The sequence below is a fragment of the Oratosquilla oratoria genome, chromosome 28 (genome assembly GCF_046742065.1).
Source record: "Oratosquilla oratoria isolate Oo_2021 chromosome 28, ASM4674206v1, whole genome shotgun sequence".
In the NCBI taxonomy this organism is placed as follows: Eukaryota; Metazoa; Arthropoda; class Malacostraca; order Stomatopoda; family Squillidae; genus Oratosquilla; species Oratosquilla oratoria.
In genome coordinates this window covers 26,760,863-26,905,041 of record NC_134804.1, presented here as the reverse complement: position 1 = coordinate 26,905,041, position 144,179 = coordinate 26,760,863, and the positions used below count along the sequence as shown (strand labels likewise).

The following is a 144,179-nucleotide window of genomic DNA, read 5'->3' as shown; positions in this document are numbered from 1 at the left end:
AAATTCAATCTAGCAATAATGACCAACTACAATGAAGTCATATACCTTTTAAAGGAGAATAAGTCAATAGTAAGGCATATGAAAAATACCCTTAAGAAAATAATAAGCACACAATTAGCAATCACTTTCAATTGAATAATTTCACTTGCTGTGCTGCAAGTTGTTACTCCAACTCCTGTGGGTGGGGAGTTGGGTGTGTGGGTGCGTGTAAGGTCAGCATTACCCATAGATTGGTCATATATGAGCTCTGAGCTCTCTTTCAGGAGGGAAATAACTGTCGATCTTGAGTCCAACATGTGATCCAAGATTCATGACCATGGTGAATCACCATGGTAAATCACATACAGTGGACCCTCAACTGAGGAGTTTAATTAATTTCAGGAAATTGCTCATTAAATTAATTACGCGTCAATTGAATCTAATATTCCCATAAGAAAAAAAGGAATAAGATCTAATGCGTTCCGACCTCAAAAATATTAATTTTAGAAATACATTCTTTTGAATTTAAGCAGGTTCCTTTGCATATTTTAAATTAAAACACAGTAAGAAATTTACATTTTCCTAAACAAAATATTAACACATTTATTTGAAACAAAGATATCACAAGCAACACTAAGATGTTAACACAATGAGCGCTAAGTGCCAAGAAATGCCAAGAAGCAAGCGGGAACAGGGTTGCCAGAACTGCTATATTTGTAACAAATTTGTTACAACTTATTCTGTGGCAAATTTTCTTACATTAGTTACAATGGTGTCATAAGCTGTTACTATTTACAATGTTTGATAAACACTAAGGAAACAATGGCAAACGTAAAATATTTTCAATATTTACTTATGTGAATTCCAGATAATATGTTATATTGCAAAAGTTTGCTAAATACTATCAACTGCATAAAATGCCAACCCTGGGTGGGATTGAGTTATGTGTAGGTACAAGGGACATAACACTGTCTCCTTCTGACTCATTATGCAAAGCATTGTTCATTAAATGAGTAATATTTTTTAACAAAAATTGGGCTTATTATGTGAATCCCTCATTATGTAAGGTGGTTTTTAATTGAGGTTTCACTGTGTGTGTATAATATATATATATATATATATAAATATATATATATATATATAAATATATATTATATATATATATATACATATACTGTCGAACCTCGAAAGCCCGGACCCTTGTATGACCGGTCGAAATGAACAAAGGGCAGACTTTTCAAGCAAAGTTCCCTATTTGTCCGGTAGGTGGCAGCGACGGCCGTACACGTGTACTCAAACCTGGCCCAGTCAAGCCGGCACCAGGGCTGCCGTTTCGTAGAATTTTGTACCAAAACGTAGTAAAATAGCGGCATGTGGCAACTGCACAAGGACATGAGGAATTGTTTTCTACATATCAGCGGGCTGTTAAAAACGTTCAAAAACTCAAACTTTTGTTTAAAAATCATAGAGCTAGTTCTCAAATAATAAATGGTACATCAAAATATGACTTTTATTGGTAATTGTGTTACTTATAAAATATTATACCCCAAAAGATACGTTTTTACCGTGTAGAAAAAAATTCTACGCTAAAGTTTCAGCTTTCTTTTAGCGATTAAAAAAAAAAAAAAAAAAAAAAAAAATTATATCTTACTGAATATGTTAGGGCATGGGGGCCTTATATATATTCAAGAATAAAAAAAAACTAGAACCAACATTTTGTCAACGTTTGACAAGTATCTCTTGCTATGAAAGTCTGCACACTCCCAAGAAAAATGTATGCCCCGGTATGGCAACACTCCCATTCTTCATGGCAGTGTAGAAAATGCGGCAACCCTGGCCGCCACCACTGTCCTGCGTGCATACCTTCCGATATTTACAGTGTACGTAATAAAAAATACAGTACAGTACACTGTATATACAGTACATTTACATGCCTGTATTAGTTATTATTACAGAATTATTAGTATTATAGCATTATTATTACAGTATTGTTATTATTACAGTGTTAGAATATTATTCTTATGTATTTCTATGCCATATCATACATTACCTATATGTATACCGCTATGAAAATCTATGGGTGTTAGGGCGATATTTTCGATGACCGGACCACCCTTCCCCCCAATTAGTCCGGGCTTTCGAGGTTCGACTGTATATATGTATATATATATATATATATATATATATATATATATATATATATATACATATATATATATATATATGTATATATATGTATATATATGTATATATACACACACACACACTATAATCAAACAATTAGGTCAGGCTGTTGTGACCTTTTAACTTGAGTCCCTCTGAGAGCAAGTCCCAAGTGTTACCACCCCGCCACTCAAATCGTTAAGTCTCAAAACCTGATATGTAAGTATACATATGGTTGGGCTGGCTGAAATCTAGTCCTGAAGCCCATTTTCTACAAGACCCAACAATGCCAGTGAGCAAGGTAGTAACTAATTTAATTCACTTTGCCCTTGTAACTATTAAAGTACAATATGCTAGTAAAAGCAATATAATTCAAACAATCCTGATTGTTTGAATTACAGTATATCACTGTTACTAGCAATATGTTCTATATGTATATATACATATATCAAAAAACAGGTATTTGTCTACTTACGCAATATGCATTCTTTTGGCTGTTGTGCAATTAGAAAATCATGCAAATAGAAAATGGAGTGGATTCCCCTAGTTACACCTACCTTGGGTATGAGAAGGGGCTGAAATATTTCCTATCATGTCACAAAAATAAATTCATTTTGTATGTAAACACATACTGCATTATGAATGAACAATGATTGGTGCAAACACTTGAGAAAAATGGCAGGAGCAGTTGTGTACAAGGAGTGGGAGCAATTAGAGTACCAGGCAGCTGCTTTGCAGTGCATGGGTCACCAGTGCACAATTTGAAAATGCAGTTGGCCCGGAACACAAAAGTGTTTTGAAAAAATAATTTAAAATGCATTACTAGAAAAGGCGCAAACAGATGAATACCTGTATACATATATATATGTATATATAATATATACGGAAGTGAGTGGGTGGGGGATGGGGGTTTAGGAAGTGGTTACATGTGAATGATATTTTGATGCAACCTGAAGGGATTTCTCCCCATTTGCTATTTTTCTGTATGAGGGAGCAGGAGGGGGGCTCACTGATTAAGTGAAGCAGCCTTGCTGTGGATGTGCAGTGTCTTGCTGCATTGCTTCTGAAATATCCCATAGTAAACTCTAATGGCAAAACCCTTCCATTGGAAAGTAAATCCAAAAATTCTGGGTCTTACTTTTGATACCTACATGACCTCCAGCCCAAACATCACTAATCTAACAATGAGCACCAAGAAAACAAACATTCTAAGATCAGTCACAAATATGGGGTTTTGACAGAAGCAAACTCTAATCAGTCTATAAATATATCTTGAGGACTACACTCAACTACATTTCTACAGTACCAAATGGGAGTAGAACAGCCAACCATCACCCATGAAGAGGCAAGCTGTGCTACCTTCAACCAGAATTGCCCAAGCCTCTTTAATTGCCTGCCAAGAAGCCTAAGGAATGCAAGTGGAATAAATACAGTCCTTCAAAAGGAGGCTGGACATGTGGCTAAACACCCTGCCTGATGAGCCAACAATGCTAAGATACCCCTGCAGCCATCACAACACCCTCCCAGAAGTGACCCAAACAGTGGATCTAAATCGGTCAATCCATTGCTTCTGGTCTCTCTTGCAGAAGATCCATGGCCTCCAGAAAATAGGCAACAGCCTTCAGTTGAGACTATAAGTCACTTAGAGAAGAGATACTGTGTTTTTGTCAGAGGATTGTTAGTGTGGAGCATAGTGGTATGAAGTGCTCTGTGTCTTCTGTGTGGTGGCTGCATCTAGAGTACTTTGAATCTGTGGTCAGGCCTGTTGTGTGTTGGTATTATCTTAATTATGGATGGTGTCCTGAGAGCAGTCATGCTAGTGTGATTCTTGTCTAGTGTGTGAGGGATTTCTCTGTGGGACTTATATCTAGAGGTTGTTGTTATAGTATTTGGTAGTCTTTTTTGATTGGCCTGATTAGTTATCTGGGTATGAATGCTTCTATCTGGATGTTTTGTGTGGTTTGGGTGGTAAGTTGTGGTAGATGTTTGGGTAGTATGCCACTAGTGTTTTTTTTTCCATTCATTAATTTTGTTGGCAGTGCTTATGAGTTGTAATGTGAGGGGTTTTGGCATAGATTTATGTTCCTGTCATTTTCATATGATGTTCTATTAGAAAGATTTTGGCTTCTGAGAACAGGTGTTTAATAGAGGTGTTTTTGGTGCATCTAGTTATTACTTTCACTGCTCCATTCTATAGTCTTTGCAAGTTGTTTATGTTTGATTTGCTGGTTGTTGGAAACTATGCTGTAATTTTCATTTTTCCTACTGATTGTATATATGTTTTTGCAACCATAGTAGGCGATCAATTTTGATGTTTAGTTTACCATCTAAGGCTGCTGATTTTTGTTCTGTATTATAAAGAATGTGAAATTCAGATCACAGCTGTCTCCAAGGTTTCTAGATAGATGATTGTGTACCAGTAATATTCCTGCTTCTTAATCTGCAATTACCATACCTTGTTTTTAAGTTATGTATGGTTCCAGCTTGTGTTAGTATAGCCATGTAAATACTGTAACACAGGTTTGCTTATTATATGCTGGTAAAGTACAAATTACAATTACGGTATACTTACACTGCATTTGTAATCAATATTTAATTTCCCATCATTCTAGTAACATTTGGGGAACATTTTTGTATGAAAGGTGTTTGGAGTTCTGTTTATGGCAACAGGCCAAACTAGTTACAAGTACCTGGGAGCTGTGGGTCTCCTGCAAGAGTAACAGGAGTCAATGGATTGATTGATTCCATGCAAAACAACAAAATAAATGACCAACAATCCCTTGCAACTTAGATTTTTGATTTGCTATGTTAAGCATGGAGGGGTGGGAGAGTTAAGTGTGTATTTACCTAATTGTGGTCCACAGAAAAAGAGCAACATTAATTGCATCCCACCTCCTCCTCTCCAATTTATCATAACCTAGCCTCAAATTCATGTACAGTTCCAATTTAGTTTATATCCTTGATTTCTAATTATCATTATCATCCATTCCCATATAGACATTTGGGAATGGATGCTAAGAGGAGACTGTATGAAGGAATGATTGTGCCAACAGCACTGTATGGGGCAGAAACATGGAACATAAGAGAGGAAGAGAGAAGGAGTTTGAATGTGTTTGAGATGAGGTGTCTGAGAAGTATGATAGATAGAGTGAGAAATGAGGAGGTGAGGAGAAGAACGGGGGTGGAAAGGGAGTTGGGAGATAGGGTTGATGAAAGAGTATTAGGATGGTTTGGACACATGGAAAGAATGAGTGAAGAAAGACTAGTAAAAGAGGTATGGAAGGCAGATGTGGAGGGAATGAACATGAGGGGACATCCTAGGATGAGGTGGATGGATGGGGTGAAGGGGGCTTTGGGGAAGAGGGGAATGTCTGTTGAGGAAGGACGGGAGAGGACAGAAGACGGGTGAATGGAGAATGGTTGTATATGGATGATGTTGTGATGCATGAGGTGGAATAGGCGGGGGATGTGGGGTGAGGTAGTATGTGTGAGCAAACTTTGACTCAGCCCGAAGGGATTTCTCCCTTTATGCATGGGGGGACGGAGAGGGGGGGTTGTCGATTTAATGAAGCGGCCTTGCTGTGGATGTGCTGTGTCTTGCGACACTGCTTCTGACCCAGGGCAGTGGACAAGGTGCAGGGATGACCCGTCATCCAGGAGGTGCTAAGATGAGAGGGAGGGTGGAGGGGTGTGGAGTGTATTCAGGGATGGAATGGGTGGGAATGATTTTATGCCTTTTCCTTTTTGGCTACCTCCCTTGTAAGGGAGAAAAAAAGCCTTTTTATATGTATGTATGTATATTTAGATTTGCATTCATGTATTGTTCCAGCTTGGGCTATATCATGCTATTCCAAGAATTCATCTATAGGCAAAAATGTATTTCTTCACACTCTTTAGACACGTATAGTAGTCTTTCTTAACTTGTTCTCATGGCCTCTTGAGCCCCTCCTATCCATCAAGAGATCTCTTCTGTCAATGTAATCTGTCCAGCTTGGGCTATATCATGCTATTCCAAGTATTCATCTATAGGCAAAACAGTACTTCTTCACACTCTTTAGATACGTATAGTAGTCTTTCTTAACTTGTTCTCATGGCCTCTTGAACCCCTCCTATCCTTAATCAAGAGATCTCTTCTGTCAATGTAATCTGTCTCCTTTAGTCACTTGAATACTGTTATCATGTCACCTCTTTCTTTCTCTTTGATCTTTCAAAGTTGGCAGACCCAGTGCATTTACTCTTTCCTCATAATGTTTATCTGCCAGGCTGGGGACCAGTTTGGTTGCTGCCCTTTGTATTCTCTCTTTGTATTAACTCTGTGTGGGGACCATACCACTGATGTCTTGGATGGATCAGGGTTTCAATGAGTTTTTTTCATTATCTCTTCATTCATATAGTGAAAAGCTACTTTAATGTTGTGCATCTTTACATCTCTCCCACAATCCAGCTATGTCTGTCAGGAGACAAATTGTCTTTCATCAACACTCCCAAATATTTCTCCTTTTTTGAGTGCATTTTTGTGTGGATGTACTGACTGGGATTCATGGAAGGTTGTATCTGAGTACAGTATATGAGCTACATTTTTTTTTTCTAATGATAGTGCTCGAGTGATGTAGTAAGAGGGATGTGTGGTGCTTAAGGTGTTCTGAATGCAAGCATGCCAGGGTGGTTCTTACTATAAGTGGGTGTTTTTTTTCTTCTATGGGATTGATATATGGGTGGCATTGGTAGAGAGTTGAGTTTGGTGGTCTGTCTTGTAGAGCTTGGTTAGTGATCCAAGTGTGAATATATTTTTGGTTAGTTGTATTGAGTGAAACAGGTGGAAGGATTTTGTGTATGTAGATGAGCAGTATGCTACTTTTTTCATCTTATTTCAATGGTCTGTTCTGCTGGTGGTGCTTGAGCGATGTGGTAAGCTGGCTTTGTGGTGTTTATGGTTCTAGCATACAATTGTGTTCCTATCATTTCCATGTGATATTCTATGGGAAGGATTTTAGTTTCACAGTGCAGGTGTTCACATGAGGTGGTTTTGATGCATCATGATTCTGTATTGTTTTTAAGTTGTTTGTGTTTGTCTTCCTAACTGTTGAAACTATGCTGTGGAAGCATAGTTGAAGGTAATTCTCATGAGCTGTTTGAAGATCATTATTTGAGGTTCCTTCTATTGTCCAAAGTCTGTGCTTGTGAAGCATGAATAAACTAGAACAATGGCACAGAAATAACAGAATGAAAGCCTTGCTATATGTGTCCCAGGCATCCTGAAAAAAAAAATGTGATGTGCAAACATAATTCAATGGAAATCTAGTGACGGGGTGGTTGGAATGTTATACAGTAACTGAGTTACAGAGTGGTGGTTTTGTGCCATACTAATCCAGGACAATTGCTGCATGATGCCATTTGCTGACTGGGGAATAATGCAGAGAAACTCAATAAACACTGTGATGCTCACCCCTTGTTGGAGAGGGATGAAGGCTGCACAACTTCCTGCAGTGGGTGTAAAAGTGTATTTATGGAACAATTTTGATAAAATATAATCCAGTCTATCACCATAAATGAATTTAAGGCAAAGTTTGATAAGTGGAAGCAAAGACACAAGAACCCAAGAGCCTGTGTGGAAGAACTAGCTAACTACTAGGTAAATAAATACAAGCCTCTCCATTATCACAATACAAATCACCCAATCCACCTTTGCAATGAACAAGTCTGTAAGCTCATAATTCCCCAATTTCCTTTATCTTACCTGCCTTATGCAAATACAATTCCTACACAATATTAGAGTGAAGCTTCTTTCTAATTTATACCATAAATCCAAAAAAGAAAAACAAACTGCAATGAAATATTGGGAAAAAAAGAGAGCATCATTTCAACAGAACTACTATCAATCAACATTACAGTGCTACATTTATTGGCATCAGATTTGTCCATATATCAGGTACTATTATATGGTAGGACCAATTCAAATCCAGTCAAGCTTCACAAGTGTAAAAATTCAGAGATCTCCTAAGGTAAATTATTGATGTATCTACAGTACAACTTCAAAGAGCTAAACTCAGCGGTATACCCTGCCTGAATCTCTAAAGACCCAGACCTTTATCAAGGTATAGGCCCTGACCTAATTCTTACCAAACAAAACACATGCATGAATAAAATACTTCACACTAACTCCATGGTACTAACTTTCATGCAATGATAGCATAAATATGACCAAGTTTAACTAAAAAGGATCATATAAACAATGTATAGCACACAACACTTAAACACTGAATACAGGACAGACTATTGTATATGTAGTATAGGTGGGTCCCACTTAATGAGCATACAATTGATGAGAATCCACACAATAAGATCTTGAAATTTCCAACACTGCCTGTTTAACTATGAAAACCAATTCAAGCACTGTCCCACAGCTGTCTACTACAAACTACTCCATTGGAAAATTGTATTTTTACATAATCATGTCAATCTAAAGTCAGTATTATCCAGTGTTTCAATATTAATTTACCAGAATTTTTATAAGGTATTTATGCACTTAGGACACTGAAATGTTAGGAAACAAAATTCCTAGCTGAATAACTTCTTTATTTCATAGACTTCTAGTCACCAAGCAGTCGTAATTATGGTAGGCACTTTAATGATAATGCTACTAGACTTTCATTAACATTTGTTGGATATTTCACCTGATTAAAATTCACACTTATCTTTATGGTGACATCCGCCACATATTGCAGTTACAGTTTTTTTCCCCCAAAGTAGCAACTGTTAACAATTTTAGAGCTCAAATGATTATGGTTTGTGAAAAAAAAAAAAAAAATTATATATATATATACTGGAGGCATTATTATTTCATGACTGCTATCTCATTCTAAGATTATTTACCATACTATATCAACACATATACTTTGTTGAATGAATCTTTACAAGGAAAGTCAAACACCAACTATTCAATTATCAACAAGTCTAATTTAGTGTCACATACTGTTGTATTTCCTTTTTATCACAATAATTGAAAATTGTGATGATTCATCAGTTACCTTGTTATCATTTATTGTATCTTTGTAATGGTAAGTGTGCAGTCATCACTATAACCTACTCCAGCATTAATTGCGTTTACTTCCAAACCTTATGTTTAATCTGCCATTCTAGAACCACCTTAAAACCTGTTTTCATACTGTCTTCAAGATTAAAATAATCAGAAAGTCAGTTTTGATAGTATGTGGAAGTAACTCAGAGGGTAGTCCTTTACATTATTTTCCCTTAAAGTCCTTCTATTTACTTCATGAAAATTCAATTAATGAGCAGATTTTTTTGTCCTCAATTAGCTCATAAGTCTGGAACCCGCCTGTACATATATGTGCTATTTTCTATTACAAGTGTGCATTTTAAAGAAAATGAGTGCAGAGTAACATACAAAAATTATTTATTTCAAGCAAGGATTATTTTTAACCTGAGAATGGAATAGACTAGTATATTCTTATTTTTATTTTTATTTTATTTATTATTTTTTTTTTATTACAATAACACCTTACTGTATGTCATTGATTTGATGTTCCCCATTTTTTTTACATAAATTGTGAAAGATTATAAGCATTATTGGACCTTCAAGGACAACAAAAACAATTTAATCATATATACACTAGACCTCTGATTTAAGAGACTTGATTTAAAGGATTTCTTATTTATGGGACTCCATATTCAAAAAGTCCACAACATGTACCTTGACTTTTTGATCCATTAAATCCAAAATCCCTTATATTGAGGTCCTTTAAATCAAGAGTCAAATGTATTCTAAGAGAATAATGAATGCAATTTATACAACAATGTTACATACAATTTACCTTGTGAATTTCCTTTAAAAACAATACATATAGAATAATATACAGTAGTAACTTTTATTAAAGTATTTATGAATTTTATTAAAAATATATACATTATATATATATATATATATATATATATATATATATATGTGTATGTATATATCAGAGCTGGGTGCATTACTGCCAGATAGGTAGTGTGTTACTAACACAGTAACGCAAATGCCCAACTCTGGTTATTTTATGTTTTAGAATAGGGAATATTAATGTTGTAGTTTACATATCCTTTTATTGAGGATATTCCTAAGAAGTAAATACTTCTCCATTTCATTTTTCTTTATCAAAATCATTCTAAAGGAAATAAAAATTGGTAACGCATTGACGGTAACACATTGACAGTAATGCACTACCAGTCCAGTAATAACACGCCCAACTCTAATATATATATATATATATACTGTATATATATATATACATATATATATATATATATTACACACACAATGTTAACTAACACCCTCTATTTACCTTTAATGTAATTATCTTATTGACATTTATATATATATATTACACACACAATGTTAACTAACACCCTCTATTTACCTTTAATGTAATTATCTTATTGACATTTATATATATATATATATATATATATATATATAATGCATTTTTACCTACGGGTGTACTGGTGGTGTAATTGGAAGCATGCTGGATTCACATTCGCATAGTTGTGGGTTTGAATCTCTCACACGTTTCCAATTCCCATCAGTGATTGTTACCTACCCCAACTGTCTTAGCACATATGGCAAAGGTGATTGCTTTGGCTGCAGCTATGAGCCTCCTGAATAGGTTTCTCATCTTTACCACCTTTACCTACACAATGGTGGACATTTGTTAACATTTTCTATGTAAATATTTTACTGTATATTTTTTCTATTTATTCTAAATATATTTTTAATGAAAATCTTATCTAATTCATGCCCTTGTTTCACAGTGCAGATGTGCTCAGTGATGTTAAGTCAGATTTAATGACATTCAGTGAAAATAAATTTACTTCACAGAAACTGCAAATGATAGGATTTCATATGGGCCCAAATGACATACATTGGGATATTATTGTTTTATTTTTTTATTTTTATGTTTTTTTTCCTAAGCTTCGGAGCTATAGTGATTTTTTTTTTTTAACAATTTTTATAGCTTACTTTTGCATTTTAAAACTAGTGAAGACCTCTGGATCTTCCCAATATCCAGACCATTGAAATTTGAATGTGCATGAATAATTTACAGTTAAATTTTAATGACTGGAAGTGTGCTGGTCTTACATTTGCTTAGTTGTGGGTTTTAATTCTGCACTCCTCTCTAATTCCCAGCAGTGACTGTTACCTACCCAACAGCCCAAGAACACAGCGCAAAAGTGATGACTTCAGCTGCAGCTATACGCTTGTTGGTGTATGCTCTTCCCTTATTTTATGGAAGTGATGACAAATGTTATTGCCACTTGAGCAATAGAAAAGATGTGATTTAATGCTGCTCTGTTGAGCCATGTTGCACTACACCCATGGTACTGATGCCCAATGAAAACTGAGTACATGCTGTAGTCATCAGTATCCATAACGACAGCACACACACAGAACAGAAAATGTCAGGGCTTAATATACAAATTGAACTGTCATAAATAAAATGTTCTTTTTAGAAAAATTTAGTTATCTGGTTACACACATGTGCCAAAAAGTCCTTTCACCTTTATGTAGCCAGTGCAAAAATCTTGGGACCTACCTGACTTATTAGTATGGAAAACATGCATCAATTTATTTTGCATTTCTCCCTCAGTACAATAAAAAATTTCTAGCCATTAGTATCCGACATCTTGTCTGGCATATTTCCATCACTGTTGCTGTGGGTACGCCATTTAGTGTTGCACTTGAAGTATTTGAGGGTGTATTTATGAAAATGTACCTAATTTACCTATCTGTAGTATACAGGAAAGGAGCAACACTCATTAGGTTCTGTCTCCTACTCTAATTCTAGAAATGTACAGTTCAACTTAATTCCAATAATTCAAGTACAGATCCAACTTAATCTATCCTTGATTTCTAATTATCATACAGTGCTTCTACAAGTACACCTAAACATGCAAAGAAGATGATGCTACAGGAGAAGGTCAAGGTCCTGGACATACTGAAAGGACGAAGTAATGTTTCTGTTAGCCACCATTTCAACTTTAATGAAAGCACGATTCAATCGATAAAGATTATTTTACAATAATTCTATCTAAATTATATTTATAAAATAACTTTAAAATGGAGTATCAACATTTATTTACACCACAAAATATTAAGTGTTACAACAAGGCTTGTACCATTAAAAAGGGTATTCTAAGGCATTTTTAAGGGGCACATGCACTATCTGCGATTTTGCACTATATATGAGGGTTCTTGCAAATACTGGGGGATCACTGTATTTACATTTAAATTTGTGTATTGTTTGAGCTTGGGCTATATCATCTGAGCTATGTCAAGTATTTATTCATTCATATGCAAAAATGTACTTCTTCACATCCTTTAGATATGTGATCTTTTTTAATTTGTTCTGATGACCTCTTAAATCCTTCCCATCCTTAATCAAGAGATCTCTCATGTCAATGCATTCTATTCCCTTTAGTGACCCATTATTTTGGATACCACATTTTGAAATTTAGATTTCATCTTCATTTGTCATATACCACCTTGTTCATATCTTCTAGTCAATAAACTTCTATTTCTTCACTTATATCATACTCATTACCCATAGTTTGTGTTATCTATAGCTTTTAGTTTTTCTTTTCTCATTCTTTTCTTTTATGTATGTGCTCTTCTTTCCATCTCTGTCAATGCAATCCCCCTTTAATGAACAGATTATTGTAATCATATCACCTCTTTCTCTTTGATCTTGCAAAAATGGCAGACACTCTTAATCATTTCTCATATGATTTATCTGCTAAGCTGGGGACCAGTTTGGTTGTTGCCTTTTGTATTCTCTCAATCTTGCTTATATCCTTCACTCTGTGTGGGGACCATACCACTGACACATATTCCACTCTTGGATGGATCAGGGATTCTATGAGTTTTTTATCATCTCTTTATCCATATAGTGAAAAGCTACTTTAATCATCTGTAGCAGTCTATATGTCTCTCCCACAGTCCTACTAATATGTCTGTCTGATGTTAGGTTGTCTTATATGAACACTCCCAAATCTTTCTACTCTTTCCAAAGGAATAATTTCATGATGCTCTTTTGCCACTATTGCACATTTCCAGTACTACCTCATTCCCATTCTTGCCTCCATGCAAAAATTGTGTCTAGATATTTTTTGCAATTGTCTACTGTCCTCATTTTTCACTCTTCTCATGATTCTTGTGTCATTTGCAAACATGTTTACATAGCTTGTAGTACCTTCCATAATGTCATTGACATAGATAAGATTACTGGTGCAAGCACTGAACCTTGTGGAACTCTGCTCATTACTGCTCTCCATCTTGACATCCTTTACTACTGTCCTTATGTATCTTTCCTTCAAAAAAATCTTTCATCCATTCGAATAGTTTGCCTCACAGCCCTCCAAGATGCTTTAATTTTCACACAAGTTGACTGTGAGGTACTTTATGAAAAGCTTTTTCTAGGTTGAGGTACACACAGTCCACCCACCCCCCTCTCTTTTGCAGCGCATCAATCACTCAAGTAAAAGCTTAAAAGGTTCAACACACACGACCTTCCAGATCTGAAGCCAAACTGACAGTCATAATGTTCATCTCTTGAAGATATTTGGCCCATCGGTCTTTCACAATCCTTTCACATAATTCCACTATTGTACTGGTCAGTGATACTTGCCTATGATTAAGTGGTGTCTCCTTACTTCCACTTTAGAGAAGTGGTATCACATCTACCCTTTTCCAATCAAGTGGCGCTATGCTTTCTTTCAATGAACATATAATAAGACTGTAAATCTTCTCTGGTAGTTGGTCCCTACATTCTTTAAGTATCCAGTTTGAGATTCATTCAGGTCCTGAAGACCTTGTTACATCCAAGAGATTGAGCACTTCTCTCACTTCTACATTTATATCCTCTAAACCTGAATTTTTGCTCTTCTAGTTTATAAAAATATATATATATATATTTTTTTGTGAAGGCTGACTAGAAATTTTAATTCATTATTTTTGGCCTGAGCAGAGGCCTCTTCAAAGACCTCACCACTCATTATTGGTTTGATGATTACTTCTGTCTCTAAGTTTACCTCTGCCATTTACCAGTAAAACAGTTTCAGTTCATCTTTGCATTTATCTGCTACACCACTTTCAAAGTTGTTTTATTGCTTCTTCTCTTCCTACATTTTCCCCAAATCACATCTCTAGCCTTTTTTGCAAGCTCACACCTTTTGTTAAACCAGTCTTGTTTCTACTTCTTCCTTCCACTAGTCTTTGGCACGTCTGTTCACTCCCAAGTTGTAAATGTCAAGAAAGATTTCCTATTTCCTCCTTATTCCTGTGGTATTAATGAATTCCTCTCAATTTGCTTCAAAGAATTTTTTTCAACCCTAAGTAATCTGCTTTCCCAAAATTGAGTCTTCCTTGCCTGTATGATTCATTCCTTGGCTCTATTTCCTTATCCTCCAGCTGAAATTCAATTGTTACATGGTCACTTTTTCCTATGGGGCAAAGATCTTTCAAGGAGCAGATGATGTCTGGCTCTTTGGTTAGTAACAGATCTAATTTTGTGGGAATGTCATTTCCTCTTACCTGGGTCACTTCCTTTATCCACTGGTTGTGTTCTCCGTTGATATACTTAACAGGGTATTTCTTCAGTAACCTGTTTTGCTGCTTGTTTCTCATTCCTCCAAGTTGACCTCACTGCAATTAACATCCCCAATAAGGACTAAATTGTTACTTTGTTCAACCATTTTCTCTTGTCTCGGAGGGGACATATGCCCTCTTCTATCCTGCCTTTTAGTCCTAATTTTCAGATTGATTGCTTTAACCTTGGTTTGTTTCTTCTTATAATAAACATTACCTCTCCACCTATTTCATCTTCACTGTCTCTTCTCCATGTGTATATTTTATTCCCAAACTGTAGATCCAAATTTTGGGAAGTTTGGTCTCCACTAAACACAAAATATCAGACTATTTATCATTAAGTAGTCATTTCTCTCCAACTTGGCAGATAGTAAACCATCAACATTGGCATAAGCAACTTAAAGTTTCCTTGTGGCATTTCTTTTGCAATAATGTTTCCTGTTTTTTTAGCAACAATTTTCTTATGTTTTGATTGACAACTAAAAAAAAAAAAAACTTCTATCCTTCCTTCATTCTTAGTCTTGGCTTCCTCTAAGAGCTTTAGTGTCTTTGCTCAATCCTCTTCATTAGTATCTTTCTTAATCCAAATAGTTTTTAACTTTTCCTCTTGTGCTAACTTCCAAGACTTGCAGATTACTATGTTTGCCATGGGTTGTGAATTGAATTTTATTTTCATTTGGCATGTGTCATTCCTCTTATCATAAACATACTATCAACCTAGTCTGTTCTTCTGAGTCCTTCCCTAATCTTTTGTATCTCTTGTTCCTATGTTAGTGTTGCTCCAACTTCTCATGGCTTCGATTGCATGCTGTTTTGTTGAGGCTTTTTTTTTCTAAAGTGTTAATATGGTTGGTTCTTAATTTTCAAATGAAGAAAAGGGCCTCATCATGGCTTAGATGCAGAAGAATGTCTCCATGAAGGAAATCTGTGCTTGTTCTGGCTGAGGCAAAAATATAGTTATACAATTGCTTCCAGCAGTGTGAGTTCCCACCAAACATTGTTCCATCCTACAAACCTATCCCTGGTAGACTATGGAAAACTTCTAAGGCTATGCAGAACCTACTATGAAGGGAAGTGATCAAGAATCCATATTTGACAGCCTTACAGCTGCAAAAATTCTTACCCCAAGCTTCTGGAAACCATTGCAGTTCACCCTATACAACACTGACTTCAAGAAGACCTGAAGCTACCCAGCTGCACCTCTGCAATGAGGCCACTTCTCACTGACACCATGAGAAAGAAACACCTTCATTTCACCAAGAAATATAAAAATTGGACACCTCAGCAATGGGAGAAGGTGATGTGTTCTGATGAAAGCACTTGCAGTCTTAATCATCCTACCAAAGTGAGATTCAGTCCACTAGTACAACCCTGTCTACACCATACCGACATTAAAGCACCCACAATCAATCATGGTATGGGGGTGTTTTAATGGTAGTTCTGGTCACGGTGGTCTCTCATTTCTTCCTAAGAGCTGAATGGTGATTGTTATGGACTTTTATGAGATTAACAGCTGAACCACTTTCATGCCCCCAAGGCATGGAAAGTGACACACTTTCTTGCTGATCATAATATTAATGTTCTGGATTGGCCCTCTAACTTGTCTGACCTCAACTCTATTGAGAATTGTTGCCAAGTCATGAAAAGGAAGCTTACAAGTCCAAATAGACCTCCCTTAAACACCTAATGGACAAAATCAAACTTCTGTGGGTGAAGAACCCACAGAAGCTTACTTCATCAAACTTGCCCAAAACATGCCTAAACTTCTTATGATGAAGAATAAAACCAAGGGGAACATGACTAAATATTAAGATGAGTATTATGTATGAAAACATAAGAGGGAGAAACACAGAATAACTTGGTGCAATTTTTTTTACACTAATAACTCAGGTAGGTCTCAAGATATTTTGTAGTGGCTGTAAATCAATTGTTACTTTGAGTTTCATTCCCACACTGGTTGGCAAAGGTCCTTGGAAGCTCCTACAAATATCTCTAGGAAGAAAGTTTGACTTTTGCCTCTGCATTGCTTCTGACCTATGGCAACGGGCGAGATGCAGGGATGACCAGTCATCCTGGAGCCAAGAAAACATGTGATCTGTTGACTATTTTTTTAAGGAAAGTAGAAGCTTTGATAAAGATTGTCTTGTTAACATAGTATTCTATGTCTAAAAGTTACACCATACTGAATTTTTCTTTCTTAATACCCAAAATTTGTAAAAAAGTTTCATGTAATTGTATTGCTAAAAAACTATAGTTTTACCCTTAGACATAATTCAACAAGACAATTGAGAACAATGGATAAGTATTGCATAAACAAAAAATAATTTATATAGAAAAAGAAGTTTCTAAGTTATAAGCATGTGACAAAAATACTGTTACCAAGATAATGAACCTCAAAGATTAAAAAATATTAGCAACATAGATACTGATATGTTAGATATCATTCCTGAAGTGCAGTATTTTGCAAGTGATATTTTTCACATTTACATTAATTTATCCCAAAAATTTTATTGAATTTTACTGGGGCATTACAAAAACAGTGATTCGTGTTAGGGTTTTGTTTCTCCAGGCATGAACTACTTCTCAACATTCAACAGTCCCTAGTTACATAACCCTCCCACCCACCCACCCACACAAAAAAGTGTATTCATCGACCTTCAGTCAGGAGCATACTTTTGGAATTTGGAATACTAGTGAAATTGGTCCAAATAATTATGTCTATCAGGCACAGAAGCAAAAGTGGTGGTAAGACAAAGCCTTTGAAATTAAGTTAGGTTTAAGATTTGGTTAAGTTTTGTCAGTATTATTGTTCACCTTTGTCATGGAGAAAGTGTCAAGTGATAGAAAAAAAGAGATTAAATGGCCAAAATATAAAAAAATTGACATATTTACCTATTTACCTAATTGTACTAAGCAGGAAAGGAGCAACACTCAATGGGACCAGTCTCCTATTCTCTAATTTTCTAACACAACTAGACTTAAATTCATGTACAGTTCCAACTTAATCTATATCTTTGATTTTCAATTATCATATTTAGATTTGAAGTATTATTATATGCAGATGTAGATTTGATTGCAGAAAGGGAAAACATACTCAGATTAGTAATACCATTTCAAAAAGTATCGAGCAATGAGGGATTGCAGATAAATTTTGGTAAAACTAAGAACTTAAAAATTAACAAAGAAAAAAATACAGAAATCTAATAAACAATAAGCAGATTGAATAAGTAGAATTTAAATATTTAGGGACAACTGTGTTTAACAAAAATAAGATGAAGATTGATAATTTGATAAGAATTTGAGCACCAAATAGATGTTATTTCAGTTTGATCTCCACTATGAAGAAGAAAGTGTGAGCAAGAAAATGAAACAGATTGAATGATACAGTTATCAGACCAGTTATTCTATATACACATGAAATTTGGAGCATGACTGAAGAAATAGAGCATCAATTAATGGCCTTTCTACATATGATACTCAGATGTATTTCTGGCCCAATTCTTTTATGGGGAAGAGAATATACTGGGAAGACATAACACTGAATTGAGAGAATATACAAACCAAAAGAAGATAGTAAACATCATCAAGAGAACGAAGGTTCGCAGCGCTGGACATGTTGCCCACATGAATGAGGATAGATTACCAAAGATAGCAATGTTGGGAGTGGTGGATGGATGCAGACCAAGAGGAAAGGCGAGGAGATGGTGGATCAATAGAATAAAGACTAAATTTATGGAATGAGAAGAAGATTGGTTTGAAGCAGTTCAAAATCGAGATGAATGGCAAGACATGTTAGCAGCTTGAGATCCAATGGAGTAAGAATAAGTGTGCATATATATGTATACTGTATATGTGTGTGTGTGTATATATATATATATATAATTTATAATTATTATTTTTTTACTCATAGTCTGAAGATATGGGTATTCTATGTATGATTGTCATGAATTTTGGTATGCTTGACACATTATTTGCACTTAACTGTACCTAACTGTAGTACAGTATACAGGAAAGAGGCAATGCTTGTTGAGTCTTGTCTCCTCCTCTCTGATTTATCATATCTAGCAAGAGGCTCATGAATGGTTCCAACTGGGTTTATATCCTTAATTTCCAATTATCATATTTAAACTTGAGTTCATGTATTGTTCCAGCTTGGGCTGTACCCCTTTCTAAGTTATTTCAAGTATTTTTGCATTAGTTTGGAAAACTGTATTTCTTCACATCCTTCAGACATGTAATTTTTTTTAATTTGTTCTTATGACCTCTTAAAGCTCTCCTATCCCTAATCAAGAGAAACTTTCTGTTTATGTAGTCTATCCCTTTAGTAACCTGAATACTGTAATTATTATTTTTTTCTTTTTAAGAGCATTGGATTTCTGAGGGATGGGTCTTTTTTATATCAGCAAAAGGGCAACTTCTCTGCTTTATAAGCTATGGTACAATCTGAATTTTGCCAGGGGACTGTGTCATGATGTGGATGTTGAGTTCTTTCTTAATAAGTGTGTCTACTTTCGAACAGTCTTCTACTGTGTTAATTGTATATGTAGCTGTTTGAAGTACAGTTGACCCTTGAATAATAAGTGCTCCATTTAATGAACAAATCTATTAACAAACAAGTTTTGTGATTTTTTTTTTTCTCTGTCAGGGTACCAACATACACATACACCTGAACACATTGAATGGTTCCAACTTGAGTTATATCCTTAATTTCCAATTATCATATTTAAACTTGAATTCATGTATTGTTCCAGCTTGGGCTGTACCCCTTTCTAAGTTATTTCAAGTATTTTTGCATTAATTTGGAAAACTGTAGTTCTTCACATCCTTCAGACATGTATTTTTTTCAATTTGTTCTTATGACCTCTTAAAGCTCTCCTATCCCTAATCAAGAGAAACTTTCTGTTTATGTAGTCTATCCCTTTAGTAACCTGAATACTGTAATTATTATTTCTTTCTTTTTAAGAGCATTGGATTTCTGAGGGATGGGTCTTTTTTATATCAGCAAAAGGGCAACTTCTCTGCTTTATAAGCTATGGTACAATCTGAATTTTGCCAGGGGACTGTGTCATGATGTGGATGTTGAGTTCTTTCTTAATAAGTGTGTCTACTTTCAAACAGTCTTCTACTGTGTTAATTGTATATGTAGCTGTTTGAAGTACAGTTGACCCTTGAATAATAAGTGCTCCATTTAATGAACAAATCTATTAACAAACAAGTTTTGTGATTTTTTTTTCTCTGTCAGGGTACCAACATACACATACACCTGAACACATTGAAACCATGATCCATCCAAGACTGGAGTATACATCAGTGGTATGGTCCCCACACAGAGTGAAGGATATAAGCAAAGGGCAGCAGCCAAACTGGTCCCTAGCCTGGGAGATAAACCATACGAGGAAAGACTAACAGCACTGGATCTGCCAACTTTGAAAGATCGAAGAGCAAGGGATGATACAATTATAATATTCAGGTCACTAAAGGGTATAGATTGCATTGATATTTAGCTTCAATTCTTCTCTCCTCATCTATATCTAAGAGGAATTGCAGTGAGCTTCTCTGCACAAAATTTTCTTGGTGTCCTGCTGAAGCAACAGTTGCAGGCTGAATGACCACAACTTATATGTATGTTATGAAAATTATATTTGGATGGAATACAAACAAAACATAACTGTACGAAGACAAACCTTATAGTGTGAATTGGCCTCTTAAACTACCTAACCATATTTCGTTAGAAAACTTCTTGACCTGGACAGCTACAAGTAAAGATTGGGAAACATTGTCTATCAACTTTAAAAAGTAGTATATGTGTATCAGAGAAAATCCACTAGTAAAACAGAACAGATTAAGGAGAGAGAGAGAGAAGAAAAAAAAAAAAAAAAAAAAAAAAAAAAAAAAAAAAAATCCCCACCTCTCCAAAAGAGGTGCTTCCCCATGGGGCAGGCACCTGAATGCAGCTTAACATATATGTACATGAGTATCTTTATATATATATATATATAAATATATATATATATATATATATATATATATATATACACACACATACATAGATATAACAAGGGCTTTTTCCACATTACAATGGAGGTAGCCAAAGTCAAAAGACACAATTCCACTCCCACCCATTTCATTTTCCCCCACACCACCCATTCACCACTCCGCCTTCCCTCCCTCTGTTCTTGGTTCCTCCTGGATGATGGGTCATATATATATATATATATTTACCATTTTTGGCACGTGTTACATTTGATGCATGTGTGCACAAATTGTGTTTAGTGTCTGTGGGGCAAGTGGTAGTGTCCTGACCTAGTGTAAAATAATATGGATAAAGGAGAGGGAAAGGGTTATATATATATATATATATATATGTATATATATATATTCATATATATATATATATATATATATATATATATATATATGTACATAGTGTACATACTGTGTACAGATGATACTGTGATGCGAAGAAGGGAGAGGTGGGGGATATGGGTCTAGGGAGTGTTATGTATGAATGATATTTTGACGCAGCTAGAATGGACTTCCCCTGTCTTTTTATATATGTATATATATATGAGGCCCCTCATGAAGAAGTGTCCCATGCGACACAATGGCAGGTTTTGAGTTACGCACATATAACACTATTTTGGCCCTTCTACTTCAATCCGAGCATGTCGGAAAGGACAAAATGTGACCTGCAATATGGTTGAAACGCTCCTAAAACAAAGTGGTAAAACCTCACACTCGCACGGCCTGCACAAAATAGTGTTATATGTGCGTAACTCAAAACCGGCCATTGTGTCGCATGGGACACTTCTCCATGCGGGGCCTCATATATATATATATATATATATGGGAACAGAGAGGGGGGTTGCCAATTATCATCTTCAATACAAGTTGAATACTTGCACACACATTATGCTGCCTGATATACAATGATGTATAATGATATACACATTACATAGCAACAGCTATCATACTGGTTCTTTCACCTTGAATGTTGATAACTACAGAAAATATAATTAAGCCTATTCATAGAATATGGGGGTTCACTCAGCTACAACTAAAAATAAATATAATCAGGACACCAACACCGGTATCCTTGTATACCCACTCTCGCCTCATGATGCCGGCATCATCGTATTCCAAGGGTTAAGTGAAGCAGCTTTGCTGTGGATGTACTATGTCTTGCTGCATTACTACTGACCCAGGGCAATGGGCAGGATACAGGGATGACCCGTCATTCATGAGAAGCTAAGATGAGAAGGAGGAAAGGGTGGTGGATAGGAGTGGAATGGGTGGGAGTGGGTACTGTACTTACCTTTTGACTTGGCTATCTTCCTTGTAAAGGAGAAAAAGCCCTTGGTATTTGTGTGTATGTGTGGACATATATATATACATATACAGTACTACCTCTCATTAACGGACTAAAAGGGGGTAACGGTGTCCCTTGATGTGAATAATCCGTTGATTTGGAGTGTTTTTTGGGTGGCATAGTGATTGCACAGCACTAAACAACAGCACCAAAAACAGCAAAAACACAGCGAAAATACTGCAAACACAGCGAAAACACTGCAAACACTGCTAATTAATGTCCATTAATGAGAGGTAGTACTGTGTATATATATATATATATAAATATATATATATATATATATATATATACACACACACACAAATATACTATGGAACAAATTGCAAGTAGCAATGTAATTCAAACAACCAGTCCCCACATTCAAAGTTTCACGACAGCAGGGCCTAATTCTATATATATAGTAGAATCTCACATTATGAGTTGACTATTGTACAAGTAATTTGTTGTACAAGCCAAAGCTTATTTGAATTTTTGTCTTGAAGTACAACTAGAAATCCACAGTACAAGTGATTATACAAGCAACCATAGTTGGCACTGGGCTCACACACTCTCTCCCAACAAATGTAGCCTCCACTCACTCAACGTGCTTATCTCATTGCGGAAGCATTCTTATTGTATTTTTCTTTTTTTTTTACCCTTTTATTACTATTATTATATTTTTTTAGGTTTTGTATATATTTTTTGCTATTATCCTATGATAATTAGTTATGTTAGCCATGGATTCTAAGAACGTTAGTGATGCAAAGAAGTGGTGCTGAGAAGAAAAAGTTGATTATGATAGAAGGAAATCATTGATGAATATGAGAGAGGAGTGTGGAAAATGGAAATTGCACATTAATACGACTGAAGCACATCAATGATAAACACCATCCTGAAGAAAAAGGACGAGATCAAGGCCAGTACAATAGCAAATGGTGTCTCCAGGCTCTCCAAGCAATGAGAAGCAGCTCACAGGGGATATGATTACATAGACCACCATCTGTGAGAAAGCACATATGCTGTATGGTGATCACTTTAAGTAGAACCCTGGTACATCAACAGGGTAGACATCAGTTGATACATTTAAGGCCAGTGGTTCCTGGTTCAACAATTTCAAGAACAGGACTGGTGTTCATAGTGTTGTCAGGCATTGGGAAGCAGCGAGTTCTGACACAAAGGTACCTAAGGATTTCATGCACGAGTTCCATCAGCTCATCACAACTGAGGGGTGCATTGCACAACAGGTGTTGAACTGTGATGAAAATTGCCTTTTTTGACAGGGGGGGAATGGAAAAACCTAAATAACTGCAGAAGAGAATAAAAAGCTAGGCCACATGCCTATGAAAGATAGGCTAACTCTTACACTTCAACGATACAAGTGGAGAGTTGAAGATGAAGCCACTCCTTGTCCACCATTGAGAAAACCCATGAGCGTTCAAGTCGCACAAAATCCTGAAGGAGAAGCTGCAGGTCAAATGGAGGGTAAATATTAAGGCCTGGCTCACCAGGCAATTCTTCACCGAGTACCTTATCTTCGGACCAGCAGTGAAAAAGTGCCCTCTGGTGAACAGGCTTCCTTTCCAGCCCCTCTTCATCCTCAACAATGCTCCTGCTCACCCTTCTAACTTCACAGATGGTATCCTGGGGTAATTTTAAATAACATTTCCACATGATTTTTGTAATAGTAGCCAGCAGCAGATAATATTTTGCAAGACCCCATCCAATTTTTTCTCTCTCAATGTTTTAATATCTTGCAGAAGGAAAAAGTCAACCTGATTTTGTACAAATAAAGTATACTAAATTAAGGATAACTAAGACAAATTTCCTTTTGAACTTTATAAATTCATTAAAAGAGTCCCATCAATTTCCTAAAAATATTTACTCATAAATGACTTTGTACATTACAATACCTATTTTTGGACAATGAGAGGCAGCAGTTTGCACTAAAGTGTAGTTGGACCCCATAGCAGCGTTAAATCATGAACACTTCATATGTGTGCAATGAGTTTACAACCCCTAACCCTACAGTATATAATAAAATATTGATGGTCTTTTCTTGGTCCTGAGAGAAGTTTTATTTGTTAGCGGGAAGAATGGTGAAAACAACTTATTGATAAATCCCTTCTTACGACCATGCTCTTAACAATTCTTACAACAATGATGATGGTGATGATGATGATGATGATGATGATGAGAGGTAGCAGAGGGAAAGGGGGAGGAAAAGGAGTAAAGGGAGAACAGGAGGAGGAGGAGGAGGAAAAGATGAAGCAGCATATATTTGCATATTCTAATGAAGTTGCAGCCATGTGGAACTGGGTTCTGCAGCAATATATTTCTGTGTGGAAGGAGGAAAGTAACACCTGATGAATTCTTCCTCACCGGAAAAATAATCAAATAAGAATACAAATTTAAAAAAAGTTAGAGCCAATGATAACTGGATTCTAAAACAATATGCAGGTACTTGTTATGTCAGGATGAGAGAAAGTAAAATAATCATTATAAATTTTGAGAAATACTAAAAGAAGTAATGATGTGAATGAACATTAAAATGGAAGATGAGTTACAGCCAATAAAAATTAGTTTCTGAAACATAAGTGAACCTAGTCTGTTACTTAATTTTCTGAGACAAGTATGATTATATTGGCATGATTGATGATGAATGATGAAAATGAAGCATTATAACACCACTAACAAAGTGGTACTTTACATATTACTATATAATTTTGAGAAAGGGGAGGTCCCAGAATGAAGAAGTTATCATTGCAGAACCTCTTCAGTTAAGGGCTGCCCTTCAGCTAAATAATTCAAATAGTCTATTAGTAGAAAAAAAAAAAAAAAATCTATAAAGTGTTAACATGATCAGAGTGAAATCCTCAACCATGATGCTATACTTATTCTTCAACACTGTTTTTGCTTTAAAAAATCACCAGAAAATAAAAGTAATGCAAGAATGTTTTTTTTTGTCTATTAATACATTTTCAAGGCTGATAATTTTTGAAGAAAAGCATTATGAAAAAGGGGCTAAAAGCAAGATCAAAAGCAGGTACAATATAAAAATGATAAATAAAACAATAGCTAAAACATCATTTCAGATCATATGAAACAGATGACTTATAAAAACTGATTTTATATACTTAAGTCAAAAATATGCAGTAAAAATTCACTTATCATATAAGAACTGCCAACATCATGTGGATACCTCATTCACCTGCTGCTACTTTACATCGGATAAAATTATGAAATATAATGAGAGATAAGTTACAGATAACAATGGAATCTTGTGACTAAGAATCTGACTTATTGGTGGTGCCAGATCAATTTATTCACATGTGGATAGGACACTGGGATCACACCATTTTCTGATTCCTTTCATTATACATGCCTTAACAGTGACTGCTTTTCCTCAAATTTGAAAATCTACTCAGAAAAAATTCTCTTCAGGATAACTGTTTCCACTTAAAATGTGATCACAACAATGATACTCTTAAAATGTCACATACCACTTCTGTCGTATGTTATATACTAAGAATTCAGCAGCACACATGATTTTAAGCAAACTAAAATGACAAGTAATTTTCATGATATTTTACCTTCAAGTTCACAAACCATTTTCTTTTTGCATGTGATTTCTTAAAGGACTGACTAAATAACCACCAGATGCACAGTACACAAAATTCATCTTGTATAACTAAATTCTCTTTTTCTTTTCTTGACATTAGGACACACAGGATGCTAGACACACAGAAATGTTAGAAAGATGTCAACACATGTAGGGAAAAAAAAAAAAAAAAAAAAAAAAATCTAACAACATGCAGTACTTATAAATACAATGTAAACATTACATACATAAACATATTTATAGACACTGTAACATACAAACATGTAATACAGCATGCATTTGTAAAATGTGTACATTCTAGGTATACATATATTTTTTTGTCAATTTTTCCTTTATATATACATACACACATAATATATATTTGGCAATATCCCCAATAGATGAGGTCACCAGGTGAATCTGGGGCATATGGGGCATCAACCTAGGGCATTTGAGATATGGAGAGTAGGATTTTTGGACCACAGGACAATAGTATTTTTTTTTCCTCTTTTTTTTTTCTTGTTTATTTGTTTTTTATTTTCCTTTGAAATGAACCACACCTACCCTAACCAAACCTAACATGATCATATATATATATATATATATATATATATATATATATATATATATATATATATATATATATATATATATATATATATATATTATATATATATCCACACACATACAGTCCCCCTCTCACTACACAAAACAGCTACTACGTGAGGTGGGTCAGAAAATATCAATACTTGAGAAAAAAAAAAAAAAATAATAATAATAATAATAATAAAAATAATAATTTAATAATAAGCAAGGCAGCAACCTTCTATGTGGGGTTGATATTCTAAAGTGAGTCAAATCTGGCAATAAACATTAACACCCCCAACTCCCCCCACTGATAGGTCACTCCCCACCCCTTACCATCTTCCTCTCCTGTTTCTTGCCAATGCAAGTTGCTATCAAGTAAGTGTCCCTGTCCCTTGTGAGTGTGTTGTGACCCTTGTTGTGCTGTGATTATGCATCTGTACACTGTCATATCTCTCTTTGTACAGTACAGGAGTCTAAACTACCAACATGCTAAGAGGAAAGAAGTTTATAACTCGTTAGACAAAGATGGATGTGATAGAACGTAAAGAGAAGGATAAAGGCAGCTATGCTATTGGACATATGTTGGACTTGGCAGAATCCACTGTACAGACATTATGGTCCAACACAGATGATATTATCAAGAATGTCAAGTCATACAGGGCCTCAGAGCTTGATGGCAAACCACATAGCAACCCAGCCATGGTGGTTATGGAGTGTTACCTTACACAATTCGTCTCCAAGAAGTATAGACAAGGAGTAGCCTACTGACTACCACTACATCAAGTCACACGCAAAAGGCTTCTAAGTAACAGTGTGCAAACGTCTCAGGAAGCTAGATAGTGATGTTTTGAAATGCAAGACTTCTAATGGGTGGCTGACTAAACTTTTAAAAAGAAAAGACTTGAAACACTTCAAAGTCACAAGCAAGAGGGCAACAGCTGATAAAGTAGCAGCTAACCCAGCATTTTTGAAAACAGTAATTGAGGAAGGACAGTACACATGTGACCACATTTATAATTGTGATGAGTATGGGCTGCAATACAAAATCATGCCTAAATCCACCTACATCAATAAGTGTTATAAACAAGCTTAGAGCCACAAAGTTGATAAGGTTTAAAATTATGATCCTGCTTACCTGTAATCTAACAGTTACAACATGCGTCCCATTGTTGTTCACAGAGCAGGATGCCCTTGATGTTATCGAGATCTTTGAGATATGAATGACTCTGGTGTGTATTGGTACAGGTCAAACAATGGCTGGATGAGAAGTAACATTATGAGCGAATGGCTCACTAAACAAGCCATCCCTGATGCCAAGGCAAAATGTAGAAAATTGGGGCAACTGTTCAAAATTCTTCTCCTTATGGACAATACCCCCATGTCATCTGCAATATCTTCAAGATCTCGACCCATAGGTGCATTTTTTTTCTATTTTATTTTATCTATTTTTTTATTATTATTTTTGTTTTATATATATTTTTTTTTCTTTTTTTTCTTTTTTTGGGTCCCCCAAGAACACTTCCCTCATCCAGCCTCACAAACAGGAAATCTGTGCAACACTGAAATTTTTTTATCGAACTCAACTGTCTGACTACCTGAGGAGCAAAACTAACTCAAATGAGGAGATAATAGCCATCAAGAATGACTAGGCACTCAATTCTAATTATGTCTTTGATGACGCACCATAACCTCCAAACACAGAGCCAGTGATTACACCTGAGCCAGATGTACCTGCAGGATTAACAGAACTGGAAATGATTGTCACTCACTTCAGGGGTACCTTCATTGTATGCAATGCAGACGATTTCATTCTTAAGTTATGGGACAAGGTGACACAAACCACTATAACTCATGCCTGGAGAGAGTTGACACCCCACCTAACAAAACCCACGAAAATGGCAGAATTCAGCATAAACATGTGGCTGAGGTAGCAGGGATTACAACTGCTACATAAGTGGCAGGCTTCGGTGAGGTGACTGTTGATGATATTAGGGAAGTTCATGTTGCCGGTGCTGGACCCACTGAGGACAAGTTGGTTGCCCATATAGATCACAAAGACAAAGCAAACAAACAATAAAACCAAGAAGCACCACAACACCTAGATATGGAAGTATTATCAGCACACAGAACAAGTAAAATCCTTGCACCTGTGGACATCTTCAAAGAGGAGGTGAGGAGTAATGGAACCTATAGAGTAAGGATTCAAGAGGTTTTCGCTCTGTTGGACAGTACCTTTCATTACTACACAATATTAGGTAAATAAGGCAAGCTTATTGTTTAATTGTAATTTTCCATTTTTTTTTTTCAGACACATAAAATAGTAGTACTGTAGTCAAAATATATGTCAAAATGGTGACTTTTGGTTCAGCTGTACTCAATGAGGCATTTCCTCCATAGGTTCTATTGATCCTACTATACGAAATTTTACTATGCAAGCTCAGATGTCCTATTTCTTGTGAAGTGGAGGGGAGACTGTATGTAGGTATGTATGTATATGTGTGTGTGTGTATATATATATATATATATATATATATATATATATATATATATATATATATATATATAAGATAATACAAATACCAAATTTTATTCTGTGACCCAAACATCCACTGAAGGTTGCCCCCATGGCCCAAACATCCATTTACCTTGCTAAATAGCCTCTTGCAAAAACAGGTTTCTTGATCCATATGGGATATTAGAAAAGATAAGACCTTGCTTATATATAAAGTAATCTACATTTTGCTCACACTTGATTCATCCTCCTGAAAATTCCTGGCAATACTTGATTTAGCCATACCACTTCCACTCATGCTTTTTTATCTTAAGAAAGGCATTAAATGTGAGGAAATTAAATTCTCACACACACACAGCATACAAAAATTTAAGAACAAACCAGATGCTGAGATACAAAGACAGGTCACTATGAGCATAGCTTCCCTTCCCGTATAATACAACTACGTAAATACATACTCACACTCTCTAGGTATATATATATATATTAGAAAAAAAAAGGATAGTAGGAGAGGGAACTCAACAAGCCCTGCTCCTTTCCTGTATACAATTGGGTAAAATGTGGTAAATACACACCCACCCACACACAAGAAGAAATTAAGAAGGACAGTTACAGAAGAGATCTGAAAAAGAATAGCTTTCCACACAGAGTGATAGATACATGGAACGAATTGAAAGAGAAAACAGTGAGTACTTAAACTATACATGACTTTAAGAAAGAGCTGGATGCAGAAAGATACAACTGTGGGTCTCTACGAGCATAGTTCTTCTCCCACAAAATACAACTAGGTAAATACATGCACAGTGCACACACACATATGGACTACTGCAGAAGATCAAAATGGTGTTTCACCATATGGATGAAGAGATGATAAAAAAACTTATCGAAACCCTGATCTGTTCAAGATTCAAGACTGGAATATGCATCAGTAGTATGGTCCCAACACAGTCAAGGATATTTTAAGATTATAAATAAAACTGATTAGTCAATGACTGGAATACACTGAAATAGTAAGGTGACCACCACCACCTTAAAGAAAGAAAGAAAAAGAAAAAAAAAAAAAAAAAAAAAAAAAAAAAAAATATATATATATATATAGCCACTTCTGCCATTTCCTATGAGTTTCACATTTATCATTATACATACATACATATACCAAAGGCTTTTCCCCCTTACATGGGGGGTAGCCAAAAAGAAAAAGGCATAGAAATCACTCCCACCCATTTCATTTCCCATATATTCCCCTCCCCTTCACCCTCCTCCCTCCCTCCTATCTTGGCATTTATCATTATAATATGGATATGTTCATTCACAATGCAGTATGTCTTTATTCACAAAATAAATCTCTTTTTTTTTTTTTTACATGATAGGTGGTGTTACATCCCCTTCCAGTACCCATAATACGTGTAACCTGGGGAATCCACTCCATTTTTAAAATACTTCATTTGTGCAATTTTCCAACTGTGCAATAGCCAAAAGAATACACATATTGCACACATATATACGTATTTATATACACACACACACATATGTATATATATATATATATATATATATATATCATTGGTGAGAAATGTGGTAACACATTTGTAAATCAAAACTAACACCACAGTTGGACGAAAGAAAGAGTTGAGTAAGCAAAACTATATATTTCAATTGCAGTTAGTAACTGAAATATATAGTTTTGCTTACTCAACTCTTTCTTTCGTCCGACTGTGGTGTTAGCTGTGACATATATATATACACACATACATTACAAATGTATGTATATAATATATCAGCACAACTAGGTAAAATACACACAGTTTATCATTGGCAGACAGACAGTGATGACATCTCTAAAGTGCCTGGGTGTAGTAAGAAGAGGGAGGAGCAATACAGGGGTCCTGTTAAATGGTATAATGAATGTTAAAGAGGAAAAATGGCAATTCTGTGTTGTGATTTTCAAAAGTGCTGATTGGCAAAAATTACACCAGAGTAAAAATAACAATATAGAAATAGGTGATAATACACTGGAGAAATAGAAATATGGATACAAAAGAGAAATATGAATCATTTGTTGATGATGGAGAACTATAGGATAAATCTGGAAAGTTACTGTTAGAACTGAGAAGTGATGAACAAAGAAAACCAAGAGTAAAAACAATGAAGTACTAAAAATATCAATGAAGTACTAAAAATATATTTGAAGAGATGAAAGAGAATAATGAAATCATATATATATATAAAAAAAGACATGGAAGAACAAATGACAATAGATCTATATGGCAAATGAAAGAAACTGATTGCAGAGTAACAATTAAAATTGGATTTAGAAAAATTAAATATGGATGATATATAAATTAATTGAGGAAAAGATAAAACTAGAAGATAATGAGAAGCAAAATAAAGAAGAAACCAAAATCAATGAAGAAAATATCAAAGAAATTAAACAAAGGCAAAATGGTGGCTCAAGCTAGAAGAGGAACAAGTGCAGTTAAGAAAAATTATGGGCCAACAAAAAGAACAAAAATACATAGTAAAAGTAAAGATATGTTGACAAGTGGAGCACTAGACAAAAGAAAATCTGTTATAGTGGTAGGATGAGCATCTTCTGAAAAGTAAGGAACTAACAATTAAAAAAATAGTACAAACTATGATAAAAGTGAAGAAAGTTTATAGAGTTGTGAGATACATCTTATAAGCCATTAAATACGATACTTGGGAGAGCAATACCTCAATGATATAAAGAAGTGCTAACAAAGGTGCATGCAGACTGGAGAATGGAAAAAATTCATCATCTTCATTTATACAAAGTTCATGTCGATTATAAGTGGTACACATAGTGAATGAAGACCTGATATTCATGTGGCAACAGAAAGGTTTAATGTAGGCTATAGTAGGCAGGTTAAATGAGCTTACTGATATTGTTATGGTTTGGCTGTAGGTCTACTAGATAAATAACAGTTCAAAAATGCATTAATTTTAACATGTTCAAAAACATTACCTGTGTATAGTGCAACCCCATATAAACTTGCACTATACACTAGTATATCTGGAATATATATACATATATATATACATATATATATATATATATATATATATTAGTATATGTATATACATATTTGCATATACTCACCATCCCATTCCCATACAGTGGGAAGTGAGAAACCCCTGGCAGGGCAAACCCCTGTCTGTTATGGCATACCAATGGGTTTTTTAGGCCAAATTTGGATCACCTCCCTGCCAGGCCAGGGCTATTAAGAACTAATGCAGCAGGCCCATAGTGGGTCCCAGGACCTGAAATCATGAACACTTGCTCATGAGTTCAAGACAGTATTCACTGGGCTACTGTACAGACCACATATTTTTTTGTATTTACATATTGTAGCATATAGGAAAGGAGCAACACTCATTGAGTCCTGTCTCCTACTCTCCTATTTTATCATGCCTAGCCTCAAATTCATATACAGTTCCAACTTAATTTAAATCTTTGATTTCCAATTATCATATTCAGATTTGAATTCATGAATTGTACCAGCTTGGGCTATATCACTTTCTAAGCTATTTGAAATATTTATGCATCTATATGGAAGACTATTTCTTCACATCCTTTAGACACACAGTCTTTCTTAATTTGTTCCCATGACCTTTTGTGCATGTGTGAATTTACCTAGTTGTATTATATGGGAAGGGGAGCTATGCTCGTGGTGACCAGTCTTTGTATCTTGCATGATCTAGTTTGTGCTTAAATTCATGTATGGTGTTTGCACACACTATTGTTTCATCCAATTTGTTCCAGATCACCAATCTGTTTTTTTCTTTTTTTTTTCAAATCTCTTCTAACTGTCCTTTTTGAGCTTCTTTTCGTGTCCCTTTGTTTTTCTTCTATCCCAATTTAGTAAGTCTTCTCTGTCTAGGACTTCCATGCCTTTCATGACTGTAAATGGCCAACAGATCACCTCTTTCTCTTCTTTGTTCCAGGGTTGGTAGTTTTAGTTTAGACAATCTTTGCTTGTATGTCAGTTTTGAAAGTGTTGTTGCCATCTTTGTTGTTGCTCTTTGGATTCTATTTTCCTTATATTCTTTTTTGTACTGGGCGTCCATAGTGTCACTGCATACTCCAATCTTGGTCTTAACAGTGTGACTAGTATTTTCTTTACCCTTATATCATCCTAGTAATTAAAAGCCACTTTTATTGATCTTAATAAATTGTAGGTTTCTCCAACTATTTTGTTCATCTGCTTGTCTAGGGACATGTCTTTGGTAATTACTCCTAGGTCCTTTTCAGAATCAACTTTCTTTACTTCCTTTGCACAAATTTTATATTGTCCTGATATTCTTTTTTTTTTTACTTTTTCCAAATTCCATTATACTACATTTCTTAATATTGAAGTCCACTTTCCACTTCTGACTCCATTTCCAGACCTTGTTCAGATCTCTGTAGTGATTCACACTTTTTCTGTACTTTCTTTAGTAGCTTTGCATCATCTGCAAAGATGTTCATGTAACATTCTACACCTTTATCCATGTTGTTTACATATATACCAAACATTATCAGAGAAAGCACTGAACCCTGTGGGACTCCACTCATCATTTCTTCCCAAGTAGAGTTTTTATCTCTGAGCACCACTCTCTTTCTTCCATGCAAGAAATCTTCCATCCATTTAAATAGTTTTCTGTGTATACCTCCTGTTGTTTCAAGTTTTCTAAATATTTTTTTTTTTTGTGTGGTACTTTATCAAACACCTTTTGTAAGTCCAGGAAAGCACAGTCTGCCCATCCATCCCTTTCTTGCATTATATCTATTAACCTTGAATAGAAACAGATAAAATTTGTTGCACGTGATCTTCCCTGTCTAAATCCGAATTGTCTCGGATTTAGTATATTTATCTCCAGATGTTTAGTCCTTCTATTTTTGATAACTTTCTCACAAATTTTGGCTATTGTACTTGTAAGGGAGACCAATCTATAGTTTGTTGGGTCTTCCTTGTTTCCCCCTTTGTATATTGGCACAGTACTGGCATTTTTCCAGTTTCCCTGTACCTTTCCTTCTTTTAGTGAGCAATCTATCATTTTATATATTTTGTCCATTAATTCATTTATACATTCTTTTAGTATCCAGTTTGCAATTCCGTCTAGGCTATGTGTTTTTCTGACATCAAAGTTCATTATTTGGTCCCTTATTTCTTTCTGTGTCACAATTATTTCTCTCATTGGGGGATCTTTCTCCCCTTCCTTCATCCCAATTGTGTATGTTTTCTTTAGTGAATACAGATTTGAAATGTTTGTTCATAATTTCAGCCATTTCTATATCCTCTGTATATTCTATGTTCCCTTGACAAAGTTTTACTATAGTGAATAACTGTAGTTGCCAATGTTCCTATCCCAGTTCCTCTTCTGGTAAGAGGGTGCTACTTAAAGATAACATCCTCCTTCCATTATGTCCTGAACAGGACTGCAGATAGCAGTCAAAATATAGACTCTCCATTTTTAGTCTTTTCTTGTACTCTAACTGTGGTGTTAGTTGTCATGAGCTAAGATGAGAGGGAGGAAGTGGTGGTGGAGGGGATTGGAGTGGGTGGGAGTTGGTACATGACTATATCTTGGCTACCTCCCTTGTAAAGGGGAAAAAGCTCTTGGTGTGTGTGTGTGTGTGTATCTATATATATATATATATAAACAGTGTGTGCAAACACTATTCAAGATTAAAAAAAAACACTTGATGCTGAGAGATACATAGACAGGTCACCAAGAGCATAGCTCCCTTCCCGTATAATATAACTAGGTAAATATACATATATACACACACAAAAAAGAATATAAAGAAATTAGAAAGAATCCAAAGAGCAACATCAAAGATGGCACCAACACTTTCAAAAAAGACATATGAACAAAGATTGTCCAAACTGGAACTACCAACCCTGGAACAAAGAAAAGAAAGAGGAGATCTATTGGCCATTTACAGAATCATGAAAGGCATGGAAGTCCTTGAGAGAGAAGATTTATTGAATTGGGATAAAAGAAAAATTGGAGGACATGAAAAGAAACTCAAAAAGGATAGTTATAGAAGAGATCTGAAAAAAATAGTTTCCCACACAGATTGGTGGACATCTGGAACATATTGTACAAAACAATAGTATGTGCAAAAACCATACACAAATTTAAGAACAAACTAGATGCTGAAAGATACAAAGACAGGTCACTACGAGCACAGCTCCCTTCCCGTAAAATAAAACTAGGTAAATACACACATATATATACAGCACTGCTCAACTTACAAACAAGTTACATTCCAAACAGCCATTCATAGCTCAAAATGTTTGTAAGTCGCTTTTCAACATTATTTTAAGGATATTCAAATCTATATGCACAAGCATGATATATAGTCAATACAAGTTTTCTTATCCTAAAACAAATTACAAATGATCCATAAAACAAAAATAAATTGTAATAATACTTTAATGTTGGTTTTCTTACCTTTGTAACAGGTAAAGTAGGCTTGAGGTGATGGATGAGAAGAGGAAGACATCTTCATTTGTATGTCTGAAAGTTCATAAGTTGAATGTCTGTAAGTAGATGAGTGTCTGTTTGTATATATATATACATGCATGGCTTCCCAGCCATGTATCAACATCACCAAAATGCAGTATCCAGAAAAAGCTGAGGAGTTTGCTAAATGTCTCAATGATACACTGTCTGCAGACCTCCAACATGGCACTGCCTTTGAGAAATGGGACCACCTCTGGGAAACCACTCAGTAAACAGCCTTTGCAACCTTTAGGAGGAAAGCTTCCAAGACCTTTGACTGGTTTGATGCCAAGTTGAGCATGATGACTCCAGTTTTGCTAAACATTCTGCCCTTGCTGTATACAAACACTCACTGAGTGAGAAGTCCCTCCAAACTCTCATAGCTGTTGGGAGCAAAGTGCAGCAAATAGTAAGAAGATGCACTATGTGTATTGGCAGCAACTCAGCAATGACATCCAGACCACAGGTGCAACAAGCAACATGAGAGGGAAGTACTTGGGGATCAAGAAAGCTCTAGGCCCAACACAGAGCAAGACAGCCCCCCTCAAATAACCTAATGGAGAAGTGATCACTGACAAAGGCAAACAAATAGAGAGGTAGGAAGAATACTACTAAGGGCTGTACTCCAGAGGAAACATGGTTGTCAATTCAGCCCTTGATGCTATTGAAAAGCTGCTCATCATAGATGAGCTAGATTCTGAGACAACATTGCAAGAGCTCAGCAAGGCACCTGGTATGGATGGCATCCAACCAGGCTTAATCAAGTGCTCTATAACCACCCTCCTGGAGCCACTACAGGATGTTTTCTACAAGTGCTGGGAGGGAGGGAGCTGTACTGAAAGACACAAGGGTGCAAGAACAAGGGTGACAGAAGTGACAGCAATAATTATAGGGGCATCTCCCTCCCAAGCAATGTAAGCAAAATCTATGCCCATGTAATGCTCATGCACCTCCGGAAGTTGGGTGAATGTGTCTATCCAGAGTCTCAGTGTGGCCTTTGAGCAGAACATTTAACTGTGGACATGATCTCCCTTTACCAACTACAAAAGATGTGTAGAGAGCAGCAGAAACCCCTCTACCTTGCTTTCATCAGTCTCACCAAAGCTTTCAACCTGGTCAGCAGGGATGGGCTCTTCAATATCTTTCTGGAAATTGGATGCCCCCCTAAACTACACAGTATGATCAGGTCCTTCCACAGTGACATGAAAGCAACCATTCAGTATGACAGTAGTATGTTCAAGCCATTTGATATCAAGAGTGGTGTGAAAAAAAGCTGCATCCTTGTAACCTATCCTCTTTACCATCATCTTTTCTCTGCTCCAAAAACATGCCTTTGGGATGTCAACCAAAGAAGCATACCTACACACCAAATCTGATGGAGGACTGTTCAACTTCACTAGACTGAGAGCTAAGATCAAGGTACGCAAGGCTATCATCTCAAAGACGTGTCCTTCATTGTTGATGCAGCAGTCACCTCACACACTGAAAACAGCTCCAGCATATGGACAGATTCTCTCAAGCCTGAAAAGACTTTGGGCTAACCATCAACCTGAAAAAGACCAAGGTGCTAGGTCAAGAAATAGACACCCTACCTGTCATTATTAATCCACAGTTATAAACTAGATGCTGTCCAGCAGTTCCCTTACCTTGGGTCCATCCATCAGAGACCTGTCCCTTGATGTGGAAATCAACCAATACATTGGGAAGGCTACAACAATGCTAGGTCAACCTATGACCTGTGTGGGGGACAATCCCAAACTGACAGTGGCAACCAAAATGGTAGTGTATAATGCCTACAACATCAGCATACTACTGTACTGCAGTGAGGCATACACAACATATGCCAAGCAGAAGAGGAATCTGAAAAATTTCCACCTGTGCTACCTCCACTGCATCCATGGCGTATCATGAAGTGATAAAGTCCCAAATACTAAGGTTCTCGTATACACTGGCCTTCCCACCATGTACATGATACTCAGACAAAGTAGGATGCACTGGATTGGTCACATGCACCAGATGGAAGAGAACTGCATACTAGAGGTCATCTTGAGTGGTGAGCTTGCTGCTGGTAAGAGAACTGTAGGCTGTCCCTAGCTGCACTACAAAGATGTCTGCAAGCACACTACACATCAACACAGAAAGCTGGAGGATATGGCTGCTGACCAAAGCAGATGGCACAGCACACTCCTACAACAATTCAAGACAGAAGAAAATATTCACACTGTGGCCAATGAGAGCAGAGCCAGGTGGAAGGCCGGCACATGTGGGGCAAACCTCACAACCTCCCACATCTGCACCAAATGCAGAAAAGACTGCCACTTCCAAATAAGACTGAACAGTCATGGCTGAAACTGTACCAGCCATGACAGTACCATAACCACAAATTAAACACTGAAGTACAGTGAAGGGTACAACACCCATAGTCAACACTGATCGATGGAGACCACACATACATACACACACATATATATATATATATATATATATATATATTATATACACATACATTCATATATATATTTATACATATATATATATGCAACAGTAATCACATAAAACACATGAATAAAGATATTTTGCTAAAACCACGAGGAAATCAAAGATCGGAATACTGAACGTTTTCATCTATTTAAGATGAAAACATTCAGTATTCCGATCTTTGATTTCCTCATGATTTCAGCAAAATATATATATATCCACATATACCACATATATGTATATAGGAACACTTTGATAACTGACAGAGTTTTTTGCCTATAACACCTGTCGGTTATTGAAATGTCAGATTACAAGGTATATTTCACACTATAATGGAAGATAAGCATTCCAGGCCCCCAGTAGAACCCCCCCCCTTTTTTTTGAGTAGTTGAGTCCCATCTCAAATGGTTTTTGCTTTAACCTAAGTCTTTCCCTATTACACTGTAACCTTTCTGTACACTCTAAACAACAAACAAGGGCTAAAAAAAAAATCCAATATATAAATTTTATCTAATTTTCCAAATTTACAAAAGTTATAAAAAGTTACCAAACAGTAAAACATATCACAGAAATACATAAAGACACCCTTGGTGGGTATGGAGTGCCACAAGGCAATTTAAAAACATTAAAGCAAGTGAAAACCAACCACTATCCAAATCCAGTCCAGATTAAGTCCAGAAATATTACATAATGGATTTTGAGAAAAATCAACCATTACACACAGACACCCCAACTGGGTGGGGAGTGCTCATAGCCATTTTCTTCCATGATCTTCAGTGTTTCTGGGCACTCCTTACAGCTTCCACATCAACTAAGGCCATTTTGCCCTGGATCTGCAACACTGTGCAGCAATGTCCTCCATTTAAACTAAAAAAAGCAGCCACACCTTGCTTTGAAAGTCTCTTGTGCTGGCCCCTGTGTCAGTGATACTGGTGGTATTGCCACATCAGAAGTGCTTGCCATAGCAGTGCCATCATGTGCTGCTACTTCTTTGTTGTCTTTCTTCAATGTCCAGCTGGAAAGTAGCCTTGTTGCAAAGGAGGGCCTGGCTGAGTGACTGGCATCTTTGTGTGCAGTCTTCCGACCAGATGCATAGCAGTCTCTCCATTCTTTTATAATGCCTCCTTATTGTTTGCACTTAATCACTGACACTAGTCCTCATACTGAACTCCAAACACTGACATACTGTTGCAGCAGTAGACCAAGGTAACTTCATCTCTCTAGCTAGATCTAACACCCACATTCCTTCTTCTATCCTGCATATTATCTTCAGTTTGGTGGTCAAGTCCAGTGATTTGTGTGGTTGTTTGCCTTCAAGAGTCGACTTAGGTGATGTAGAGGCCATGTTGAAGAAAGAGGATGTGAAAGAAAGGCAAAGGAAACAGCTGAAGAAGCCACTGTGTCAGTCAAACTGTGCAGTAGGTCGTATGCTGGTGTTGTGGGACACATCACATCGATGCTCCTCTGTCAAGTGGATGTAATGGTGTCCGGCAGAAGCTGAGTGGGGCCAATACAGTAGTATTGGCTGAAATAGGCTCAGCTGGGTGTGATATTGTACTAATGTGCAGAAACAACCATACCCAGTCAAGCCGCTTGGTAAGTTGTACTTTCAGGGCAGATGTTGCTGTACTTTTTTTATTGTCAAATCTATGAAGTGTTGGATAGTGGATTCACATACTTACTCCAGTGGATCATGGGCCATGTATGGACCTCTAGGCCAGTACTATGTCTCTCCATAATTGACATCCTTGTCCCAGTTCCATCCAGTTAACCTCTTCCTCATATCTCTTCTACACCTCCTCTCTTATGATATCCATCCACTTCAATCTTGGTTTTCTCCCTTTGGCTGACCCCAACATGACTCTTCTTGATATCCTCTCTCCTCTCAATCTTGCAACATGTCCAGCCCATTTCATCTGGTTTCTTTTTCTTATATCTATAGTTCTTGGTTGTTGGGTGATTTCACTCAGTTCTTGATTATGATGTTTTCTCCATCCATTAATGTCCATGTCATATATTGGTCCTACTATTCTTCTTAGAACACTATTTTCAAACACTATTTGTTTTTTTAATTTCTTGGTCAAAATCCATGTTTCCAAGGCATATAAGGCTATAAATCTGAAAAAGGAGTTGTATATCCTTAGTTAGGTGGTTCTTGATATATTTCCTTTCTTTATAATGGGTAAAATACTTATAATAACATTTATTTGCTGATGTACTTTCTCCTATTGCATACCTTCCCAAACCCCGTTACTAACTCCCTTAATCCCTTCTCTAACCCTATCATAAGCACAGTGTCATCAGCAAACAACAACTAGCTCACCCACTACTTTTCTCCATTTTCTTTAACCACCTCCAGTCCCCTGCCCATTACCCTCACAGTTAACCTCCAGCACCATCCCATCCATGCACACATTGAACAACCAACACCTCCCTTCTTCACACACTCTGCATGACAACCATCTAACCCAGGTGCCTTACCTGCTTTCATAATTTTAATAACTACTTGCACTTCATCTTTTCTTATTTCTCTTCCATTTTCCTCACCCATCACTGTCATTTTTTAGTGCCTTCCACTGCTACCACCAATCCCTCCCTATCCTTCTCCACATTTGGCAGCTCCCTAAAATACTCTGCCCATCTTCACCTTACTGCTTCCTTTTCCGTTATTATATCTCCATCTGCACCTTTTACTTTTTCTTTTATACTTGATTTGTCTACCCTTCCTCTCTTAACTTCCAAAATATCTTTTATTACTAAACTCTTGCAATGGCTAGATTATTTATTTTTATACTATTGAACTTTAATCCTTCTTTAATTTTTATCAATGCACATATAATCCTTTCCATTGTTATATCAACCCATACAGTGTCAGCCAATATATTGCTAAGATACATGCTGGTGCCAGCTGATTTTTTTTTTTTTTTTTTTTTTTTTTTGCAGTTTGTTTTAAGATAGCATAAAATGAAGGTATAGCATGAAAAAAGTACTCACAATTGAATATATCTTGCATCCGTGACCAGGGAGATGTATATGCCTAATGAAAGTGAGTTGACAGGGCACGATAGTAAATTTAGTGTATTCTTTCCCTCTCATTCACATTTTCTATGCATATTATGATAGATATACCCCATACCCATTATTACTATGCATGTATATACCATCTTAGTGGATTTATATACCTGTCAATGTTAAAAAAAAAGAGAGAGAGAGAGAGAGAGAGAGAGAGAGAGAGAGAGAGAGAGGGAGAGAGAGAGAGAAACAGCATTAAACCATAAAATTTTTACCCAAAACATGAAAACAATGCTGCCAGTTCTACCCCAGCACTCTGCAGTGTTACAATGGTATAAAAGGGTGTGGAGGGGAGCTCTAAGTTAACTCATAACAACAAAAATATGTAGTGTACAGCAGGACATTTATAGCTCATCAAAATTCTACATAAATGGGTTCACAAAGGCTCCAACCACAGCGTGCAATTGCAATGTCTTGTGGGGATGTATGGAAACCATGCAGCTAACCCAAGCCAGTTTGTTAGGAAGCAGCTATGGCAACTATTGCAGCATTAAATTAACACCGTTGACAATTTGTATCTCTCAGCATCTAGTTTGTTCTTAAATTCTTGAATGGTGTTTGCACACACTATTGTTTTATCTAATTTGTTCCAGACATCTACCACTCTGTGTGGTAGATATATGTATGTACGTGTGTATATATATATATATATATATATATATATATTTATATATATATATATATATATATATATATACATATATAATTACAATGAAATCCTCAGTTGGAGTAAAGTACAGAAAGATGAATAATGGGATTTATATATTTTGGGACTGGTTTCATCAAATTCCCATGCATAGAAATATTGGTTCACATGCCCTGGCAGTTGCTCAGAAATGGTAACCAAACCTTTTCAACCTGTAAGTCAGTCTGGTTAAGATAGCCTCAGAATCAATCACTTTATTGTCCTTGATTGCAAAAGACAGATTCTCATAATTAATACCAAGATATACAGATACTATGCTTCATCTTTTTGTATCTTTCTCTGAGTGCAAATTTCTTTTCTAATGTCTACTAGGTGTTAGTACTTATTTCAAAGTTTTGAAATTATGTACATACACATATAACAATACATGAATTCAAAATTAAATATGATAATTGGAAATCAAAGCTATTCATGCTGGAATTGTACATGAATTTAAGGCTAGGTATAATAAAATTGGAGAGTAGAGATGGGACCCATCGAACATTGCTCCTTTCCTGTAAACTACAATTCCACCCATTCCACTCCCATCTACTATCCATCATTTTCCTCTCACCTCACCTTCTCATAGATGAAGAGTCATCCCTATCTTCCAACCACTGCCTAGGTCAGAAGCTTCTGTATATATACACATACTTAGATACACACATACACACATGATGACATGATGTAAGCAACAACAAGCTATGCTAACACGTTTGCAGATGAAAAAAATTCATGAGAAGAGAGAAAAATGAGACTACTGCCAAAAGATCTAGACACTATTTTTGCATGGAGCCAAGAAAGGGAAATTAAGTTCAATACCAAAACATTCAAAGAACTGGAAATGGGCAATAGTGTCAAAAGACCATCCTTTAACTATTCCTTGGGAAGTGAACCCATTACAAAAACAAATGAAGAGAATGATTTTAGAGTGTTGATAGAAGAACCTGTCACTTGACAGACATATCAGCAGGATTGTGGGAGAGACATACAGACTACTGCAGAAGATCAAAGTGGCATTTCACTATATGGATGAAAAGATGATGAAAAAAAAAACTCATCAAAATCCTGATACATACAGGACTGGAATATGTGTCAGTAGTATGGTCCCCACACAGAGTGAAAGGTATAAGCAAACTCAAGAGAATACAAGGGGCAGTAACCAAACTCATCCCCAGCTTGGCAGATAAACTATATGAAGAAAGACTAATAGCACTAGGTCTCCCAACTTTGAAAGACTGAAGAGAAAAAGGTGATAGGATTACAGTATTTAGGTCACTAAAGGGGGTATATTGAACTGACAGAAAAGATCTCCTGATAAAAGATGGAAGGGCTTTAACATTTTTCATATGATGACGCCTATGTAGCTGTCATGAGATGCAAGTGAGATACGAGGAAGAGGGTGTAAGCATCTTGATTATATTTATTTTTAGTAGTAGATGAGTGACCCCTGAGTTCTGTGAACTGGCTTGATCATGATTTTTGTATTTATTATTACTCAGTGAAAGAGAATGAGTAGTACAGCAGTGATTTTATATTTTATAATATGAGTATTGTGATGTGTCAATCATCGTACCTCAGACGTCTGATACTATAAGTGAGATTCTGACTCATATTAAGAGATTCAGAGGTCACGGGAGCAAATTAAGAGAGAGCAGATGTCTAAAGGATGTGAAGAAATAAAGTTTTCCATCTAGATGTAAAAATACTTGGAATAGCTTAGATGATATAGGCCAAGCTCAAATAATACATGAGTTCAAATCTAAATATGGTAATAGGATATCAAGGATATAGATTAAGTTGAAACTGCACATGAATTTGAGATTAGGTATGATAAAAAAGTAGAGAATAGGAGACAGGACCCAATGAACAATGCTCCTTTCCTGTATACTACATTCAGGTAAACACACACACACATATATATAATACATACACACACACATATTACACACATATATATAAATATATATACATACATACAACTATGTTAGGAAAGAGAGTAAACACCAATTGACAAGACTAGATGTGTCATACTCTTTGGCTGGCAAGAAAACCACATCATCCTATGGAAGTTACACCAGGAACAGATGCAAAAGTTTTGAGAAATTACCTCTTATGTTTTTTTTTTTTTTTTTTTTTTTTTGTCATCAATTAGAATGAGGAAATATTAAAAAAAAAAAAAAAGCATTACAAAGGAAACACTACAATGAAAATTCAAGTAGTGTATTCTAATTAGAATACACTACTTTAAGTTTCATTGTAGCGTTTCCTTTGTAATACTGGGTTTTTTTTAACCATTTCCTCACATTACGATTGACAACTCAAAAAAGTTTTTTTTCTTTCCTCATTTTATTTTTGCCTTTGGCTTACTCTAAGAGCTTTCATGTCTTTGCTCATTCCTTTTAGCATATTTCCTAATTAAATTTTTTTTTAAACATTTCCTCTCGTGCTTATTTTAAACATATTATTTCATTTGCCATGGCTTGTGACTTGAATTTTATTTTCATTGAACATGTGACTTTCTCTTATACTTATCTCAGCTAAATATGTTCTCAATCTGGTCTGTTACATCTGAGTCATTCCCTAGAATCCCAGAATCTCGAATCTTTTGCATTTGTTCCTGGCATAACTTCCATGAGGTGATGTGGTTTTCTTGGCAGTCAAAGATTATGACACATCTAGTTTGTCAACAAGATTTTTATATATTTTTTTTTATTTTTTTATCTTTTTTTTTATATATATTTTTTTAGTTTTTTAGTTTTTATTATTATAATTATTTTCTAATATCTTCACTATTCTTTCTTCTAGGCTATCTTTGCTCCATGCCCTCTTTAAAGGTTACTGTATCTCTCTTATCCTCATTTGCTGTTGGGCTATCCTTATTTTTCTCCATGGTGTTGAGAAGATTTTTCCCCTCATTTGCCAAAGTTTCATTTTCCTTTCTGTTTTTTGAGCTAGGATTTTTTTCTTTTTTTTTTTTGCTCAAGATTTTGCTCTAGCTCATGTAATCTAGCCTCATAAGAGGAAATTCAATCTTTAAATCTTTTCAACTCCATGAAAAAGTATCCAACTTGAAACCTTTCTTCCTAATTAATTCCCAGCATTACATTAATCACTGTTCCCTATCAAGAGCAACTTCAGAGATGAAAAATCAGTATTTTCCCTTCCTGACTATCTCCCAAAGTTGGAACCAGCAATGTTTTGCCTCTACTGTAATCCTGAATAGCATTGCATCTCCCCTGTCCACCCAAATAACATATGTTTTCATCTGGATTTGCCTGTAAAAGGCTAAATCCAAGACCATCGCCCATTGATTGTTGGCCATTGTTTGTGTGTGTATATTTACCTAATTGTAGTAAACAGGAAAGGAGTAATGCTCATTGAGTCCCATCTCATACTCACCAATTTATCATACCTAGCCTCAAATTCATGTACATTTCTAACTTAATCTATATTCTTGATTTCCAATTATCATATTATGTACTGTATCTTGCTACATTGCTTCTGATCCAGGGCAGTGGGCGAAATGCAGGGATGACCCCTCAGACAGGGTGAGCCAATATAAGGAGGGAGGGGGTGAATGGGAGTGGATTATGAGGGGATGAAATAGATGGGAACGGATTTTATGTCTTTGTTTTTTGGCTGCCTCCCTTGAAAGGGGGAAAAACCATTGGTATATGTATGTATGTATATTCAGATTTCAATTCATCTTTTGTTCCACCTTGGGCTATATCACCTTGTAAACTCTTCCCAGTATTTATGTATCAACAAAATAAACTGTTTTTCTTCACATCCTTTAGAACTGTGGTCTTTATGTGCATTTGTGGGTGTATGTGTACTTAGCTAGTTGTATTATACGGGAAGGGGAACTATGCTCGTAGTGACCCGTCTTTGTATCTCTCAGCATCTAGTTTGTTCTTAAATTCTTGTATGGTGTTTGCACACACTATTGTTTCATCTAATTTGTTCCAAACATCCACCACTCTGTGTGGAAAACTTTTTTTTTTTTATTTTTATTATCATTTTTTTTTTTTCAGATCTCTTCTATAAGTATCCTTTTTGAGTTTCTTTTCATGTCCTCTTGTTTTTCTTTTATCCCACTTTAATAAGTCTTCTCTGTCAAGGACTTCCATGCTTTCCATAATTCTGTAAATGGGCAATAGATCTCCTCTTTCTCTTCTTTGTTCTAGGGTTGGTAGTTCCAGTTTAGACAATCTTTGTTTGTATGTAATGTTTGTGTGTGTATATTCACTTAGTTGTATTTACCTAGTTGTATTTTACGGGAAGAAAGCTATGCTCGCAATGACCCACTTTTGTATCTTTCCACATCCAGTTTGATCTTAAAGTCATGTATAGTTTTAGCACTCTGTTTCCTCATTCAGTTTGTTCCAGATATCATTCACTCTGTGTGGGAAGCTATTCTTTTTCAGATCTCTTCTGTACCTGTCCTTCTTAAATTTCTTCTCGTGTCCTCTTGTTTTTCTTTTGTCCCACTTTAGTAAGTCATCTCTATAAAGAATTTCCATCCTTTTCATAATTCTGTAGATGGTATTTACCTATTTGTATTTTACAGGAAGAAGACTATGCTCGTGGTGTCCTGTCTTTGTATCTCGCAGTGTCTAGTTTGCTCTTAAATTCGTGTATCGTTTTTGCACACACAACTGTTTTATCCAGTTTGTTCCAGATATCCACCACTCTGTGTGGAAAACTTTTTTTTTCAGGTCTCTTCTATAACTATCCTTTTTGAGTGTGTGTGTGCATGTGTAAATATATGGGGACCAATGACAAGTACCTGCTTATATTGGTCCTTAAGATGGTAGAACTGCCCACTATCAAAACTCAACCCAATCTACCCCCATCAGGATGTACAGCCTTTAGGACCTGACACCCTACCTTGGGCCCAAGATCTCTCTTTGTCAACTTCAACTGTATTTCTAACACCTTTTCACATTATGAAAGCTGACAACTGGAGATCTACCTTCCTACTATTTCTATCTGGTGAAATAGACAGTCTCACCCTAATATAACAAAGAGAATGGTCCAAAGTTTCTTCCCAGAGAAATTTGCAGGAGGGCCCAGGGACTGTTGCCAACCATTGTGGGGATGAGGATTTACAGTGAAACATAAAGCAAGAGTTATTATTACTATTACTCTATATATACATACATACATACATATGCAAACACACACACACACATACATACATGCATATATGTGTATATATATATATATATACATATACATATTTATATACATATACATATTTATATACATATATATACATATACGTATACATATATATATATATATATATATACATATATATATATATATAATGTATATATACATATATACATATATATATATACATATATATATATACATATACACATATATATATATACATATAGCTATATACATATATATATATACATATATATATATATATACATAGATATATATATATATATATATATATATATATATATGCTAATAAGAAACACTGGTAACTTGTGTTCAATTATGCAAGAGTGACCACCAGGTAGAGAAATTAAACGAAACAAAGTGCATTCATAAAATACCGGCATCTCACCTAATTACTTTCCCGTATTCCTGTGGATGTATATATTTTTGCAATCCTTCTTTTCCATGTACTTGGCACTAAAGATATAATATATAAAAGCACTTTCTTCATTTAGTTCCTTTCCCAGTGGTTACTTGTGTGTTTGTGTGTGTATATACTGTATATATATATATATATATATATATATATATATATATATATATATATATATATATATACATATATATACATATATATATATATATATATATATATATACACATACATATATATATTGAGACATTGTGACAGGTTTGGGGAATGTTGAAGAGTAGGATACAGGTCTCGGGCTGAGTTTATTCTCGACCAGTTTCTCTTAGAGCTTCTTCAGAGGATTGCAGCTCTAAACGAAACCGGTCAGGATTAAACTCAGCCCTAGACCCGTGTCTCACTCTTCCACCTTCCTCATATATATATATATATATATATATATATATATATATATATATATATATATATATAATGTATGTATATATATTTTTTGTAAATGGATTTTCTTCGATGGACACATCGTTGAACACAACAGCATTTTCACTATTATTTCTGTTTCTTCCTATAATTCTCTAGCTCTTAATAGTTTTCTTACTTTATGAAGTTGAGCAAAAATGAGTTCACCAAAATTCACCATTTTTAATCTATAATGTTTTGATTGCACAGTCATCTTCAGATGGTTAAAATTGCATGCAATAAACACAATAATGTACTAGAGGGTCACATTTGCACTGAACACAGTGCAAATGTAAACTACTACACTATTGTGGTTAGTGCAATTGTAACTATCTGTATACAACTCCAGGTGAATGGTCATAGATTGAATATGGTGAATTTCAGTGAACTCATTTTTGTTCATTCAAGTAAGAAAACTATTAAGGCAGCAAGAAAATTGTGAAAATACTGTTGTGTTCAATGTGTGTGTGTAAATATTGCGTATATACATACATATATGTATGTAAATTTATAATATATATATATATATATAATATATATATATAATATATACTTATATACATGTATATACAAATACATATACAGTGGAACCTCAGATAATGAATTTAATCAGTTCTGTGACTCTGTTCTTTGTTCTTAAATTGAAACATTTGCTAACCAAAAAATTACAGCAAATGTGCCTAAACCTTACTGAGTTAGTGGGATTGTGTGTACAGCCATATTCATGTTTGTACCCTAAGTATCATTTGTTGCCAGAGACAAAAAAATTTCACAAAAATTGTTCATAAACCAATTTGTTCCTTATCTGAGGTTATATATATATATATATATATATACAGGTGTTAGTCTCCACATGTTCTAGTAACATGTTTCCACTTTAGTACACCATGTAATACTAGAATTTTTTTTTTTTTTTCCATTTTTTTTTTTTTTTTTTTTTTTTTTAATAATTTTTATGTGTTCCTGGCCAACCCCAATTTCAAATCACATGCCAGTGACCCATGCACCACCAAGTGGCTATCTGGTACACAAATCATTCCCACTCCCTGTACACAACCGCTCCCACCATTTTATGTGTTTGCACTAGCATGACCACACTGTAGTATCTTTGCTCTCCATGGTGGCTAAACATCATTCATGATGCAGTATGTGTTTATTTACAAAATAAATTCATTTTTGTGACATACTAGTTGGTGTTTCATCTCATTCCCATACCCATGGTAAGTGTAACTCTAGTGGAATCCACTCCATTTTCTATCTGCACGATTCACTAATTGTGGGACAGCCAAAAGAACACATATATCACATAAATAGATGAATACCTATATATATATATTTCTGATTGTAACACATAGCATTCTGTGTTAATGATATATTTCATGGCTTCAAAATTCCTTGCCAATTTCATAGTATTAGGTGGAAAGAAAAATATAGCATCACCAAATGAAACTATGTTGGTCTGTATTTCAATAACTATATAATTTTTTTTTTCACCCATAGCATCAGGCATCTTCAGGTAGAATAGTATGACATGATATCAACATATTTTGAAATGAAATTGAATGTGATGACCTCTGGTAACTGGGAATGTAGCTATGGCTCCATCAGTGTGTATTTTGTGAACATTAGATCACTGTGGGAAACTCTAAACAGTTCCAACATCTCATACCTCCTTTGTTGTATGTTAATTGCTAGGCAGTGAGTTCTGTGGGAGACAGATCCTGCTGCTTCCACCACACAGTTCCATGAGGATAGAGGTCGTATAAAAAGTTCTATTAATACTGCCCAAGCATTTGTATACAATGTTACTTTGTTTCGGTTTGTATTTACCTAATAGTAGTATACAGGAAAGGAGCAATGCTTGTCGAGTCCTGTCTCCTACACTCCAAATGATCATACCTTGCCTCAAATTCATGTAGAGTTCCAACTTACTATAATCTATATCCTTTCTTTTAATTCCTGTATTGTTCAACCTTGGGCTCTATCACCTTCTAAGTTACTCGAAGTATCTATGCATCTATATGGAAAACTGTATTTCTTCGCATCCTTCAGATATATAGTCTTTCATAATTTGTTCCCATGACTTCTTAAAGCCCTCCCATCCTTAATAATGATGAGGATATAGGGTACACAACACAAATGCTATCACAAAGATTAACTTTTCACCTGCAGCATGGCACAATCAAATCATACTTCATGAGTGAACACAATTTAAAAATAATCTGTAATAACCTAAATTCTAACAACTATTGTGACTAAAATAGTTGTATGACAAAATCAAAATACTTTGAGGCAGTATTAGTAAGAACTCACTGCCCTGCAATTAATATACAACAAAACATTTGCAAGACATTGGAACTGTTTGGAGGTTAACATAGTGATCTAGCATCCACATCTTATAGCCTCAAAGGCCCATAGCCACCTTCTCCAAACCCCAGTTTATAATACTTAAATTCTTTCCAAAGTATGTTAATCTCATATTGTATAATTCTACCTGAAAATGCATGATGTTGCAGGTGAAATGTTGAGAAGAATACAGTTACTGAAATATATACCAACATGGTTTCATTTGATGCTATAATTTTTTTTCCACCTACCACTAAGAAATTGAAGAAGGATGATGCCATCAAAAAAGATCATTAACAACGAGTATTCTTTGTGTTTCAACCAATAATGTACACAGGAAAACCTGATCCTAAAATTCACGAAATGTATATTCAAAGGTAGTTCCAAAAGTAATGCCTCCTGTTTTCTTTTGTTTTATTTTGGACCAAGAGATCTGAGGGGATTGTTTAGAGGATTGTTATGATTATTGAACCTCTATGTTCATAACCTGAAATTTTCATCTCTTTGTTGCAGATATTGACAGTATGACAGTCTAATAAATTAACTCCTGTTGTGGATGTGCATCAGATGCAGATATGCATGATTGAATTCCTCCATGCAGAAGTGCAACCAACTGACATTAACTGGCACTTGGTGAACGTTTATGGATCCAAGGCAGCTGGTGTCAGCACAGTTAGGAGATGGGTTTGTCAATTCTGGAGTGCCAACAGAAATGTGACAAACTACACTCTGGATGGCCATACACAGGCCCTTGCTCATTGATGGCTAAAGTGAATTGAGAAGGGGGTTGATTACATGGAGAAATAAATTCTGGAGCAAAATTGTCTGTTCATTTTAATGGTGCCACACTTGTCCTCATAACACTTCAACTTTTTGACTTACGATTAAAAAACCATAGGCTTCATTACTTTTGGAACTACCCTCATGTATATATATATATACACACAGACACACACGTGTGTATATATATATACATATATATATATATATATACATACATACATATATATATATATACACACACACATATGCACACATGCACACATACACAAGTACATATTTTTTATTTTTATTTTTATTTCTTTTTATAGATTTTTTTCCCTTTGTCTATACTTATTGATAACTTTACATATATACATGACATCTATTAAGTCTCATATACAAGTCTTATTAAGCAATGCCCAGTCAATCTACTTTTAAGAAAAATACTGATATAAGCTATTGGAATTTGCACTGGACTTCTCTGCAAACTCACAAAAAGCAGCTTGATGATCACTAGGCTTGGCAATATGTGACTGGCCTTCTCCCCGCTGTAATGATGAACGAAGAACTCCTGCATATGTTTTGGTGTCAGATGCTGAAGTCTGGAGGGAAGGCGAGGCTGGGAGAAAATTGCTTCTAGATATCTGCTTATCTAGGTAAGAATTATTGCCAGATATAGATAGTCTATTGAGACCGAGATCTTCATTCTGAAAATGTTGACTGTGTGGATTATGCTGCACCTGCTGAGTAAGAGTGTTGTGATTCTGTGGTAGGTTTGAGTTTGGTATACCATGTACACTGTTAGTCAGTCCAACTCCATAATGATATGGATTCCTTGCTTCCCTCTCTCTCTGGTTCATTTCACTGTTCCCACTGACTTCTCGGCTGCCACGTCTCATGTACAGTGGCAGATTTCGTGTTGTTCTGTAATTACCCATATTACTTGCATTCCCTAAGCCTCTTAATTCAGCCAGTGCATTAGGACCCATAGGTCCATGTTCCAGTCGTACCTCTTTTGTAGCAACTTTTTCTGACACACGGTTATCTGTGTGAGACCTTTCGAATCCTGGTGGTGGTGCAACAGGCCCAAATACGAAGTTAATGGCAGAAGGGTGTGGGGGTGTTCGTCCTTCTGGAGTGGTTACAATGGAGGCTGAAGAAAGAGGAAATGAGGAACCACCTGCTGTCTGAGAAGAAAGGACAGGAGCTCCTCTTACTGAAGTAGATGACTTTGTATGCAGGTCAGCTTCAAGTTCCTGTACTGTTACAATCTTACCTGAGGAAGCATTAGCCATTGGCCAACTGCAGCCAAACTTGCCATTACCCCCTGTGTTGTCCATAGTCTTACAACCAGCAGCAATACTACTCCAGCTGTTATCAAAGCTAGAGGTCTTGGTAGGACTTCTGTCATCAATGATGTCATGAATGGTGCGCACCACATCAGGTGTGTTAATGATGTCATCCGATGTTGTAGTGCCACCAAGTGATGGGCACCAGCCATTGCTTGTGCTTGCATGCAAACTGTAACAGGTACAAAATAATACATGTACACAAGAGGCATATACCAGGTTGAAAAATATATATATATATATAATAATGATAGGAAAATTATGCAATGTTTGAAAAAAAAAATAATAATACAAATAATAATGATAATAATAATGATAATAATAATAATGATAATAATATATATATATACATATTCATTATATATAATATATATATATATATATATATATATATATATATATATATATATATGAAAAAATAATAATAAATAATACAATCACAAGCTTCAGGGATTTATGAAGGACCATGAACTCCATCTGTATAACTACATTAAATCAAGTTTAGTAAACAAACCCTGTACTGGGGTACTGACTGCATATTGTCATGCAGTAATTATTGCATGGCAGCATAAAGCTAATGCTTTAGGGACTGTTTTGAGGCACCCCCATGGACTGAAGTCGTACATCATTTGTCAATGTTGAAGTTAGACATCTACTCATTTGAGGAATTATACTACTTTTTGTACCTTTATGCTGTGCCTTTCAAATTGTCCTTTACCATTTCTATGACTATACTTTTTTGTATCCCCTGTGGTTGAAGAAAAAAAAAGAATTCTGCCACTGTGATTCCCATGTAAACTGTAAAAGGTAACAAAGTGGAACAAAGTCATAGGACTAGGAATAGTGCTCTCTGTATGTTCAACCTAATCGAAGTAATGGCATAAGTATGTTTGTGAGAAGGAAGATGGATGTGTTTACAAAGGAATACAAAGGCGGAGCATGCCGACAGGAGACCTTTTGATCCATATCTAGGTCGGATGAAAAAAATAAAAAATAAATAAAAAATAAATAAATAAATAAATAAATAAATAATAATAAATAAAAACTATAATAATGTAAATAACAAATAAAATACATAAATAAATGCATAGGTATAGTTAAAATAATAAACAAACAGGTAAATAGTAAATGATAATAAATTGACATATAACTAATAATAAATGAAAATCAGACAGACAAATTATAACAAAACAAAAACAAAAAATATAACATAAATCATAATCATTACAGCATCTTACTTAAGTATTTATCTAAATGATTCTTAAAGCTTCGAACTGAACTACATTGCACTACCTGTGCAGGAAGTTTATTCCATTCATTAACTACACGGTTGGCAAAGTTGTTTCTATCTACTTCCAAATTGAATCTATTTCCGGACAGTTTGAGACCATTGTTTCTTGTCTGATTCTCATTCAATGTGAAAATTTGGTCACTTTTGATGTTGTCAATTCCCTTTAAAATCTTAAAGACCTGTATCAAGTCACCTCTGAGTCTACGCTTTTTTAGGGAAAACAGATTCATGTGCTTAAGTCGATTTTCGTATGATTTATTTTTTATATTTGGAATCATAACTAGGTCGGATGCAAAAAAATATATATATGAATGATAAAAAAATAGATACATACATACATACATATACCAAGGCTTTTTCCCCCTTACAAGGGAGGTAGCCAAAAAGGGAAAGGCATAAAAACACTCCCACCCATTTCATCCCTACATACACTCCACACCCCTCCCACCCTCCCTCTCATCTGAGCACCTCCTGGATGACGGGTCATCCCTGCACCCTGCCCACCGCCCTGGGTCAGAAGCAGTGTCGCAAGACACAGCACATCCACAGCAAGGCCGCTTCATTTAATCGGCGACCCCCCCTCTCCGTCCCCCCTTGCATATAAGGAGAGGACGGGGAGAAATCCCTTCGGGCTGCGTCAAAATTTACTCACACATACTACCCCACCCCCCACCCCCCTGCCCATTCCTCCTCATGCAATCACAACATCATCCATATACAACCATTCTCCACTCACCTCTGTCTTCCGTCCTCTTCCTTCCTTCCTCAACAGACATTCCCCTCTTCCCCAAAGCCCCCTTCACCCCATCCATCCACCTCATCCTAGGACGTCCCCTCATGTTCACTCCCTCCACATCTGCCTTCCATACCTCTTTTACTAGTCTTTCTTCACTCATTCTTTCCATGTGTCCAAACCATCCTAATATTCTTTCATCAACCCTATCTCCCAAATCCTTTTTCACCCCTGTTCTCCTCCTCACCTCCTCATTTCTCACTCTATCCAGCCTAGTAACCCCCACCATACTTCTCAGACACCTCATCTCAAACACATTCAAACTCCTTCTCTCTTCTTCTCTTATGTTCCACGTTTCTGCCCCATACAGTGCTGTTGGCACAATCACTCCTTCATACAGTCTCCTCTTCGCATCCATTCCCAAATGTCTATTCCTCATTACACTCTTTAACCCCTTCCATACGGTGCCGCACACGTAGGCGTCATGGGGAGCGAGTGTATTCGCGAGGCTGCCATATCGGCGTCTTGATTATATTTATTGTAGTCGCCCCTCCATAATGACATTCTTTCTAATTCTTTTGTAATCGCATTTTCTATGGTTATCAAAATTCACGGGTGAAGAGAGAACGATCGATATAAGCGGTGACTATATTTTATGATGCGAGTATTATTACGACACGTCGTACAGCTGGCATTGGTTGCTGCCACCGAGATCTAAGTCCATGACGCCTACGTGTGCGGCACCGTATGGAAGGGGTTAATCCACCAAGGCATTTACTCGCTTCTCTCAATCTACATTCTACCTCCACCTTCACTCCACCTTTTCCTGCTACACTTGCACCCAAGTATCTAAAACTATCCACTTCCTCCAGTCACTCTCCCTTAATGTTCACTTCCAGTCTACTGCCACCTTCACCCCTTGTACATCTCATCACCTTACTTTTACCTACATTTATCTTTAGCTTTCTTCTATCACATACTCTCCCAAACTCTGCCACCAACTTCCTCAATCCCTCCTCTGACCCTGCTACAAGCGCAGTGTCGTCCGCAAACAACAGCTGGCTCACCTCCCACTTTTCTCCATTTTCTTTAACCATCTCCAATCCCTGACCCACTACCCTAGCATTCACCTCTCGCACCACCCCATCCATGTATAAGTTGAACAGCCAGGGCGACATAACGCATCCTTGACGAAGTCCCACCTTTACCTCAAACCACTCACTCTCTCCATTTCTAATCCTGACACAAGCTCTACTACTCTCATAAAAACTCTTGACAGCTCCTAGAAGCTTTCCTCCTATCCCATAAATCTGCATAACCTCCCATAGTGCCTTTCTGTCTACCCTATCATAAGCCTTTTCCAGATCCATAAAAGCCCAAAAAACATCCTTCCCCTTTCCTATAGCTTTCTCACATATCTGTCTTACCACAAAGATCTGATCTACACAACCTCTACCTGTCCTAAATCCACACTGTTCCTCACCAATTACTCCTTCTGTTCCTCTCCTAATCCTCTCAATTAAGATCCTCCCATAAGCCTTCCCTACTACACTTAACAGGCTAATCCCTCTGAAAATACTACATTCACACTTGTCCCCTTTTCCCTTGTAAAGAGGAACTATACAGGCACTTCTCCAGTCCTCCGGTACTCTACCCTCTCTCCAGCAAACATTAAATAACCTCACCAACCAGTCCACCATCACTGAACCTCCCTTTTTCAGACATTCTGCATGGCATCCATCCAGACCAGGTGCCTTACCTGCTTTCATCATCTTTACAACTCCCTTCACCTCATCCTTCCTTATTTCTCCTCCATTCTCCTCACTCATCACTCTCATTTTCTTCGCATTTCCCACTGCAGCTACCTTTCCTTCCCTATCCTCCTTCACATTTAGCAACTCCCTAAAATATTCTGCCCATCTTCCCCTTACTGCCATCTCTTCCATTATCATCTCTCCATCTGTACCTTTTACCTTTTCTTCTCTACTTGATTCGCCTCCTCTTCCTCTCTTTATTTCTTTCCAAAACATCTTTTTATTACTTTCAAAATTTTCTGTCATACTCCTACCCCATTTCACATCTGCTCTCCTCTTTGCCTCCTTTACCTTTTGCTTTACTTCTCTTTTCTTTTCTTTGTACATCTCATATGACTCCCCCGTCCTCTTTTGTAACCAAAAAAATAGATAATTTTTTTTTTTTTATAATAATATAAATAATACTAAAAATGAATAATACATAGGTATAGTTAAATGATAAACAAACAGGTAAATAGTGAATAATAATAAACTCACAAATAAATAATAATAAATGGAAATCAAGCAAATAATAAATAAACAGACAAATAATAACAAATAATCAAATAATATCAAATAAATGGCAGTCATTACAGCATCTTGCTTAAAACTAAGTTGGAAGTAAATAGTGATTTTGAGTTTGGTGGGGAGAGTGCAGGGAGTCATGGACAGGGTGAGGAAGGAAAGTAGTAGCTCTGCTGGTAAGTGATAAAATAAGAAAGTGTGTGGTGGAGGGGAAGTGTCTTCAAGGTTAACACTCAAATGCAGATAACCTATTAACAACAATCCGGCATAGTAACTATAAAATAGCAGAACAGAACACCCAAATTTCTGTGGACAATCTTGAACAATGGCTTGGAAATTACAGAATGGAAGCCTTACCCCAAAAAGCATAAGAAATGTTGCTCACTCTAGACAACCACAAGTCAAAGAATCATCCAATTGTACAATTAAATCATCATCACCACCACCAATTTGGGAGTGTATGCCAGGTGGAGTATTGCTTCACTCACATAGAGTCGCCAGTCCATATGTTCGCAAGTTCCCATGCAGCCACCGTTCCCACTCCAAACAACTCGTATCTAAATTTCTCCTTTCTGTCTCTCTTAAATTCCAAGTCTCTAACCCAAACAGTGTAACGGGCAAATTCACCCTTTCATTTAATCTTCTTTTTACATCCATCCCCAGATACCTATTTCTCGTGACACTTCATTCCTCCAAGACATTTACTTCCTTCCCTCCTTCATTCCCCGGTAAATGTAAACCTAAATACTTAACTCTATCCACAGGGTTATAACATGTCTACTTTACTCAAATTCTATATTGGGTATAAACCTTACTAAATCTGACACTCACCTGTCTATACTTTGTACTGACGATGGAGAATCTGAACCAGAAGGCATTCGGAGAGGAGGAGCCAAAAATGACGGATGTGGGGGCTGGGACTGTTGGAGAGACTGTGGGTTTGGCATATTTCCTGGGAATGACTGTGGGGTTTGCATATGCTGTAATGATTGCACAGGCTGTGATAAGTGTAAGGGCTGTGCTATCTGCAAGGATTTTACTGGGTGAAGAGGCTGAGTGGGTTGTATGGTCTGTGATGAATGTTGGGACTGAGGCATTTGTAAAGACTGAGGCAGATGTATGGGCTGTGACTGCTGGTGAGATTGTGATTGTTGCATGGGGTGTAATTGCTGGTGGGATTGTGAATGCTGCAGGGCATGTGACTGTTGAAGGGAGTGTGACTGCTGAAGGGGTGGCTGAGACTGCTGAAGGGGCTGTGACTGCTGAAGGGGCTGAGGCTGCTGAAGGGGCTGTGACTGCTGAAGGGGCTGTGACTGCTGAATGGACTGTGACTGGTGAAGAGACTGTGAGTGTTGAAGGGAATGTGACTGCTGATGTGGATGAGACTGTTGGTGGGGCTGTGACTGCTGGTGGGGTTGTGACTGTTGATGGGACTGTGACTGGTGATGGGGCTGTGCCTGATGATGAGGCTGTGACTGCTGATGAGGTTGTGATTGCTGATGGGGCTGTGACTGTTGATGGGGCTGTGATTGCTGATGAGGCTGTACTGGGTGCAAAGGCTGCAATGATTGTGATGACTGTAAAGTGTGTGGTGGTTGTAAGGACTGAGTTAACTGCTGAGACTGTGCTTGTTGCCTGGGCTGTGGTTGTTGGGACTGTGCCTGCTGTAAAGACTGTGCTTGCTGTAAGGATTGTGATTGCTGTAAGGGCTGTGTTTGCTGTGGAGGCTGTGCTTGATGTAGGGGCTGAACCTGCTGCAGAGACTGTTGATGCTGGGAAGGCTGCTTGGGAATGTGTACATTATTCAGGAACCTATATGGTTTGTCCCCAACAGCACCGTGTCTTGGAAGATTTTCAACACCTCTCCCACCAACTATTCCTCCAACCTGATGGTTGGGGATCTGGGAGGATCTATTTTGGGGCTGCAAGTTGAAACTCTGATTGTGAGAAGACTGTACGTTATTGGAGTTAGGTCGTGGTACCATGAGACCGCCAGCTCCTCGGAAAGCCATCCCTGACTTGGGTTGTGGCCTTACCAGGTGTCCTCTTAGGCCAGGATGGTCTGACTGGGCTAGAAAAGATGCCGCACCTTGCATTCTTGAAGCCACCATGTAGGGATGTGGTGTGGGGACTGCAGTCATCATTGAAGGTGTGGCTTGCCATGGTGCCTGCTGATCATATAATACATTATCTGCATATGACTGTGGCTGGTTTTTGGGATAGAGTGTCCGCCTCAGCCTCATAGGACGGCGAGACATTAGCTGCTGTCCTGTAAAGTTGCCTGTATTTCCTTGAGTAACCGATGATTTGGGAAAGGAAGAATTCTGTCCCTGAACTGGTACTGTAGTGTTAGAATTAAGCAGGTTATTGTGAGGCCAACATACAGCCATGTGCTGAGGTGGTTGAACGTAAGGAGTTGGGGAATGCGAGACATATGGCACTAAGGAATATGGTGGGCAGACATATGGATGATACATATGGGGTGCCTGGGGGTATAGGTATGGGGAGATGGCATGGGACGATAGGGAAAAGGGAGAGTTTAGGTGGTGATAGAATGGAGGCTGCACCAGCAACAATCGTGGGACAAACTCTGGTGCCAATGGGTTAAGGACATATGTCTTCTTGAGCTCTACACCATCCAGCTGCGCCCGTAAAGAAGCCCAAGTGATGCCATTCAGGGAACTTGCCTCATGACACTGCTGCAGAAAACATTCCCAAAGTTTCCTGGAAAAAGAAGAGAGAAAAATAAATTAATATCACAATATGTCAGACCTTACAATATTCACCAATCAATCCATTCCAGCAGGTCTCTCTTACAGAGGACTTGCAGCTTTTAAGAATCCAGCAACAGCATTTAGTACACATATATATATACATACATATACCAAAGGCTTTTTCTCCCTTACATGGGGGGTAGCCAAAAAGAAAAAGGCATAGAAATCACTCCCACCCATTTCATTTCCCATATATTCCACTCCCCTCCACCCCCTCCCTCCCTCCTATCTTGGCACATCCTGGATGATGGGTCCTGGGTCCTGTCCACTGCCCTAGGTCAGAAGCAGTGTTGCAAGACACAGCACATCCACAGCAAGGCTGCTTCATAAAATTCGGCGACCCCCCCTCTCCGTCCCATCATGCAGAAAAGGAGAAGACGGGGAGAAATCCCTTCGGGCTGTGTCAAATTTTTTCATACATACTTCCTCACCCCCCATCCCCCACCCACTCCCCTCATGCATCACAGCCTCATCTATACACAATCCTTCTCCATTCACCCCTATCTTCTGTCCTCTCCCATCCTTCCTCAACAGACATTCCTCTCTTTTGTAAAGCCCCTTTCACCCCATCCATCCATCTCATCCTAGGACGCCCCCTCATATTCACTCCTTCCACCTCCGCCTTCCATACTTCTTTTACTAAACTTTCTTCACTCATTCTTTCCATGTGTCCAAACCATCCTAATACTCTTTCATCAACCCTATCTCCCAGCTCCCTTTCCACCCCTGTTCTCCTCCTCACCTCCTCATTTCTCACTCTATCTAGCCTAGTAACCCCCATCATACTTCTCAGACATTTCATTTCAAACACATTCAAACTCCTTCTCTCTTCCTCTCTCATGTTCCAGGTTTCTGCCCCGTACATTGCTGTTGGCACAATCACTCCTTCATATAACCTCCTCTTAGCATCCATTCCCAAATGTCTATTTCTCATTACACTTTTTAATCCACCAAGGCATTTACTCGCTTCTCTCAATCTACATTCTACCTCCACCCCCACTCCTCCCTTTCCTGCCACATTTGCACCCAAGTATCTGAAACTATCCACTTCCTCCAGTTTCTCACCCTTAATGCTCACTTCCAGCCTACTGTCACTCTCTCCCCTTGTACATCTTATCACCTTACTTTTGCCCACATTTATCTTCAGCTTCCTTCTTTCACACACCTTCTCAAACTCTGTCACTAACTTCCTCAATCCCTCCTCTGATCCTGCTACAAGTGCAGTGTTGTCAGCAAACAACAGCTGGCTAACCTCCCACTTTTCTCCATTTTCTTTAATCATCTCCAACCCCTGACCCACTACCCTTGCATTCACCTCTCGCACCACCCCATCCATGTAAAGATTGAATAGTTATGTCGCCCTATCCTAATCCTCTCAATTAAAACACCTCCCATATGCTTTCCCAACTACATACATACATATACCACGGCTTTTTCCCCCTTACAAGGGGGGTAGCCAAAAAGAAAAAGGCATAAAATCATTCCCACCCATTCCATCCCTGAATACACTCCACACCCCTCCACCCTCCCTCTTATCTTAGCACCTCCTGAATGACGGGTCATCCCTGCACCTTGTCCACTGCCCTGGGTCAGAAGCAGTGTCGCAAGACACAGCACATCCACAGCAAGGCCGCTTCATTAAATTGGCGACCCCCCCTCTCCGTCCCCCCATTGCATAAAATGAGAGGACGGGGAGAAATCCCTTCGGGCTGCATCAAATTTTGCTCACACATACTACCTCACCCCCCATCCACCCGCCTATTCCACCTCATGCTATCCCAACATCATCCATATACAACCATTCTCCATTCCCAACTACATTCAACAAACTGATCCCTCTGAAACTACTACCCTCATATTTATTCCCTTTTCCATTGTAAAGCGGAACTGTAGAAGGTAATATAGCTCAAACTCAAACAACATACAAGTTCAAATCTAAATATGATAACTGGAAATCAAGGATATATATTATGTTACAGTGGTTGAGATGCAGGGATGACCCGTCATCCAGGAGCCAAGATATGGGGGAGGGAGGGAGGGGGGTGGGTGGGAGTGGAGTATGTGAGGATAGAATGGATGGGAGTGGATTTCATGGCTTTGTTTTTTGGCTACCTACCTCCCTTGTAAGGTGGAAAGAGCCTTTGGTATATGTATGTCTGTCACAGACAACAAATGACAACAATGACAAATAACAACAAATCTACCCACCTGCATTTTCCGATGGAACACAATGAGACAGGATCTCCAACCACAGCCACCAAGGACTGTGCTCTTGTAATTGCAGTAGTCAGAAGTTTAGCATTGGAGAGAAATCCATAGTCCATTCCTTTATTGTCACCATTTGTAGCACATGTGTGCCTTGTTCGTACAGTTGAAAGGATGATCACACGAAACTGCTTACCTGAAAGTAAAGAAGTAATGCACCCTAAAGCATGTTCATGTCTGAGGGAGGAAACAGAAGGAAGGGTGGTAAGTGGTGGGATGATGAAACAAAGAATGTAGAAGAGAAGAAACGAGCATTCACAGATTGGTTACAAAATAGGACAAGAATCATATGAGAGGTACAAAGAAAAGAGAAGTAACACATAAGATAAATAAGGGAAAGAGGAGAGTAGATTTGACATTGGGTAAGAGTATGGCCAAAAAATTTGAAAGTAGTAAAAAGATGTTTTGGAAGGGAATTAAGACAGATAGAGGAGGTTGTGGTGTCCATGTACCCCACAAGCATGCTTGTAAATGCAAGTTTATGCATGATAGAGTTGTGTGGTAGTTGATCTGACTCAAATGTCAGTAAGGCCAGAAAGGGTCACCGCAATTAGATAGCGTCTGGTCAGGCATCCGGATGGTCCCTTGTATATATACTGCCTGCCCCAAGCAGGCAAGCCATTCATTCAGTCATTCAGTCAGTCAGTCTGACCTCTGCACTTGTAGTGCGTTACTAGGCTTTCACAGTCAGTCCCCCACTTGGGGACCACGCCACAACCGTCCATAGGCCGACACACATATATCTTAATTAGAATAAACTATACAATGAAACCGCACATCACTCTCCATATGTCACCATTGCCCAAGTAACATACACCCATATATTACAAGGTGAATGAAGTACAAAAGAAAAGGTAAAAGGTGCATATGGAGAGATGATAATGGAAGAGATGGCAATAAAAGGAAGATGGGCAGAGTATTTTAGGGAATTGCTAAATGTGAAGGAGGATAGGGAGGGAAAGATAGTTGCAGTGGGAAGTGCTAAGAAAATGACAGTGATGAATTAGGAAAATGGAAGAGAAATAAGGAAAGATAAAGTGAAAGTAGTTATTAAAATGATGAGAGCAGGTAAGGCATCTGGGTTGGATGGGCGTCATGCAGAGTGTCTAAAAAAGGAAGGTACAGTGATGGTGGACTGGCTGGTGAGGTTGTTTAATGTTTGTCTAAAAGAAGGTAGAGTACCAGAGGACTGGAGGAATGCCAGTATAGTTCCACTTTACGAGGGAAAAAGGGACAACTGTGAGTGTAGTATTTTCAGAGGGATCATTTTGTTGAGTGTAGTTGGAAAGGTTTATGGGAGGGTCTTGATTGAGAGGATTTGGAGAGGAACAGATGGAGTAATTGGTGAGGAACAGTGTGAGTTTAAGACAGGTAGGGGTTGCATGGATCAGATATGTGAGAAAGCTTTAGGAAAAGGTAAGGATCTTTTATGGCCTTCATGGATTTGAAAAAAGCTTATGACAGGGTAGAAACAAAGGCACTATGGGAGGCAGTGCAGATATATGGGATAGGAGGAAAGCTGTTAGGAGCAGTCAAGAGTTTTAACAAGAGTAGTAGAACTTGTGTTAGAATTAGAAATGGAGAGTGAGTGCTTTGAGGTAAAGGTGGAACTTCACCAGAGATGCACTATGTTGCCTTGGCTGTTCAATTTATACATGGATTGGGCAGTGTGAGGGCTAAATGCAAGGGTAATGGGTCCAGGAGTGTAGATTATTAACCCCTTCCATACGGTGCCGCATACGTAGGCGTCATGAGGAGCAAGTGGATATGCGAGGCTGCCATATCAGCGTCTTGATTATATCTATTATAGTCGCCCCTGCATTTTGACATTCTCTATAAACTGCCCTTAATCACATTCTCTATGGTTTTCAAAATTCACGGGTGAAAGAGAGAACGATCAATATAAGCGGTGACTATATTTTATGATACGAGTATTATTACGACACGTCGTACGGCTGGCATTGGCTGCTGCCCGCGAGATTTAGGGCCCGTACTGAAGAGGTTAAAGAAAATGGAGAAAAATGGGAGATAAGCCAGTTGTTGTTTGCTGACAATACAGCACTTGTGGTAGGATCAGAGGAGAGATTAGGGAAATTTGTGACAGAGTTTGGGAATGTATGTGAAAGGAAGTTGAAGATAAATGTGGGTAAAAGTAAGGTGATGAGATGTACAAGGGGGGATGTGGTAGCAAATTGGAAGTATTAAGGGAGAGACTAGAGAAAGTGGATAGCTTTAGATACTTGGTGTGTTAGTGTGGTGGGAAAGGGAGGAGTGGAGGTGGAGGTAGAATGTAGATTGAGAGAAGCAAGTAAATGCCTTTGTTTTTTGGCTACCTCCCTTCTATGGGGAACAAGCTGTTGGAATATATATATATATATATATACACACAGCATCTATATATACATATATTAATAAAAAATACATATAACATCTAAACAGAAGGTTCACACTTTAATCTCATATGAAAATACAAAGCCATTTGAATCCTGAGTAAATTGTTGATACATTTACCTTGAACATTCAACACTCGCTCAACAGACACCTTGTAGAGGCGTTTCTTCTTCAGCTCACTTCTTATTCTCACAACCTGATCTGAATATGGTGTAACAACTCCTATGGAGGTTTCACATAGAGGTCCCCATTCCTCCTTTGGCCATGACTCTATGATTTCTCCAACTCTTTCACATACTTCATAAACCTAGTAGGAAAGAATTATGGTTTAAATAATACTAAAAAAAAGAAATTATTAAATCTAAATGTACAATCATGCTTTGGGGTGGTAGTCATGTCATGGCAAACATCCACACCAATAGAACAACTTACACCACCCTCCTCATCTTAGTACCCTGGAGATGAACCCCCAACACACACACTCAACTCCCCAAAAATGTTGATGTTCAACTGGGGAATAACAGATATACCAACTAGGGAAAGGAGAGTGTAAAATGTGTGGTGAGGTTGTTGAAAGAAATAATATAATGGCGACAGAAGGAAATCTGAATGAAGGTAAGGCTGCAACAATCCACCTGAAAATTAGAGCAAATGGGCTGAGTAAAAAAGATCTCATGGTGGCATATGTCCACCTAAGACAAGAGCCTGGAATGAAACTGAATATCAAGAAATGTTGTTGGACAAAAATGACTAAAAAACCTATTGAACAAAGTAACAATTTAGTTCTTATTGGAGAGTTTAACTGCAGTGAGGTCACCTGCAAGGAGTAGGAAAAAAGTAACAAGGCAGATTCCTGGGGAAATACCCTATCAAATATAGCAATAGAGAACACAATGACCCAATGGGTAATGGAGGCAACTTGGGTAAGAGATGACATTCACACAATGTTGGATCTGTTACTTACCAAAGAGTAAGACATCATTGGTTCTTTGAAATTCCTTCACCCCAAAAGAAAAAACTATGTAATAATTATTTCTCAGCTGGCAGATGAAGAAACAGAGCCAAAGAATGGATCACACAGGTAGGGCAGACCCAATTTTGAGAAGCAGACTTCTCAGTCTTGAAGAAGTTCTTTGAGAACATATTCGAAACTCATTCATTATTTCTACCTGAGCAGAGGAGGCCTTAAAGACCTCACCCCCCCCATTATTAGATTGTTTACTTTCCTGTGCCTCAATTCACCACTGATAAACCTGTAAAACCGTTTTAGTTCATCTTTGCATATTCTATAACACCTCTTTAAAAACATTTTCTTCCTGCAGATTCTTGTACAGTTGTTTCTAATTTGTTTATGGTGAGGGACAGGGATGACCCTTCATCCCAGAGGTGCTAAGATGGGAAGGTCAATAAGTGGGTTTTTGGATGGGTATGAGTGTGAGGTGGGTGTATGCTTTGACTTAGCAATCCTTTAGATAAATATATAATATTTTGGGTTAGTTTGTACTTTATACTATATGAACTGATTAATCAATAGTTAGCTAGAGTTTCACTGAATGGAAAACCCACAGTGGAACTGTGGGTGGTAATAATCCTCAGAACCTCGACACAAATCTCTCTGGGAAAGAACTTTGAACTTCTGTCTGTGTTATATCAGTGTGCGACTTTTTCTGTCATCAACTGAAAGTTGTAGAGAGAAAACTGAAGTTGTTTGATTTCAGCGCTTCTTGGTTGAAAAAGTGTAAGATATGTAGCTGAAATTTATGGAAACCTTGGGCCTAGTCCAGAGTCTGAATGTCAGCCCCTCAGGGCTGCACCTCTTGCTGGAAGTGAGGGTGTTGATGGGTTTTGAAAATGAGCAACTTTGCTATCTTGCTGGACCATCATATGCAGGTACCTGTCACTAGTCCCTGTGCTTTACAGGGATAGGGGAAACATTATGAGTATACATTCTTGAGTTTATGAGTGCATAGATTGAAAAAAAAAAAAAAAGATATATACATCCCTGTTCATAAGTCTAAAACCTGAATCTGAATCTTCTTAGCATGACTACAAACAAACAATCATATAATAAAAAGCAATCTAGCAATATATTTCAATGACAGTGGCTCAACCAACCTCGGAGTTGTTGTGAAAAGCAGTAGAATCTTGGTCTTGCATATCCTCACCCCTTGCTGTGAAAAAGGAGAGGGGGTGGAACTTGGGATGAGCTGTCTGACGTCCCTTGGCTAATAAACGCCCCTCGTAGAACAAGTCCGATGTGTACTGAAAAGGAGACATAACATCAATGATATTTAAGCCTTATTTTAAAGCAAGAACTCTTCATATTTTTGATAATTTATTCATGATAAAGATGAAGACACAGCACATCCACAGCAAGGCTGCTTCATTAAATCAGCGACCCCCCCTCTCCGTCCCCCCATGCAGAAAAGGAGAAGACAGGGAGAATCCCTTCGGGCTGCGTCAAATTTTTCTCACACATACTACCCCACCCCCCATCCCCCCACTCATTCCACCTCATGCATCACAGCATCATCCATATACAACCATTCTCCATTCACCCCTGTTTTCTGTCCTCTCCCATCCTTCCTCAACAGACATTCCCCTCTTCCCCAAAGCCCCCTTCACCCCATCCATCCATCTCATCCTAGGACGCCCCCTCATGTTCACTCCCTCCACATCTGCCTTCCATACCTCTTTTACTAGTCTTCCTTCACTCATTCTTTCCATGTGTCCACACCATCCTGATACTCTTTCATCAACCCTATCTCCCAACTCTCTTACCACCCATTCTCCTACTTACCTCCTCATTTCTCACTCTATCCAGCCTAGTAACCCCCGTCATACTTCTCAAGACACCTAATCTCAAACACAATCAAACTCCTCTCTTCCTCTCTTAGGTTCCATGTTTCTGGCCCATACAGTGCTATTGGCACAATCACTCCTTCATACAGTCTCCTCTTAGCCTCCATTCCCAAATGTCTATTCCTCATTACATTTCTTAATCCACCAAGGCATTTACTCGCTTTTCTCAATCTACATTCTACCTCCACATTCACTCCACCCTTTCCTGCCACATTTGCACCCAAGTATCTAAAACTATCCACTTCCTCCAGTCGCTCTCCCTTAATGCTCACTCCCAGTCTGCTGCCACTTTCACCCCTTGTACATCTCATCACCTTACTTTTACCCACATTTATCTTCAATTTTCTTCTTTCACACACTCTCCCAAACTCTGTCACCAACTTCCTCAATCCCTCCTCTGATCCTGCTACAAGCGCAGTGTTGTCCACAAACAACAGCTGGCTCACCTCCCATTTTTCTCCATTTTCTTTAACCATCTCCAATCCCTGACCCACCATCCTTGCATTTACCTCTCGCACCACCCCATCCATGTATAAGTTGAACAGCCAGGGTGACATAACATATTTCTGATGAAGTCACATGCTCTACTACTCTCGTAAAAACTCTTGACAACCCCTAGAAGCTTTCCTCCTATCCTGTATATCTGCAAAACCTCCCACAGTGCCTTCCTCTCTACCCTGTCATAAGCCTTTTCCAGATCCATAAAAGCCCAAAAAACTTCCTTACCTTTTCCTATAGCTTTCTCACATATCTGTCTTAACATAAAAATCTGATCTACACAACCTCTACCTGTCCTAAAACCACACTGTTCCTCACCAATTACTCCCTCTGTTCCTCTCCTAATCCTCTCAATTAAGATTCTCCCATAAGCCTTCCCAACTACACTTAACAAACTAATCCCTCTGAAACTACAACACTCACACTTGTTCCCTTTTCCCTTGTAAAATGGAACTATACAGGCACTCCTCCAGTCCTCCGGCACTCTACCCTCTCTCCAGCAAACATTAAATAACCTTACCAGCCAGTCAACCATCAATGTACCTCCTTTTTTTTTTAGACATTCTGTATGGCATCCATCCAGACCAGGTGCCTTACCTGCTTTCATCATCTTAACAACTGCCTTCACTTCATCCTTCCTTATTTCTCCTCCATTTTCTTAGCACTTCCCACTGCAACTATCTTTCCCTCCCTATCCTCCTTCACATTTAGCAACTCCCTAAAATACTCTGCCCATCTTCCCATTACTGCCTTCTCTTCCATTATCATCTCTCCATCTGCACCTTTTACCTTTTCTTCTCTACTTGATTCGCCTCCTCTTCCTCTCTTAATTCCTTTCCAAAACATCTTTTACTACTTTCAAAATTTCACATCTGCTCTCCTCTTTGCCTCCTTTACCTTGTGCTTTACTTTTCTTTTCTTTGTATCTCTTATATGACTCCCTTGTTCTATTTTGTAACCAATCTGTGAAAGCTCCCTTCTTCTCTTCTACAACCTTCTTTGTTTCCTCATCCCACCATTCACTACCCTTCCTTCTACTTCCTCCCATCCTTCTTGTTCCACACACCATCTTTGCACATTTTGTGACTCCCTCCTTGAACCATCCCCATTCCTCCTCCACTTCTAGCTCTACTCTATCCTTCACTCCCTCCCACTCCTCCTTCAGCTTCTTCTTTTCCTTTCCATTTAAAGAGTTCACTCTAAGCACCTCCCTACCTTTTGTCCTTTTCCTCTTTCTCCATCTATCCTCCACTCTCAACTTACCTTCCACCAAAAAATGATCTGATATTCCCCCACTCTCTCCCCTTAGCACATGGACATCCTTAACCTCTTCCATACGGTGCCACATACGTAGGTGGTATGAGGAGCAAGTGGATATGTGAGGCTGCCATATCGGCGTCTTGATTATATTTATTGTAGTTGCCCCTGTATAATGACATACTCTTTAAACTGTCTTCATCACATTTTCTATGGTTATCAAAATTCAAGGGAGAAAGAGAGAACGATCGATATAAGCAGTGACTATTTTTTATGATGTGAATATTATGACGAAAACATCGTACGTCTGGCAGCTCATGCTGCCCGCGAGATTTTGGCCCGGAGTGAAGTGGTTAACTCTTCCTTTTATACTCCTATCTACCACTACATAGTCCATTAACCCCTTCCATACGGTGCCGCCTACGTAGGCGTCATGAGGAGCAAGTGGATTCGTGACACTGCCATATCGGCGTCTTGATTATATTTATTGTAGTCGCCCCTGTGTTTTTACATTCTCCCAAATGTGCCCTGAATCCAATTCTCTGTGGTTTTCGAAATTCGCGGGTGAAAGAGAGAACGATCGATATAAGCGGTGACTATATTTTATGATGCGAGTATTATTTCGACACGTCGTACGGCTGGCATTGGCTGCTGCCCGCGAGATTTAAGTCCGGAGTGAAGTGGTTAATGCTCTATCTGCCACCCTTCCATCCACCACCCTAGCCCATGTGTACTTATGCTTGACTTTCTTCTGAAACACTGTATTTGCTATCATCAACTCTCTTTCTAGACACATCTCCACCATCAACTCCACTATGATTCCTTCCTGTAACTCCACATTTCCCAACCACTCCATCAATTGGATCATTTCCTACCCTAGCATTAAAGTCTCCCAGTACTGCTAGACATTTCTCCCTAATCCCTCTAGGCACTCATTTAAATCTATCCAAAAACCCTCCCTTCTACACTCTTCTCACTACCAGGACCATATGTACTTACAAAAACCCACATCTCCTCTCCCAGTTTCACCTTCATCCACATTATCCTTGAGGAAACCTCCTTCCACTCCACTACATGTTTACCTATCTCTTCATTTATTAGTATAGCCACCCCTTCTCTCCCTCTCTTCAATCCTAAATGCCTCCCAATTACACTCCCAAACTCACACTCGCCCTTCCCTCTCAACTTAGTTTCACTCAAAGCCAACACATCCATCTTCTCACAAACATACTACCTATCTCTTCCCTTTTACTCTCATCTGTACCACATCCATGCACATTAAAAGATCCAAACCTTAGGGTGCTGGTCCGAAAACTCCTAGACCCTCTTATGCCTTTACTTTTTTTTAGGAATGTCCCCTGTGGGGCTACAGGGAGAAGGATGCCTGGTCCCAATCCCTGTCCCGTTTTTCTCGCCTCTTACGATCCAAGTGGAAATACTTGGTGGCAGTATTCTTTTCCCCCCACCACAGGGTAGGCGAAACAAGGAAATGAAATTCAGAGAAATGGTACAGGACAGCAACAAGGGGTTGGGGGACAGCATAACGGAGGGACAGTAGCAGTAATGAAAGTTTCATCATTTCTCTGTGAGCAGAGTCTTCCTCTATCACAGACAAAATGATGTGTGGCTCTGGTCCATAGGGGTGCCCCATATAGACCCTAAAGTATCAACTGCATGCTACTTTGCCATAACAACATGCAGCCAATACCCCAGACGGGGTAGTGTTACAATGTTATAAAAGAGTATGGAGGGGAGCTCTTAATTCATTCACAAGAGCAAAAATATGTAGTGCACAGTGGGTCATTTATAACTTATCAAAATTTACATAATTGGGTTTGTATAGGCTCCAACCACTGTGTACAATTGCCATGTCTTGTGGGGATGTATGGAAACCATGCAGCTCACCCAAACCAGTTTGTTAGGAAACAGCTCCTATGGCAACTATCAATTCAATGCCATTGACACTTAAGCTAGTTGAATGTTATGGCATTGAATTAATGCCGTTAATGCTGTACAGGTAAAATACAAAGCTTACAGTGCCATTTCTTGGTATTAGTTCTCATGATGTCATGATGTATACCACCTCAAGTGTCCTGGGGCAAAATAGACAATCCCTTCAGCAATATTGTGAGTTTTCATCATCTTTTGAGAGTTGTTTTGACTCCCTAAATATCTGACAACAGGCAAAATGTGTGGATAGACAGCATGGTTATGGGCTATCAATTTGAACCAGAATATTTCTGAAGTTTTCATATTGTTGCATCATTGGTGCTTACTTGTGAACACGTTGGTTCTATAATGCTATCTTTGGGCACTCCAAAAAGCAAGGGTAGTATACATGATGCATTCAATATTTTTGCAGTTTGCTCCTACACAAAATACTGTACTGCAGAATATTCACATTATGCCTCCTGGATCCCACAAAAGCTTTGTAAACAATTATTTCTACATTGTAATACAGATATTTTTTTATCTCAGCCCAAGTGAAGTGGCCTTGCTATGGATGTGCTGTGACTTGCGACACTGCCTCTAACCCAGGGCAGTGGACAAGGTGCAGGGATGACCCGTCATCCAGGAGGTGCTAAGATGGGAGGGAGGGTGGAGGGGAGTGGAGTGTATTTAGGGATGGAAAGGGTGGGAATGATTTTATGCCTTTTTCTTTTTGGCTACCTCCCTTGTAAGGGGGAAAAAGCCTTGGTATATGTATGTATGTATGTATGTAAGAGAATCTAGCCCCATCACTTAGATCCCTATGTATGTTCTGTACACAAATTATATCACTGTCGCTGGTTGGTTATCATAAGCTTCCTTCCCCTGTCTTTCTCTTGGAGTTCTACATGTTATTGATACATTACTATTCTCCATAGGAGAACTATTCTTTTCTTCCCAATCACATATTTTCCTAAGTAATTCTTTCTTTATTTTCATAATTCCTCAATTTCATATTAAATAGACTGTGGAACTCCACACAGTCACAATGATGATATACGAAGAATGAACATGACCTATGACATCACTGCCAAGCAGATGGCACACAGGTAGGTTTTACGAGAATGGCTGAACCAGACAACATTTCAAATTGCAATAAATAAAAAATGAGAGTTCTGATTAATTCATTTAGCTATTATTGACTTTGGTAAGTACTACAAACATATTCCTACAAACACCTATCAACTTTTCCTTAAAATCATATTTAATTTCTTCAATACAGTAGAAGCCCGATTTAACGGATATCAATTTAGCGGAAACTCAAATTAGCAAACTGCAAATAGCAATAATGAAAATGCTCAACTTAGCGGAAATGGTCAGCTAAGCTGACCATTTTCCGCTAGCTGGCCAGACACGCGTCTACAGAAATAGCTCAATTTAGCGGGAACGGTCCGCTAAGTTGAGCATTTTCCGTCAACTGGCCACATGAGTGTCTCAGAGTCCAATGTTACCAGATGTTACCAGATTGTGGTGGTGGAATCAAGGAAAAATGTATAATTTAGTATTTTGGAGGTATATATATATATATATATATATATATATATATATATATATATGTACTATAATATATATACAATAATATATAATTCAGTATATGTATAAAGTATAATTGTAGCAGAAATATATTCAAGTAGAAATAGTGGGTATAATAGGAAAACAAAATAATGAAACAGTAAGTTGATGGGAAAATTCAAAATCAGTACGCGAGAGTAATCACCATGAAAAACACTTCTATAACAACAAACTACGTTTTCTGCAACAACACAACAATAACGCTCACTATCCAAAAACCAACTGCCCAGTCCTATTAATCGCTAGAATTATGTGCATCGAACCAAACATGAAGCTATGACTAATATTCCCCGAAATTCACAGACAGCTCATATCATTGTTACACGACACACACACGTTGCAACAAATTACTGCACATTGCTGTTCATTTGCAATTCACGATTGTGGTGCCTATAATTCACTTACAATAATATATATACTGTATGTGTGTGTGTGTACACTAGGGAATTTTTAGGTACGTATCATTTTTACAATCCACTCTGGCAACACTATTACACCAACGCTCACTCGCTCAATTTAACGGAAAATTCACTTTAGCGGACTGGACCTTGGCTGAATTAGTTCGTTAAATCGGGCTTCTACTGTATGTGTCAAATATTCGCACGCACACCAGGTTGCTCATTGTATGATGATGTATCACAATACTTGCATTACAAAATATAAAGTTACTGCTGTTACACTTGTTCTCTTTCACCCTGAATGAATATAACATCAAAGAAAATGTGATCAACTCTGTTCACAGAATACGGGGGTCACTCAGCTACAACTAAAAATAAATATAATCTGGAAGCTGATGCTGGTATCCTTATATACCCCACTCACAACTCATGATGCACACATGAGTATCATCATATTCAAGAGGTTAATTGGCTGGAAACAACACTCACTGCCCCAAAGGCTATTTCAGGCATCCACAATTCTTGATTTCAAGCTCGTCTGTCATTTCTGTGTACAGACGCTCCTCAACTTACGTTTTAGTAACGTTCCGAACGGCTGAACGTAAGTTGAAAATGAACGTAAGTTGTTACTGTACTATACATCGGTAAATTCTATTACTGTATCTTATAAAACACCCCTAAATCATTAATTAAACACATAACATTGTAAAATAATAACATTAATTTCAAGTAGATTAAATTCAAGCAACATAAATTGAGATGGTGGAGGAGGAGGGGGAGGAGGAGGCAAGGCATTTTCAGTTTGTCGTCTGCGCAATGTAAACAATGGACGCAGCGTCATGCGCAAGTATCGTTTGAACTACGGAGAGCGCGGTAAACTAAAAAATTCACTAGAAAAAATATATATATATATATATTTTTTTTTACCGTCAGTTCAAACGTAAAATCGAAAAAACGTAAAACGAATGAACGTAAGTAGAGGAGCGTCTGTACTTGACCTCACTTTACTTAGTTTGAAGTTATTTCCAAATGTTGTTCCCCTAATCCTCTTTAAATCTATCTCAATGTCTTTGTCATATCTTCCATTAAGGATTTTATGTCTCAATCAAATCCCCTATTATTTTTCTATGTGCTGTTCCTGGTATCATCATTTTTTTTAATCATTCTGGATATAAAGGTTCTTAAATCAAGGCAATAACTTTGAGGCTCTTCTTAAGATATTCTCCATCATACAAATATATTTTTTCTTATATACATACAGTGTGTATATATATATATATATATATATATATATATATATATATATATATATATATATATATATACATACATATATATATATATATATATATATATACACATTTTTTGGCATGAATTCACACTTTTTTTGAGAGAGAGAGAGGGAGAGAGAGTTGTCAAACAGAATGTGAGGATATGGAAAAAATAATATTAGTAAAAAATACTACATACATATACCAATGGCTAGTTTCCCCTTACAAGGGAGGTAGCCAAAAACCAAAGGCATAAAATCCACTCCCACCCATTCCATGCTCACATACTCCACTCACTCACCCCCTCCCTCCCTCTTATCATGGCTCCTCCTGGATAAGGGGTCATCCCTGTATCTTGCCCACTGCCCTGAGTCAGAAGCAATGTAGCAAGACACAGCACATCCACAGCAAGGCTCCTTCATTTAATTGGCAACCCCCCTTCTCCATCCCCTCGTGCAGAAAATGAGATGATCGGGAAATTTTTTCTTCAGGCTGCATCAAATATCATTCACACATACTCCCTCATCCCGCCCCCCATCTCCCACCCACTCGCATGCATCACAGCATCATCCGTACACAACCATTCTCCATACACCTCTATCTTCTCCCTTTCTTCCTCAACAGACATTCCCCTCTTTCCCAATGCCCTTTTTACCCCATCTATCCATCTCATCCTTGGTCGCCCCCTCATGTTCACTCCTTCTACCTCTGCCTTCCATATCTCTTTTAGTAAACTTTCTTTACTCATTCTTTCCATGTGTCCAAACCATCCCAATATTCTTTCATCAACCCTATCTCCCAATTCCCTTACCACCCTTGTTCTTCTCACCTCCTCATTTCTCACTCTATCCAGACTAATAACCCCTATCATAATTCTCATGCACCTTACCTCAAACACATTCAAACTCCTCTTTCTCTCTTATGTTCCATGTTTCTGCCCCATACAGTGCTGTTGGCACAATCACTCCTTTATACAGTCTCCTCTTAAGGGGGTACGCGACACCTAGGGGTTATTTTCTAAACTATTTAGAGTAAAGAGCTGAAACTTCTCAGGTAAATAGGTATCCATGTTGCCTACATTTTAGGTGAAACAGAATGATGTATGTACACACAGTAGCGACATCTAAAAGTGCACAGCATCATAATACGTGGACCAATTTGTTTTATATTTTGGCTATGATTAGTCAGTAGGCAGACCTAGGGCCGGTCATTAAGTAATTGAACAATTTCCTTTATACTTTTGCATACAGGCATTTCAATTTTAATGTCCAGCAAAAATTGTGAAAAATAAAATATTTTTGGTCTTGTTTCCATTATTACTCCTAACTCTTTCATCTTATTCAAAATATTCGAATGACCGGCCCTAGCAGTTACTAAATGTAATATTCCCTGTAAGTTTCATCTAAATCTGATGTATTTTAGATTTTTTATGATTAAAAAAGTAAAAAAATATCGAACGGAGATATGGTGACTTGAAATATAAATATATCTGTAACTTGCTTATAGTTTCACCAATTTGACTGATTTTTTCATGGCTTAATTCTTATTATATAATGGATAAGTACAGTAAAAATCATCAACATATTTTAATTATAAGTACTTTAAATAATGAAAAACTAAAGTATAAGTATATCACAGTAGTGGCGACGCACAGACGACACCATCATATAATTTGCTTTTTTGCACCTTTGTCGGTTTCTTCATATGAAACCTCACTGCTGGGGGTCTTCGGGGTATCTATTTTAACCAGCAGTGGTTGCCTTTGGAAGTAAATCCTCTCTTACTCCACGAACCATCGATAGTAACTTTTACTTCTTTTACTTCCGGTAAAGTTGGGTCTTCCTTTTCTAATGCTGCATGTACATGTTCCCTTGTTTTTTTCCAAGAGTTCCTCATACTTCTTTATGCTGGTCTCTATAATATGATGGCTAAGTTTACTAAACGTCTTGTGATGTATCATTTTCATGTTCATTGCCATGATTTTCTATACTACAACATCCCAACAGAGTAAGCCGGCCTCCACAACTCTGTTATGTACTTCATAACTTTCATTTCTACCGCCTGGTGAAGTACACCATTTGCTCTTTTCAGAGCACATCTTTCATTCTGCCTGAAATGTCTTCACCATTCCATATTCTCCTGTCACTTCAACATACATCTTCTCACCACACTGGCATCTAACAACCGAATTTATCAACGGCAAAACACTGCTCTTCTCCACAATCATAAATTCATGTTCATTCTTATCTCCTCTCTGTACAATTTCATAACTAATATCTAATTTTCTTGCTGTATTCGAGATGAATGAAGTACTTCATGGTGTAGAACCTGGCTACAGATGTTGAGAGAGGTGGAAGTGAGGGCAGTGGTGGAGTGAGAGGTGGTGAGGTCTAGGCTAGTCTTCTTTGACTGTTTGCCATCTTTAACTGTTGTTTTTTTGTCATTGTAGATGTTCTTTTTGCTACCCATGATGACTGTACTAATGAGTAATATGTACTAGCTAAGGTAATATATTGCCAGAAGAGCTCATGAGACATGCATACTTTTCCTTTCAAAGCTAGTGGGTAACTGACGTCCAGTTGAGCTCAAAATTGGCAAGGGCTATCCCTCCACCTTCCTCCCTTCCCCTCCACCCTCATACTGGCCGTTGAAGCATTGGGTGAGCGTAAATTCAATCAAATTTCAACGTTATTCGATGCACCTGAAGGTCCTAAGTGGCACGCCTCCCTCTAGTGTGGGTTGCGCCTTTAACTCCGTCCATTTAAACCCCGCCCAAGACATTTAAATTGTGCACGGCTGGAATATTATTTGTAGGGATTTATTTCTAAATGGTATACAAACATTTTGAACACAGTTTTGAAAAATGCTATATCTTGACCAAATTCACCCCCCCAGGTGTCGCGTACCCCCTTAACATCCATTCCCAAATGTCTATTTCTCATTACACTTTTTAATCCCCCAAGACATTTACTTGCTTCTCTCAATCTACATTCTATCTCCACCTCCACTCCTCCCTTTCTTGCCACATTCGCACCCATGTATCTAAAACTGTCCACTTCCTCCAATCTTTCTCCCTTAATACTCATTTCCAGTCTGCTGCCACTTTCTCCCTTTGTTCATCTCATCACCTTACTTTTACCCACATTCATCTTCAACTTCCTCCTTTCAGACATTCTTCCCAAACTCCATCACTAACTTCCTCAGTCCTCCTCTGATCCTGCTACAAGCGCAGTGTCATCAGCAAACAACAACTGGCTTATCTCCCATTTTCCTCAATTTTCTTTTACCATATCCAATGCCCAACCCATTAACCTTGTATTTACCTCTTACACCACCCCATCCATGTATAAATTGAACAGCCAAGGTGACATAACACATCTCTGGCAAAGTTCCACCTTTACCTCAAACCATTCACTCTCTCCATTTCCCATTTTAACACAAGCTCTACTGATATTATATGATGATATGGTTTAACATCAAACTTCCTCCTATCAGAAGGCTAGGACAGTGCCCCTCACAGAGGACTTTGTAGCTTGGAATTCTATTTTTGTTGAAGTATAAAATGATACATGTATGTATAAAATGATACCAAGATAAGTTCATCAGAGTTTTTACCGATTTTGTGAGGACTTTGTAGCTTGGAATTCTATTTTTGTTGAAGTATAAAATGATACATGTATGTATGTATAAAATGATACCAAGATAAGTTCATCAGAGTTTTTACCGATTTTGTGAGATATTTTCAAGTCAAAAAAAAAAAAAAAAAAAAAAAAAAAAAAAAAAAAAAATCAAGATATCGACTTCTAAAGTTGTTGTTTTTTCCCTTGTCCTGCCATATGACTGGCATGAAATTTTCACATATGACTGTGTATATATTGTTGACTTAGTGGAGAATGAGGAATTTGGTCCCCCTTTCTTAAGAAAGTATTAATCATTCATAGGTAATAAGCCGGGCAGCGATAATAAACTCTCCCCTTCATCTCTGCTACTTTCTCCTTGGTTTGAAGAGTCTTGATGTCTTTTCTTTCTCCCATTACCCTTCTTGAGGTTGGATATCTTCACTATTGCAAGCTTACATTTGCAGGTCATCTTGCAAGATGAATATAAGAGAAATATTGCAGGAATGCAGCGTAACAACCTCTCTAATGTCTACATAGGTAATGAAGAGGCCTAGCTAGGAAGACCACATTTTGTGGGGATGGGATGCTGTTTGTCGAAATTCATATAAAGAAAAAAATATTTTAATGATAGTTCTATGTAGTTATAAGCATTGAATGATACCTTATTTTCTAGCACATGTGTCATTTAAAAATGGCATCTCGGGGGAAGGCAAAGAATTTATTTTTTAGGAAGAAGAAGAAGAAAAAAAAAAAAAGTGATAGTTTCGGGTAGCAATGTGACTGGGAGAGCAAATAAAATTGAAAAGAAATAAAATTGAAAAGTGAAAATAGAAAAAATAAAAAATTGTAAAAAATTCACCCAGGTGGTCCCCCTTAATGAACCATGCCCTTGGTTCAACTTCATCGGTGGCAGGATTCGAACCGCCATCACTTTAACCTTCGCTGCAAGTAATAACACCCTAACCTGCTCAGCCAGTCTCGTAAAAACTCTTGACTACTCTTAAAAGTTTTCCTCCTATCCCATATATCCGCAATACCTCCCACAGTGACTTCCCGTCTATCCTGTCATAAGCCTTTTACAAATCCATGAAGGCTCAAAAAACATCCTTACCTTTTCCTATAGCTTTCTCACATACCTGTCTTACCACAAAAGTCTGATCCATGCAACCCCTACCTGTCCTAAACCCACACTATTCCTCACCAATTACTCCCTCTGTTCCTCTTCTAATCTTCTCAATCAAAATCCTCCCATAAACCTTCCTAACTACACTTAAAAAACTGATCCCTCTGAAACTACTACACTCATACTTGTCCCCCTTTCCCTTGTAAAGTGGAACTATACAGGCACTCCTCTAATACTCCGACACTCTATCCTCTCTTAAACAAACATTAAATATCCTCACCAGCCAGTCCACCATAACTGTACCCCCTTTCTTCAGACATTCTGCATGACACCCATCCAACCCAGGTGCCTTACCTGCTCTCATCATCTTAACCCCTTCCATACGGTGCCGCCTACGTAGGCGTCATGAGGAGCAAGTGGATTCGCGACGCTGCCATATCGGCGTCTTGATTATATTTATTGTAGTCGCCCCTGTGTTTTCACATTCTCCCAAATGTGCCCTGAATCCCGTAGTGAAGTGGTTAACAACTGCCTTCACCTAATATTTCCTTATTTCTCCTCCATTTTCCTCACTTGTTGGCCACTTTATTTTTTCTATTGTCAAAGAAGTTTTTTCATCATGAGCAATCTTGTTGTGGTGAAGGAGCCAAGCTCATCACACAAGTGTCCTGATTTTTTCCTCATTGAAATGGGGGACCACAGTTTTCATATGAGGTGGGGAGGGGCTATTATACTGGGGGGCTTGGGTTAAAGGTACATGGGCATTTCTCGCCAACCTATGCCATGCAACCAACCCATGCCCTGGGCATAGCTTCACTGAATGCACCAATGCATGGATAATGGTCATTGCTAGGCCTAACCTAGAGTACGTTACAGGAGTACCACGTACAACAGTGCCATTAGCAATTGTATGGCATGAATTGAAAGGATGCACCAGGGTGAAATTAGATGACCCCTGAAGGAAGAAAGGAGTGCAGAGAGACAGCCAGAAAAGAAATGATAAAGAAGAAAGAAGGGAAAGATAAAAGGAGAAAAGAAATGAGCCACAGCATAGGAATTGGTAACAGTTCCTTTCCAGCCCATATTTAGGGTGAGGTCACACACGTGGCACCCAGACCAAAGGCCACCAGCAAGACGATAACTCTTGGTAAGTCTCCATTCCTTTTTTGATGTTGCACTACAATTGAACCCAAGTAAGAAATAAAATAACTACATCCACTTATGTGTGTAGTTTCCCCTTTGAAGACACCTGCCCAGTGCTACCACAAAGAACCCAAAATATCTATAGGAAACCACAACTGGAAATATCCTTCGCTGATCACTATGATGCTAAACCCAATTTCAATTTATAAATTGTTTCCTCAAGTTTCACTAATTGGAAAACCTGCTATCCTACAGTGGATGGCAAGTCCTCAGGCCTTCATACAGATTTCTCTGGGTAGAAAGTTGTACTGGTGTGGAACCATTTCTAAATCACCAGCTGAAAGTGGAAGGGGGTGGACAGGAATAGTTGCTAGTTGTCAGCTCACCATGTGGGGAAAAGTGTAGGAAATACAGTTGAAGTTGACTAAGAGAGATCTTGGGCCCAGTCAGGAGACTAAGTGTAAGCCCCTCAGTGCTGCACCTCCTCATGAGGGTTTGGGGGATGACAGGTCCCTTGTTAATCTTAACTGACAATCAAATAACAAAGCATTATAACATCATCTACACTTACATGAAGTACATTTGTACAAAGGTATTATAAAACCAGAGTAACTACTTCTTCTTCCTTACCTTGATTATGGCTGCATGTGACCGATAGTTTTCTACCAGCATGATTTTGCATGGAAAGTCAGCTGGGTATAGATCATACAGGCGTTCAAGAAGTGATGTTCCGAGGCCTCGTTCAGCACAAAAGGGTGAGAACACCTGTAAGACAAACACATTATCTGAAGCGTGTATTAGTGACATACATACATATAAACAAAATTGTTGGCAAAACCTATAACTTGCTAAGATCAATAAAGTGACTTTTACTTACTTGGATGAAGAAATGGTAAAGAAAATACTAGTCATACTGATAAGGCCTAAATTGGAGTACACAGTGACACTATGGTCACCCAGTACTAAAAAGAATATAAGGAAGATTGAGAAAATCAAGAGAGCAACTACGAAGATGGCCCCAACACTATCAAAAATGTATAAAGATTGTCAAAACTAGAACTACTGACTATGGAACAAAGAAGAGAAGGAGGTGACTTGTTGACCACCTACAGAAATATGGGAGGTGTGGAAATCCTCAATAGAGATGACTTACTAAATTGGGATTGGAGAAACGCAAGAGAACATGGAAGGAAACTCAAAAAGAAGTTATAGAAAAAAAAAAAAGCACCTTTCCCCACAGAGTGGTAGATGTTTGGAACATACTAGATGAAACAATAGTGTGTACAAAAATAATACATGAATTTAAGAGCAAATTAGAGATGGCGAGATACAGAGATGGGACACCACAAGTGTAGCTTCCCTTCCCGTGGGTAAATAAATACACACAAACACAAACAACAAATGCCCTATCTCCTATTTTTCTCAATTTTCTTTAACCATCTCCAATCATTGGCCCACTACCCTTGCATTTACCTATCGCAAGACCCCATCCATGTATAAATTGAACAGCTATGGTGACATGACACATCCCTGGTGAAGTCCCACCTTTATCTCAAAACCACTCACTCCAATGGGAGTAGTTTCCACAGACAGAAGAGATCTTTTGATCAAGGATGGGAGAGCTTTCAGAGGTCATGGGATCAAATTAAGAAAGCATCTAAAAGTGTCTAAACAATGTGAAGAAATATAGTTTTCCATATATACATATACCAAAGGCTTTTCCCCCTACACAGGGGGGTAGCCAAAAAGAAAAAGGCATAGAAACCACTCCCACCCATTCCACTTCCTATATATTCCACTCCCCTCCACCTTCCTATCTTGGCACCTCCATAAAGATGCATAAATACTTAGAATGGGTTAGGTGATATAACCCATGATGGAACTAAAGATGTATTCAAATCTAGATATGATTATTGGAAATCAAGGATATAGATTAATTTGGAACTGTACATGAATTTGTGGCTAGGTAAGATAAAATTGGAGAGTTGGAGATATGACCCAATAAGCATTGTTCCTTTTCTGTATACTACAATTAGGTTAAGGGGACCCCCCGCCCAAAATCTTTTTTTCTGAAGGATCTTGCTGATTTTTTCTGTGTGATATCTAGGTCTGAGGAAACCTTCACAGCATGAGTTTTATTCAGATCTGACGAGTAGTTTTTTATTTTTTAATAAAAAACGTGAAAAATACCGTATTTTTGGGCTTCTTTCAAATCCTATCTCCTCTTACAATTTTTATTCGATGTCTTTCATTTTACAGCAAAAGAATCTTCTACATATATAAAAAAACAAAATAGAGAGCTTTTTTTAATATCTTTGTTTAACGCCGAGGAAAAAAAATATAAAAAAAATTATCGAAAAAAAAGCAAAATTTTGACTTTGACACGTTATTAAAAAAAAATTATTTAACATATGCAAAAAAACTCTCTATTTTATTTTTTGTCATTTATCTAGCTATTAATAGAGACCTCATATGCAAAAATCGGTTGAAAATTGAGGGAGGAGATAGACTTTGAGTATCAAAAACTTACATTTTTCAGAAATGAGTGTTAAAGTTTTTTTTTTTCCTTAGTTTGACTAAATTTTACATTGGACCTCCTAAGACCCATTGAAAACAGGTTCCATTGTATTTTCATGATGATTTTGCATCTTTCAAGTAACTCAGGCACTTTGTACCCTCCTACAGTGTAGGATATTATTCACTCAAAGTGAGGGTCTCATAAGCCGCCACCTCACTCTTTGTCGCAAAGTTTGAGTTCTTGGTCTAGAATGACCCAGCAAGGTAGTCTGATTGCTGGGATTCAGCTCTCTTTCTTTTCTTGGGTTTCCTTTCTGGTGTTGGAACAGGCTCTTGCTGCATCAGGGACATCACTGTGAGGTTTGAGACTCTAAACCCAAGGTGTTGCAACAAGGAGGCATCCTTGTAGCCACTTGTTAGCAAACAGTTGTTTGCGTAGAGACAACTTGTCTGATATAGGTGTAGAGGACAGAGGATCAGGTGCTGAGGATGTGGATGTAGATGGAAGGGAGAGAGCTGCTGGAGGGAGTACTAATGGTGGTGGCGGAGGTGGTGATAACAAAGTTGATGCTGGGGTTCTTTCTTTCTCCCCTTGAGTTGCTAATGTAGACGTTCTTATCTTCTGCAAGTGTGCCTTTTGTTTGGATAGCTTAGGCATGGCTAATATCTTCAAATATCTCTTCACTGAAAAATAGATGCGAATTTCACACGGCAAATTAGTGAATGCGGCAAGCTAATGTGTACATGTCCTTTACTTTGTAAGACTCAGGCCACTGCCAGTCGTGCAGGCTGAACTTCCTCACACCACATACTCACGTGCATGCCGGACGTAAGAGAAAACTTTATGAGTGTATCAAACGCAAAAAAATAGGGTAAAATATGGTCAAAATGTATGTAAACAATGGTCGTGCGCAGCATGTGGCTGCCGAGGGGAGGGAGGGTAGGCCCTTTAAACCCTTTAAAAATGGCGGTACGATAAAAACACTTTACCAGCATCTAGAGCAAGATCCCTACTATGTATTTATGCAATTTAAAAAAATCGAATTTTTCTTAATAGTCTTCCATCTGCATCTATCCCCAGATACCTCTTTCTTGTGACACTTTTCATTACCCCAAGATATCTACTTGCTTCTCTCACTCTACAAACTGGTAAATACATACAAAAAGAAAATAAGAAAAACAGCTACAGAAGAGACCTGAAAAAAAAAAAAAAAATAGCTTCCCACATAGAGTGACTGATGTCTGGAACAAACTAAACGGAGAAACAGTGAATGCCAAAACTATACATGATTTTAAGAATAAACTGGATGTGGAGAGATACGAAAACGGGTCACTACAAGCATAGCTCTCATCCCATAAAATACAACTAGGTAAATACACAAAAACACAATCTATTCCTACCTCAGGACTAAGCTGCATATAATCCCCAGCTAACACAAGTCGTGTGTTGGGGCCAGCTAGTGCCAAAGGAGTCAATGTTTCACATTCCATTGCCTGTGCTGCTTCATCCACCAAAATATGACTAAATGCACCTGAGGAAATATAAAGAAAGTTGCAGTGGTTCTCAAAGAATAAAAACATTATTATATAAATTTGAGGAAAAGCTCTCCATGCCATAAGCTGGATATGCACCACTTGTTAAAATAAGATGTCTGTTTTCTTACATTCATTGTGATGTGATGTATATAATTTGAATATCATTAGGTCACGTGGTTACAGCCGCACTTGTAATAAATACAAAATACAAGACCTCAAACAAAAATTATATTTTTATGGTCATTATCACTATTTATATGTGATACTCTTCAAACATTGATTAACCTATAATAATAAATAATAACTGCTGTCTCAGAGTTTGTCTGACTGGAAACCTGAACCCTCACAGTAGCTGACAATGGTCTGTGTTTTACAAGTGTGGGACTATTTCTATGTCAATGGTTGAAGGTAGTAACAGGGTAGCAGTTATTGGTTGTCAGCTCTCATTATATGAAAATATGGAAGAAATACAGATGAAATCAATAGATCTTGGGTCCAATCCAGAGACCAAATGTCAGCCCCTCAAGACTGCACCTCCGGATGGAGAAAAGGTGGTTGACAAATTTTGAAAATGGATAGCACGGAAATGATTCCAACATTTAGCTTAAGGGATGACCATCAGCAGGTACTTGCTCTTGGTCCCTAAGATGACTTAGACCGACCTATCAGCATTCTTGTCACCACCCTTCCTCTATGACTGCAAGCAGTTAGCTGAGTTTATTACAAATGTATAACAGCTTCGACCAGCATACAAATTTAAAACCTTTTTAAAATTTTGGGCCTTATAATATGAACATTAAGTTCTTTAATTTTTAAGGATTAGGACACACATTAACCTCTAAAATTCTGGATTGGCATGAATAACAGACCTTTCTGGAGGCCAATATCAAGAAGAAATCTTGAGGTGTGAAGGGTTGTAACAATAACACGATGTCTGTTGACTTCGCTGGCAGTTGGCATCCGGAAGAACCTTTCCCTTTCATCTCTTTCTATGAGGCAGTACTGGTGAAATAAAACAATGATCAGTCATACGAAAATTAAAAATGTTATCATCTAGGTATAATATATACCCCCCCCCCAAAAAAAAAAAAAAAAAAAAAAAAACTTTAACATCCCATTGTCAAAGAACTATTTGCTTGATCTTTTTTAAACTGACCCTCCTTTTAACACTTTCACAACAGTTTTTGTTTATATTTCTTTATTCTATTTTATTTTGTTTTATTTTTTGCCATACTTGTATTCTACTTTTCAGGAAGAGCCATGTATGTGCGTGTGTATAAAGTTTTTTACCATTACAATCTAATTTATTGACCATTTCCTCAATATACCTTTGCAAATAGCTTCAAAATGCTTCTAAAATTGTTCACATTTCAAATCCCCCAGCTGATTTGGGTCACTTCACTCGCTATCACTCACTTCCCACTCACTCATACATAGTTCAGCACCCCCCAAATTATTTTCTGGATTCACCACTGGAGATAGTGTTAATCTCTTCACTACAGTGATGTACATACATATACCAAAGGCTTTTTCCCCCTTATACAGGAGGCAGACAAAAACAAAGGCATAGAAACCACTCCCACCCATTCCATCCCCTACATACTCCACTCCCCTCCCTCCTATCTTGGCACCTCCTGGATGATGGGTCATCCCTGCATCTTGTCCATTGCCCTGGGTCAGAAACAGTGGACAAGATGTAATCTTGATTTTATTCTGAGTAATGTCGGGTGATTTTGTTCATCCATGGGGAATTTGCCATATTGAGATGGTGCCCTGTATATGGTACTATGTACATACATTTTATGCATTATTACATTAGTGACTTTTGTGACACACCCTACAGATCAAGTTACACAGATTATGATTACGATTGGAGACTACTGTCCACACGGAGAAGAATGTTGATCATTTCTAATTTACATACATACATACATACATATACCAAGGCTTTTTCCCCCTTACAAGTGACAGAGATGATTTTCATCTTGAAATAATTCAAACTAGCTACTTCACCTTTGTTGACAGTCTAATTCAAATTATGTTAACATCTAGAACTCCATCATGTACACACGTACACGACAGTGTAGACAATAGTAAATATCCACTACGTATGCACTATGCAAGTATGTCTTCATGTATGTAAGTCAATGGAAGTGTTTTTGTGTGGTTTACTGTTTTGTAGGAGCTATGTCATGCTGGGATAATACATACATATACCAAGGCTTTTTTCCCCTTACAAGGGGGGTAGCCAAAAAGAAAAAGGCATAAAATCATTCCCACCCATTCCATCCCTGAATACACTCCACACCCCTCCACCCTCCCTCTTATCTTAGCACCTCCTGAATGACGGGTCATCCCTGCACCTTGTCCACTGCCCTGGGTCAGAAGCAGTGTCGCAAGACACAGCACATCCACAGCAAGGCTGCTTCATTAAATCGGCGACCCCCCCTCTCCGTCCCCCCATTGCATAAAATTTCTAATTTACTATCCCTATTTTCTGCTATTTTCATCTCTACTGTCTATACACCAAAGGCTTCACCCCTCTTATAGAAGAGGAATCCAGCCAAGGCATGCACCCACCACCATCCATCTTACATCTTACTCCCATTATCACCCATTTGATTCCCTTTTTTATTATTAGCTCCTCATGGGTGAAGGTTCACCAATAATAGGGTCATCCTTGTCTCCTGCCCACTGCTAGTCAGAAGCAATGCAGCAAAAGACATAGCACATCCATAGCAGGGCCAACCTCTTCATTTGCACAAAGATCATCTTAACTCACTGGTGGCATAATTGGAGGTGTACTGGTCTCCTTATTACTTACTTATAGCCTTGTTGACCCAGGCTAGTTTAGTAACTAATAGTACTACTACAAAAGTTTGATCCATGCATCCTCTTCCTTCCCCACACTCATATTCTTCTTCCTCAATTATTCCTTCTATTTCCCTTCTTTATCTTCTCAATTATTCATCCTCCTACATGCCTTTTGAACTATACTTAATGAGCTGATCCCTCTACTTTCATATTTGCCCACTTTTCCTCTGTATGGAACTACACAAGTACTCTAGTCCTCTGTCACATTCCCCTTCCCTAAGCACACATTCATCAACCTCACTAACCAATCCACTAAACCAGTTTCTTTGTCAGACACTCCATATGACACCCATCTAACCAAGGTGCCTCATCAATTTTCATCAATTAAATTTTTTTAAGGTCATTTTTTCCTAAAGGCCATTTGTTTCCTTCTCCCATTACAACCATTTTTATACCATTGCTGTTGGTATATTCTAGAGTGGTTCTTATGAACTGTTCACTCATAGTTATTAGAGTTACTTTCTGTTGTTCAGTCAGTGTTAGTGATACATACATACATACATACATATACCAAGGCTTTTTCCCCCTTCCAAGGGAGGTAGCCAAAAAGGGAAAGGCATAAAAACACTCCAACCCATTTCATCCCTACATACACTCCACACCCCTCCCACCCTCCCCCCCATCTGAGCACCTCTCGGATGGTTTTCAATAAATTTGTTTTCTTGTTGATTTTTGCTGTCAGATCCTTGATATATGGGTAGAAAATCATATGACTATCAAATGTTAGGCCCAGAATTGTTTTACTCCTTTCTAATGTAAGGGATCGGCTGTTTAATTTTACTACAGGGTGGTTTTCTGATTAATGTTTGTCCGGAGTAACCAATGTTACTGTTGATTTCTGGGATGATGCTTCCATTCTATTATTTCTAATCCACTGTTCCAGTTTGTTCTATTAGGCTTGGGTGTTCTTTGCTGCTATTTTATATTTACCGTGCTGGGTTATTATTGTCAAGTCATCTGCATATGACAGAACATATGATTAGTGGTTAACCTCTTCACTCCGGGGCACATCACACGTCTGGCAGCATTAGCTGCCCGACGTGCGATGTTGCGTCATAATAATTGCATTATAAAAAATAAAGTCAGTGCTCAAACATTCGTTCTCTTTCACCCGTGTATTTTGAGAACCATAGAAAATTGATGAAGCCAGTTTAGAGAGAATGGAGATTACGTAGGTACGACTACAATAAATATAATCAAGATGCCGACGTCGGCATCATCGAGTACCCACTTGCTCCTCATGCAGCCTACATAGGCGTCACTGTATGGAAGCGGTTAAGGAGTAGGTAAAACCCTCATGAAGAGGTTGAACAGTAATGATGAAAACATTGCACCTTGAGGAGTATCCATTGTATAGGTATTTGTACATACATACATACCTATTCCAATGGCTTTTTTCCCCTTACAAGGGAGGTAGCCAAAGCCAAAGGCATAAGTCCACTCCCACCCATTTCATTTCCACCATACTCCACTCCCATTCACCATCCCTCCTTCCCTCTTTTCTTGGTTCTTCCTGGATGATGGGTCATCCCTGCATCTTGCCCACTGTCCTGGGTCAGTAGCAAGGCAGCAAAACACAGTACATCCACAGCAAGGGCACTTCAATTAATCAGTGACCCCACCTCTATGTCCTCCCATGTAGATGGGGAGAAATCCCTTCGGGCTGCATCAAAATATCATTCACACATACTCCTTCACCAGCCCCCACCCACTCCCTCCGCCATGCATCACAGCATCATTTATACACAACCATTCTCCAATAACCCCTATCTTCTGTCTTTAAATATATATATACATATATATATACAGGTAGTTCTCGTTATATGCGGGGGTTCCGTTCTGCGGACCCCCCGCATATAATGAATTCGCATATATCGAACTATTGAACCTATGGGAAAAAGGGGGATACGTTCTCAACTCGGATTGATATTTTTTTTTTTTTTTTTTTTTTACATATTTTATTTTGGCAAAGGGCTTACATACTGCATCTCATATATGTTTACATACATTTTAGCACAAGGCAATGGTATTCTGCAAAATTAACACTCTCTGACATGTAAGTATTAACCTCGGGAAAAGACGCTACCATAAACATTTATTTCGCCAAGCGTATTTTCTTCAGCTGTTTGAAAAATCAGTCTGTTTACAATTCACATTTCAGACTGCTTGCTATGCTTAAAGGTCAGATATCAACAGATATTCCATTCGCTAAAAATCATCGTATTGCTCGAAAAAGTACTTTTTAAAAGCATACAAATAAAGTTTTTACCTATTACAGAAGAATTTATTCAGAAAATTCACTTTTAATTGCGCCTCGCATACCACTTTTCCGAAGTCTAGATATTCAGAATAACAATATTGTTTGTTTGGCAACTGTGACGTCACAAACGCGGAATTCCCCTTAACCTCTCCCGAAGCGCACGGGCGGAATGTTTCGAATAGCAGACGACGCAATGAAATGAAGACAAAACTGTTTTTTGCCAAATTTGATAAGATGTAGATGGTGGAATTATATAGAATACTGTCAGTATGTTTTTTTTTTATGTACATTAAACTGTAAATACAAAAAGTTATGGAAGTCTTGATATCTGACCTTTATAGGTCAGATATCAAGACTTCCATAACTTTATGTATTTACAGTTTAATGTACATAAAAAAAACCCATACTGACAGTATTCTATATAATTCCACCATCTACATCTTATCAAATTTGGCAAAAAACAGTTTTGTCTTCATTTCGTTGCGTCGTCTGCTATTCGAAACATTCCGCCCGTGCGCTTCGGGAAAGGTTCGGGGAATTCCGCGTTTGTGACGTCACAGTTGCCAAACAAACAATATTGTTATTCTGAATATCTAGACTTCGGAAAAGTGGTATGCGAGGCGCAATTAAAAGTGAATTTTCTGAATAAATTCTTCTGTAATAGGTAAAAACTTTATTTGTATGCTTTTAAAAAGTACTTTTTCGATGATTTTTAGTGAATGGTATATCTGTTGATATCTGACCTTTAAACTAACTGTTGATGTGCTCTGGAGATACACAGGCAGGCTTACTGCTTAGAGTTTATCCAGTGCGGAGAATAAACGATAATTCTTGCAGAGAGTGAAAATTGACGAAATTAATTGGGGCAGTAATAAGTATCAAAAATTAATTTGTTTGTGAAAAAAAAAAATTAATTTGTGTATCAATAAAGCTTAATTACCTGCAGAAAGACAATGGTTTGGCCTATGAAACAGGAAGGATGCCTAAGACGATGCCGTCTGTACAGCTGCCGGTGTTGTTGTTGTGATAACGCCGCAGTGATGCCAGCTCTACCTAGCTGATGCAGCCAGTGTTACCACACGGCTTTATGCGCACCAACTTCAAATATATAATAGGTATTTTGAAAAAAATAATCGGCCGCGACTATTTTTTTTTTTTTTTTTTTTTAGGTCAAATCGCATATCTTCGAATATATCCCCGCACATATCGAAAAGTGGTGCAAATTCTTGAATCGCATATACGCGACTTCGCATATATCGAGAACTACTTGTATATATATATATATATATATAAAGTATTATGAGAGAGACAAGAGTTAGCAGATAGCTTTTGATACTTGGGTGCAAATGTGGTGGGAAAGGGAGGAGTGGAGGTGGAGGTAGAATGTAGATTGAGAGAAGCAAGTAAATGCCTTGGGGGATTAAAAATTGTAATGAGAAATAGACATTTGGGAATGGATGCTAAGAGGAGATTGTATGAAGGAGTGCTTTGCTTGTGCTGACAGCACTGTATGGGGGAGAAACATGGAACATAAGAGAAGAGTTTAAATGTGTTTGAGATGAAATGCATGAGAAGTATAGTAGGGGTTCTAGGCTAGATAGAATGAAAAGCAAGGAGGTGAGGAGGAGTGTGGGGGTGGAAAGGGAATTGAGAGATAGGGTTGATAAAAGAGTATTGGGATGGTTTGGACACATGGAAAGAATGAGTGAAGAAAGATTAGTAAAAAAGGTTTGGAAAGCAGAGGTGAAATGAGTGAACATAAGGGGCAACAAAGGACAAGATAGATGGATGGGGTAAAAGGTATATTGGGAAAGAGGGGAATGTCTATTGAGGAAGGAAGGGGGAAGGCAGAAGATAGGGGTGAATGGAGAATGGTTGTATATGAATGATTCTGTGATGCATGTAAGGGAGTGGATGGGAGATGTGGGATGAGAGAGTATGTGTGAATGATATTTTGCCATACCTGAAGGGATTTCTCCTCGTCTTCTTTTTTTCTGTATGAGGGGATGGTGGGGGGAGGGGGATCATCGATTAAATGAAGCAGCCTTGTTGTGGATGTGCTGTGTCTTGCTACATTGCTTCTGACCCAGGGTAGCGGGTGAGATGAAGGGATGATCCATTGGGAGTGGAAGCAGTTGAACCCCTGCCTAGCAATGAAGTCTATATTAAGAGCATAATTCATCAAAATCCCTATTTCAAAAAGTTCTCCATAAGGAAGCACCATCATAGCCCCTCTGAAAGAGAGTTTGTGACATTAAATCACAATACATTTGTCGTAAACATGCAATAAGGATTCAGACCATTACACACAGTGAATTTCCTATCACATAGACTGTAGAAAGCCTAGACTTACTTGCTGAACATCTGAGTGTGCAGTCACAACCCAGCGTTTGTGATAGTAGATCCTTAAGGGTCTTGCTTCCTTGTATCCTGATTGTACAAGTGGATGCAGATAATCTTTAATATAGAGGTCTGCAGCACTGCAAAAAGATAAATAATTTAAGCCAAAAGAATTTGTATATTTGTACAAGAACTGAAACGTAAACATCAAGAAGATAATCCCACTCAAAGAATCAATCTATTGCCCAAGCTCACTTACAGATCTGTGGCCCCAAGGAAATCATAATGTCCACAGGATCAGCCCATAAGTGACTAAGTGACGTGATTTTGTGCTATTATCGGGAAGGTGAATGCAGGACTGTAAAATGTAAGGTGCTCTGTGTCTTCTGTGTAGTGGTTCCATATGGAGCAATTGGTGTCTATTTCCAGGCTGACTCCATGATGGTATATGTAGCAAGTATCATGGTCTTGCAATTTCAGTTCTTATGATTTTGTAGTTTCATTAAATTGGGGGTCGCTGATTTAATGGCCTTGCTGTGGATGTGCTCTGTCTATTTTAGGTAAAATTTCTACTCATAGAGGAAAGATGCTACATTTCTACTACCACTGTCCCTTTTTTATGCTGTTCCCTTGTAAATGTCATTTACCACTTTTATGACTCTCCTTATCCACTGTGGTAAGAGGGAAAAGAATGCTGCCACTGTGTCCCATGTAAAACATAAAAGGTGACAAAGTTGGACAAAATGATGGGACAAGGGCTCCTGATCGTTCATCCTATGAAAAGTCAAGGCATAAGAGGTTCTGGGAGAACTCCAACCAGAACCCTGGGTCATTAAATGCACATGATTGTGGTACATATGAGAGTAAACAGGAAGACCAGTAGTATAATTGTGAGAAGAAAGATGTACGAGTTAACATTATGTGGAACTAAATTGAAAGGGAGGGGCGATTTTAAGTTTGGGAGTGGAGTGGAGAAAGTTTTGGGATTGATGAGGGAGCAAGGAATGGAAGGAATGGCTAAGCTAGAAAGTGATGAGATGGGAAAGTGCATGATGGAATGGAGGGAACTCTTCTCGGTTAATATGGGTGAAGGTGATACTGGGATGGGAGATGTATTTACCTAATTGTAGTATACAGGAAAGGAGCAATGCTTGTTGTGTACTGTCTCCTATTCTCTAATTTTCTAACACAACTAGACTTAAATTCATGTATGGTTCCATCTTAATCTAAATCTTTGATTTCCAATTATCATATTTAGATTTGAACTCATGTATTGTTTGAGCTTGGGCTATATCACCTTCTAAGCTATTCCATATATTTATACATCTATATGGAAAACTGTATTTCTTCACATCCTTTCGACATGTGGTTTTTTTTAATTTACTTCCATGACCTCTACTGTGGGGTTTTGTGAGTGCATATGGACTGGTAGTGGGAAAAAAAGAAGGGAGAAAGCAGGAGATGGAGAATGGCTGTGTATGGACAATATTTTGATGCAGCCCAAAGGGATTTTCTTCCCCCATTTTCTCTTTTTCCGATGTCTGTCGAGCAAGGATGGGAATGGGTGGGGGATGGGTAGTGGGGAATGATTGTGTGTGAATGATATTTCTTCTCAAAAACATACAACACATTTCTTTTTGGCTTTTCCTTTGTTCCACATCCATGTATATTCAGACCCAATATTCCGTGTGGGTTTAGGATATAGTTGGAATTTTCCTTCCAAATCTACAAAGATTACTAAAATTCCAAACAAAAACTGCATGAGTTGGTGCTTGCCTGTTGGAATGAGTACAAATGAGGACCCGTGTAGAAGGATGCTGGAGAATCTGCTTGATGGCTTGAGCAAGTGTGTATGTTTTTCCTGTGCCATAGGGACCTGTGAACAGGTTTCAGTAAACCAACTTTACTAATTATGAAAATTGCTGGAATACAGTACCAATGTGGTTTACATTATTAAGATAGTTTTATCTTAGTTGGCTCTTCTAAGTTCTTCCTTTATGGATGAAATCTAATATCCTTATCTCTTAAAACAAATTTTCATTCTTAACAAATTCCTTGAAAAAATCTCGCCCTTCACCAATACTTAAAAAGGAAATAATAATAATATCCTTATCACAATACACTGTCAACAAGAAAACAGCTTACAAGACTCACCTATGAGGAGAATTGGGGGGAGTGTGACATCAGGTGGAGCAGTGATGGCTACAATAGCTTCCCGCTGTTTTGGGTTGAGTTTGGCATCCTGACTTTCTCCCCACTGTCTGCAATAAGACACAAAGTGAAGATTGAGAATCTTTAAAACATGGATTCTAACCTGAGATTCACGAATGGGTTTCTGGGGGAATATTCTAATTACTGCTAATGTTTATTTCACTTATAAACTACCTACAATTTCTGTGTAGCATATTTTTCACATTATGATCTCAGTCATGATGATATAAAAAACACTGAAAGTGATGAAAGGTAAAGCACCTGGTTTAGATACATGTCACATAGAATGTCTGCCAACAGGAGGAACAATTACAGTGGATTGATTGATGAGGTTGATTTGATGTGTACCTATGGGAGGGAAATATACCACATGACTGGAGGAATGCTTGTATAGTTGCACTATACAAAGAAAAAGGGGATAAATATGAATGCAGTTGCTTTAAAGGGATCAGTCTGTTGTGTAGTTGGTAAGGCATATGGGACGGTGTTAACTGTGAGGAAAGAATAGAACAATGGGAGTAATTAGAGAAGAACAGTTCTGTGTGTTTGTGATACTGTTAGTGTTTATCTGTTTAAAGTATGTCTGTTTTGTGTTTTTGGGTGTGGGTGTGTGCTGGCTGCATGTCCAATTTTTTTTGTGCACTGGTTGATGTTGTGTGCATAGTGCATGCAGGACCCAGGAGTTGCAGTGTTATGTTGGATAGATATATGCCAGCAATTTCTGGATTTTATGCACGTTGGGCAATGTCACCAGCCAGATTGAGGTGTGGAGGGGCCAGTGTTAAAGTATTGACTTCATGTGAAAAATAAATCATCTGGACAGATTAGAAGGAAGTGGAAGGAGGGGTATGGAAGATAGTGCTAGAGTTTTTGGGCCTCCAAGAGATCAAGTGCCAGCCCCTCAGGACCACACATACGGGAGGAGGTAGGGAATATGTATGGACTTTTAATGAACCTCTGTCACAGCATCTCACCCAGGTTCCAAATATTGATGTCTCAAATGTTATACATGTCTTAACCTCTTCACTCCGGGGCACATCGCACGTCTGGCAGCATTAGCTGCCCGACGTGCGATGTTGTGTCATAATAATTGCATTATAAAAAATAAAGTCAGTACTCAGTCGTTCGTTCTCTTTCACCAGTGAATTTTGATAACCATAGAAAATATGATGAAGCCAGTTTAGAGAGAATGGAGGTTACGTAGGTACAACTACAATAAATATAATCAAGATGCCGACGTCGGCATCATCGCGTACCCACTTGCTCCTCATGACGCCTACGTAGGCATCACCGTATGGAAGTAGTTAACAGTACTTACAACATGCTGAAAAGTTAAGATTCTTCTTGCCAACAAAAACGTGTATATCTAACTTACTTATTGGGATTCCATGGCACAGAGGGTTCCAGATTGACATCAGGAAATATCAGGTCAAGAGATGGCAGACGGTCAAGGGCTGCGTGCATTTCACACAACGGCAACCTGTTCAACTGGAATTGCACATCCAATGTCACCTCATCTTCCTGTGTTAGGCCTAGATCAGTCACTGTTGCCTCTGACAGACGCAAGTAAATCTCTTTTTTGGTCTTATCTTCAATAATAGCTTCATATGCTTTCCTTCTCCTTAATTTCCTTTCTGAAAAGAATTAATTAAATGATGCTCAAAGTTAATCTTTACATACTGGAACCCAATTAATATAAGTTCTACCTATTATTACCTACAGTGAAATTCTGACTATCTGGTGTCTGATATAATGGTAATCCCAATATAATTGCACCTTTTGACAAACCCTATTAATAAAATTAGATATAAATATTAATATGCGGCAATGCCAACATTTGAATTTCATGTGCACTCTCAGCAGTTGAACTACACAGGTTGAGTGACAATGTTCTAGCGGCAGTCGTACGAACTACTGGGAACTGCCTTTTGCTTCGCTGTCATGTTACCTGTTGCATCTCCCATGTTAGTCTCCTCTTTATCTGTTCACATTGGTATGTCTGTGCTAGCTACTGTACCTCACCATGGCACCATCGTAGAATAAGACCATGGACAGAAGGAAATGCTTTGTTCAGACACTCATGAAGAAGATTGAGCTTGTAAAACAGATGGAGAAGGGAGAGAGCCACAAGTTGAAGGCAGAATTCAGTGTGAATTCGTTGACACTGTGTGACCTCAAGAAACAGAAAGACAAGCTCCTGTCTTTCATTGCTAACACAGAAGCCCCTACATCGCTAATTGACAAGATGAAGTCAGTGAAGAGACCTAAGCTCGACGAATTGGTTCTGGCTCTCTATATTTGGTTTACCACTCAATGCTCCAAAGGTAAACCTGTCACTGAGCCTATACTCATTGAGAAGGCCAGGAAGCTATGAGCAGATTCAGAGATCAAAACGTAATGTAACTTCTCCATTGGATGGCTGCACAACTTTAAGACTTATCATGGCATCAGGAAACTGGAAATCAGTGGTGAACATTGTTCAGTGGATCACGAGGCAGCTGAAAAGTACGCTGAAATTTTCTCTAGCCAACACCAACAAAATAGCACATTTTTTGGCATTGTTTGCCCAGCTCAACTCTAACTGGATTCAAGGAAAAGGAAGCCATCAGATTCAAGCACAACAAGGATCCGATCACTATTCTTCCATGTGCTAATGTGACTGGAACCCACAAGCTTACCTTGTTTGTGGTTGGCAAATTTAAGAAACCCAGGGCATTTAAAAATGTCTATAATTTACCAGTCCATTACATTGCCAACAGCAATGGTTGGACAACAGCGGAACTTTTCAAGTGATGGTTCTTCCATGCCTTTGTAGTGGAAGTGAAGGAGCATCTTCATCAGCAGGGGATGAGTGAGGATTCCAAAGTCCTTCTCATACTGGAGAACTGCAGGGCTCATCCTCCTGCACACAAACTTGTTTCAGGTAACATCTCTATTCCCTACTTCCCTCCAAATGTGACCTCACGTATTCAGCCAATGGACCAGCGAATCATTCAGAACTTTATGCATTTCTACAGGGTATTCGCAAGCTTGTGAATACTGACGTTGATGTGCCCCAGTTTCAGAGGGACTTCAACATCAAGGATGCTGTATTTGCTGCTGCACTTGCTTGGAAGAATGTGAAGCACTCTACCATTCAGAGGTGTTGACATAAACTTTGGCCATAAATGGTATGCAAGACGGAAGAGGATGACAGCGACAAACAGTGTTAGGAGATCATTTCCCTATGAAAATGAGACAATGAATACCGATATACATCACCTGCCAAACAATAGGATAACAGGGAATTCTGGCAACACCAACCAATGATAACCTGCCAAAATCCCCCACCCGAGTATCTAATCCCCATACAACAGATTAGCCTTTACATTCATACCTGCCACTAAAGAAGCACAAAGAGGTGTGAAAACACATTCTGGCTATTTACAAATTATGTATGCTACTCCAAAGCATGACATACATGGAAATATTAAGATTACTGTCTATTGAAAGCAAGATTACTCTAAGAATGAGAGAATACATGAACCTTTGTCATAACAAGCTTGCCATTCACTTTAATGAAGTATGCCTGAGAGAAAACCTCCTGCCCATATACACTATGATTATATATATATATATATATATATATATATATATATATATATATATATATATTATATATATATATATATATATATATATATATATATATATATATATATTCACCAGTGTATAAGATGCACTCTTTATCTACATATGTAAAAAAAAAATTGATCTAATCTGGCCATATTATGGATGGGAGACCAAGCACCATTGACTAGGGAGCTGGACAAACATACTGGGTAAGTTCACTAAGTACAAAACTTGTTGTTTATAATACAATATTGAAACCAAGCCAAACTATTACAGTATAGTGTTTCTAATAATAAAATATTGAAATCAAGCTGAATTATCACAGGCTGTTATCACAAATTTATGAAAAATTTCTTAAGATACATCTGCAGTCATGTCAGCTCACATCATCTTACCTCTTTGCCTAACATACATAATCCACACCTGATGTCTTACAATATATAACAATGTATTACCTTACAGACATTAGTCTACTTTATAGAGGTCTATCTATCTATATCCCAAGGGCTTTTCACCCCTTACCAGGGAGGTAGCCAAAGTCAAAAGGCACATACCCACTCCCATCCACCACACTTTCCTTCCTCTCATCTTAGCTTCTCATGGATGAAAGGTCATCCCTGTATCCTGCTCAATGTCCTGGGTCAGAAGCAATGCAGCAAAACATAGCACATCCACAGCAAGGCCACTTCATTTAATCGGTGACTCCCCTCTCCATCCCCTCATCCAGAAAAAGAGAAGACGGAGAAAAATCCCTTTGAACTACATCAAAATATCATTCACACACAACCACCACCTATAGCCCCATCCCCTGCATCACTTGCTTGCATCACAGCATCATATATACACAACCCTTTCACTCCCATCCATCCATCTCATCCTTGGTCATCCACTCTAGTTCACTCCATTCACCTCTGCCTTTCACACCTTTTACTAATCTTTCTTCACTTATTCTTTCTATGTGACCAAACCATCCCCAACACTCTTTCATCAGCACTATCTGCCATCTACTCTCCTCACCTCGTTTCTCCCTCTATCCAACCTTGTAACCCCTACCATACTTCTCAGACACTTCATCTCAAATATTTAAACCTTTCCTCTCTGCCCCTCTTAAGCTCCAAGTCTCTGCCCCATACAGTGCCATTGGCACAACTACTCTTTCATGTAATCTCTGCATCCATTCCCAGATCTCTATTTCTCATGACACTCTTTAATCCAAGAAATTTACTTTTCTCAGCCTACAATTTACCTCCACCTCCACTACTCCCTTTCATGCCACATGTGAACTGAAATACCTAAAGCAATCCACTTCTTTCAGCCTCTCTGTTTTAAGACTTACATACAACTCACTGCCATCCTCTACATCCTTGTACATCTCATCACCTTACTTTTACCCACATTTACCTCCAACTTTCTCCTATCACACACCTTCCTAAACAATGTCGTTAACTCACTTAATAGCCTCTCTGACCTTGGCACAAGCACAGTGTCACCAGCAAACAACAACTGGCTCAAATTCCCCTTTTCTCCATTTTCTTTATCTCCAGTCCCCTGCTCATTAACATCACATTTACCTCCTGCACCACTTCATCCATGTACACGTTGAACAGCCATGGTTATATGACACATCCTTGATGCAGTCACATCTTTACTTCAAACCCCTCATTCTTTCTATTTCCATTTCTAACACAGGTTCTACTACTCTTGTAAAAATCTGATCACCCTTAACAGCTTTTCCCCATATGTCTGCAAAACTCCCACAGTGCCTTCTTGTCTACCCTGTCATAAGCCTTTTCCAAATCCATAAAGACCCAAAAAACATCCTTACCTTTTGCTAAAGCGTTCTCACATATCTACCATAGCACAAAAATCTGATCCAAGCAACCCCTACCTTTCCTAACCCACACTATTCCTCACCAATTACTACCGGTTTCTCTCTTAATCCTCTCAATCAAAACCCTCCCATAAGCATTCGCAAGTACACTCAACAAACTGATCCCTCTGAAACTACTACATTCACATTAGTTCCCGTTTCCCTTGTAAATGGGTACTATACAGGCACTCCTCCAGTCCAGCACTCTACTTTCCCTTAGACACACATTAAACAACTAGCCAGTCCACTACTACTGTACCTCCCTTGTTCAGACATTGCATGATACCATCTAAGCCAGGTGCCTTCCCTACTCTCATCATTTTCAAAACCACTTGCAACTCATCTTGTCTTATTCTGCTCCATTTTCCTCTTTCATCACCATCTTTTTCTTAGTGCCTCCCACTGCTATCACCAACCCCTCCCTATTCTCCATATTTCATTGCTCTCTAAAATACTCTGCTCATCTTCCCTTTACTGCCTCCTCTTCTGTTAAGATCTGTCCATCTGCGCTTTTTACCTTTCTTCTCTACTTGACTCACCTCCCCTTCCAAAACATCTTTCTATTACTTTCCAAAATTTCTCTAATACTCCTCCCCTATTTTACATCTCTCCTCCTTTTTGTCTCCTTTATGTTTATTTTTTTTTTGTACCTCACATATGCTTCTCTCATCCAAATTTGCAACCAGCCCCTGAATGCTTGCTTTTTCTCTACTACAATCTTCTTCACTTCATCATCCTACCACTCAATACCCTTCCTTGTATTCACTCCCATCCTCCTAGTTCCACACACCATATTTGCACATCGTGTTACTCCTTCCTTGAAACACTCCCATTCCTCTTCCATCCCTACCTCTACTCTATCCTTCACCACCTCCCACACTTCTCTCATTTTTTTTTGTACTCCAGCTTCTTTTCCTTCTTATTTAAATAATTTACTCTGAGCATCTCCCTCCCTTCTACCTTTTCCTCTTTCTCCACCTATCTTCCACTCTCAACTTACCTTCAACCAAAAAGTGATCTGATATTCCCCCCACTTTCTCCCCTAAGAACATTGACATCGAGAACTCTTCCCACTCTTCCCTTGGATATCACTACATAGTCCATTAATGTCTTATCAACCACTCTTCCATCCACCACCCTCTCCCAAGTGTACTTAAGCTTGACTTTTTCCCTAAACATTGTGTTAGCTATCATCAACTCTAAACACACTTCTGCTATTAACTCTCCACTATGGTTTTTACCTGACACTCCACACTTCCCAATCACTCCATCTATTGGTTCATCCCCTACACTAGCATAGAGATCTCCCAATACCACTACATTGATATTCTTCCCAAAACTCTCTAACCATTCATTTAAATCTATACAAAAAGCCTCCCTTATACACTCTTCACACTACCAGGCCTATATACACTTACAATGACCCACATCTCCCTTCTCAGTTCCACATTCATCCACATTAACCTTGAAGAAACCTCCTTCCACTCCACCACAAACTTACCAATCTCCTCACTTACTAATAGAGCCAATCCTTCCCTACTGCATCCTCTCCACCAGTCCCAACACCCTCCCCACTACACTCACAAACTCAGAATCACCTCTCCCTTTAAATTCAAGTATCACTTAATGCCAACACATACATTTTTCTTCTCACAACCATACTGCCTATCTCTTCCCTTTTACTCTCATCTGTACCACACTCATGTATATTAAACATTAGGGTTCTGATTGGAAAACTTTTCCCAAACCCTCTTATGTCTTGACTTCTTGTAGGAATGCATCTCATCACTCTGTCCCATTTTAGCTGCCTTTTACATCCTGAGTGAAGTGGTACAGGACAGTATTAAGAGTGGGATGGGATGGCATAACAAGGAGACAGTCACAGTACACTAAAGTAGCATAATTTCTCTATGAATAGATATTTCCTCTATGACTGATAAAATGATGTGTGACTCTGGTCCATAGGAGTGCCCCATATAGTCCCTAATGCATTAGCTGTATCCTACTGAGCAAATTCTACTGCACAATAACATATATCCAATACCCCATGTAGCATTTTTTCTGACATACTACCTCTTTTTACACCTGCTCTCCTCTTTGCCTATTCCACTCCCATTCACCACCCTTTCCTCCCTCTCATCTTAGCTCCTCATGAATGATGGGTCATCCCTGTATCCCACCCACTGCCCTAGGTCAGAAGCAATGTAGCATGACATAGTACATCCACAGCAAGGCCACTTCACTTAATCAGCAACCTGTCCCCTCCCTTTGTCTCCTCATGCAGAAAAAGAGAAGATGGGGAGAAATCCCTTTGAGCTGCATCAAAATATCATTCACACATGCATCCCCTACTCCCCATCCCCCACCCCTCCCTTGCATAACATTTTTATCTATATACAGCCATTCTCCAATCAGCCTTATTTCCTGCCCTCTCCCTTTGCTCAACAGACATTCCCCTCTTGCTCAATGTCCCAACCACCCCTCTCATCCTCAGTCATCCCCTCAAATTCACTCCCTCTACCTCTGCCTTCCACATCTCTTTTACTAATCATTCTTCACTAGTTCTTTCCATGTGTCCAAACTATCCCAATATGCTTTCATTAGCCCATCTGTCATCTCCCCTTCCACTCCTGCACTCTCCTCATTTCTCACTCTATCCAACCTTGTAATCCCAACCATACTTCTCAGACATTTCATCTCAAACACATTTAAACTTTTCCTCTTTGCCTCTTAATTCCAAGCCATCAGCACAATCACCCCTTCATATAGTCTCCTCTTTGTATCCATTCCTTGACACATATTTCTCATGACATTTTTTAACCCCCCCAAGGCATTTACATGCTTCTCTCATTCAACAATTTACCTCTACCTCCACTCTTCCCTCTCCTGCTACATGCAACCCCAAATACCTAAAAATATCCACTTCCTCCAGCCTCTCTCCTTTAAGACTTACTTCCAACTCTCTGCCATCCTCTTCCCCTGTACATCTCATCACCTTGCTTTTACTCACATTTATCTTCAACTTTCTCCTATCTCATACCTTTCCAAACTATGTCACTAACTGCCTTAATCCTCCCTGACACTGCCACAAGCACAGTGTCATCAGCAAACAACAACTGGCTCAAATCCCATTTCTCTCCATTTTCTTTAACCACCTCCAGTCCCCTGCCCATTACCCTTGCCTCTACCTCCCACAACACTTCATCCATGTACACACTGAACAGCCAAGGTGACATGACATATCCCTGATGCAGTCCCACTTTTACCTCAAACCACTCGCTCTTTTCATTTCCAATTCTAACACAGGCCCTACTACTCTAATAAAAACTCTTCACTACCCTTAACAGCTTTCCCCCAGTCCCACATATCTGCAAAACCTCCCACAGTACCTTTTCCAAACCCTTAAAGGCCCAAAAACATCCTTACCTTTTCCTAAAACTTTCTCACATATTTGCCTTACCACAAAAATCTGGTCCATGCAACCCCTACTTTTCCTAAACCCACGCTGCTTCTCAACAATTATTACCTCTGTTCCTCTGCTAATCCTCTCAATTAAAACCCTCCCATAAGCCTTCCCAACTTCACTCAACACACAAGTCCATCTGAAAACACTACACTCACATTTGTCCCCTTTTCCCTTGTAAAATTGAACTATGCAGGCACTCCTCCAGTCCTTCGACACACTAACCTCCCTTCAACCCTCTTATACCTGGTTCTCATAGGAATACACACATATAGGGTTACAGGGAGCAGGATGCCTAGTTCCACACTGTCCTGTTTTAGCCACCTTTACAACCTGAGTGGGAAGACTCAGTGGCAGTATTCTTTCTTCCATATACCACTGAGGAGAAACAAAAATGGAAATATATACTCAAAGAAGTGATACAAGAAAGCATTAAGAGGGGGATGGGACAGCATAATGGAAGGACAGTTGCAGTACAATAAAGTAGTATAATTTCTTTACAATTAAAGATTTCCTCTAACATAGACAACATGATGTGAGGCTCTGGTCCATAGGGGGACCCCATATAGACCCTAAAGTATTGATTGCATGATACTGCACAATTTTTACTACACAATAACATGCAGCTAATACCCCAGACACTTACTATCCAAGAAGATCATTGAGACAGACATATCAACAAGAAATGGTCAACAAACTTTATAGAAGGAAGACAATACACACTAACCTATAACAACCAAATCTCTAGATCAAAAACTCAATAATAGTGGCTCTCAGGGTTATTTTTACCATTACTGTTCAATCTCTTCATTAGTGATCTCCAAACTACAAAACTAGAACTAAACACCGATGTTCTCTTATAAACAGATGACCTGACAAAGGTACAAAATTACAGCAAAGAACACACAAGCCTACTTAAACAAATTAGAATAATGGCTCAAAAATAACAATATGAAAGCTTCACACCAGAAATCAACAGTGATGTCACTCACAACAGACAACCAAGAATATGAAAAGCATATAAAAATAAAATAGCCAAATCCTTTAATTGGAAAAGAACCCAAAAATTCTAGGAACCACATCTGACACTTGTATGACTTTCACCCCATATATCAAAAGACATGACTGCAAAAATCAACAAGAAAACAAATCTACTTCAGGGAGCATCACCGGTGATCATTCAAAAAATTCTGGTACAGGAGCGAATTTTAGGTAAACATTTCAAAAGAATCTCTATGATGGTGGCAACACTCATACAAAGTTATACAACTGTATTTCATTTATATTTTTTTTATACAGCATAAAACATAAAATATTGGCAATCTCTGGCAACCCCATTGCATAAAACGACATTCTGTATATTGAAATAGTGTCAACAGTTCTATAGCTATTTCGTTTTTTGCTACAGAATTGTGTTTATGGAGATATATGGCAACTCCTCCCACCAGCATACCCCACAAAGATAGTGGACAGGGCACCACTCTTGAAAAGGTCAATGGTGATGTATGCAACAATTTTGATTCCTCGCCCTGTATTGTTGCTGTGATCATGGAAAAATTGACAAAAAACAAGAGAGTGAAGCGGCAGAATATAGAGAGGGCCCGTGAGTGCCTAAAATAGAAACAAGAAGGAAAAAGAAAGAGGAGAAAAGCAGCACAGCTGCACCCAGCACTACACAAGCATCTACTAGCCATGCCCGTCTTACATCTCCTCCACCCACACTACACCACTCGCCCTCACACCTCATCAGCAAAGAAGAGGAAATTGGAGATTTGCTATACATCGCAACCATCAAATGGTCGCAAAAATTGAAATCCCCTGTCCTGTAAAGTTTATGTTTTTTTTCTTTCTGTTGTAATATCTTCAGTTGTTATCTATGGCTTTTTTTTTTCTTTTTTTTTTTCATTTGAAAGAAAACATTATCCTCTTTATTTTCTACTGTAAAAAATAAAAGTAATTTTTTTTATGAAACCTGAATTTTGCATTTTTTTTTATTATTCAGAGAAACAAATTAATAAAAAAAAATCAAAGGTATTAGTTTGATAAAATGTATTCAATAGTTTTTGTTCCCCAGACTCAAAGCTTTCATTTCATACCAAGCTGAATGATGTGGAAGAATTTTCCATTAATTAGAGCTTCACTACAGCTCCCTATATCTTCACTTTGCCTTATATATATATACATGGGAGGAACAAAATACCCTGAGAAATTATACACTAATGTTAGGGGCAATTATACCTAAGTTCATTAAAAACATATTTGAAAATTAGGGGAACAGAATCTCTAATAACTATCTTCAAGCAATTCACAAGAACCACCCTCAACTACTCAGCTATGACTCCACAACATGGTTCCCAACAATCAGCAAGACAAACACAAATAACTTACCAACTTTACAAATGGAATACTGAAAGTAAAAACAGGATGCACCAAAACCACCCCAAATACCTGCAGAAACAAAAATCCCTCACATAAAATACATACATACATATATACATATATCAAAGGCTTTTTCCCCTTACACGGGGGGTAGCCAAAAAGAAAATACCACATGAAAATGACAGGACCTTTAACACCACACACCCATCACACTACATTTATCCAGCACCACCAACAGAGTCCAATTAAAATGCTACACTAGCAGCATACTACTCAAACATATAACATTCCAATTATCACATATATCATTCAATCAAGAAGACATGAACACTCAGATCACTAAACAAGCCCTTCATGACAGACCACCAAATTCAATTCTGCTCAAACACCCCCAAGACATATGCCCCACAAAAAAAACAACAACAAAAAAACCCTCATTCAATCAGTGAGCATCACACTGGCACAGTTGCATTCTGGACACCAACCTGTACTTAAACAGTGCCAACACAGAACAAGCTTGGTCACACACTCCAACTACCCCAGATGCAACTACCATACAGGGGGCACAAAACAACACATACTATAATAACCCTTACTGCTGCAGGTCTTCTGCAAGAAACCAGGGGCAACAGATTAATTGATTCATCCTCAATTTTTTTTTCTCTGCCAAAACAGTTGAAAGAGAGAAATGTTGGGCCCAGTCTTGGGAATTAGTACCTGCCAAGGTCTACACTTCCTGACAGAGGTGAGCGGGTAGATATGTTTTCAAAATGAGCAGCTGCACTGTCCATTTTGCAGGACCATCACAAGCAGGTACCCATCATTGGTCGATAATATAATCGATGATGATATAATAATAATAATATAATCTATCTATATACCAAGGACATCTTTCCCCATATAAAGGAGGTAGCCAGTCAAGGCCTACACCCACTTCACTCCCATTAATAATAATGGAAAAAAAAAAATAATAATAATAATAATAATAATAATGACGATGATGATGATAATTTAATGTCATGAAACTCCCTCTATCAGGTGGACTTTGTAACATAAAATTTAATGAACTATACCCTTGGTCTGAGTCGCTGACAGCAGGGTTTGAACTGTGTCACTTCAACCTATGCCACAATTAGCAACATTCTAACCCTCTCAGCCAACAAGCAACCATAACAATAATACTAGTATTGATAATAACAATACTCACCTAAAGGTTCTTGTGATTCCTCTGCTTTTGTGTTATCACTACTATGTGCCTCCTCTTCCCTGTCTTGACAGGATACAAGCACACTACTGCAGTTCGTGAGAATCAAACGACCATGAGCAGTATCTTCTGATATTTCTGAAGTGAGTTCTAACCGCCCAAACAGCTCTCCTGGTCTTGCGTACATAGCTGGTGAGGCTGAGGATGTTGTTAGCATGTAACTCTTTGTGAGCTGCAGCTGTGCTTGTAGATTGAAGTGTGCAATAAGATTAAACTGTGCCAACTCCTCAATCAGTAGCAAATCATGGAGCTGACAGTGGTAATTATTTTTGGTCAATTTCTTCTCTAAAGAGGACTGGGTGAAAGTGAAGTTTTTATTGGTTGGAGGTGGATATGTAGCCATGAGCTTGCGTCCTGCTTCGTCTGCTCCAAACTCTTTTGGAACAAATTCAAGAATATCGGAGTTTTCCTCACACCATCGCTCACTTTCCATCAATATTGTATTTCTAGTTTTTTCTAAATTGTCTAACTCCTCCAGTGGGACTACATCCACACAAAAATTCTGCATCAGTACAGGCTCACTACCAATGTCAAATACAACTGCTTGTCGAAATGTACCATATATATCTGTCTTGAAACTAATGGTGACCTTGTACTCAGGGCAATGAGCCACATCAGTGGTAAGTGGATTAGGGTTCAACCATTCCTGACTGTTCAGAGGGTGGTAAGAGGTGTGGATGTGCTTTGGATTGTCAAGCAAGGTGATGGATGTTATCATGAAGTGAGTACGGTGTGTGTCATGTAAGAGGGCCACAACCAAGAGGGGTGATGATGGTCGCAAGTTCAATGTCCACTCATGGTGACTTGGTTTCTGTGAGACCCGCAGATTGGCATCCATACTAAGACTAGTAAGGATGCCATCCATCTGAAAGCAACAAAAATTTTAGTACACTAATACAAATTGAAGTGTTCAAACTATGTATACTTAAACCAGTTAATCCTCATGGGAAATAATTGTAAACCAGTTAATCCTCATGGGAAATAATTGTAACAATCAACTGAACATCTTCATAAATACCTTATCACTCAAAATAGATTCTGGGTGAGTACTCTGTGAGAGACGCTCCAGCAGTTGATCAATATATGTAGCACCACTCATCTGTTTTTCTCGTGCTCTTTCCAACTTCATAGCTCGATACTCAAAACGTTCTTTCCACTCTGAAAGTTCTTCCTCACTGTGTGCTCCAATGCACTGCTCTCCAAGTCGACAAGTGCTAGACTCTAAAAATGTCTTACATATGACATATTCATCTGCACCAAGTCCCCTAGGTGGTGCTCGAAAGGCCCAATCCCTGCCATCATCTGACATGATGACAGTCTGATGTTCCTGGCTCAAACAGTGAGCCTGCAATTCTGTCTTACTTCCGAGTGTAATATTACAGTATGTGCACTGCAACTTCCCAGAGTGCACAGCTTTCCCTTTTTTCTTTGCTGGGGTTGACGACAGTGAACTTTTCTTTTCTTCATCGCTTGTTGAGTGACCAACTTGGGGACTTGGAGCATTGGACAGTTTGGGGCTTCCAGAGTCACTCGAAACAGAGAATTTTGGACTGCTGGACCAAGCTTGGCTGTCCAGCAAGTCATTCCCAGGATCAAACTCTGTTTCATGACTTGACGAGAACTTCTTTGGGGAAGGACCCCTCATAGCATATGTGCTACTTCTGTCCATCATCAAAGTCATATATTATCTCAACAATATTTAAAAAGAGATGTTGTTCTAAAAAAGGAATAAATATTTGCTAAAACAACAAGCAGAGATAATTATCAAAGAAAATTGCAATAAAGTACGAGGGCTAAAAAGTGAGCAAACAAGCAATGGTAGAGACTCTTGAGTGTTTATGGACACATGTAGCACTGGCACCTCAGTGAGCAAACAGTCAATTCTTTCCAAAGTCTTCTCATTACTACAATCTTCTTTCTACTTGTTTTACGAAGCCTGAAAAGACAATAAAATTTATAAGTCTACATGCATTATGAGGTTCAAACACAAGCGTATCACAACATCGTATATTTGGGATCCATATAAAATGGTAATATAAAACTTCAAATACTAATAGTCACTTCAACAATGAGAAAGTATGGCATTTCATACTCTAAAGTTTCATACATAGATGTGAATGTATATACAAGTACTGACTGCACATTATGCAATAGTGATTGCTTGGTTTAATGCAACCATACTTTGGAGAATGTTTTGGGGTACCCCTAAGGACTCCAGCCACACATCATTTGTCTAAGAGTAAAATCTCAACTCATAGAGGAATGATGTTACTTGGACAGAGTGATGTGACTAAAGCACTCTCTGTTCATCTTACAAGAAGTCAAGGCATAAAAGGGTCTGGGAGTAAATCTACAACAACAACCTTAACATCTGGGTCATTAAATGTGAGTGGTTGTCATACAGCGGGATAAAAGAAGAGATTGGCAGTACATTTGTGAGATGGAAGATGGATTTGTTACCATAAAGTGAAACTAAGTTGAAAGGGAGGGGTGATTTTGAGTTTGGGAGTATTTGTGGGGAGAGTGTTGGGAGGTATGAGGGGGCAAAGGAGGGAGGTTCTGCTGACAAAAGAAAAGATAGGAAAGCATGTGGTGGAGTAGAAGGAAGTGTCTTCAAAGTTAATATGGGTGAAAGTGAAAACTGGGATGAGAGATGTGGGTTTTTATGAATGTATATGGACCTGGTAGTGAGAAATGTGAAGAGGAAAGGGAGGCTTTTTGGGTAGACTTAAATGAGTATTTAGTGAGTTTTGGGGAGGAGTGTCACTGTAGTAGTATTGGAAGATGTTAATAACAGAATAGGGGATGAACCAACAGATGTAATAAGAAAGTCTGAAGTGCCAGGTAAGAATCTTAGTAGAAATGACAGAGATGCACTGAAAAAGGGAGTTAATGATAGCAATCACAATATTAAAGAAGAGAACCAAACATAAGTACACATGAGAAAGGACGGTGGATGGAAGGGTAGGTGATAGGGCAGTGGTTCTCAAACTTTACCATGCCAAGGACCCCCCCAGATATTTAAGTCCCATCCGAGGACCCCCAGCCAATCAAAAGTTATTATTACCATACCAAGATACCCATTACATGATTATAATGCAGTAAATTTACTATTTGCATATTCCTACACAAAGAAAGTATAAAAATAAGCATTTAAAATATTTTCAAAATTTTGTTGATTTTCGGTTTAAAAACATTTCCATCTTCAGTTCACACTTTCTGTAAGCATAGAATAAAGCTTGAATGAATATAGATATTAATTAGAAAGAAACAAATGAAATATTATGACATATAAAAATGTAATAGAGAAGTGCTGGCTGATTGCACAAGAAAATATCGATATCACCGACACTATAATGACAGAATCAGTTTTGTATATTTTTATAATTATATAGTTTTTTCTGGATTTTTTTTTTTTTTTCATTGTGTCGTGGACCCCCTAGGACCTTCTCAGGGACCCCCAGGGGTCCGGGGACCCCAGTTTGAGAACCACTGTGATAGGGCATTAATAGACTTATACTGGTATCTAAAGGAAGGACAATTCTGGATGTTCAGGTTTTCAGGAGAGAGTGGAGGATTGTCAGATCATTGTTTGATAGAAGGGAAATCAAAAGTACCACAACCCTTACCCAAAAGTATACCTTCGTATTTTTTCAACAACACAAATTACATATGTCTAACACTCTAAACCCAACACCATAAACCATCACACAAAGGGCTCTGTTCAATGCAATTTATGCAAAAACTGGGCCCACCTCACTCATACATCACTTGTTGACATAAACACCACACAAACACCTAGACCTGTTCCTCATGCCCACCCATAACATTGCCCTCACCTCCCCACCCCCAGCCTACATCCTCACCCATGCCTCACCTCTCTCACCCCCATCCAATTCTCCTCCTAACCCTGATCCTAATGCTCCCTCACACTTTAATCTACACATACACCCAACACCTCAGACATAAAATATCTTCCTACACAGACAACATAACAATTACATTCACACACCAAGATGCAGACAAAGTTGCAGAAATACTACAACACACTCAATACCTGGTTCATTACAAATAGAAAAATAATCCCAACCAAATCTACAGCCACACTTCCCACAAACTGAATAGTGGAACACAAATACATAAAATGCCTCCTTATCAACAACACTTATACCACACATACATATATTGCAGTAATTCATGAGGCACACGTGAAAATAATATGCAGAAAAAACCACTGGGAAATAAGAAGCTTAGTCCGAACGTTTTTGTCTATTTAAGACATTATCGAGGAATACACAATTACAGAGACATAGGTGGATATATATATACATGAAGTAGTAGACAAGCTAGGAACATGGGAAGGACACACAAGATGCTTCATAATCATACATCTCAACCTGATTATGAAGCATCTTGTGTGTCCTTCCCATGTTCCTAGCTTGTCTACTACTTTATGTATATATATATTCATCTATGAGTGGATGGGTGGTGAGATAAACACAGGGAACCGTTTAGGGATTTATTCTGACGTTTCGTCCTTACCAGGACTTCTTCAGAGTACATGCACATTCAAATCATTCACCCCCTAAATACCCGCCGAATCTATCCGCATTCCACCATGATCGACCTGACCTCTCGTCCTCCTGCGCTCTGCCTCGCGAAGTATCAAGCGGCTGGCCGTCTTTGTTAATTTAATAAACCCATCGCGGTGGTTGTTGTTTGGATGGGAAGCGATGTAAGCTGCTTCAGTTATTTTCCTTCTTTTCTTAGGAAGTCCTTTCTGCAGCACCTCTACTTTGTTCCAGTCTGGTAAGTGGCCGTGAGTATCTACATGAACCACTAGCGAGTTTGATACTCGGTGTGCCTTGACGTCATTCCTGTGCTCAATTGTCCGTTTCATATTACCTCGGCTGGTTTCCCCGTAGTAGCTCACAGGACAGTTTCCACACGGTATCTTGTAGATGTTTGCTGGAGAGAGGGTAGAGTACCGGAGGACTGGAGTAGTGCCTGTATAGTTCCTCTTTACAAGGGAAAAGGGGACAAGTGTGAATGTAGTAATTTCAGAGGGATTAGCCTGTTGAGTGTAGTAGGGAAGGCTTATGGGAGAATCTTAATTGAGAGGATTAGGAGAGGAACAGAAGGAGTAATTGGTGAGGAACAGTGTGGATTTAGGACAGGTAGAGGTTGTGTAGATCAGATCTTTGTGGTAAGACAGATATGTGAGAAAGCTATAGGAAAGGGGAAGGATGTTTTTTGGGCTTTCATGGATCTGGAAAAGGCTTATGATAGGGTAGACAGAAAGGCACTGTGGGAGGTTATGCAGATTTATGGGATAGGAGGAAAGCTTTTGGGAGCTGTCAAGAGTTTTTATGTGAGTAGTAGAGCATGTGTTAGGATTGGAAATGGAGAGAGTGAGTGGTTTGAAGTAAAGGTGGGACTTCGTCAAGGATGCGTTATGTCGCCCTGGCTGTTCAACTTATACATGGATGGGGTGGTGCGAGAGGTGAATGCTAGGGTAGTGAGTCAGGGATTGGAGATGGTTAAAGAAAATGGAGAAAAGTGGGAGGTGAGCCAGCTGTTGTTTGCGGACGACACTGCGCTTGTGGCAGGGTCAGAGGAGGGATTGAGGAAGCTGGTGGCAGAGTTTGGGAGAGTATGTGATAGAAGAAAGCTAAAGATAAATGTGGGTAAAAGTAAGGTGATGAGATGTACAAGGGGTGAAAGTGGCAGTAGACTGGAAGTGAACATTAAGGGAGAGCGACTGGAGGAAGTGGATAGTTTTAGATACTTGGGTGCAAGTGTAGCAGGAAAAGGTGGAGTGAAGGTGGAGGTAGAATGTAGATTGAGAGAAGCGAGTAAATGCCTTGGTGGTTTAAAGAGTGTAATGAGAAATAGACATTTAGGAATGGATGCGAAGAGGAGACTGTATGAAGGAGTGATTGTGCCAACAGCACTGTATGGGGCAGAAACGTGGAACATAAGAGAAGAAGAGAGAAGGAGTTTGAATGTGTTTGAGATGAGGTGTCTGAGAAGTATGGTGGGGGTTACTAGGCTAGATAGAGTGAGAAATGAGGAGGTGAGGAGGAGAACAGGGGTGAAAAAGGATTTGGGAGAGAGGGTTGATGAAAGAATATTAGGATGGTTTGGGCACATGGAAAGAATGAGTGAAGAAAGACTAGTAAAAGAGGTATGGAAGGCAGATGTGGAGGGAGTGAACATGAGGGGACGTCCTAGGATGAGGTGGATGGATGGGGTGAAGGGGGCTTTGGGGAAGAGGGGAATGTCTGTTGAGGAAGGAAGGGAGAGGACGGAAGACAGAGGTGAGTGGAGAATGGTTGTATATGGATGATGTTGTGACTGCATGAGGAGGAATGGGCGGGGGGGTGGGGGGGGTAGTATGTGTGAGTAAATTTTGACGCAGCCCGAAGGGATTTCTCCCCGTCCTCCCTTTATATGCAAAGGGGGACGGAGAGGGGGGGTCGCCGATTAAATGAAGCGGCCTTGCTGTGGATGTACTGTGTCTTGCGACACTGCTTCTGACCCAGGGCGGTGGGCAGGGTTCAGGGATGACCCGTCATCCAGATGGTGCTCAGATGAGAGGAAGGGTGGGAGGGGTGTGGAGTGTATTTAGGGATGAAATGGGTGGGAGTGTTTTTATGCCTTTCCCTTTGTGGCTACCTCCCTTGGAAGGGGGAAAAAGCCTTGGTATATGTATGTATGTATCTTGTAGACGACACTGTTTTCTTCCCCATTGGCCACGACTTTATTCTGGTTCTTAACAATGTCTCCTATTTTCGTTCCCGTGCTGATCGCAATCTTGATGCCGGCTCTAGTGAGCAACTGTCCTAACGCACCTGAGTGGCTCGAGTTTGCCACGGACAAATAATCCCTGCTACCATTTTCAGTCACGTCTCCTCTGTTCCTTATGCTTCTTTTTGCTATCTTTAAAGCCTTTTCTCTAAGTCAGTACAACAGCCCTTCCGGATAACAGAGTTTGGTGAAAACGTTGAAAATGTAATCTATTTCATCTTTAACAAATTCTTCACTACAAATGCGGTATGCTCTCAGGAAGAATCCTATTACTACTCCACTCTTTATAAGGAACAGAGGAGACGTGACTGAAAATGGTAGCAGGGATTATTTGTCCGTGGCAAACTCGAGCCACTCAGGCGCGTTAGGACAGTTGCTCACTAGAGCCGGCATCAAGATTGCGATCAGCACGGGAACGAAAATAGGAGACATTGTTAAGAACCAGAATAAAGTCGTGGCCAACGGGGAAGAAAACAGTGTCTTCTACAAGATACCGTGTGGAAACTGTCCTGTGAGCTACTACGGGGAAACCAGCCGAGGTATTAAGAAACGGACAATTGAGCACAGGAATGACGTCAAGGCACACCGAGTATCAAACTCGCTAGTGGTTCATTTAGATACTCACGGCCACTTACCAGACTGGAACAAAGTAGAGGTGCTGCAGAAAGGACTTCCTAAGAAAAGAAGGAAAATAACTGAAGCAGCTTACATCGCTTCCCATCCAAACAACAACCACCGCGATGGGTTTATTAAATTAACAAAGACGGCCAGACGCTTGATACTTCGCGAGGCAGAGCGTAGGAGGACGAGAGGTCAGGTCGATCATGGTGGAACGCGGATAGATTCGGCGGGTATTTAGGGGGTGAATGATTTGAATGTGCATGTACTCTGAAGAAGTCCTGGTAAGGACGAAACGTCAGAATAAATCCCTAAACGGTTCCCTGTGTATATCTCACCACCCATCCACTCATCTGTCTTACATATTTCATTATTCATCTATGTCTCTGTAACTGTGTATTCCTTGATAATGTCTTAAATAGACGAAAATGTTCGGACTAAGCTTCTTATTTCCCAGTGTTTTTTTCTGTACATACATACATACATATATATATATATATATATATTAATGGTATATATGCATACATCATTGAAAATGATGGCTAGTTGTGTGCTAATTATCTTCTTAAGCACAACTAGCCACACACACACACACACAATTTCAACTAACGTAAGGCTTGACGAACGCACTCAAGAAAAGTGCAGATTGTTGAACCCACCGCAAAGAGAAGTGCCTTTTTGTATTTGCAGGGGGGGGGGGAATTGCTCGTGAGGTAGTGGGAAAGTAAGGAAAGAGGAGAGGGGGAGGGATTACTGGGGAAATGGAAGATAATGAGGATGTGGAGGACTTGGCCCAGGCAGACGGGCGGAAGATCAACATGAAACGACCACCGGATGACGAAATGGCAAATAAAAATGTAAAGATTAGAAGTATAGAAAGGAGAAATACAGTAGAAAGTGACGAGAATATGTTCCAGGGATTTAAAGAGGGTGGGGGGGACACAACCCCCCCCAGACTGATAAGACTAGAGGAGAGAGTTGATAAGGTGATCGAGGACTTGGAACGTAAGTTAGGTAATGTAGGCTCCATTCTACAAAGAATTGAAAGATTGGAACAACTAGAGAAGGCTAACAGAAACTTAACTGAAGAAGTAGAGGACCTAAAAAGACAGTTAGGAAATGTAAAGGAGGAGAATGAGAAATTGAAGAAGAATAGTAATGAAAACAGTGAGAAAATAGCTACAGAAGCTAAAAATTGGAGAATAACTCAAGAAGGGAATAAGGTTTCATTCACTGACATAGTCAAACAGCAATTGAAAGAACATAATGAAGACTCAGTTATTAAAGTGATGAGACAGAAGGAGAATATAGTAAGAGAACTAGCTGACAAAAAGAAATGTATAATTATATTAGGAATGGAAGAGAAACATAACCCAGATAGAACCGCAAGAATCAAGGAGGAAAATGAAAGGGTAAGCAGTTTATTAAAATTAGTCCAGGAAGATGAACCAGAAATTATAAAGGAAATTGAGGAAAAATTCAGACTCGGAAAATATAGTACAGATAAGACCAGACCAATTAAGATTAAATTCAGGTCACAAACAACGGCAGAGAAAATTCTATCCAAGACAGGGAAACTAGCAACAAATGATCAATATAAAAAGGTATGGATAAAAAGAGAAATGAATAAGGAGGAAAGAGAGGCAGAAAAGCAGAAAAGAATTGAAGCTAAGGCAAAAAACGAGGAAAGAACGGAGTCAGAGAAAGAGAGATTCTATTGGAGAGTAGTGAACATGAAAATAAAGCAGTTCGACATACTAAAGAAAAACATAAGGGAAACAGAGAACACAATGGAAGTGGCAGAAAACTAAGAGTGTCTTACACAAATATAGATGGATTGATAACAGGATTGAATGAACTGAATGATTATTTGAAAGAAAAAGAACCGGACATAATGGGAATTGTAGAAACAAAATTAAAAGGCCCACTACCACCCAACAGTGTAGGACATGATACATACAATTATTGGATTAGAAACAGAGAGAAAAAACAAGGGGGTGGAGTTATGTTCCTGACAAAGAAGGATATAAACGTGAAAGGTGTCATATATGGAAAGAATACAGTAGAGATGATTATGATAGAAGTGGAAGACCGAGATAAGAAGAGCAGAAAATTTGTGATCAACTATGTGCCTCCGAAAACAGCCTCATGGGAGGAGAATGAACATAAAAGTATGTTAGAGGACACAAAGATAGCATTAACTAAAATAATGGAAGACGGAGGAAGAATAGTTATGATGGGCGACTTTAATTGCAAAGAAATCTGCTGGGAAGAAATGACAGTAAAGAGTGGTGATGACTCATGGGGAAATGCTCTACTTGAGATGATTACTGACCATTCAATGACACAATGGATACAAGAGAACACTAGGTATAGAAATGAAGAAGAACCATCGAGGCTAGACTTAATAATTACATCTGAACCTAGAATAGTGGACAAGATTGAATATAAAACACCAATAGGTAAAAGTGACCACATATTGATTGAACTGGAACTTAATGAAGAAAAATATATGAAAAGAAATGAACAATATAGAAAAGGAAGAATGATGTATGAAAAAACAAACTTTGATAAAATAAGAGAATTCTTCCAACAAGAAAACTGGGAAGAAATATACAAAGAAGAAACATCAGTGGAAGAGAAATGGAATATTTTGACAAAAATTTACAAAGAAGGAGTGGAAAAGTATGTCCCAAGACAAAAACAAGAAAAAGAATATGTAAAATGCTGGTACAACAAAAGTTGTAGGGAGTTAAAAGACAAAAGAGACAAAGCCTGGACCGGATGGAAAAAAGACAGAAGACCTGAAAAATGGAAAATATATACTGGTTATAGAAATGAATATGTACAAAAGTGCAGAGAGGAAAAAAGAAAATATGAAAAAGATGTTATAGAAAAGTGTAAAGATCAACCAAAACTATTCTACAGATTTGTAAACAATAAACTGAAAAACAAACAAGACTTGGAGAAATTAAGACAAGGGGGAGTTGAATACACTGAGGAAATGGAAATGGCAGAAATTATGAACAAACATTTTAAATCAGTGTTTACAAGGGAAAATATACAACCTGAAGAGATTGAGTGGAAGGAAAAAGTCCCCCCTATGGAAGAAATAGAAGTAACGAAGAATGAAATATTGACACACTTGGGTAATTTTGATGTCAGAAAATCGCATGGGCCAGATGAAATAGCAAACTGGATTCTGAAAGAATGTAGGAATGAACTGGCAGACAAAATACATAGCATAATAAGCAGTTCCTTAAAAGAAGGAAAAGTTCCAGAAGATTGGAAAAAAGCAAATATAGTACCTATATATAAAGGAGGAAATAAAGAAGAACCTACCAACTATAGACCAGTCTCTCTAACAAGTACAATAGCAAAAATATGTGAAAGAATTATCAAAAGTAGATGGGTAAAATACTTGGAAAAAAACAACGTACTAAATCCAAGGCAATTTGGATTCAGACAAGGACGATCATGCGTCACCAATTTAATATGTTTCTATTCAAGGCTAATAGATATAATACAAGAAAGAGATGGATGGGCTGATTGTGCATTTCTAGACCTAAAAAAAGCTTTTGACAAAGTACCACATAAGAAGTTGCTTAAGAAATTAGAATATGAAGGAGGAATACAAGGTAAATTGCTAAATTGGATGGAAGACTTTTTGCAAGAAAGAAAAATGCGAGTAGTGATAAGAGATCAGCACTCAAAATGGAATGAAGTAATAAGCGGTGTCCCGCAGGGAACAGTTCTGGCCCCAATAATGTTTGCTATATATATTAATGATATGGATGAAGGAATTGAAAGCTATATGAGCTTCTTTGCAGATGATGCAAAATTACTGAAAAGAGTGAAAACTGAAGAAGATTGTGAATCACTACAGAGAGATCTAAATAAAGTACAAGAATGGAGTAGGAAGTGGGAGATGGAGTTCAATACAAAAAAGTGTAGTATAATGGAATTTGGAAAAAGCAAAAACAGAATAACAGGATCATATAATTTGGGAGAAGAAGGAATAAAAAGAGTAGAAAATGAGAGGGACCTGGGAGTCATTGTTATGAATAATATGTCACCTGAGAAACATATAAATAAGATTTTTGGAGAAACTTATAATTTAATAAGAACAATCAAAGTGGCATTTACATACCTGGATGAAGAAATGGTGAGGAAAATCCTAGTCACCCTGATAAGACCAAGATTGGAATATGCAGCAACGATATGGTCACCAAGTACAAAAAAATGTATAAAAAAACTTGAAAGAATACAAAGAGCAATTACTAAACTGGCACCAACACTCTCAAAACTATCATATGAAGAGAGACTACAAAAACTTAAACTACAGACACTAGAGAAAAGAAGAGAGAGAGGAGATTTGATAGCTATTTACAGAATCATGAAAGGCATAGAAATTACTGATAGAGAGAATCTGATAAAATGGGATGACAGAAATACAAGAGGACACGGAAAGAAAATAAAAAAAGACAACTATAGAAGAGATTTGAAAAAGAACAGCTTTCCTCACAGAGCAATAGACAGTTGGAACAAGTTAGATGAGAAAGTGGTGTGTGTAAAAACAATACATGAATTTAAAAATAGTTTAGATAAAATGAGATATGAAGACGGGACCTCACGAGCATAGCTCCCCTTCCCGTAAAATACAACTAGGTAAATACAACTAGGTAAATACACACACATATATATAAATATATATATATATATATATATATACATATACTGTATATATATATATATATATAGATAGATATATATATATATTGTATATATATTATATAATACATATATATATATATAATATAATATATATAATATATATATATATATATACTGTATATATATATATACTGTATATATATATATATATATATATATATATATATATATATGCACATACACACACAAATTCAAATACTTATTCGCAATAAACATTTACTTCATGTTCATAAAATGTCATGACCCATTTCTCAATCATGCCTATCTCTATTGAAATATTAAATTTCAATGTATTACCCAAATAGGTAATGTTTGAACATTTCTTACACCATTCACTTGCCTTAAGACAGCACACATTGTGCAGGGTAGCATGTGTGAGGGCATCAGTCTAGGTGAAGGAGAGTTGGCACACCTCATCATCATCCTTCCCTCCTGATGTCACCAGGATGCCATAACAACCATCCCAGTCCTGCTGGTAGTTTCTCTGGTGTCTGTGATGGCACTCAAGTCCTTTGCTGTTCCGTTATATTTTTGAAGCAGCACTTTCGAAAACTGAAATGAAAGGAATGAATGAGCAACAGGTTCTAGTTATTAATTAATCACACACTTTATCACATACTCAACCAATACAATATTTTGGATCTGTTGCTGAGACCTGCAGCTCCCAGCAAAAAAAAAATAAATAAATAAAAAAAAAAAAAAAAATATATATATATATATATATATATATATATATATATATATATATATATATATATATATATATATATATATATATATATATATATATCAAATGACTATAATATCTGTAAATATATTCTTTCAAGAACCATCATGAGTACTGTTTTCTATTTCCACTATTTTCATTGGAACCAATGATGGGTACTTTCAGGTGTTGCAACATTTACACCCAACTTAGTGTCATCTGCAAAATTAACTAGGTGAATCACAATTCCAACATCTATATCATTCATGGAGATCAGTGTTGCCCAACCCTGGGGTAAATTACCCCAGTGGGGTAATGGACCCATATTTTTAGGGTAATGGATGTTCTGTGTGAGAAGAGGTAGCCTGACCAAGTCAATCAGTTTAACTCTCTCCAATTACATATTTATATATATATATATATATATATATATATATATATATATATATATATATATATATATATATATATATATATATATATATATATATATATATATATATAAAAATTGCAGATACAATGCAAGCTCAACCCTCACACTGAAGAACCAGAGCAAACATAAAGTGATCACTGAATAATATGTATTATTATTGTTGTATTGAATATTCTGCATTTATGATGGTTGATGTTGATATACATAAAAGTGGAAAAGTTTGCATTTGTGTTGGATCCTTAAATATATACAGCCAATAGTGGGCTATATAGCCCATGCAGTTCATCAGGGGACAGCAAAATAAAACATCTGATATTACCGGGTATATATTCTATGGGGTAATTGATAACTGCGAAATTGAATTTTGGGGTAATCATTTCGAAAGGTTGGGAAACACGGATACAGAGGAAGAGGAGCGAAACCAATACAGATGTGTGGGGTACCTCACTGGTAACAGGTGACCAGCTAAATGATGCCCCATTAATAACTCCATGCTGTCTTCTATCTTTCAACCAGGCTTCAATCCAATTTAACACTGCTCCTCGAAAAGAGAGAGAAAGAGAGAGAGAGAGAGAGAGAGAGAGAGAGAGAGAATTCCAGATGGTTAAAGACTGGATAGCTGGTGTTATATAGCACTTTACAAAATAAAGCTGTAAGACAATAATAACAGGATGCATGAAAACCACTCTATTAGGGCAACTGCAAACAGAAACTAAAGTGCTCCCCAAGTTCACCATATGGAAATAATAGGTACAGAGTCGGGTGAGGGGTTATATACACAATACACACAAAAACATGAAGATCTCAAAGATCTACATGTGTTTGTGAGCTGCAAGACAGACCACCAAACTCAATATTCCACCAACAGATCCACAGAAAAATCCCTCTCAATATAAGTAAGAACGACATTGATATATTTGCATTTTGGACATCATCAAGCATTACAACAGCCATTATCATCATTGCTAGTCCCCATAGTCTCCCTGAGCAAGCTACCATGTAGCCACACTTCCCACTCCAACAACTCTTGTCAGGTTCAATCAATTTGCCACAGTAATTTGGAGTTGATATTCATCAATTATGTTGGTAACAGCTGTTCAGATCATATTATTCTGGTTCACAGATTTGGAATGGGGTTTCTTCAGGGCTGTGAGCAGACCTGAGGTCATCTACATTTAAATGGCCCTTGACAACTTCAGCAATTTCCCTGATGTACTATTTATCCATCCTCATGAGAACTCTAGTCCACCATTTCTGAGTCTTATATTGATCTTGGTCCCCAGCCATACCAGCTGGGGACCATATTTTTCTCATATGTACCAGATTCAATTACATTCCTTTCTAAAAAATAATTTACTCTTTGCCTATGTCTTGGAATCCTTCCAGTCAATATGATAGTCATGATTGGCTTTGTGTTGGAAAACAGCACTGCTTGACCAACTGTTTTTATGCTGTATTTGTGTTGTGAGATCCTGATTTTAATTTAGCTGACTGGCAAATGTAAAACATGTCAGTCTTTAAAAGTAACATTATATACCACACCTAAATTGCTGTGAGGACTGTTTTTTAATATATATATATACATATATGCTAATAAGAACACGGGTACGTGTGTTCACTTATGCAAAGTAGACCACTTGGAAAAAGAAACTAACGAAGCAGAGCGCTTTCGTATATTACATCTTCAGTGCAACAAGTACATAGTGATAGGAATACATAGACAATATATACATGATACAAAGGAACAAGGACAGTTTGAATAAGCGTAGCGACCAATTACCCCCTGGAGAGCGGAAGGTCAATTGTCAATTATCTTACGATGGTCGGGCGACATCAGGTCACAGTCGCCAAGGAGAGCGGAAGGTCATTGTCAATTATCTTACGATGGTCGGGCGACATCAGGTCACAGTCGCCAAGGGTCACTGTTTCTACTACTTATATAGGGCGACATTAAGTCAATTCGTTGGATTACATTTTACCTGATATTATCTTACTAATTTCTTGACAAATGAAATTATCAAGTTTGTACAAGCCTTTATGTAGGTTGGTATTTTGATTACTAGTGGTATGAATCAAACTGCACTCTATTAAATTTCTTGCTATTATGTTGTTGGTATAATAGATTGCCTGGGCATTACCCCCAATCAACTGGATGATTATTTCATTCAATATGCTTGAATATACCACTAAAATGATTGCCATCCCTAACATTTTTCTTGTGTTGTTCAATTCTAATGTTTAAGGGTTTGGCAGTTTGACCTATGTAAAATTGATTACACATTTTGCAAGGACTTTTATAAATGCATCTTTTTTTAATTTCAATACTATTGTTGATAAGTTTATGTTTTACTGTACTATCATGTTTAAAAACTACCTTTACGTTAAATCTTTTTAATAATTCTGTGATACTTAACAAATTTTCTTGAAATGGTAAAATTAAAACATTATGATAATTGAAAGGTGATTTAGGCTGAGGAGTTAAAAATGATTTCCTTGCAAAATTGTAAGCAATAGGGTATTTTAATTCTAGCCCAATGTTAAAAACATTTCTGATTTCTTCATCAATAAATTCAGGACTACAAATACGAAAAGCTCTTAAATACATTGAGGCAAATACTGTACGTTTAATATTATTTGGATGAGAATAATAATAATGAATATATGAACTTACATTGGTTGGTTTACGATATACTTTAAATTTAAGGCTATTGTCATGACGTAGGATAGTGCAATCTAAGAAAGGTAAGGTAAAATTTTTCTCAATTTCTAAAGTAAATTTAATAGAATCAACAAGGGTATTCAACTTAGTTAAAAAATTATGGACATTTTTTTCTTCTGGCCAAAGACATAAAATGTCATCAATATACCTAAGCCAAGGGATGTTAGGGGGGAAGATTGTGCATAATATTTTTGTTTAAAAAAATTCCATGTATAAATTACTTAAAACTGGGGATAAAGGGTTTCCCATACTCATGCCGAATTTTTGGGAATAGAAATTACCATTGAATTGAAACTTACAATCTTTGACACATAATTTAATTAGTTCAATCAATGTAGATGATGGCAATGGAAGAACATGTTTATTAAGTTCATCTTGAAGGTAAAATAATAAATCATTTATGGGAACTTTTGTGAATAAACTGACTATATCAAAACTAACCAATGTAAACTTATAATTAGGTTTAATATTATGGAGTTTGTCTATTAAATCAGAAGTGTTTGTAACATGAGAAGAAGAGATTGTACCTACTAAAGGGCTAAGGATAGTAACTAGCCATTTGGAAAGCTTGTAAGAAGCGGAACCAATTGATGAAACAATAGGTCTAGCGGGGTTGTTACATTTATGAGTCTTAATGAGACCATACATATGTGGCAAAGGGGGACTAATTGAAATGAATTTCTGTAAGAGGTCTCTATTCTTATGAAGCAGTTCTTTTAATTTCTTATTATAATAACTATTAACTGCTTCTGTAGGATTTTTGTTAAGAAGTGTGTAAGTATTGTTATCATCTAATAAATCATTCATTTTTCTAAGATAATCAACCTTGTTTAAAATAACAACTGCATTAGATTTATCTGCTTTAGTGAAATGTAAATGATTATCTTTTTTAAGACTAATAATTGCCTTCTGAACGTTTTCAGAAGGCAATTATTAGTCTTAAAAAAGATAATCATCATAGCTCCTCATGGTTGAAGGGTCATCCCTGTATCCTGCCCACTGCCCTGGGTCAGAAGCAATGCAGCAAGACACAGCACATCCATAGCAAGGCCAATTTATATAATTAGTGACCCCCCTCTCTCCATCCCCTTATGTGGAATACAGAGAAGGCAAGAGAAATCCCTTAAGGATGTGTCAAAATATCATACACACATAACCTTTCTCTACTTCCCCCACATCCCCTGCCACCTCCCTCCCTTGAGTTATAGTATCACCTATACACAGCCATTCTCCACTCATTCCTATCTCCTGCCTTTTCTCTTCCCTGCTCAAAAGACATTCCCCTCTTGTTCAAAGCTCCTTTCACCCTGTTCATTCATCTCATCTTCAGTAGTCCCATCAAGTTCACTTCATCCACCTCTCCCTTCCACACCTTTTACTAACCTTTCTTCACTCATTCTTTCCATGTGTCCAAACCATCTCAATACTCTTTCATCAGTTCTATCTGCCATCTCCTTTTCCAGCTTTGCTCTCCTCATCTCCTCATTTCTCACTCTATCCAACCTTGAAACCACTACCAACCTTCTCAGGCATTTCATCTCGAGCACATTTAAACTTTTCCTCACTTCCTATCTTAATTCCAAGTTTCTGCCCTATTCAGTGTTGTTGGCATAATTACCCCTCACCATAATCTTGTCTTTGTATCCATTCCCAGATCTCTATTCCTCATGACACTTTTTAATCCCCCAAGGCATTTACTTGCTTCTCTCAATTCACAATTAATCTCCATTCATCCAAGTGAATAGTGGATCAAATTGTGGTGTATCATATAAAACATAAAAAAGGCACAACTATGGTAAGAAATATTTACATATACATACATATACCAAAGCCTTTTTCCCCCTTACAAGGGAGGTAGCCAAAATACAAGGCAGAGAAACCACTCCCACCCATTCTATCCCCACATACTCCACTCCCCTCTACCCTCTTATCTTGGCACTTCCTGGATGACAGGTCATCCCTGCATCTTGTCCACTGCCCTGGGTCAGAAGCAGTATCGCAAGACAGAGCACATCCACAGCAAGGCCGCTTTATTAAATTGGTGAGCCCCCCCCGCCCCTCTCTGTCCCCTCATGCAGAAAAGGAGAAGACAGGGAGAATTCCCTTCGGGCTGCATCAATTTATTTTTCACACATACTACCTCACCCACTCCCCCTCATGCATCACAGTATCATCCATACACAACCATTCTCCTCACCCCTATCTTCTGTCCTCTCCTGTCCTTCCTCAACTGACATTCCCCTCTTTCCCAATGCCCCTTACTAGGGTATGAATTAAAAAATCATGAGTATAAACTCAAAGAAATGCTTACCTTTAGAACTTCAGTAGCTTGAAGGGTTTTTTAGAAAAACAATGAAAGCATCCTTCATCTGGAGAAGAAATAATTAAATTAATAAAAAATAATGAATATATATATATTTAAAAAGAATTAATAATTAAACAACAGAAAAATAACAACTGATACACAACTTCTCTAAAATATGGGATTTTTTTTTATGAGGGTATAAACATAAGGAAAAAATGTCATTACTAATTACCACTCTTTATACATCAATATCTTGTGTATCAATTTGTGATCACCAAACCACTTAAAAATACAGTAAAAATTGAAGACAGGATTCTGGTATATATATATATATATACGTATACATATATATGACTTAAGTGGCGTAGGGACCACTGGAGTCTTAGCCTTGAGTACAGTCCTGACTAGTTACACAGGTATGCTTTTACCTTTTAAAAAGCATACCTGCGAAAATAGTCAGGAATAAACTCAAGACTAAGACTCCTGTGTTTCCAACTCCACTTACGTCAACCTGTCAGAATATCTCAATATATATATATATATATATATATATATATATATATATATATGTTATTAAAATGGAGAGCATTGAGACAGTTGTTATTCTTCTTGTGCGTATTTTCAATTTTCCTAACAAGGATTCAGCCATTTGGGGGGTGGGCAAATACAAGTTCACCAAAATTATTCATTTAATTTTCAACATTTCGTCTGCATAGACATCATCAGGAAAATCTTGCATTTGCAAAAATTTACAAGTTCAGAAAATAAACATAACAGGTTACAATAAATCAAATAATTTACAAGTACATACAAACATATACCAAGGCTTTAACCCCCTTACAAGGGAGGTAGCCAAAAAGGAAAAGGCATAAAATCATTCCCACCCATTCCATCCCTGAATACACTCCACACCCCTCCACCCTCCCTCTTATCTTAGCACCTCCTGGATGACGGGTCATCCCTGCACCTTGTCCACTGCCCTGGGTCAGAAGCAGTGTCACAAGACACAGCACATCCACAGCAAGGCTGTTTCATTAAATCAGTGACCCCCCCTCTCCATCCCCCCATGCATAAAAGGAGAAGATGGGGAGAAATCCCTTCGGGCTGCGTCAAATTTTGCTCCCACATACTACCTCACCCCCCATTCCACCTCATGCATCACAACATCATCCATATACAACCATTCTCCATTCACCCCTATCTTCTGTCCTCTCCCGTCCTTCCTCAACAGACATTCCCCTCTTCCCCAAAGCCCCCTTCAGCCCATCCATCCATCTCATCCTAGGACATCCCCTCATGTTCACTCCCTCCACATCTGCCTTCCGTACCTCTTTTACTAGTCTTTCTTCACTCATTCTTTCCATGTGTCCAAACCATCCTAATACTCTTTCATCAACCCTATCTCCCAGCTCCCTTTCCACTCCCCTTCTCCTCCTCACCTCCTCATTTCTCACTCTATCTAGCCTAGTAACCCCCATCATACTTCTCAGACACCTCATCTCAAACACAAACTCCTTCTCTCTTCCTCTCTTATGTTCCATGTTTCTGCCCCATACAGTGCTGTTGGCACAATCACTCCTTCATACAGTCTCCTCTTAGCATCCATTCCCAAATGTCTATTCCTCATTACACTCTTTAATACACCAAGGCATTTACTCGCTTCTTTCAATCTACATTCTACCTCCACCTTCACTCCACCTTTTCCTGCCACATTTGCACCCAAGTATCTAAAACTATCCACTTCCTCCAGTTGCTCTCCCTTAATGCTCACTTCCAGTCTACTGCCACTTTCACCCCTTGTACATCTCATCACCTTACTTTTACCCACATTTATCTTTAGCTTTCTTCTATCACATACTCTCCCAAACTCTGTCACCAACTTCCTCAGTCCCTCCTCCGATCCTGCCACAAGCGCAGTGTCGTCAGCAAACAACAGCTGGCTCACCTCCCACTTTTTTCCATTTTCTTTAACCATCTCCAATCCCTGACCCACTACCCTTGCATTTACCTCTCGCACTACCCCATCCATGTATAAGTTGAACAGCCAGGGCGGCATAACGCATCCTTGACGAAGTCCCACCTTTACCTCGAACCACTGACTCTCTCCATTTCTAATCCTGACACAAGCTCTACTACTCTCATAAAAACTATTGACAGCTCCTAGAAGCTTTCCTCCTGTCCCATATATCTGCATAACCTCCCACAGTGCCTTTCTGTCTACCCTGTCATAAGCCTTTTCCAGATCCATAAAAGCCAAAAAAACATCCTTCCCCTTTCCTATAGCTTTCTCACATATTTGTCTTACCATAAAGATCTGATCTACACAACCCCTACCTGTCCTAAATCCACACTGTTCCTCACCAATTACTCCCTCTGTTCCTCTCCTAATCCACTCAATCAAGATCCTCCCATAAGCCGTTCCAACTACACTTAACAAGCTAATCCCTCTGAAAATACTACATTCACACTTGTCCCCTTTTCCCTTGTAAAGTGGAACTATACAGGCACTCCTCCAGTCCTCCGGCACTCTACCCTCTCTCCAGCAAACATTAAATAACCTCACCAACTAGTCCACCATCACTATACCTTCTTTTTTTTAGACATTCTGCATGGCATCCATCCAGACCAGGTGCCTTACCTGCTCTCATCATCTTAACAACTGCCTTCACTTCATCCTTACTTATTTCTCCTCCATTTTCCTCACTCATCACTCTCATTTTCTTAGCAACTCCCTAAAATATTCTGCCCATCTTCCCCTTACTGCCTTCTCTTCCATTATCATCTCTCCATCTGCACCTTTTACCTTTTCTTCTCTACTTGATTTGCCTCCTCTTCCTCTCTTAATTTCTTTCCAAAACATCTTTTTATTACTTTCAAAATTTTCTGTCATACTCTTACCTCACTTCACATCTGCTCTCCTCTTTGCCTCCTTTACCTTTTGCTTTACTTCTCCTTTCTTTGTACCTCTCATATGACTCCCTCATCCTATTTTGTAACCAATCTGTGAAAGCTCGCTTCTTCTCTTCTACAACCTTCTTTGTTTCCTCATCCCACCATTCACTACCCTTTCTTCTATTTCCTCCTGTTCTTCTTGTTCCAAACACCATCCTTGCACACTTTGTGACTCCCTCCTTGAACCATCCCCATTCCTCCTCCACACCTACCTCTACTCTATCCTTCACTCCCTCCCACTCCTCCTTCAGCTTCTTCTTGTACTCCTTCTCCTTTTCCTTTAAAGAGTACACTCTAAGCACCTCCCTACCTTTTGTCCCTTTCCTCTTTCTCCATCTATCCTCCACTCTCAATTTACCTTCCACCAAAAAATTATCTGATATTCCCCCACCCTCTCCCCTTAGCACATGTACATCCTTAACTCTTCCTATCATAGTCCTATTTACCACTACATAATCCATCAACGCTCTATCTACTACCCTTCCATTCACCACCCTCTCCCATATGTACTTATGCTTGACTTTCTTCCGAAACACTGTACAGGTACTCCTCGTTTAACGACGACAATTGGGACCAGCGCGCCGTCATTAACCGAATTGGTCGTTAAGCGAAAGTGTATACATATACGTACATGTACTGTATGTACAATGTCCAGCAATACATGTATCTTTATTTTCATGTATTTTCCCTCTTTTCTACAGTACATTAAAGCTTTGTTTACTGTTTATTTATGGTGGTTAGGTTCCTAAAATTACCATATATGACCAAATCCGCGTATGCTGACATTCCATATTGAATACCGGGGTATTTTTTTTAGTTTCGACCATGGGCGCAATATAGCAATAGAAAATTAATTATTAATTTTGTCAATTAAAATGTATCAACGTAATATGCAATTTTGTGGGCGGAAATGAAAGTAAAAAATACCTTGCTACAAGAAAATATGCTAAGGAACGAAGTCGGTAGCATAGGCTTGGGACGCCATCTTGTCGTCTGCCAACGTCTCTCACGACGACGACAACCAGGACGATCCGGATGACATTTAATTTGCAGGTAATGATTTATTTAACACAGGTTAGGTGAGTTTAGTTTAGGTTAGACGAATTAATTTATCATCCTTTCATTTCTTCGACATTGGCATCTATCATAACAAACATGGTGTACCATTCGTCTGACATGACTTCGTTACTTACGAAATCTGTTTTAGCATTTTTTTTCATATCCGCTCACAAAATTGCATATTACGTTGATACATTATAATTTACAAAATTAATAATTAATTTTCTATTGTTATATTGCACCCATGGTCGAAACTAAAAATTTACCACTACCGGTATACACTGTACCCCAGGTAGTTTTTGCAGCTTGATGGTAATGTAGACCTAAGCTTCAGAACACTTTACCTCACAGCTAATATCCACCGTACAAGTTCATTTATAATATCATACAAATTTGCCTCAGCCAACTTAATTATCGTACACGACGTCGTAACTTCAGGAGATTTACATTAAATGACGTCATAAAGCCCGTCGTTACTCCGAGTTGTCGTTAACAGAGTAGGTCGTTAAACGAGGAGTACCTGTATTTGCTATCATCAACTCTCTTTCTAGACACATTTCCACCATCACCTCTCCACTACGATTCTTTACTGGAACTCCACATTTCCCAACCACTCCATCAATTGGACCATTTCCTACCCTAGCATTAACCTCTTCACTCCGGGGCACATCGCACGTCTGGCAGCATTAGCTGCCCGACGTGCGATGTTGTGTCATAATAATCGCATTATAAAAAATAAAGTCACTGCTCAATAGCTCGTTCTCTTTCACCCGTGAATTTTGATAACCATAGAAAATATGATGAAGCCAGTTTTGAGAGAATGAGGGTCACGCAGGTACAACTACAATAAATATAATCAAGACGCTGACGTCAGCACCATCGCGTACCCACTTGCTCCTCACGACGCCTAAGTAGGCGTCACAGTATGGAAGTGGTTAAGGTCTCCCAGTACTATTACATTGACATTTCTCCTTAAATCCTCTATGCACTCATTTAAATCTATCCAAAAGGCCTCCCTTTCTTCTACACTTTTCTCACTGCCAGGCCCATATGCACTTACAAAGACCCACATCTCTTTTCCCAGTTTCACCTTCATCCACATTATCCTTGAAGAAACCTCCTTCCACTCCACTACACGTTTACCTATCTCTTCACTTACTAGAATAGCCACCCCTTCCCTCCCTTGCCCTCTCTTCACTCCTGATAACCTCCCACTTACACTCACCCTTCCCTTTCAACTTAGTTTCACTCAAAGCCAACACATCCATCTTTCTTCTCACAAACATACTACCTATCTCTTCCCTTTTACTCTCATCTGTACCACATCCGCGCACATTAAAAGACCCAAACCTTAGGGTGCTGGTCCGAAAACTCCCAGACCCTCTTATGCCTTTACTTTTTCCTTTAGGAATGTCCCCTGTGGGGCTACAAGGAGAAGGATGCCTAGTCCTACTACCCGTCCCTTTCTTCTCGCCTCTTACGATCCAAGTGAAAATACTTGGTGGCAGTATTCTTTTCCCCCACCACAGGGGATAAATACACTGCTGGGGAACAATATTTACATAATCTGTACTTGTAAATTATTTGATTTATTGTATCCTTTTATATTTATTTTCTGTACTGTATCTGTAAATTTTTGCAAATTCAAGTTTTAAATATCAATGTAACCATTAAGTTCATTATTTCTGTATGATTGTAATTTATGTTCCCAATTTTCCTGATGATGTCTCTATGCAGACAAAACATTGAAAATTAAATGCATGATTTTAGTGAACTGACCTTTCCCCACCCCCCCAAGTAGCCGAATCCTTGTTAGAAAAATTTAAAATATGTACTATTCTTGTAAAAAAAATGGGAGATTGTGAACTACCCTTTGTTTTTCTCAGAGAATTCTGTATCTTTCACATTTCCTGTAACAAACACCAAACATCTGCATGGATTCAGTAGAAGTTTGTACTTGATAAGAGACTTCCTTTGCTCTAGAGCACTCATGCTGATGAGTCATTTTTCTTTGTTATTTTTTTTTATCTTAATATAGGAAATAACAAGTACTTGAGTCTTGAAACCATTAAAGTGATAACTGGGCTTGGAGAAGGTTACAAAAAATGTTTCAGAAATTATGAAACAGCTGACATATCACTAAGTTCAGTGTTCATTAACCCCTTCTATATGAGTCAAATACTTGTGTGCACAATAGGTTGCCTTGTGTACGATGATGCATTACAATAAATGTATTATAAAATACAGAGTTACAGCTGTTTATACTAATTCTCTTTCACCCAGAATGTTTATAACCACAGAAAATGCAATTTAGCCCATTCACAGAATATGTGGGTCACTCAGTTACAACTAAAAAATAAATATAATCAGGACACTGACACCCATCCTCATATACTCACTCATGCCTCATAATACCTACATAGGTGTCATCCTGTTCTAGGGGTTAAGTACAAATGTTTCAAGGAGGGTAGTTGCTTTGATACAGCACAGCACAGAGTGCCCTTGCCCTGGTAGGCCTTTAAAAAAAAAAAAAAAAAAAAAAAAAAAAAAAAAAAAAAAAAAAAAAAAAAAAAAAAGATTCATCTCCCAGCTTGTCAAGTGAAGGAAAAAAATCCTGGAGTGCTGGAAGAATGTTTTGTGTGAACAGTAAGCCATAAAAGCAAAGCAGCTCATGATAGGGAACAAAAGAAGTTAAAAAAATAATAATAATAATAATAATGATAATAAAAAATGTTTCTTTACATTACAGTGCTGTCTTTTTTTGTTATATTTACACTAATAATGGCAGATTTTGAATATTTCACACCCAAAAAGGTAAATCTATTGAAAAACTTGATCAGTGTGGTGCTGGGAATAAATATAAAAAAAAAAGAAAAAAAAAAAAAAAATTGAGCTTGATACACTTTTATGGAGGTAAGTGAAATTTTAACAGGGTTTAAAAGATTTCCATATCTAATTCCCTCCCATAAAACAAGATTGCAGGATCTGGACCAAAAGCTTGAACAATGAAACTTTGACAAATGAGAGAAAAAAAATCTCTTATCACCATGGAGGAAAAAAGAGGATAGACCAACAACAAATGAGGATATGAGAGACAGAGTAACCTTTAAAGAAACCATGGAACAATAGGGAAGAGATAGCCTAGAAGGAATAATCAAGGTTATAAAAAAATAAATATATAAAAAGAGAGAATCTCATGTCAGAGATGTGGTTGACAAAACACATCACCTCCTGAAAGTCACGCCAGGAACAGGAGATGTGGTTCAGGAAATTATCTTAATAACTCCAGGAAAGGACTTAGATGTTACAAACCAGATTGATAGCATGTGTAGATTAGATCTGTATAAGATCTGTATAAGCATGTGTCCAATGAAAATTAAGTTCAAGTCACAAACAATGGCAAAGTAATCAACAAGTCTTGGAAGGTAGCACAAGAGGAAAAGTTATAAAAATAAAAAATAAATAAAAAATACTTGGATTAGGAAAGATGAATAAAGAGGAACAAGCAAAGACACAAAAGCTCTTAGAGGAAGCCAAATCAAAAAATGAAAGGACAGAAAAAAAATGCAAGTTTTTGATCAGAATGTGAGGAAATGGTTTCTAAAAAAAAACTGGAAGGCAATATTGCAAAGGAAACACTACAATGAAACTTACAGAAGCATATGCTAATATTGATGGTTTACTATTAGCCAGGTTGGAGATAAATGATTACTCAAGGATAAACAAACCTCAAATTTTGTGTCTAGTGGAGACCAAACTCCCAAAAAAAATGTTGATCTACATTTGGAGAACAATAAATACACCTGGTGAAGAGACAGTGAAGATAAAATGGGGGCAGGGGTAATGTTTTTGGTGTGAAGTGATATAAAAGTGCAAGAAGCAAATCTGAATGAAGGCATGGCTTAAGCAATCCACCTAAAAATTAGTACTAAAGGGCAGATTATAAGAGAATCCATGGAGGCATATGTTCCCCCACAAGAGCTTAGAATGAAGCTGAATATCATATCTTACTGGATACAGCTCTTTCCCTAAAGAAAACTATTGAACAATGAAGCAATTTAGTCCTTCTAGGTCATCTAGGAGATTCTAATTACAGTGAGGTCAAATGTGAGGAATGGGAAGCAAATGGCAAAGTAGATTGCAGTACTTTGACTGGGTAATTGAATCAATTTACACATTAGTTGACTGTGAGGTACTTCACCAGATGCCTTCTCTAGATCAAGGTACAAACAGTCCACCCACCCTTCTCTCTCTTACAGTGCATCAGTCACTCTCAAGTAAAAGCTTAAAAGGTTCAACACACACAACCTTCCAGATCTGAAACCAAACTGTCTGTCAGAATGTTCATCTTTTCAAGATATTTGGTCCATCAATCTTTCACATTCTTTTCACTATTGTGCTAGTTACTGATACTGGCCTATAATCTGGTGGTGTCTCCACATTTGCCCTTTTTCAATCGAGTGACACAATACCTTCTTTCAATGAACATGTAACAAGTGTGTGGATCTAGTCTGCTAGTTGTTCCCTACATTCTTTAAGTATCCAGTTTGAGATCCTATCAGGTCCTGAAACTTTTGTCACATCCAATGATCCCAAGAGTTTGACCACTTCCCTTACTTCTGTATTTATACCTTCTAAACCTGGTTTTTTGCTCCCCTCACTTTCCTCCAAAAAGTGCTCTCTTTTTGTGAAGACTGACTGGAAACTTTCATTCATTATTTCTGCCTGAGCTGAGGTTTCTTCAAAGACCTCACCACCCACTGTTAACTTGGTGATTACTTCCCTGTCTCAATTTACCATTTATAAACTTATAAAACAGATTCAGTTCTTCTTTGCATTTATATACACCTCTTACAAAATTGCTTTCTTCCTCCCTGCAAATTCTTGTATAGTCATTCCTAGATTGTTTGTTAGCTTTTGTTTTATTGGTTTCATCTCTTCTACCATTTTTCCCAAGCCACATCCATGGCCCTATTTGCAATCTCACTTTTTGTTAAAACAGTCATTTCTGCTTCTTCCTAGTAGTCTTTCACACATTTCTGTTCACTCCCCAATTATATCAAAAAAGATTTCCCGTTTCCTCCTTATTCCTGTGGTATTTATGAATTCCTCTCAGTTTGCTTCATCAAAGAATTTTTTCAACCCAAAGTAATCTTAAGTGGTTTACAGTGAAAAACTGGATCAACTTTTTAACTACTTGTTATATGCACAAAATTGTACATGGCCAAGCATCTTAATACCTTAAACATAATCTAGTCCTTGTATGTTCTATACATTCTCACAACACATGTTCCAGTGGTGCCTCTGTTGTATTACCTCGTTTTAGGTCTGTTTTGGGCATAAGTTCCTTCAAGTTCACAGCCTCACTCTTATGGAACAAGCTTGATGTATCAATTTAAACAATTTAAAATTATGTCATTCAAAATATCTTGTTGGAAATTTCTTTCAGATGCTTGTCTAGCAGTCATAGCAATTATATTTATACTTAATACCATTGTGAGGTGAGGAGGAAAGCAACAGTTGGAAAAGGAGATGGGAGATAGGGTTGATGAAAGAGTATTGGGATGGTTTGGACACATGGAAAGAATGAGTGAAGAAAGATTAGTAAAAGAAGTGTGGAAGGCAGAGGTGGATGGAGTGAACATGAGGGGATGACCAAGGATGAGATGGACAGATAGGGTAAAAGGGGTGTGCATGAGGAAGATGTCAAGGAAGACAGGGAGAAGGTAGAAGATAGGGGTGAGTGGAGAATGGCTGCATATGGATGATACTGTGATTCATGGAAGGGAGTGGGTGGGGGATGGGGAGGGGTAGGGAATGTTTATGTGTGCATGATATTCTGATACAGCCTGAAGGGATTTCTCCCTGTTTTCAATATTATTCCATGAGACAGAGGGGGGGGGTCATCAATTGAGTGAAGCCCCCTTGCTGTGGGTGTGCTGTATCTTGCTGCATTGCTTCTCACCCAGGACAGTGGGCAAGATGCAAGGATGAGCCATCATCCTGGAGGAGTCATGATGAGAGGGAGGGAGGAAGGGGTAGTGAATGATAGTGGAATGGATGGGGATGAAATGGGTGGGAGTGGAATTATGCCTTTTGACTTTGCCTACCTTCCTTGTAAACAGTAAGTGTAAATACTCTTTTTACCTGGCACATAGTATGTGTTTCTTTAAGGGGAACCCTATGTATCTATCATCATGTTATCCTCAGATGTATTATGCCTTACATACTCTTATAGGTATCTTTTATTGATACATATGTATTTACTTTATTAGAAATTCAACTTACAAATATACAGTAAACATAATTATGATCAATTGCTGACTTTGCAGCTATGCAAAAACCCTGGTACATTGTGGGTGTATTTTCCTTGAGAGGACCTGATGCACCTATCTATTATGTTAGTATCATGTATTATGGCTTATATATTTTCATTGTTATTTCTGATTGATAAATATGTATTGACTTTATGAAAATTTCAACATGAATTTGTTGTATACCAAATTGTGAGCAATCACAATTTTATTTACTATTTGTAAGTTGAATTTTTTGTAGTCTATACATATTTTTCAATAAGGAACAAGAATAAAAGTATACAAGCCATAATATATTCAATACTAATTAGATAAATAGGTACATTGGGTCCCCCTACGGAAACACCTAATGTAACCCCATTGTGCAGAGTTTTTGCATAGCCGCGAAGTAGGCAATCGACCACAAATATATTTACTACATATCTATAAGAATTATTTCTTATTTGCATTTTTGTGTACTTTTGTTATCTAATTTCTTTGGGGAACCGAATAGAAATAAGCACCTTATTTATTTAAGTTATCCTATGTATATCATATTCTTGCCTGTGATTCAGTCTATATTATTTACATTAGTTGATTAATTCATTTGTACTGGTTATTGGTTTGAATTGCTTGTAAAATTATTTTATATTGAAATATAATAAAAAAGGATGAAATTTATTACCACAATCCTGATAATATATCAATATTTAAACTAGAACCCCCAATTTCACAGGCTTCATACAATTGGTCACCAATCAAATCGTGTAGTTATCATGTCACTGATTCAACCTGGGGTTTTATAAACTTGTGGGTATAAATCTTCCCGCAATATTTGGTATAATTACCGACGTGTTTACGTCGTTCAATGCACGAATATCGATAACTGTAGGGGTCCTTGAAATTTTACCTATGTTCCGGCCTTAACTCACTATACAACATACACAATCCTGAATGTCAGAGTCCCTATTGTGTGTTCCTGATCTGTCACACAGAAGTAGCCAAATTTGAAGCAGAAAACCAAACTTATGCCACTACCACTTGCCTGCTTTCCTTGGATCGACGAACGTAAACAAACATGGCACCAGGGAAAGCAAGTAGAAAAAATACAGGAGAAAAATATCTTTGAGCTAACCACATAATTATATTTCTACTTATTCAACTTATCACATGCTAAAAACAAATAATATAATATTTAATAGATGCATTTAAATCATAATTATATCACCCCTCAATTATTTTACCTCCTTTGTATTATTCCCATTGCTTCGCGGCACTTTGGTTACTATCAACAATGCGATTACTGAACAACGTAATGTACACACATACATCAAGACGAAATAAGGTACATGTCTCTCAGAAATATGTTTCTTCTTTTTTAGGGCAGGTTTTCTGTATAAATTAATAAATCAATCAAATCAGCCATCCTGAGTCCACTGCTAAACAAATGCCTCCTCCATAGCATTCCATGATTCACACGACCGCACCAATCTTTGCCACGTCACTCCTGCACACTTCTCAATCTTGTCTCTCCACCTCCTGTCTGGTCTCCCTCTTCCACGCTTCCCATTTCGCGGCGTCCACTCAGAAACACGTACACTTGCTCCATCGCTCATCAGGCGTTTGCACAATCTTATCTGCCCAATTCCACTTCCTCTCTTTCACCGCCTACACAATATCTTTCACTCTAGTCTGCTCTCTCACCCAACTTGCTCTCTTTCAGTCTCTCAGCATTATTCCCATCATTGATCTCTCCATTCTCCTCTGTGCAGTCCTTAGCTTTGTTTTCGCCAGTTTCAAAGTCTCACACCCGTAGATTATATTGCTGGTAGAATGCATTGATTGTAAAATACGTTTCAAACATAAAGGTACAGATCCTCTCAGGATTTTATTATACTTACCAAACGTTTTCCTACCAATTGTAATACGTCTCTTTGTTTTATTATCATGATCTTTTGTCACTTTCACAATCTGGCCTAAGTAATTATACTCTTCAACTTCTTCAAGACTTTCACCATCGATTATAATCTCTTTACTTTGAACTTTCGTGTTGAACATTACTTTTGTTTAGGTCTTATTAATTTTTAAACATATTTTGAGACTTTCCTTGTTCAGATCCTTTAGCTTATCTTGCAAGTCTTCCGCTCTTTGTGAAATAAGAATAATGTCATCCGCAAATCTTGGGTGGTTCAAATATTCTCCATTCATCTTCAAACATTTTTCTTCACAGTTCAACTGTCTGAAAATCTCTTCCAAGCAAGCTGTAAATAATTTGGGTGAAATTGTATCACCTAGTAAAAGAAGCTTCACCTGGCAGATACAGGGGATGAGGGAATTAAATTACTGGGACAGCCTCAGGGAACTCAGACTGTTTTCCCGACAAAGGAGGAGGGAACGATACAGGGCCATCTACCTGTGGAAGGTTCTGGAAAATCAAGTACCAGACTCCACATACTCCTCTACACTACAAACACAGACCAATAAACGAACAGGGCGCAAGTGCAAAAGAAAAACCCTTCCAACCAGAGCCCCAGAGAGAATCAAGGCTCTACTTGCTGCCAGCCTGGGGCATGAAGGACCAAAAATCTTCATTGCACTCCCTAAAGAAGTAAGAGGCATAACAGGCTGCACGGCGGATACATTTAAGGCTGGCCTGGATAGGTACTTGATGACCTTACCTGGCGAACCACCGGTACCAGGCTACACAGCCATCTGTCGAGCAGCCTCAAACTCCATCCCGGATCAAGTGGACCTACTAAGCAGGAACGCCAAAACCTGATTCAGCGGCGGATCACCGCGACTGTGAGGGATCAACCTCAGCACAACACCAAGTAAACCAAGTAAGTAAACCTTGCCGTACTCCTTTCTCGATTCTGATCTTTTCTGTATCTTTGTGTAGTCGAATTATAGCGGTACCTTTCGCATAAATATTTTCTAAAACTCTTACGATCTGTTCGTTTGTGCCCTGATTGCGTAGTGAGTTTAGTATTGTTATTCATTCTACCGAGTCAAAGGCCTTCTCGTAATCTACAACAGCTAAACAGAGAGGTATATTGCATTCTGTCGTTTTTTCGATTTGTTGGTTAATCGCCTGCAAATGGTCTCGAGTCGAGTATCCGCTCCTAAAGTCTGCTTGTTTTCTCGGTTGGTTTCCATCTAAAACTTGACTTAGTCTATTTGTAGGGATCTTGGAGAATACTTTATATACATTTGATAGCAAGCTAATCGGTCGGTAGTTACTAAGGTCCTTCTGGTCTACTTTTTATGAAGCAAAATCACTATAGCATTGCACCCCGATTTAGGAACGCTTTCCTGACGTAAGCACTGGGTGTACAACTGAGCTAACTTAATACAAACTTCTTTCCTGCGTCTTTCAAGAGACCTATCGATATACCATCTTCTCCAGGTGCTTTTCCCCGTTTCACATTTTTTAGATCAAACTCTACTTCTTCCTTTGTAATCTCTGGTACACTACTAACATCTATATATGAATTTACTAACTCAACTTCGGCCTTCGACGAGTAAAGCTCTTGGTAAAATTCTTCTACTATTTTTACCATTCAGTCTCTGCATTTAATGATTTCTCCATTTCTATCTTTCAAACATATCATTTGCTGTTTTCCTAAAGCATATGTCAGCGCTCAAGAGGTCGATTTCCCTCATTTATTTATTTGCTGTACGTCTTTTCGATCACATACTTGATTTCTGTGGATTCCCGTTTCTCTAGTTGGTTCTGATTCACTTTAATCCACCGATGCACTTACATCTACCTTACCTAAAACCACTACCTATAATAAACCTAATCTTAGTAAAGTCCTGTAACATTACGAAAATGTTACTTGTGCTTTGGTGCCGAGGGAGTGAAGGAAACTCGAGTGAGTTTGATGGCTTTATTCTGGTTAGCGCAAGTGTCGACCTAAGCTGGGTCAGCGGGCAGAGCTTGGACCCCAGCCCTAAATACGAAAGTGACCGCAGAGTGACCTGAGTCGCGCACCGCTTGTGTCGAGTACAGAAAAGAACTGGGCTGGACACCAAAACCTGGTATCCTATACGCACCATGCGTACGCTAGAGGAGCAAACGACCCATCCTGACCGAAACATGGCTCGGCAGGGCCTAGGTTGTGCTTACATGAGGATACAAATGTCTGTAGTACAGGTGTAATATGGACTTAACCTACACAAATATAATACAAGGCCGAAGGCCAGCTATTTCTACACAACATATACATTCCTTGTCCATCCCATTTCTGCAGCGGCGATACTATAAGCCAAAATACCGCGTATAAGCCCATGTGGGAGACTCTGTTCACCACAGTCCCACTTGTTTTCCCTCGTTACACACACATACTGCACGCACTCCGTCGTGCGCCCATGGCGGTCCTTCCTCTACTGTGACCCTTTCGATTCTGTGCCTGGGGTGCCAACTGTGCACCCCTATCTGCACCACATTCACACCCACACACACCCACCCCGCTACTGTGGCTGAGTCAATCCTGAATTTAATATCGCGTAGCCCCCATTTCACCGCCAAATTGACTCCTTTTATAACCGCGTCCAACTCCGATATGTTAATGTGATGGTAGTCATACTATTTCCATCTTCGACTACCACACCTATCTCCAAAACGACGCTGGTTGCTATGCTGTTAGCATGGCACCATACTACACCTATGCCCTGTTGTGGTGCATTCCACTGTCCTCTCACTGGATCATCGTGTCTCATCCGTTGTGCGGCGTCACGTATCATCGTGTCTCGTCCGTTGTACGACGTCACGTATCATCGTGAGCGTGCCCTCATCAACCTCCTCTGCCCAATCTTTCGAACTCAATTAGCGGATGAGTACCTCTGCGACTTTAGTCTTGGCACGGAATCGGGCGATATTGAACAGCTTGCCGTCATCCCTGGAGTGGCTTTACACTCCTTCACTGTAGTTATTGAAGGTGTACTGGAGGGGCATGGAGAAGAATATAAAAAAATGAATAAATAAATAAATAAATAAATAAATTAATTAATTAATAGATAAATAAATAAAAAAGCGTTGGCGCAAGGACACATCCTTGTTCTACTCCACTGGTGACTGGGGAGGCCTTCGATGTTGCGCCGTGAAAAACGAGGGGTGGTGGGGGGCAGCCATTCCTCTGTAGCAGCCGGAAGAGTCCACTCATGCTGACCAGGTCAAACACCATTGTCAGATCTATGAAGACGATGCAGAGAGGCATCTGCTGATCACGACACTTCTGCAGCTGGCGTAGTGAGAAGATCATGCCTGTAGTTGGCCGGCCGACTCTGAAGCTACATTTGGACTCTGGGTAGATGCGGGAGGCAGACGCACCAAGGCGACATGGGCGAAGGCCTTGCCGACGATAGTGAGGAGGGAGATGCCCCAGTAGTTGTTACAATCGCTGCGATCTCCTTTGTTCTTATACAAAGTGACGACGTTGGCGTCTTGCACGTCATAGGGGATGCGGCTCTGATCCCAGCAAAGACAGGAGGGTTTGTGCAAGGGCTGAATCAATGCAGATTTCCCGTTTTTTTTTTTTAGAGCTTCGGTGGGATGCCGTCAGCTCCGGGGGCTTTCCCGCAAGTGAGGTAGTCGATGGATTTGTTGAGCTCTTCCAGGATAGGTGTGGTGTCTAGCTATTCCGTGACTGGTAGGTCTAGGATGGTGTCCAATGCGGTGTTAGTGACAACATTTTGGGTTGCATACTGTTCAAGACAATGCTCATCCCACTGCTGTAGCTTTATTCTCTGATCTGTGAAGACTTCTCCAGTCTTGGACTTCAGAAAGCGATATTGGTGGATGTGGGGCCGGTCACCTCCTTGATACTCTCATACATGCCTCTCAAATCCCCAGTATCAACGGCAGTCTGTATGCTGCTGCAGAGGTTCTGCCAGCATGTGTTAGCGAACTTGCCGGCGTTTTTTTTTTTTTTTTAAGGTTGGGGGGGGGCGTTCTTCTTGGCAGTTCCGAGGGGTTCATGTGTGTTTGGGGTGGGCGACGTTTTGTAAGCCAGGAGGGCTTTCCTCTTCGCCTCAATCACGGGCCAAATTTCTTCACAGTGCACCTCGTTCCAGTCAGCGATGTTTCCCTTCTTCCCATAAGCGGTGATAGTTGTATTGTACACAGCATCTCGGAGGTGGGACCATGCGGAGTATATAGTGGTGTCATTAGGCGAATTCTCTGTGAAATCCTTCTGCAAGACGCTGACAAACTTCTGCGTCTTCTCTGGATTGTTTGCACAGTAGGTGTTGATGCGTGGGCAGTCCTTCTTCTTGGAGTGGTGTAGCTTCTTGGGGATTACTTGTAACTTGCTAGCCACAGTGAGTGGTCTGTATCGCAGTCAGCACTGTGGTTGTTGCGGGTGAGGACGACGCTGGCAAGTTCCGCGTGTCTGGTGATGACGAAATAGAGCTGGTGCCAGTGACGGGAACGTGGGTGTCCCCACGACACCTGATGGATCTCCTTGCATTTGAAGGTGTTGGTCATGCATAAACCATGCAGACAACACATCTCCAGCAGGCGCTGGCCGTTTTCGTTGGTCTTGCTTCCTCCATGAGAGACGATGAAAGTGGGTTAAACCTCGTGGTCAGCTCCCACTCTAGCATAGAAGTCTCCCAGTAGGTAGGGTCCTTCAGTGCTGGGATCCTGTTCTAGTGCCTTGTAAAATTGCTCTTTCTCCTCTAGGTTAGCAGAGAGTAGGGGCACACGCGCTGAGGATGTTGACTAGGCCAGCGGATGTTGAAAGGCGAGGCCAATGACTTTCTGTGCCTGACGATGGGGGCTCGACAAAAGCGACAAGGATGTTCACAGCAAAGCCGACACCGTGTTGCCCTGATTCATCCGAAGATTTCCCTTTGCCAATGCAAGGTGTAACTTACTTCCTTGATTTTGCCACTGTCGTTCAGTTAGGTCTCCTCTAAGTAGTCGATGCCGATGTTCAGTCGGGAGAGTTCCTTGCCGATGACTGCAGTCTTGCGTGCATCGTCGATCTACTGCAGGTCAGCAGAGAGCCCTGGACACGTGGTTCTGGCGTTCCAGCTGGCAAATCGAAGAGCTGGAGTAATTGATCCTCGCTGAATCTTGCCTGGTGCAGAATTTGTGGCCCACTTGTCGAGATGGTTCTCTAGCCGAGGAGAGCAGCCGCAGCCAACAAGGAATGTGAGTGGTGGACAGCCAAACAAAGCAGTAACAACCGAGGAGCTGCCGGAGCACCTGAAGACTCTAGCACAGAGGAGCTCCACACGACTGACTGAGGGAGAGACTGAGTTGTTGTGTCGTCCCTTGTCCCAGTTCTCGGACGTGTTCAGCAGTGTACACATGGATGTTGGCTGTACGTCGTTGGTGCGTCACACAATCAACACCAACAACAACCTGCCGATCAAGCATCCACCGAGGAGAGTTACTACAGCGAAACGAGCGGAAATAGAACGAGCTGTGCAATAGATGCAGCTTTGGGTTTGGTGGAAAAGTCTGACAGTACCTGGTCGTCGACGGTGGTACTAGTTACGGAGAAGGATGGTGCCATGCGGTTCTGCGTCGACTACCAGAGTCTGAATGCCGTGACTGTGAAAGACTCATATCCCTTACTCATGATCGATGACACGCTCGACACGCTCGACACCCTGACAAATACAGTAGCTCTCCACTCAGGTTACCACCAAGTAGAGATGGAGGAGAAAGACAAGAAGAAGACCGCATTCTAGTTCGGGCAGGGCTTGTGGCACTTCAACGTGATGCAATTCGGCTTGTGTAATGCCCCTATATGTTTCGAGCACTTCATGGAGAAGGTCTTCGTGGGGTTATAATGAAGGATGGCTGTGGTGTACCTGGACGATGTGCTGGTGTTCGGAGGAAGTTTTGAGCAGGAGTTGCAGTGGCAGGAGGAATTTCTAGGCCACCTGAGGAAGGCGAACCTCAAGCTCAGTCCCAAGATGTGCACCCTCTTCCAAAATGAATTGCAGTTTCTGTGTCACTTCATGTGGGCAGGGATGGCGTTCTTACCGACCCACAGAAGGTGGCAGCCGTGGTGAGTCGGTCGGTGCCCACATGTATGTCAGAGATACGGAGTTTCGTGGATCTCTGTGCCTACTACAGGAGGTTCGTGGGAGGGTTTGCGACCGTAGCACCTCCTCTCCACCAGGTCACATCGGAAGGTGCACGCTTCGACTGGAATGAAGTGTGCCAGCGAGCATTCTGCAACTTGAAACAGGTTCTGATGGACGCTCCGGTACTTCCGTACTCGGAACCGAGTTTCCTGTATCTGCTTGACACAGATGTTAGTACAGAGGGTATCGGAGCAGTGGCGTCTCAGATTCGGGAGGGGTAAGAGGGCGTGGTGGCTTATTATAGCGCCAAGTTCAGCAAGCCAGAGTAGAACTACTGCACTACGAGGAAGCTTCTGGTAGTAGTGAAAAGTCTGGCATATTTCCACCACTTCCTGCACGGGGCGGAGTTCACCGTCAGAACAGACCATACTGCTTTCCGCTGGCTGAAGACACTGAAGGATCGGGGGGGGGGGGCAACAAGCATGGCGGTTGGGTCGTCTGGAGCAGTACAACTATCGCATTAAATATCGGTCCTGTAGTTCAGTGGTTGGAAGCGGACCACGAGAGGCCTAGCTGGGAAGAACAGCTGCCTGAGAGTTTCCCCACTAAGTGCCTCGTGAACCAGTGGAGCGCTTTACGATTGGAGAGATGCGTGTTGCAGAAACGGTGGGTAGAGACCAGCACCGAGGACAGGTGGCAGATACTGGTGCCGCGCGTTTGCAGAGCGGAGCTGCTGCAAGAGATGCATTTAGGAGCCACCATCGGTCACCGGGACAAGAAAAAAAAAAAAAAAAAAAAATAACCTCTCCCGCCTTCACCAGAGGTTCTATTGGGTCGGCATACGACAAGACGTCACAGAATGGTATCGTACTTGCCAGGACTAAAATCTACTGTTTCCAAATTTGCTGATGATACAATACTGTGCGGAATGGCAAAATGATCACTTAAACCAATTAGATATTCAACAAGATTTAGATAAATTACAGCAATGGTCTGAAAAGTGGCTAATGAAATTTAGCACAAGTAAATGCAAGGTAATGCACATAAGTAAAAATAACAGTAAGTACGATTACAAGTTATTTGGAAATTCGTTAACAAAAGTGAATGGTGAAAAAGATCTCGGCGTAATTATCAGTAACGATCTCAAATCATCCAAGCAGTGTATTTCAGCCTCTGAGAAAGCAAATAAGATTCTAGGACTGATTGCGCGATCTTTTGACTTCAAAAGTCCATCACTCATTAACAAGCTATATAAATCGTTAGTTCGTCCTGTCACGTATCACGGTGTCACGTGTTTGTCTTTTTGTAATGATAGTCGAAAGTCGTCGGCTAGCACTCAGTGCCCCCCTCCCTCTCCTTTCGGCCACCTGTCAGCTGTGTAGTTTGACACACAGGGTCAGGGGCGTTCTTTTGTTAAGGCCTTGCTCTCAGGTCAAGTAGCTGTGGCCGTTAGCCTTTTTGCCAAGTTGTATTATTTTATTACTTTGTGGTTATATTTCTTTCTTTGTAGTTTACAATGTTTAATTTATAATGGAACCATATTTCTTGGAACTGTTTTTTTTTAATCTCAGAT

The 144,179-nt window shown here is 38.5% G+C and overlaps 1 protein-coding gene across 2 annotated transcripts; it reads right to left on the bottom strand.

Annotated features, from left to right (window-relative positions):
• Positions 1–37,985: 37,985 nt before the first annotated feature.
• On the bottom strand, positions 37,986–124,323 carry Helz (Helicase with zinc finger). 2 transcript variants are annotated; one of them, XM_076211041.1, is made up of 17 exons: positions 124,263–124,323; positions 118,434–118,645; positions 106,950–107,867; positions 105,875–106,796; positions 94,719–94,977; positions 93,287–93,393; positions 92,909–93,008; positions 91,146–91,272; positions 84,528–84,660; positions 83,524–83,654; positions 80,236–80,370; positions 65,988–66,134; positions 63,993–64,179; positions 61,425–61,617; positions 57,274–59,166; positions 51,245–52,272; positions 37,986–39,934 (listed from the first exon to the last, which is right to left on the bottom strand). In XM_076211041.1, exons 3-17 carry the CDS (start codon positions 107,610–107,612, stop codon positions 39,927–39,929), a joined length of 6,033 nt encoding a protein of 2,010 aa, XP_076067156.1. In that variant the 5' UTR covers positions 107,613–107,867; positions 118,434–118,645; positions 124,263–124,323; the 3' UTR covers positions 37,986–39,926. The 2 variants fall into 2 exon arrangements, with proteins under 2 accessions (XP_076067156.1, XP_076067155.1); XM_076211040.1 differs by lacking the exon at positions 37,986–39,934 and having other exon boundaries at positions 48,594–52,272.
• Between the last annotated feature and the right edge of the window lie 19,856 nt (positions 124,324–144,179).

Excerpts from the sequence above, each read along its gene's own strand:
- Helz (XM_076211040.1), bottom strand. The coding sequence starts at position 107,612 with ATGACTTTGATGATGGACAGAAGTAGCACATATGCTATGAGGGGTCCT. Across the intron at positions 61,618-63,992 it reads GCGAGTGTTGAATGTTCAAG|GTAAGCAGTTTCGTGTGATC; the intron begins GTAAATGTATCA and ends CTTTACTTTCAG. Across the intron at positions 59,167-61,424 it reads TGTTCCATCGGAAAATGCAG|GAAACTTTGGGAATGTTTTC; the intron begins GTGGGTAGATTT and ends TTCTTTTTCCAG.